Source organism: Vulpes vulpes, chromosome 10, assembly GCF_048418805.1.
Source record: "Vulpes vulpes isolate BD-2025 chromosome 10, VulVul3, whole genome shotgun sequence".
NCBI classification, from domain to species: Eukaryota; Metazoa; Chordata; class Mammalia; order Carnivora; family Canidae; genus Vulpes; species Vulpes vulpes.
In genome coordinates, this window is record NC_132789.1 from 30272739 (window position 1) to 30416917 (window position 144179).

General features: G+C 45.3%; 3 protein-coding genes and 1 non-coding gene across 6 annotated transcripts; all 4 read right to left on the bottom strand.

Annotated features, from left to right (window-relative positions):
* Positions 1-2303: 2303 nt before the first annotated feature.
* On the bottom strand, positions 2304-3973 carry GSC2 (goosecoid homeobox 2). The gene is made up of 3 exons (XM_072723468.1): positions 3724-3973; positions 3354-3607; positions 2304-2966 (listed from the first exon to the last, which is right to left on the bottom strand). The coding sequence occupies exons 1-3, from the start codon at positions 3971-3973 to the stop codon at positions 2862-2864; spliced, it is 609 nt and encodes a 202-aa protein (XP_072579569.1). The 3' UTR covers positions 2304-2861.
* A 23552-nt stretch (positions 3974-27525) lies between these two features.
* SLC25A1 (solute carrier family 25 member 1) lies at positions 27526-31207 on the bottom strand. The gene is made up of 9 exons (XM_072723472.1): positions 30643-31207; positions 30269-30376; positions 30008-30107; positions 29770-29908; positions 29216-29300; positions 28950-29054; positions 28635-28750; positions 28480-28553; positions 27526-28259 (listed from the first exon to the last, which is right to left on the bottom strand). The coding sequence occupies exons 1-9, from the start codon at positions 30725-30727 to the stop codon at positions 28145-28147; spliced, it is 927 nt and encodes a 308-aa protein (XP_072579573.1). The 5' UTR covers positions 30728-31207; the 3' UTR covers positions 27526-28144.
* A 213-nt stretch (positions 31208-31420) lies between these two features.
* CLTCL1 (clathrin heavy chain like 1) lies at positions 31421-120014 on the bottom strand. Of its 3 annotated transcripts, XM_072723469.1 has the most exons (33): positions 119371-120014; positions 107456-107663; positions 100127-100395; positions 85191-85355; positions 83716-83829; positions 80675-80848; positions 79587-79784; positions 78591-78791; positions 78343-78495; positions 77581-77703; positions 75853-75990; positions 72600-72764; positions 71836-72016; positions 70312-70475; positions 67714-67839; positions 67034-67176; positions 66456-66690; positions 64602-64724; positions 62066-62211; positions 53949-54132; positions 52704-52896; positions 51930-52087; positions 47467-47631; positions 45674-45781; positions 43064-43231; positions 42834-42983; positions 39556-39687; positions 38479-38589; positions 38079-38249; positions 35010-35231; positions 32773-32848; positions 32176-32215; positions 31421-31956 (listed from the first exon to the last, which is right to left on the bottom strand). In XM_072723469.1, the coding sequence occupies exons 1-32, from the start codon at positions 119410-119412 to the stop codon at positions 32196-32198; spliced, it is 4926 nt and encodes a 1641-aa protein (XP_072579570.1). In that variant the 5' UTR covers positions 119413-120014; the 3' UTR covers positions 31421-31956; positions 32176-32195. The 3 variants fall into 3 exon arrangements, with proteins under 3 accessions (XP_072579570.1, XP_025838533.1, XP_072579572.1); XM_025982748.2 differs by lacking the exon at positions 32176-32215; XM_072723471.1 differs by lacking the exons at positions 32176-32215; positions 107456-107663; positions 119371-120014 and adding an exon at positions 102498-102743.
* Positions 120015-139361: 19347 nt separating this feature from the next.
* Positions 139362-139468, bottom strand: LOC112907575 (U6 spliceosomal RNA). The gene has a single exon (XR_003232793.1). It is a non-coding gene; the product is annotated as a U6 spliceosomal RNA (small nuclear RNA).
* Positions 139469-144179: the final 4711 nt, after the last annotated feature.

Consider the following 144179-nt stretch of genomic DNA (forward strand, 5'->3'; position numbering starts at 1 on the left):
AAAAAAATTAAATTTAATTTAAATAAATAAATAAATAAATAAATAAATAATATTCGGTCCCTGAACACCACAGTGGGCTTTCCAGAAGAAGGCTAACTCTCTTTGAAATGGACCAGAAAATTGCCCAACCACTTTTCAGGAATGATCATGTCTTCCCTAAAGGAGGTTGTGAATGATGCCAAACAGGTAAGTTCTGCCCCAGAACAAATTCGTATTATAGGCAGTCATTCCTTTATTCCGTGGGGAGCTCCATGGTGACAGCTCCTGCCCTGTGGAGCTGACAGTCGAATGGGGAAGACAGACACTAAGCAGATCATCCTACAAACAGGCATAAAGCTCAGGGGACAGAGGGTGCAAAGAAAGTTTGTACTTGGGGAATCTTCCTCTACGGGGCAGGCAGAGGATGTTTCCTTGGGGAGCTGCCGAGCCGGAGAATGAACAGACGTTGATCATGTGGAGGGCAAGAGCAGGTGCAAAGTTCTCGCAGCAAGAGTGAGAAAACCTTTGGATACACGGAGTGCAAGGAGCGGTGAGGTGTGAGATGACACCGCAGGGGCAGGGGCCGGCTGCGGGGCCTCGTGGGTCTCGGTGAGTTTTGTCTTTAGGAACAATGGGAAGCCCTTGGAATGCTGTAGGCCGGGGAGAGGCGGGTTCACATGTGCACCCTGGCTCGGACAGAAAAGGAATTACAGAGGAACCACACGGCTGCAGGTGGACAAGTTGCAATGGGCAAGGTGACGGATGATGGCATTTCCATCAGGTTGCTACCATTGAACCTGGGGAGAAGAGAGCTTCTGGGATTGTTTTGGGGAGTAAAATTGATTTGCTATAGGTTAACTAACTTGAATTTTTAAAAAAGATTTTATTTATTTATTCATGAGAGACACACACAGAGAGGCAGAGACACAGGCAGAGGGAGAAGCAGGCTCCATGCAGGAAGCCCGACGCGGGACTCGATCCCAGATCTCCAGGATCACACCCTGGGCCGAAGGTGGCGCTAAACCGCTGAGCCACTTGGGCTGCCCACTAACTTGAATTTATATAAAATGAAAAAAAGTATTGGTTTGCTGCTGGCCTGGGTGTGGTGGGTGAGGGGGAGAAGGGGTGTGGGTGATTGCCAGCTCTCTGGCTCATGCACCTGGTTTGCAAAAGGAAAGTTTGCCGCAGACAAGGTGGTTTTGAGGCGCTGCAGGCTTCCAAGTGGAGTAGTCAAGGGAACAGTGGGACATAAATATCCAGCTCAGGGAAGAAGTCTGAGCTGGAGATGTAAATGTGGCAGAGATACAGGAGTTGGAGCCTGAGGTGGAAGTGATGAAGCAAGGAGAGAATGGAGCGGAGGGGCCCATGCCTGGGACCCAGCCTGCAGGATGCCCACGTTAAAGGGCAGCTTGTAGGGGGTGAGCCTGCCAAGGAGCAGCTAGAGAGAAAGGAGAGAAACGAGGACAGTACAGCCACTGGTCCTTCGCAGGCAGGGCTCTGATCACGGCTGTGCAATGACGAAGAACCAACCGGGGGGCCAGGGTCCCAGGGCCCAGCCAGATGAGGGCATCCCAGCCTGAGGGAAGCGCTGCTGGCGTGCTGTGCAGTATGCGAGGATAAGGCCAGCATTCAGGGGGAAAGCCTGTGACAGCCAGAAGTGTGCAGCCTGAGGGGTGGAGGTGAGTGCTGTTGTCCCGGAGGCTCCCAGCAGTTAGATCCGGCTTGGGTGCTCAGTGTTCTCTGAGCCGGCCAGCCTTGGAGAGTCCTGGGAGTGGTAGCCCTGGCTTCTAAACCTTTAATGAGTGGACTGTGTCTGCTTTCAGATACCCCCGGCCCATTTCCTCCAGGACCTGTAAGGAGGCAGAGCATGGTCCCCAAGCCAGCTCATGGTGCCAGGTGCCCTGAGCCCACCAGAGGGGCCTTCGGGGGGAACCAAAGCCTTGTTTTCGGACCTTCCTTCACCCTGGGGTCAGGACGATGGAGAGGAAAACCGACACTTTCCAAGGCAGTGGCAGGGGCATGTGGTGCATCCTCCCCAGACTTCCTCTGGCCCCAACAGGAGGGGGGAGAGGGAGGCAGACACACGGCCTGGAAACCCACCAGAAGGAGGAAGCCAAGGATCTCCACCCATGAGCAGTACCTGGAGGCCAGTGCAGCCCCCGGGGGGTGCTAGGCCATGATCTGTGGTGTGGTCTGCTGTGCTGGGGAGCACAGGGACTGAGGACTCTCTGGGCTGCGCTCCCCAAGGCAAGGTGGCCCCCACTCCTTGGATGTGGGAGTGGAGCCACGGCGGACTTTAAACTCTGGACTGCTTTTGTGCGGTTTGCCGTTGCTTTTTTATTTCCCAGGATGCAGGCAAGGCTCACAGAATTAAGGAGCGGGGCAGGGAGATGACCTCACCCAACGCTCTTATTCCTCAGCTCTGGACACCAAGGCCTGGTGCAGGACACACAAGCCGACCGCCCCAGAATGCTCGAAACCTCCAGAGGCGGGGTCGAGGGAGCGGTGTGCATGCGGGGGAGGGGAGGGAGAGGAGGGAGAGGAGGCTTCCGGGGCCCCCTGCCCAGGGGTGGTTCCTGTCCTGGGGGGGGGGGGAGTTGAAGCGGACCCAGCCCACCGGCCCCCAGGGAATCCTCGCGACCCTAGTCACGGGAGGAGAGCACGTGGGGATGCTCAGGGCTCCCTCCTTTCACGGGGCAGGGCCGGGGCGGGGAGGGGGGGTCGCACGGCCGCCTCCTGCCCGAGCACAAGCTCCAGGCCGCGGGAGCGCTGCGGACAGGCGGGCGGAGCCCCGCGGCCGCTCTCAGCTCTGTTTCGGGCGGACCCGTGTCCTCCCCGAGCGGGCCCCGGGGACGCGGCCAAGCCCACGAGCCATCAGGCCGTCAGCAGCTCTCCTTCGGGGACTTCTTGGCCCCGGGGAGGAGCCTCGAGGTGGCCGACGTGCGCTTCTGGTGTCGCCACTTGGCCCGGCGGTTCTTGAACCAGACCTGAGGAGCAGGAGGGGCGACTCAGGCCCCCCCGACCCCGACCCCGACCCCGACCCCGACCCGCGCGGGGGCGCCTCCCGAGGGGCGTGGCGGCGGGGGCTGCGCGGGCTGCGGGTCCCCCGTGCGCGGCCCCGCAGCTCGCTGCTCCTCCCGGCTTCCTCCACGAGCCGCAGGAGGCCATGTATCCGCGAAAGTAAGAAAGTTTGAACCGAGGGAAAACCAGCCTTACCTGCCGTCCAGGTCCAGCGACCCCTTCCCGCGCCCCCGCCGCCGCCCCCGCCGTCTACCCGAGGAGTGGGGGAGGGGAAGGGAGCCGCGCCGGCCTGTCGCCGCCCGCCCGCCCGCCCGTCCGTCGGTCCGCCCGTCCGTCGGTCCGCGGGCACCCACCTCCACGCGCTCCTCGCGCAGGCGGATGCGGCCGGCCAGGCGCTCGCGGGTGCCCACGTCGGGGTACTGGTTCTGCACGAAGAGCGCCTCCAGCGCCTGCAGCTGCTCCTCGCTGAAGATGGTGCGGTGGCGCCGCGTGCGCCTCTGCGGGCCCGGACCGCCCGCGCCCGGCAGCGCCCCCGAGCCTCCCGCCGCCGCCGCCAAGGGCGAGGGCGCGGCGGGGCCCAGCCTCAGCGGCCACGGCAGCCGCGCGCCTGCGGGGGAGGGCGCAGTGAGGCCCGGCCCCGCCCCGCCCGCAGCCGCCCCGCGCCCGCAGCCGCCCCGCGCCCGCAGCCGCCCCGCGCCCGCTGCCCGCCCCGCGCCCACTCACCCAGCGCGGCGGCCGCCTCCGGGGGTCCCCGGGGCGCCGCGCGGGGTCCGCAGCAGCAGCAGCAGCCGCAGGGCGCGGCCTCGGGCGCCCCGGGCTCCCCGGGCTCCGCGGGGCTCTGGCGGCCGGCGGGCGGCGGCGCGCGGGCGGCCGCGGCGCTGCGCTCGGGCGGGCTGGACAGGATGTGGTCGATGGAGAAGGGGCAGGGCCGCCCGGGGCCCCCGCGGCCCGCCGCGCCCCCCACCGCCGCCATGCCCGCCGCCGCCGCCGCCGCCGCGGGGATATGTACGTCGGGGGGAGCGCGGTAATCCCCGGGCCGAGCGCCGAGTCCACGCGGGCTAATCCCGCCGCGCCGGCCCGGGCCGCGCTAATCCCCGACCGCGGCGGCGGGGGATCCTGCTCCGCATCGGCGCGCGGGGGCCGCGGGGAGGGGCCGCGGGGAGCCCTCCGCCCCAGCTGCGGTTCTGTCCCCGACGCAGAGGGCCGCCTCCCCCTGTCGGCGGGGGCCGGAGGTCCCACCCTGCGCCCGCCCGGGCCACCCCGACCTGGCCGCCCCGGCTGCCCTCCTGGCCGAGCCCCGGGCTACGTCCCGCAGTGGCCCCTCGTCCCCTGGGGGCTCTAAGAGGGCGACGGGCAAGTCTGGAGAAAACCACCCCAACTGCCAACCTCCTGGCCCCGACTCTGGAGGGCTCCTGCCCCCAGGGGGGCCCAGCTGCACTGGCAGCCCGCCGATGGCACCCTCTCTGGCCCCCAACCTCCCACCCACTTCACAGCGGGACCCTCAGCCTCCTGGAGGCAAGGGGGAGCGGGAGCTCTCTGCTCACCACCAAATCTGGATCCCCACGGCCCAGGGCCCCAAGTCTCTACCCTCTCTACTCGGTCACCCGGCCTCCCAGACCCCCCAAGGCCCCACCCCAGTGCTCTGCAGCCACCCCTCCTCGTGCTTCCTGTATGTCCCAGAATCCCCTCCAAAAAACCATGAAACACCCCGGCCCCACCCTGTCGGTGGCCCAGCTTCTGGAGAGTGACTTGAGGGCTTGGTGCCCTCCACTCCTCAGGACACTGCCCACCCCTGGGAGGTCACGCTGCCCAGCATTGCTGACCACCTGCACTTTGCCAAATTCAGAGAAGGCCGTTCATCCTCAGGTAAGTAGCCCCGAGCAGCCTGTCAGGCGCCTGGCTTAAGACCCTCTTCCCTGGACCCCTGGAAAAGACACGGTTGGCTCACGGGACTGAGCAACAGGCTGCGTGGCTCATATCCCAGCCATCACTTCCTGGCTGCAGGAGCTTCCAGAGGTTCATCCCGGCCCCCTGTGCCTCAGTTTCCCAATCTATAGCATAATTATAGCAACCTAACTCCAGAGGTGCTGGTGCTGGGACTCAGCAGGTCACCACGTGGGAGACGTCGGAGCCGGGCTGGGCACGCGGGGCTCCATGAGTGGCAGGTGCCCCTGTCAGGCGCCGCGCTCACATTCCCTCCCTTCTCCTCCCACCGCACAGCCTTGCTCAGACTCCTTTGCTGACTCCGCTCTGGTATCAGTGAGGAGATTTTGGACTTCAGGGGACAGAAACCTGCCAACACAACTCCTGTCACAACAGTTCTAGTAGGGGCAGCCAGGACTTGTCCATCTGAATGCTTAGTGAAAGAACCATGGGGTGGTTCAGCATTCAGATGCACAAGTCCTGGGCCCCCACTACTAGAACTGTTGTGGCAGCCGCCTCATGACTGCGAGGTGGCTGCCGCAGCCCCATACCTCCCATCTCTTCCCATGTGTCCCTTTGGAGGACTCTGGAAACCTCTTCCAACATAGAACCGCGTGCTCACCATGTGATCAGAGAGGCGCACGAGGATTGAGTGCCCGTCAAAGTGGGAGATCTGACAGGATATGGTCAGGAAGACTGTGCCTCTCTCTACCTCCAGGCCTGGCAGTTTCTTCATCCCGCCCCATTCCCACCCTGGGTGGGTGACCTCCTGCAGCCTCCAAGCCTCAGACACCATCTCTGTGACAATGACTCCCGGGCTGATACCTCTTGTCTGACCTCTCCCTCTGCCCCAGGCTGGAATCTCCCAAGTGCCTGGATCACCTGTAAACACCTCCCAGCCACCAGGCCTCGGATGGACTGAAGATCCTCTCAAAACTTGTTCCTTGGCACGCCTGGGTGGCTCAGCGGTTGAGCATCTGCCTTTGGCCCCGGGCGTGATCCTGGGGTCCTGGGATCGAGTCCCACATCGGGCTCCCGGCATGGAGCCTGCTTCTCCCTCTGCCTGGGTCTCTGCCTCTCTCTCTGTGTGTCTTTCATGAATGAATAAATAAAATCTATAAACAAACAAACAAACAAACAAACAAACAATTCCTTGCCTGGTATTCTCTGCCTTGATGAATGGGTCACCTACCTGCTTGTGCACCCGGTAAACGTGCCATCTCTTTACCTGCCCACCTCTGCCCGTCTCTTCACCAGCCCACTGTGGTGAGGGGCCCATGCTGGTGCTTTCCAAACCTGTCAGGAGAGTCCTTGACCCTTCTCCTTTCAAGAGGTGATAGTGAATTCCCTTCACCTTGGACATGGGCTGGCCTCAGGCCTCGCTTCTAACCTCTGAAATGGAGCAGAAGTGATGTTGATTTTTTAAAAAATTAATTAATTTATTTGAGAGAGAGCATGAGGGGCAGAAGGGAGGGGTTGAGGGAGGGGGAGAGAGAGAATCCCAAGCAAGACTTGATCACGAAGCCAATCACGAAGCCCACTGTGCAGGGCTCGATCTCACAACCCTGAGATCATGACCTAAGCCGAAATCAAACATCGGATGCCCAACCCACTGAGCCCCCCAGGCGCCTCCATTGACCCTGAGTTCTGAGGCTGGCTCAGACAGTGAGGTGGCCCAGCTCCTCTCTCTCCCTTATCTTGGGACGTCTGCTCCTTGAGCCAGCCACGCCTGCAGCCGCGGGAAGGGGCACGCCCAGAGGTGTGTTCCAGCCGCGGCTCAGCTGCAGGGCCACCAACAGGCAGCACGGAGAGTGAGGGAGGAAGCCTTCGGGTGGCTTCTGTCCCAGGTGTCATCAGCCGCAACCACACAGGAGGCCCAACCGACAATGGTGAGAGGTCACGATAGTGGTGACTGTGTGTGTGTTCATAGCGCTGGATTTGAGGTGGCTTGTTACGTAGCTCTGGGTAACCGGACGGCGTAGGGTACTGGAGTGGGATGCTGCCCCTACAGGCCTAAGGCACGCGGCTTTGGGTTTGGGACTGGACAGCGAGCGGGAGCCGCAAGGATCCTGCCGAGACTGCCAGCGGGGTCTTATAGGGAAGTGAGAAAAATCTTACGAGAAGACAGAAGAAAGGCGACCCTTGGTGTGGGGTGGCAAGAAGCTTAGCAACATGGTCAGCTGTAGTGGGACAGGAAATAGGACGTGTCCCCTATGGGTAAGGTGATCCAGCTGTGGAGGTGCCCTGCTTCCTTCAGCTGCCCACAGCGAGAAGGGAGAGCCTGCCTGAAGGAAGGGGGTGCTGGTGCTCAGAAGCCCGCTTACAGGATGAGCACGCACCTGCTCCACAAGCATGCGGGGCCACTCCTGGAGCTGCCCTGCAGGAATGAAAGCTTCGGTTCACACAAAATGCTGCCCCTGCGTGTTTAGAGAAGTTCTCTCCACCGTCGCCACAGCTTGGAAACAACCCAGATGGCCACCAGCTGGTAAGCAGGCGGACACGCCGTGTGGTCCCCCACCCAGGGAGGGGCCCAGGGTGCCGGTGACACGTGCGGCAGCACAGAGCCATCTCAGAAGGTTGTACTGAGTGGAGGAATGGGTCTCAGAGGTGTCTATACCATGGGAGGCCGTTTATATGACACTCTGAAAATGGCAACAGGCCTGGGGAACAGAGCAGAGGTTGGGGTGGGGTAGGAGCGGGAGGGAGGGTTTGGGGACCACTTGAGGGAGGTGGAGGGGAAGGGGAAATGCTAAGGGGGAGGCCACCCTCAGTGAGGTCAGGGTGCACAGCCTGTCTCACCAAGTTGGCTCCACCGAGTCGATGGTCCAGAGAATCGGGTCAGCTCCAGGTCACCGCTCACGCAGGGGATGCTTACCCCAGTCCTGCTACGCTCAGCCCCACACCAAGTTCATTGCGTTCAGGTCCCCAGGATTCTGGTCGGTCCCAGTTTCTGGACACACTCAGGACAGGAGAGCTACTGTGATGGGCTATGGCCTCTATTGCTTACTGTAACCAGGCACCGCCTGTTCCCTCTTCCCCCACCTTTTCTAGATCCTCCTCTCCTAGGTGTGCCTAGCACTTCTGAAGGTCTGGGTGCCTCATCGGATGGGTCGGCTCAGTTGCTCCTCCCCGGGTACCTTGCCCTCCTCAGGCTGTGTGGCTGTATCGGCCCATTCGCAGTGACAACTGGGCAAGGAACACCACAGGACATCCAGGGCACAGGAAGTCCAAACATCCCTGTTCCTAGGATCTAGGTGCGGGACCCCTGCCAGTATGGGTACCCCTTTGCTTGGTGGCATGAGGAGCCCAGAGTGACCTAGCAGATGTCATAGCTCATGTTTTGTGCCACTCTTACTGTGTTCCTTGTGAAATTACCCCCTTCTGAGACCCAGAACCAAAAGTTTCAAGAATGAGGACACACATTCCCCAGTTGGGTCTCTGGGAGTACTGGGGAGCAGGACGTCCCATCTGGGGAGCAGGGTGTCCCATCTGGACCCCTGGGTCCATCAGTTGGAAAGCCATTACATGTCACACTGGTTTTCCAGGTGCCCCTTCTCCTGACTTCCTTGTCTCAAATTCTGTTCTTGCAATGTCTGCGCCCCCCTGAGGCAACCAGCTCAACTGTTTGCTATGGCAAACGGTTGTGTGTTTTCCTTTCCTGGACACTTTTCCCTCCATACAACGTGGGCAATACAGCGCTCTGCAGAAGCTCTGCCCTTTAGAAGGCTTTCTCCTCACTGCTGTCATTCAGGGCCACCCAAGGTGTAGTGAGAGAGGCCACCTGGGGGTGGCAGTCACTTGCTTAGGCAACTTACCACGTCTAGATTTGCTCGGAGCTGGTCCTGGCAACGCCACTTCCATTGTACAACGGTACCTTAAGTCTTGGTGGCTCTGACAGTGTCCAGCTCTGATGAGCCATTTTGGTCATGTGGTCACTTAATAGCCCAAGGTTAGATGGGTCGGCTCAGTTGCTCCTCCCCGGGTACCTTAATAGCCCAAGGTGGTCACTTAATAGCCCAAGGTCAGATGCCCAGTTCCTGCTGGGGCCCAGTAACATGCCAAGAGCTGTTTTGTGAATGGTGTGTGGCGTGGTCTCACTCTAGAACCCTAAGGGCTCTGGTGCAGCTCTCCCATTGGAACCTACCAGAGGCCCCAACTCAACCTCTTTGTCTTGCCGTAGCATTTGCCATAGGCTCGCCAGATCACAGGGCCAGGCGCAGAGCTGCTTGTGCCAAAGTCTACACCTCCTGCAGACCCCTCTGGGCTTCACATAAAGTTGGCACACTCTGTATCACCCAACAAACCGCTCAGGGCAGTATTCCCAAGTGCGGAACATGGGGCCTGGAAACCCAAAGAAGCCTCTCTGCAGTGTATTGTGTCTTAGTGATAGGAGGTGCGGATCATAATTACTTGTCCTGTACTTTGAAGGAATGTTCTAGCATGGAACGACTGGCATAGGACCACTGGAGTCCTAGAAACTTGTTTTATCTTTTCATTATTGGGTTGTGTTCTTCATATACTTAAGACACAGTCCTTATCAGATATATAATTTGCAAAACCTCTCATTCTATGAGTAGTTTTCCACTTTTTAGATGGTGTCCTTTGAAGGACAAAGTTTTTTTTTTTTTAGATTTTATTTATTTATTTATAAGAGACACAAAGAGAAGGCAGAGATATAGGCAGAGGGAGAAGCAGGGAGCCCGATGCGGGACGCGCCCCCAGAACTCTGGGATCACGCCCTGAGCCAAAGGCAGACGCCCAAATGCTGAGCCACCCAGGCGTCCCGAAGCACAAAGTTTTAAAATTTGAATAAATCCCATTTTTTCTTTGATTTTTAAATACTTCTGCTATTGTATCTAAGAAACCACTGCCAAATCCAAGAGCATGAAGATTTACCCTAATGTTTTGCAGTTTTATTTTATTTTTTTAAAATTTTTATTTATTTATGATAGTCACACACACACACACACACACACAGAGAGGCAGAGACATAGGCAGAGGGAGAAGCAGGCTCCATGCACCGGGAGCCCGACGTGGGATTCGATCCCAGGCCTCCAGGATCGGGCCCCGGGCCAAAGGCAGGCACCAAACCGCTGTGCCATGCAGGGATCCCCGTTTTGCAGTTTTATAAACTACACATTTTATAGTTACATTGATCCATTTTGAGTGAAGATTTTTTTTTTAAGATTTTATTTTTTAAAGTAATCTCTACCCCCAACATGGGGCCTGAGATCAAGAGTCGTAAGCTCTGCCAACTGAGCCAGGCAAGCACCCCTTGAGTGAATTTTTATATACGACATGAGATAAACGTCAGCTTCGTTCTTTTGCAGGTGGATACCTAGGTGCCCTGGCACCATGTATTGAAAAGATTATTCTTTTGCCCGTTGCATTGTTTTTGCCCCCTGGTTGAAAACAAATTGACCAAAGGGTGAGGACTTATTCCTGGATTCTGAATTCTCCATTGACCTATATATCTATCCTATGGCAATACCATACTGTCTTGGTAACTGTAGCTTTGCAGTTAGTTTTGATATTGGGAAGTGTGAGCTCTCTAATGTGGTTCTTTTTCAACATTGGATTGGTTATTCTGGTTCCCATGAATTTCCATGTGAATTTTAGAACCAGATTTATTAATTTCTACAAACAGGTTGGGGAGAATTTTGACAGGCATTGTGTTGAAGCTGTAGATCAATTTGGGGATTTTAACAACATTAGATCAACATTGTTAAGATCATCTTAACAACATTAATCAGTCCAATCCATGAACATTGGAAATCTCAATTTATTTAGATCTTCTTTTTTTAAGTTTTTTTTGAGATTTTATTTATTTATTCATTCATGAGAGACACAGAGAGGCAGAGACAGAAGCAGTCTCCATGCAGGGAGCCCAATGTAGGATTCGATCCCGGGACTCCAGGATCATGCCCTGGGCTGAAAGCAGGTGCTCAACTGCTTGAGCCACCCAGGCATCCCTATTTAGATCTTCTTTAACTTATTTCAGTAATGCTTTATAATTTTCAGAGTATCCATTTTTCACTTCTTTGTTAACATTCCTAAGCATTTTATCCTTTTTGGCGTTATGGAATAGTTGTCTTAATTTCATTTTCCAATTGTTCACTGCAAGTGTATAAAAATACAATAGATTTTTTTTTTGAGAGGGAAGGGGCTAAGAGAGAGGGAGAGAGAGAGAAAATCCCAAGCAGGCTCCATGTCCAGTGCAGAGCACAGCAAGGGGTTTGATCTCACAACCTTGAGATCATGACCTGAGCCAAAATCAAGAGTCAGATGCTTAGCCAACTGAGCCACCCAGGCGCCCCAAAATACAATAGATTTTTTTTACATTGATCTTACATCCTGAAACTTGCTGGACTCATTTATTAATTCTACTAGGAGATTCTGTTGGATTTTCTGTATACAAGATCATATCATCAGTGAACACAGCTTTTTACTTCTTTCTGTACAATATCCATGCCTTCTACTGCATTTTTTCAAAAAAATTTAATATCGATTTTATTTATTTATTTATTTATTTATTTATTTATTTATTTATTTATTTATTTTAGAGAGAGAAAGCAGGCATTCAAGTAGAGGGGGAGGGAGAGAATCCCAAGCCAACTTAGAGCTGAGTATGGAGCCTGTTGTGGGCTCAGTCCCACAATCCCAAGATCATGACTTGAGCCAAAACCATTAGTCAGATGCTTAGCCGACTGAGCCACCCAGGTACCCCTACCTTCTACTTCATTTTCTTGCCTAATTGTCCCTAATAAAACTTTCAATACAATGTCAAGCAGAAGTGGTGACAGTGGGCATTCTCATGTAACTCCTGATCTTAGAGAGAAGGATTCAGTCTTCATCATTAAGGATGTTAGCTGTGGGTTTTTCATAGACATCCTTTACTAGATTGAGAAAGTTCACTTTTTAAACAAAGATTTGTTTATCTACTGGGGAACCTGGGTGACTCAGATGGTTAAATGTCTGCTTCAGCTCAGTTGTGATCTCCAGGTCCTGGAATCGAGCCTATGTCCGGCTCCCAGCTCATCTAGGAGTCTTCTTCCCCCTCTCCGTCTCCCTGTCTTCCCTGCTCATGCTCTCTCTCTCTCAAATGAATGAACAAAATCTTTAAAAATATATTTATTTACTTTAGAGAGAGAGAGAGTGCTCATAAGCATGTGAGTGCAAGGGGGGGGCAGAGGGAGAGGCAGAGAGTCTCAAGCAGACTCCCCACTGAGCAAGGCGCCCAACAGGTAGTGGAAATCAGGGATCCATCCCAGAACTCTGAGATCATGACTTGAACCGAAATCAAGTTATCCACTTAACTGACTGAGCCACTCAGACCCCCTGAGAAAGTTCATTTGTTTTGCGTGTTTTATCATGAAGGGGTGCTGTGTGATCCTTTTGGTTTTTGCAGGGTGTCAGACTAATGAATTAAATTGAGTTTCACTAGAGATCAGCACCCTACTTGCATCCTTTAAGTCTTTAGCCATGACATAAACCTCTGCTGTTCTTCCAGGAAGCGGCATTGGTTTTTTTTGGTGTTTTTTTTTTTTTTTAATCCTTTTGAAGGGGGTCAGTTCAGGAGCTTTCACTTACAAAATAACTCTTATTCTCAAGGTCAGAACCACTGTGGAAGTTTTGCCAAACGCTAAATGTTTTACAATTATACATTCAAAAATTGGAGAAGTAACCAGTGGGTAGGTTAGGAACCCCATGTGAAATGGAATCAGGCCAGTTCTCCATTTGTTACCTGAATCCTCTACACTCAACTCTAATGTGGAGGCTGTGATGGTATTTTGGGTTCCAGGTATCAGTGGTGATATAGAGTCCACTGTAAAATGGTCTGGGTTTTCCCTTTCTCCAGGATGCAACCATTTGAGTAAATGAACATGGTCCTTTCACAGAGCGATTAGGACATCACTCCTATATACATTTTTCATGGTGTTGCTGGATCCTTCCTCATGTGAAAGAGACTTCAGTAGATGAGGTCTGAGAACTGGCTGGAAATTGGGCAAGGGATTGTGACAGCCCCTTGGGCTCAGTGATCTCAGCTTTCTGCTCTTCTATTATTTTTATTTATTTTTTAATGTGGTAAAACGTACATAGCATAGAATTTACCATTGTAATCATTTTTAAGTGCACAATTCTGGGGCACTGAGTATATTCACAGTGTTGTTAAGTATAGTCACAGTGTTGCATAACCATCATCACTGTCATTTCTGGCACTTTCCATCAGCCCAGACAGAAACTCTATAGTCATTAAACAATAACTCTCCATTCCCTCCTACTCCCAGTGCCTGCCAACTAAGGGTTACCGCTGAGTTCCATTGAATGGATATACCACATTTTAAAATCTGTAGGTGGGGATGGGTTGCTACCACCTTCTGATTATTGTGAATACTGTTGCTGTGAATGTGGGCATACAAGTACCTGCCTGAGTCCCCACCTTCAATTCTTTTGAGTATATATACCTAGAAAGAAGCACATTTGCTGAAGCATATGGTAATTCTGTTCAGCTTTTTGAGAAACCATTAAATTGGTTTTCCACAAAAGCAGCACCATCTTACATCCCCACCAGAAAAGCACAGGGGTTCCAATTTCTTCACTTCTTTGCCAACATTTGTTATCTTCCGTTTTTTAAATTAATAGTTGTCATAATGGAGTGGTATCTTGCAGTTCTGAATTGCATTTCCCTAATGATTAATGATGTTTAGTGTCTTTTCATGTGCTCACTTGCCATTTGTATGTCTCCTTGGAGAAATGTCTATTTAAGTCCTTTGTTCATTTTTTAAAAGATTTTATTTATTTTAGAGAGAGAGAGAGAGAGAGAACATGAGTGGGAGGGGCAGAGAGAGAGAGAGAGAGGAAGAAACAGACTCCCTGCTGAGTGGGAAGCCCAATGCAGGGCTCCATCCCGGGACCCTGAGATCATGACCTGAGCTTGAGTCAGACACTCAACAGACTGAGCCACCCAGGCATCCCCTTTGTTCATTTTTATTTTTATTTTTTTTTAAAAAATTACATATTTATTCATGAGAGAGACACAGAGAGGGAGAGACAGAGACAGAAGCAGGCTCCCCGTGGAGAGCCTGATGCGGGACTTGATCCCGGACCCTGGGTTCAGGACCTGAGTCAAAGGCAGATACTCAACCGCTAAGCCACCCAGGCACCCCTGTTCATTTTTAAATTGAGTTGTTTTGTTTTTGTTGTTATTGAGTTTACTTACATTATTTTGCCCAATATTTCATTATGAAAAATTTCAGAAGTTCAGAAAGTTTGAAAGGTTCATAGAGTGAACATCCATATCCTCACTACCTAGATTCTTTGATGAGCGTTTTGCTTTATTACCTATGTATGCATCCATCCATCAGTCCATCTGATTTTTTTATGCATTCCAAAATAAGTTACAGACATCAGTACACCCCAAACCTAAAATCTTCAGCACGCATATCATTAACTAGAGTTTAATATTTGTTTGCAAATTTAAGTTAACATTTATATACAGGAAATTACACAAATCTTGAACGTACCATTTTGTGAGTTTTGATAAATGTATACACCTATGCTATCCAAACCCCTATCAAGATATAGAATATTTCCATCACTCTGGGAAATTTCCTCATGCTCCTTCTGGATAATCACCATCCCCAATCCATCCTCAAGAGGAAACCGCTGCTCTGTTTGTCAACGTAAGTTGCTGCTCTGAGAGTTCATTGAAATGAACTCCTATAATATGATCTACTCTTTTTTTTTTTAAAAAAAAGATGTTATTTATTCATTAGAGACACAGAGAGAAGGTAGAGACATAGGCAGGCTCCCTGCAGGGATCCCGATGTGGGACTCGATCCCAGAACTCTGGAATCACACTCTGGGTCAAAGGCAGATGTTCAACTGCTGAGCCACCCAGGCAGCCCAATATGATCTACTCTTGTATAAGCTTCTTTTGTTCAGCATAGCATATATTTGTTTACTTTTATTTGTATTTATTTTATGCAGAATTTGCTCCTGGACCATATAGTTTTATTTCTTTTTTTCTTTTTTTAGTTTTATTTCTTCATTTCCTTCTGGGATATTTTTTTCTTCTGTGCAACCTCCTCTTCTGGTTTAGGAACAGTCTGCTCTTTTTCAGTAAGGCTCATCTCTGTGGCAGGGAGAGCTCACATATGGGTTAACTTGAACATGTGCTCTGTGAGTTCTCACCACACTTCACCGCATATCAGTTCACCTGGATATGCTCAATGACCACAGAATTACATCTAAACCCTTAAGTTGAGCATTGCTCTCTGCCTTTTTAAGCATGTGCAGTAAAGATTCAGAACTGTTTTTGGGTCGCTGACCCTGTGTCCAACCCCATTGTTTGGCCTGAGCACACTTACCAATTCCACCATTGCAGCGACAGAATGGCACACATTGCGTCTGCAAAGTGACATCCTTCAGATACTGGGTGACTTTTCAGATATGCATACCCTTGATGGCCTGGGCAGTTTCACAGGTGTTCTTTAAGGGAACATGAAAGATTCGAACTTCTTGATTTGCATGATTTTGTAGGGTTTTCTGGGTCAAGTGCATAGCAAACCATTTTCAGAGATCACCTCAGACCTTTTACAGGAAGAATTCAGCATAGTATTTTCAAGATTCATCCATCTTGTTGTGTTGTTTTGTGCCAGTCTTAGCCTCTCAATAACCAATATTGCGGTTGGACCAACCCATGGTTCTTATTATGAGTGCAAGACACTTTTCAGCAATAAACATCAGGAAACTTTGAAAAAATAAGAATGTATTATTTACAGGAGCTGAAATTTACATAGCACACCCAGAGCCACACGCAAGGTCATAGGTAGGGAGAGAGAGAGGCACAGACCTGGGGTTTTACTTTTATTGGGGTTAAGGGTAGAGACCTAAGATTTCAGGGACTCGGCGTTTTGTTTTGTTTTTTTCTAAGATTTTATTTATTTGTTTGAGAGAGCATGAGAGAGATAGCATGAGCAGGGGGAGGGGCAGAAGGAGAGGGGGAAACAGACTCCCTACTGAGCAGGGAGCCTGATGTGGGGCTCATGGCTGGATCCCAGGACCCTGAGATCATGACCTCAGCCAAAGGCAGGATGTTTAACCAACTGAGCCACCCAGATGCCCCTCAAGGGCCTCAATATTTCTTGGTGAATTTAAAACCCAAGAGCAGGAATTTAAAGCATGGCAAGAGAAAAAAAAAAAAAAGAGACCCAAATGGTCAATTATCAAAATCAACCAAGCTCTCTAAAACAAAGGAGACTCAATGGAGGAAAGTGGCCTGGTTCTTTATCTAGTAACGTGGCTGGCAATATGTTTATTGGAGATAATCCATCTCTGAAGTAGATGCCTCAGCTATCAAAGCTTAAATCAGGCACTTGCCTTACAAAAAAGAAATCTAACTGGGCTTACACCATATGTGTGAATCAGAAATTTTTTCTTCTTATCACTAACTAGTACTCCTTTGTTGTGAAGATATTTTCCTGTTTTCTTCTAAAAATGTTGTAATTTTACATTTTGTGTTTAGATCTACAATGGCTCTCAAATAAATTTTCATATACGGTCTGAGGCAGGAGTTTAAATTTTTTCACATAGATACCTCATTGTTACAGCACCATTTATTGAAATAGTTGTCCCTTCCCTGTTACATTTCACTGGCACCTTGTTTAGGAGTAAATGGCCATGCCACTGTGGGTCTATTTCTAGGCTCTCTATTCTGTTCCACTGACCTACTTATTGATCCTTGTGTCAGTAGCACAGTTGATTGCTGTAGCTTCACAGAAAATTTTGAGAAACATCTCCATGGGTTCTCCAAGTTTTTTAAATTACTTTTCAAGATTGCTTTGGATATTTCTGGTCCTTTGTATTCCTATAAAATATTAGATTTGTTCATTTCTTCAGGAAAAGCTTATTTGGATTGTGTTTACAATTGGATTGAAACTATAGATCAAGTTAGGGAGAATGGATATCTTAAATATATTGACCCTCCAAACCCATGAACTTGGTATCTTGCTCTCCATTGATTTATATCTTTTTTACGTTCATGCAGCAATATTTGTAGTTTGCAATGTAGATCTCTTACAGGTTAATTGTTAGATTAATTTCTAAGTATTTTATGTTTCTAGATGCTATTGTAAATGGAATTATTTTTAGTTTTTCAATTATTTGTTACTACTATAATGGAAATATAGCTAATGTTTGTATATTAACTTCATATCATGACTGTATTAGTTTGCTAGAGCTGCTGTAACAAAGCACCACAACTAGGCCATGTAAAACAACAGAAGCTCACACTTCTGGGAGCTAGAAGTCTGAAAAAAAGGGTCTTAAACAGGGCCATGCTCTCTGAAGCCTGGAGAGAAATCTTTCCTTACCTCTTCATAGCTTCTGGGGGTTTGCTGGGAATATTTGGCAGTCCTGGGCTTATAGTTATGTGACTCCAATCTTTGTTTTTGTTTTCACATTGCATTTTTTCCTGTGTGTCTCTTTTCACATGGATGCATTCTTCTGAAGACACCATTCATGTTGGATTAGGGGTCCATCCTACTCTGGTAGGACCTCATCTTAACTAATTACACTTGCAATGACCTTACTTCTAAATAGAGTCACATTGTGACATACTGGGTATTAGGACTTCAACATATATTTTTTGAAGGGGACATAATTCAACCTTGCTGACTTCACATATTAACTTATAGACCTCTGTAATTTGGTTTTGTAGATACACAGAGATTTTCTATATAAAAGGGTATGCTGTCTGAAATACCATCTGTCTAGTTTTACTTCTTTTACAATATTATAACTTTTATTTCTTTTTTCTTGCCTTATAGAATTATCCAGACCTCCAGCACAACATTGAATAAAAATGGTGATATCAAGCTTCTTTGCCTTGTTCCCAATCTTAGAAGGAAACAGCTCAGTCTTTAAGCATTAAGAATGATTATAGGGCAGCTCAGGTGGCGCAGCGGTTTAGTGCCACCTGCAGCCCAAGGTGTGATCCTGGAGACCTGGGATCGGGTCCCACATCAGGCTCCCTGCATGGAGCCTGCTTCTCCCTCTGCCTGTGTCTCTGCCTCTCTCTCTCTCTCTGAATAAATAAATAAATCTTTTTTTTTTTTTTTTAAGAATGATTATAGAAGCAGGCTTTTCAGAGATGTGGCAAAGATTTTGAAGCAACTATTATAACTATGTTCAAGGATATCAAAGAAAATATATTCATGATAAGTCATAAGATGGGAAGTCTCAGCAAAGAAAAAGAAACTTTAAACAAGAACCAAGGGATCCCTGGGTGGCGCAGCGGTTTGGCGCCTGCCTTTGGCCCAGGGCGCAATCCTGGAGACCCAGGATCGAATCCCACGTCAGGTTCCCGGTGCATGGAGCCTGCTTCTCCTTCTGCCTGTGTCCCTGCCTCTCTCTCTCTCTCTCTCTCTCTCTATGATGACTATCATAAATAAATAAAGAAAAAATATTAAAAAAATAAAAGTTTAAAAAATAAATATCTTTGAAGCTTCTCTAAGTTGCTAGATACTGTTAAGTCATCCCTGCAGATCCTGTAGTCCAGGCCTCCTCGACTATTTTTCTATCTGGCAATCAATAGAATAAGCATTTCCCCTTGCTCCTAGCAGTTCATTCAGCGCCCAGCACCTGCTACACTAAGCTCCTGTGGTCCCGTTTCCCACGAGGAAGCCAGTTCTGTCGCGGCATCTTCCTCCTCACCCACAGGGGGCAGCAGGGGCCTCTCTGGCTTTTCACAGGGGATTCCTTTCACCAGGCCCTCGGAAGGATCTGGGGCGCTCACAGGCAGCTTGTGGCTTTTCTAATCATGAACCCCATTCAATATGCTACTTTTCTGAGTCTTCTGATCTCTTTCTTTGCATTTTTTCCATGGCTATTTTAGTATCTCCATTTTGTTTGCTGTAGACCACGATTTTTTTCCATGGGTCGCCCTGGCAGCGTATTCGAATTATTTCTTGAGGGTTCCTGTAGAGTCTCCTGTGTCACAGGAGAGTACCTCTGTGCGGATCAACTCTTCCTTATCAATCCTTGTGTCCCACTTTCTCCATCGACTGCCTTCAGGGTTCCCACTAAGGCATCTTGTCCTGGTTCTTGCCAGCTCTGCTCAGACAAACCTGCAGTACCCCTTGCACACCACCCATGCCCTCCCAATGGACCCAGCAATTCAGTTAGTCTATGCTGAGATATGATCCTAGTTTGGGGTGTGGTGGCTGACAAGGGAGGTGGGAGTGACCCAGAAGCAAACACTGTCTGATACGGTGCCTATCTCTTTTGAGGTGTGTGCAGAGTTCTGATGCATGGTGGGGCCACTTTTGTTACTCATGAACGAATCCTAGAGGGTTTGGGGGAGTCTGGGGTTCAAAGTGCTCAAGTCCATCCATCCAGATATCCCCACTCACTCCATGTGTCAGGGTCCCATTTCTTCAGTATTAGGGCCCTGACTTTGATGCAAAGAGGCTTAACTAGGTTAAAATCCCTACTCTGCAGTGCCTCATCTTCATTTTCCTCAGGCTGCAGGGTCTCTTGACATGTGAACTTGCCATGTTCTCTCGTTAAGGAATCAATAATACTTCGCAACAGCCACAGCTCTTATTGTTACCATTTCCTCCCTCCCTCTCCAGTGCCTGAGACAGTGCACTGGCTACTACCTCCTTCTCCACTGTTTCCCATCCTGATTCTCCCAGGTGACAGTTTTCAAAGTCACACTGCTACTCACGCCAGGCGCTATGAATTTTCCATATGTCATCAGTGATGGTCTCTCATTGCTACCCAGTTGCTAGGACTGCAATTGTAGAGTGCCGTCCTTAAGGTTGGTTTCCTGGGACCACCTGCTCTGGTCAAGGCCAAGTTCCCTAAACGCAAAGCCTGATACTGAGAGTCTTATCCAAATGAGATGTTTTTGAGGGTGTGGTCTTAGGAGTGAAGAAATCTGCATCAGTTAGCTAGGTCTTCCTTAACAAAGTCCCAAAATCCGTGTGGCTTACCACAACAGAAATTTATTCTCTCGGTTCTAGAGGCCAAAGGTCCAAAATCAAGGGGTCCACAGGGCTGTGCTTTAGGTGAGAATCTGTTCCATGCCTTTTCCTTAGCTTCCGGTGCTTCCGGCAATCCTTGGTGCCCCCTGGCCTGTAGATGCATTGCTCCATTCTATGTCTGTCATCATGTCACTTTCTCCTTGTGTGTCTGTGCATCACGTGGCTTTTCCCTCTCTCTGTGTGTCTGCCTCTGTCTCTTACTTCTTTTAGTTTTTTTTTTTTTAAAGATTTTCTTTACTTATTCATGAGAGACACAGAAAGAGGCAGAGACACAGGCAGAGGGAGAAGCGGGCTCCATGCAGGGAGCCCGATGTGGGACCCGATCCCAGGACTCCAGGATCACACCCTGAGCCAAAGGCGGACGCTCAACCACTGAGCCACCTGGGCGTCCCTCTGTCTCTTAATTCTTATAAAGGTATCAGTCATATTGGATTAAAGGCCCACCCTATTCCACTATGACTTCATCTTAATTTACATCTTAAGTACAGCTGCAAACACCCTATTTCCAGTTAAGTTTACATTCACGGGTACCAGGGTTTAGAACTTCAACATCTCTTTTTGTGGGACACAACAGAGGTGTAAGGTGAGCAACCATTCTGGTTTGGGCAATGACATTTACCTCCTGGTAAAGTCTTTAGTGTCAGGAAACTGAGATGGTCAGTTACCCTGGAAGCAGGACAGGGCAGGGTGAGAAATGGAGAGTGCTAGGTGAGAAGGTGGTCTTGGTTGGGGTCAGCTTCCTGAAATCCCATATGGAAGCACTGGTGGCTTCACAGATCTGAATTGCCTTGAGGCAAAGTAAGGACCAGTCTTTTGTACCCTTATGCCAGTCAGTTCTTGGTTGAGCTCTGCCCTGAGCAGAGGGAGTGTAGGAGGGTCCGTCACCAGGGACAGTGCTTCAAGGTGGAGGCAGCTGTGCTCCATTAGCCACCAACACTCAAAGCAGCAGGACAGATGGCCTGACCACTGAAGGCATCCGGACAGAGTCCCAGCAGCTTCCATGACACCATCCATGGGCACACACCCGTCTACTTGACCCCCTTGGTAAATGGCCCACCTTTCTACTAGTCACCTAGATAAATGCACACCTGTCCATTCAGGTTTCGTGGCCCACCTGCCCACTTGAGCGCCTTGGTAAGTGCTCACCGGCCACAGGGCCGTCCCAGCCTCAGAGGGGTGAGCCTGCCACAGAGCCAGCAGTGATCTCTACAAACAAATCCAATCAGAGTGCTCCCCTGCTTCATATTCTCAGGATAAGAGGATCCTGAGGATTAGTCCCTTTGCGTCCATGGTCCCCCAGCCCCTGGACTTTGCCACTTCTGTCCGCCTGCCCCATTGGCCTCTGGCTTCTCCCCTGATGCCCACATTCCGGGTCAGCTCCTCCAACGAGTCTAGTGCACAGCCAGCCTGGCTCGTCTCAGGCCCACCCCGGGCCTCATGGTGGTCTCTGCAGAGGGGCCCTTCCTACTCACCCCACTGCAACACCAGAGAGCTCAGGGCCCCTTTCCCTGCACACGCTCCGTCAACAATCCTAGTCAACACTGGATGCCCTCACTTCTGTTTTCCACACTGAAGAGCAGACCCGGCTGCTTCCAGGACTGGTCAAAGCCGGTTAGTGCCAAAAGAGAGGGACAGATGCAGGAGCATCAGGGGCCATGGGAAGAATGGATCTGCAGATGAGCCCTGAGAGATCGTCGGCTTTGGACAGACACTGGAGTGCAAGGCAGGCGCAGCAAGGCCCCGGTGGGTTTGGGGGTTAGGTCTCAGCAAGTGCAAGGATGGCGCAAGAGGGGAGGGGTCCTTGCATCCAGCAGAGAGGCAGCCAGGGTGGAAGTGGGGAGGGGTCCTAGGTGCAGTCCAGGGCTGGGTGAGGCAGGCTCAGGATGGAGGTGGGGAGTTGGGCTCCTGGAGGCAGCACCCCTCCTTTCTCTTGCCCCTCCTCCTACATTCCCTCCTCTTTCCGGACCCCCTTTCCTGTCTCCCTCCCAGGCCTGGCAGGCGAGGCCATCAGGATTCCCCTGATTGCTTTCTTTCATCCTGGTGCCTTTCTCTGCAGCAAACGCTGCTAATGCCTCCTTTATCACGGAATTAGGGGATTTAGGGCCAATAGCACAAAGAGGCCTTCGATAGCAGCCATAATCAAACGCCAATCGGCCGATCTTGAGCGGGCTGGGAAAGAAAGCAAGCGCCGGGGATTAGCGCGGGACCCGCGGGCCGGGCGGGCTGAGATAGTATCAGCGCGGTCGCGGGGCTGAAGCTGCGGGGAGGGCCCGGCCACGGCCACAGAGAAAGGCCGGCTTAGCTGCTCAGCGCTGGGGATTCTGAAGCCATTAGGGGGGATTAGCACCCGGGTTAATCTGCTTTGGCCGCTCAATTGTCAGCAGGGAGTGTGCCAGTGGTGGAGGACACCTCTGGCCCCGAGTGGCCACGGGACCTCTGCGGTCCAGGCCCAGAGGCTGCTCTCGGTTTCCCCAGCTGCCTGGGCCGAGCCTGGTCCTGAGGAGCAGAGGTAAGGATGCGCACCCCATTTCATCAGGCCAAGGGGCTGATGCAGACACCTACCTCCTAGGTGTGAGCGCAGCCAGGCTCTTGGCTCTAGCCTCCCCCTCTGCCAGCCTTTTTGGGAGATCAGAGAACACGGTCCCTGCCCATCCTTGGGGACACCCTTCCCTTCTGTCCTCCCCCGCACTCCACCTCTGGCCTGATCACCGCTTGCAGCCCTGGGGGTCAGCTTCCCCACTGAGCGTGGGTTCCTCAGTAAAGCATACCACTCCCCATCATGACCGGGAGGCAGGACACAGGCCGAGGGATGCTGATGGAGATCGCAAGGAGCCACCGCTTGCAAACCCTTCTTGGGTCTCTCTTGGGGTCCCTTCTCAGGGTCTGGACCCCCGAGGGGCCTATTTGCTGATTTATTCAGTCAGAACTGATGTGATGCTGCCTGCTGTCTCCCCACTGCTTGTCTCCAGCCCTCTCGCACTAGCTGAGGCCAGTGGGGCCGTGCAGACCGGGGCCTCCATAGGTCCTGGATAGTCCTTTGTCTCTGCCTGGGTTTTCCCATCTGCGAAACAGGGCTGGCTGAGAGAAGGAAAGGTCCAGCCAGGAGGCGCCACGGTCCAGTAGCACCACCTGTGCTCACTGCTGCCTGCTGGAGGGACACCCTCCAGCCCCTTTCCCTCCTCCTGGGCTGCTAACGACAGGCTCCTAGAGTAGGAAACTCAGAGGGGTGTCAACACCCTAGGCAATGAGGATTTGGCAAGGCCACTGTGCCTACACAAGCCCACGGGCAGCAACAGATGGCTGGTCCGAAGGTGGCCAGGCCGGCACGATGGGGCGGGAGGCGGCAGCGGAGAGGCTGGTGGAGCCCCGTTGGTGCCATCCCCTCTCCCGCGGCTGAGGCTGGGGGCACCGAAGTAATAAACACATGCGAGGGGAGGAAAAGACGGTCTCCAAAGTTCCCTTCCCTCCCTCGGCAGAGCCCTGTCCAGCCCGGGCTCCGTGGAGGGGACACGCGGAGCTACAGGCCCAGGCTCTGCCCCGGGAGCTCGGCTGTGGGCGCCCAGGCAGGCAACCGGGCGCCGGGCCAGTCCCCACCTGCACGTAGGTGGAGCGGACCACGGCTGCCCGTCTGGGGCGAGGCGGAAGCGCGCTGCCGCGGGGAGGCCCAGCCCCGGGCAGCCTCTGCAGGCGGGGCGCGCGGGGGCGCGGTTCCTCCGGCCGGCAGCGTCCCGCGGGGACAGTCGGTCGCCGGCGCGGGGCCTCAGCGACTCGGGGGAGCGGAGAGTGTCGGGCACTGGCGGTAACACACGAGGCCCGCGGGCTCCGGCGGCGCCCACCACCTGCCTCCGACGCCCCAGCCGCTCCTAGCGCGGCCGAGCCCCAGGGCGCGTGCGCGAGCCTCCGCTGGGAGCGCGCCCGTGACGCCATCAGCGCGAGCCGCCCGGACTTCCGGGCGCGAGCGTCCCCGCCGCGGGCGGCCGCCGCTCCTCTCGGGCTCTCGCTGCCTGTCGCCAAGGCCGGGAACACAGGTGGGCCCGGGCAGGCCCCAGGGTGCCTTCTGCGCCCGCGGGCCCCGTCCCGGACCTCCAGGGGCGAGGGCTGAGAGACGCCCCGACGGCCTGCGGCCTCTCGCAGCCGCCCTCACCTCCCTGGCCCCGGCGACCACAGCTCCTTCCCCGTGGCCCGGTCCGGACAAGGCCCCGGGTCACCAGCACGGGCAGCGGATTACCTTCGCCCGTCGCAGCCCTGCCGGGTCCTCGTCAGGTCACCGGGCGGCGCGGGTGCGGAGGGCGCTGCGGGGCCTCGGTCAGCCTGTGTGGGGCCCCCGGGCGCAGACGGACGGACTGGCCGCGCCGCCCGAGGCCCCAGCGTCTTCGGTGCTTTCGGCCGGGGGTCGGGCGGCAGGCCCCGGCGGTCATCTGAGCTCCGCTAAGGGGCAGAAGCGGTGGGATGCGTTACCCCTCGAGGTCACTTCAGGACAACCCCCCCCTCCACCGCGGCCAAGCCCCCCGGGTCCGGCCTGCCCAGTGGAGGACTCTGGGGAGGTGGGCGTGGCCTGCCTGGGACACAGATGACAGCAGCTGGGGAGGGTCAGGGTCGACCCAAACTGAGGGGGGCGGGCGAGAAGGGAAGCTTGCCCTCAGGGGTATTGCCAGGCGGGTGTGGAGGAGGGGAGATGGAGACCGCACCAGACCGCAGCGGGGCCGCCTTGCTTCCCACGGGTCACCCACGTGGTTGCCTGGCTCAAGTCCCCCGCAGCCCTGAGTGTTGTCTGGGGCCTCCAAGTTGTCCTTTGCGGCCAGCTCTTCACTGTGCATGCATCTCTGGCATGGTCCCTGGGGCGACCAGACCCTGCTGCCGGATCTGGTTGTGGCAGGAGCCGCTCAGACTCCCCCCCCCCCACCATTCTGTGCCCCTCCCCAAGGACCCTTTGGGGAATCTGAAAACGCGGAGGAAGTACAAAGAGGAAAATACTCTGGCATCGTCAACTGCCAGAAACAGAGATTCTGTTGGCCATAAAGGCTGAGGGCACGATCCGAAGAACAATTCTCTTTGTTGGCTAAAAGGGGACAGACCCACTTCAGGAGTGACTAGGTTTTTTGTGCAGTAAACTCTGCCTGCCATTCATCACCTACACAAGGACACAGAAAAACCCAGGGGATGCCTGTGCAGTAGGGGCAGAGCAGGGGGTGGGTTCAAGGAAGCAGGGGGGCTGGAGGACAGCTGCGTGCGGCCTGGCCTAAAGCGGTAGGACACCCAGCCCCAGCCCCACAGCAATGACCACAGGGCTGGCGGCCGGCCGAGCCCTGCCCAGGAGTAGCCACCACCTCACCCTCTGCTCGGTTGCCCTGGCCGAGGCCATTGTCCCCTTTGGCTACATTAGGTTAGGATCCCCCACTCGAGGCCATGCGTGACGGTGAGGCTGCCTGAGGCCAAATGAGGCCCTGCACTGAGGCCCTGCGTGGGGACGGGACACGGTGACCTGGAGTCCCCACACTTGTCAGCTCCCATCTCTCCCCTGACGCGCAGAAGCCCCCACCTCCCGGGGTTCCTCCACCCCACCCCCTACCCACCACGGGGCTGTGACCAGGTCTGTGGGAGACCGGGTTGGAAGTTGTTCTACCAATTACCTGAAGACCTGCACACATTCCTCCTCTGTTCCCCCACTGCCACAGGACTACGGTCCCCGTCGTCCTCCTCTGCGGCCTTTTGGGGTCTTGGTTGAATGCAGCTGGGCTCCCTCCAGGTCCCTACCTGCTTGTTCAGCTGCTCTCTGCAAACCCAGACACCTGCTCTTTCCCGCATACAGGACACCCCTCCCCTCCTGCCCTCTCCCTCGGGTCTCCGCAGAGAACCAAGGCTGCCTAATTCAGGCTGCGTGAAGGGGGTGGGATTGCCTCCACCACAGTGGGTGGCTCTTCTGTAATCACAGCCCCAGGGGGCTGGCCTCCCATTGTCCACATTGTGCTGTGAGGCACAGGAGAGGCAATGTGGCCCTGTGGTAGGGTTCCTGGCCCTCCTGGAGAGAGGAATGGGACCTAGGTTGCTCCTGGGTGGGGTTAGCCTCAGCCCCATCCTCCCAGTGACGGGTGAAGGGGACAGGCCTCTGGGAGGCTGGTGTGCAGCCAGTGAATGGATACCATTCTGGACAGTCAGTGTTGGGGACATCAAGTCCCTTTGGGGCTCAGCACTGGGCTTGCCTGCTCTACGAACTACCTGGAACTCTGGGAGACCGTAAATAATCTCCTGCAACCCAAACAAAAACTACACATGAGAGGGCTTACTGTGTTAGGCATTGTTCTAAGCACTCTAAGGAGGGGATGGGTTTTTCAGTCACTCCATTTCACAGATTAGGAAATTGAGCTTACACCTACCCTCACACGGTGGGCAAATGAGAGCCAGGGTTCTTTCTGTTCCCCACCACTGTCCACAGATGCTGCCTGCTGTGTGCCCCCTGGCCTCAGTGGCCTGTGCCATAGGCCAGCACTGCCTGTCACCACAGAGCCAGTGGGCTGTGTCTGGGCCTGCATGCCCTGGTATGTGTGTGGGAGACAACCGCTGGCCTCAGGGGGCAGGCAGGCTTTGCTGTGGGGCTCGTTCTCCTCAATTGTGGCTATGATTGGTATCTCCCAAGAGCACCAAGTGTGCACTGCCCAGTCCTTCAAAACCATTTTCCTTGTACCGCTACACCTACAAGTGTTCCTCAGATCTGCCCAGATCCCCAGAGCAGGGATCTGGGCACTGTGGGAGGTTGCGGGGGCAGGGCACTCTCCCCTAAAAGGAGCAGCTCTAAGGACCAGACCTGCTTACTGAGAGGCTCCTGTTGGCAAATTATTTCCCAATCTGAGCCAAACCCTTGAGTGACTCTTACCCATGGATCACTTGGACAGCAAAGTACCTTCTGCCCCTGCAGTCAGAGGCCCTGGTTTATTCCATCCTGCTCTCAGATCTCTTCCACTTGGCCCTGGGTTGTGGTTCCCAGCTTCTGATCTGGGGGCGAGGTGGGGTCCTGGGGCCTGGTTGGGCGGTTCTACTCCCTCCTGCCCCACAGCAGCTGTCTCTTAGCCAGGGTAAAGGAGTGAGCAAAGGCCCCCTGCTCAGAGCCTCAGAAACTGGATGCCCCAGAGCACTTCCCCACAAGCAGACCACAGAGAAACTGAGGGAGTAAGGTATGTGGGGCCATAGGCTGAGGGGCAGTCAAGGGTCCTGGCGTGCGGTCTCCCAGGCCCAACCCCTGGGGATGGGCAGTTCTCACTGTTCACTCAGTGCTGCCTGCCAGGTGACCCCGAGGGCATGTCTACTAGCTGACCCTGCAGAACCTTGCCCAAAGGCCACAAGCATGGCCTGGAGAGAGTCCAAATGTTCCTTGGCTTCATGGAACCAGGCCTCTTGGGAGCTGACGCTGTGGCCACAGCTGGCTCACCCACCAGCCTGCCTGCTGCCCTCCTTCCCTGTACTCCTGCCACTGTCCTCTGGTGAGGCAGTGGGCCTGCTCTTTGCAGAGACATGGCCATCGTTATCCCATAGATGGGCCCACACAGGGACAGGAGGCTGCGACAGGATCCGGTTTATTCTGCCTTGGGAGGGTGGTCCTGAGAGTGGCGGGTGCCACCCTGTCCCGGGCGGAGGGAGGGCCCAAGGGCCAATTAAGGCCAGTGGCGGGAGAAGCAGGGGGCACATAGCCCCTGGAATGCGGTGAGGCCAGGCTGAGGCCCGGAGGCAGCTGTGGTAGGCTGGAGCAGGTGCCCCTGCTGCCCAGGGTGGAAGGCACCGGGCTGGGACCGGGCCATGGCTACAGGGCCGTGGACCCAAGCCACATGGGCACCCCGGGAAGCGGGGCACAGGGTCACTTGACACTGAACATGAAACACAGGCACACGGCTCATGAGTAAGCACATGGACAAGTGGGCACAGATTCAAAGGCCAGAGGGATACCTAACCTTGGCCAGACACATGGACACAATAGTGGTGTCATACACACCACAGGGGACATACGGCACTAAGGGACATATGGACTCGATGGCGACAGGGGATAGACCCAGGCCATGGAGTGCAAGGAACAGGGAAAGGGGCCTTTTGGCACGACTGCACTGGAATTGTGAGAAGAGGGCAGTGGGGGTACTGGTCTGGAGGCACCTGGGGGCAGCCCCCATGCAGACCCCCTCAGTGACTCAGTCTGTCTTCCATACTTTGTTGAGTAGCTTCACCACTTCATCGTAGATGACAAACACGATGGCCACATCCAGGCAGACCCGGCCCAGGCGGGGGATGGTGCCCTTGTAGAATCTGGGGTTGGAGGGGAGGCAGGAGGTGAGAAGGCAGATGAAGAAGTGTCCCTGGACAGTGAGGGTGGGTCCAGACACCAGAGGGACAAGGGCAGGAACCTACAGGTAAAGACTCCCTGGGGGATAGCCTGGGGCTGGCAGCAGGTATGGGGGGAGGCCCAGGTAGAAGGCCGGGGAGGGCCTGGGGTGGGGACCACAGCCCTGCCCCCTGCCACACTCACGCCTTGAGCCCCTCATTCCTCAGGATCTGCAAGCCACAGTCCCACGTATTCCGGTATTTGTGCGCCTCCAAGCCCTGAAGGACAGCAGCATGCCACAGGGTTCAGCGGCTAGCCTCTGTCACAAACTCCCACCCCCTTTCTGGCCCCACCCTCACCTGCATGCGTGTCTTGATCACATCCAGAGGAGTGTTCCCAAAGACACTGGCTGCACCAGCGACAGCTCCAAACACTCCAGTGATCAGTGGGTTCATGGGCCTGTTGGGGTTGTCCCCTGGGTGGGGGTAGGGTTTCAATCAGAAAGTGATAGGAAGGCAAAGCGGAGGGCTCTTCAGGGGTGGGGAGGAACATGGACCAGAGCCTTTGAATGTGGGGGCCCCAGGAGGTCCTGGCCAGGAGGATTGAAGAGGAGAAGCCTAACCCAGAGTGGCTGGAGGTAGGGCCTTGGGGTAGCCCACCCAACAGATACATACCTCTGTACCAGTTACGCAGGGAGGTCATGACGAAGAAGCGGATGGCCTGGTTAGATCCCTGCTTCAGCACAGTGGCTGTGAGGCCCTGGTAGGTCCCCTTCAGCCCTAGGGGCAGACAGACATGGGAGTCATACTGGTGTCTTCCAGGCCCTAGTCCAGGGAGTAGGGGGAGTGGCGCAGTAGAGCACCAAAGTAGGAAGGGGGAAGTGCAGGCCAGTCTGGCCAAGGTCCCTCGCCTACCTGAAGAGGAAGGCATCATGGCTCACCTTGTTCCCGCACAATCTCCCGGACCCCATGGAAGAACCCTCTGTACTTGGGGTTGGGGGAGGTCTGGTCGTGGATGAACTTCACCTGTGAGAGGGGAGCAAAGGCACTGGTTCTCAGGATTCCACTGGAAGGGCATGCTTCACCCTTTGCCTTGCAGGCCCAGGGCCCAAACAGCAGATCAAGGTTGGAGGTGCAGCTCTTTACCTGGAAATAGGGCCACCCAAGGCCACCGAGGGACACAAGGCCCCAGGAAACAGAGGGCTGGCCTTACTAAAGAGTCTCTGCAGTTGTATTTGCTGGTTATTTCCCACAGCTTAGGCAGGAAACATGCATTATCTTATGTTTTCTGTTTATTAAAGTGTTGTTAAAAACCCTAATGTCAGTTGCTCCATTGCCTTTAGGACAGAGTCCAGTCTGCAGCACACCTCCTGCACCCAGCTCCCTAGGCCTGCCCCCTGCACGCCTTGCCAGGCTCAATGGAGCACAAGAGCAGACTGGCCCCGGCCACCCCGGCATCCCTCTGCACCCCTCTGCACACCCTACCCCTCCTCACCTTGATGGTCTCCATTGGGCACACGACCACCACAGCTTCGGCGACGCCGGCACCCAGGCCGCACAGCAGCCCCCGGGTGCTGTCCAGGCGTCCCTGGGGATCTCGCATGTGATTGCTGAGGAACTCAAACATCCCGAACCTGGGGACGGGTGGTGGGTGGGGGTGGGGCAGTGGGGTGAGAGGGGCTGCAGCCGCCCGGGGTGCCCTCCCTGGCCGCGGCCGCCCCAGCCCGCCTCACCTGACGGCCGCTTTGGGGATGGAGCCGTAGAGCAGGGAGCTGAGGCCTCGATACAGGCCCAGGACGCCATGGCTGCGGACAGTCTGCCGCACGCAGTCCCCTGGAGGAGGGGGCGTTCAGCGACCCCAGCCGCCCCGAGACCCGCCCCTCGCGGCCCGCCAGGGCTGCTCCTCGCGCGCAGGGGCCCGCCGTGCCCTCCGCGCGCCCGTCCAGCCGGAGCCGCGCCGCCCCTCCCCTCCCGCGCCGCAGCCCCCTACTCACCGATGCCCCGGTACCGCGGAGGGTGCGAGCGCTCGTCCAGCTGCAGCTGTGTCTTCACGTACTCGGTGGGGAAGGTGATGCAAATTTCGATGCCGCCCGCCAGGCCGCCTGAGGGGACCAGGGACCCGGCCCTGAGACCCCCGCCCGGCGCCGGGCCGGCCCGCCCAGACTTTGTCCCGCGCTGGCGGGGAAGGGGAGGACCCGCGGCGTAGCCCGCCCCACCCAGGTCGCCCTGGACCGTGGGGACCCGGGCCGCGCCCCCCGCCCGACCCGGAAGTGGGGCGGGGCCTCGGTGTCCCGGGCCCACCCGGAAGCGTGGTGGGGCCAACGGAGGGGGCAGCCCGGGGGCCCGTGTCCCGGGGAGGGGGGCCCACCTGCCAGGATCGCTTTCCCCGGGTGCGTCAGCTTGGCCTTCCCGGACGCGGGCGCGGCGGCCGCCAGGGCGCGGGGCGCGGCCATAGCAGGCGGGGAGGCGGGGCGCCCGGCTTCGGCCTCGGGTCCGAGCCTCCTGCTCTCCGCGCTCGGTCCGCGGCGGCGGCGGCGGCGGCCGGTTATGGCCCGGGGGGCGGGGCGGTCGCGTCAGCTCCCGGGCTCCGCCCCGCGTGGTCCGAGCCGGGCCCCGCCCCCGGCCCGCCCTGCGCCGGCCGGGAAACTGAGGCCGGGGCGGGGCGAGCGAGGCAGGCGCCGGGGCGGGGCCGGCAGCCTAGCCAATGGCCGAGCACAGAGACCTTGGGGGGCGGTGCTGTGCCCCGGCCTGGAGCTGCGGGTCAAGGTGCAGTTTCTAAAACCCGCCCCGGCCTCTGGCACAATCCGGCACGGGAAGGAGCTTGTCTCGTGGTCTTTGCGTCGGCCTGAGCGGCTGGGTCCCCGGGAAGTCGCGGGCGGAGAGACGCGCAGACCCTCCCCCAGGACACACGGGGCTCGTCCCGTTCCCGGTGCTTCAGGGTTTGGCATTCCGACACCCAACGGGCAGTGCAGCTACCCTTCCCCCTACGGTATCTAGAGCTCCATGGGGAGCACGCAGAAGACCCCCGGTGCACCCTGGCTATCCTCCCCCTGCGCGGCTTCTTCCCCGGGCAGACGCAGGTCCCCATCCCAAGAGGCCCCAACAAATCTTTTGTCCCCTACCACACCAGCACCAAGCAGGGAAGCTTTGCCTTGAATAAACCGACTTTAATATTCATGATCGGTAGGAGGCTCAGGGCCAGGTTAGAAGGTCCCTTGTCTGCAAAGGGGCCTGGAGCCGGCAGATTCGCCAGTGCAGAGCGAAAACTGGGTGCCCCTCCCACCAAAGGCGGGGAATCCCTGATGAGAACTCCCCAGGAATGCCTGGCTCCAGCCAGAGGGCCTGGAGGCAGGAGTCCACCAGAGCTGGTCGTCTTGTGCAGTCAGTGGCTACCCTGGCCGCCCCAGGTGTGAGGATGGTTCAGAGGCTGCCATCACTGGGCCTCAGCAAAAATAAATAATGTCCAGGTGTCCCCGCCTCCCATCAGGATCCTCTGTGCTTCTGAGGTGACATACTCCTTGAGGTCAATAACCCCATAGAGGTGTGTAGCCACTGAGCGCCCACTACACGCTGAAGCCGTACACAGGAGGCTGGGCGAAGGCAGGTGCAGCAGTATATCCATAGGGGAAGCCAGCAGGAGCAGCGCCTGCAGCAGGGCCTGCTGTCAGCATCAGCTGCTGGCCTGCAGAGGGAGAAGCAGAGTTAGGTAAGCAGAGCTCCTGCTGCCCCCGAGTGGTCAGGGGCCCAAGGAGCAGGGTCACAGACCAGCCCTGACCACCCAAGGCTCAGGCACTGGAGAACAGGTGCCTGGGGGCAAGGACAGTAGGAGCTGCTATTGTGGGAGCAGCCACAGAGGCTGGCCAGGCTAGGGGGTAAGCTAGTCCCAAAATGGGACACTTACTTAGCTCAAATGGCTGGGTCTCAATCATGCCCATCAAAATCTAAAAAAACCAGATTGACATTAATGGTGGTGGTAGAGGGTCACAATGGTCGTGAGGACACAGTTGGTGGGAGACTTGAGACTAGGCTCACGTGCTGTGTGCTCACACGGCACCCTCAGGCATTTGTTAGCCCTGCAACACATTTCAGACCCCAAAAGCCTTTCAGTGCAGTGGACACCAACCAATCTGTCTGCTCAAAGGCCAGGCCATCCAGACAGGCTCTCAAGTCAAAGCCAGCAGCAGCCTTGCTGCCCGGAGTCAGGCAGAGCAGCACACAGCAGCAGACCCGAGTTAGGCAGTTGCTAGGCAAAGGAGCAGGCAGGGGCACCTTCGCAGAAGGCACGTACCCTCCGAAAAGGGAGGACGATGGCTGTGCCTCTTACACATTCCTGGATACACTGACCTCTTCACACCCAGCAGCTGTCGGGTGCTTCCGTCCCCCACCCTGTCCATTCCTTCTCCAATCTGAAGCCCAGCCAGGGAAGGACACTATGAATCACGTTCCCTCTCTCCCCTCCCTAGGGACAGGGGACTAGGGGCACTGGGGGACCACCTACCAAATAGGAGAGGGGCAGGCTCCACCACATGCTCCTCTCGCTTGCGCAGGCTCTCCGAGGCATCTAGTCTGTCTACCTGCAAAGAGGTGAGAGCACTCAAGTGCTTGCCTGCCAGGCCGTGTTCAGTCTGGGTCAGGAGGTGAATGTGGGGCAGGGAGGTGGCACACAGCCTCCAGCAAAGTCAGAGTGGGGGATGGCTGGAGGGCAGAGGCCGTACCCACAGTGACCACTGCCCTGCTCCACAAGAAGGTGAAGCCTCTAAAACTGGGTGGACATGGAATGGCCAAGGGGGCCCTGGTGACCTCTGGCTATTGTTCCAGCCCAGTGCTTTCCAAGCAGGCACTAGGCTGCCTGGTGCATCAGAGCAGTGGCCAGTGACTGCAGGCTGCATGTGCGGCACGACTCATAGGGCTAGGTCCTCCTCTGGATCAGGGACACTGCTAAGACAACGTAGCACTTCCTACATCCAGCTAGTCCAGGCTGCCCTGCACCCCTTCCTGAGATCAGTCACTTGACATGTGGGACATCCCACCTGGCAGGGAGGATGAGCCACCCAGAGACAGGGGCAGCAACAGCCATCTGAGGACAGGCTGCCTCCTTGCTCTTTCTCAAGGCTTCAGCAGGGGCTGTCCATGCAGTACCCACAGGCTGGAGCAGACACACATATGGGGAGGGAACAGAGCAAGGCAGTGCCAGGGGCCTGCAGGGCAGACAGCACTGTGCTTGCGGGGGCAACAGCAATTGTGTGTCTGGGGCATCCCTCCCACCCCTTTGCCACCCCCACCCCCAAAATAAGAAGAAATTATATGCCCTGTGTGCACTTGGGCCCAGGAGGGATGAGGCCAGGTACCAGAACCTTAGCAGAAACAGCCCTGTTACTGGCCCCATTACACCCCCTTCCCCTTCCCTCCTTGGGACCAGAGCTGAGGGGAGGAAGGAGCAAGACAGTGCAGGAGACTGGCAATCCACTCTCTTCCTTCAGCTGGCTCACACTCAGACTGAGATCTAAGCTAGGCCTGCCCTCCACTGAGAGAGCCAGGGGGTTCAGAGGTGTGGCTTTCTCTCAGAGGGATGGCCCTCAAGCTTCCCAAATGAATCAAGAGACCCTGGACCTGGTTCTCCAGGCAGGAAGGGGTTGTGGCCTTCTCAAAATAAGAAGTGCAGGGGAAGGGGGTGTCTGGCACTGCCAACTTTGGCCTTCAAGGGCTTGCTCTGTCTGCCACCTACAGAGCCTCCTTGGAGCTGCCCAGCCTCTGTCAAGGACTGTCTTCCCTTCCCCAGTGTAAACACTAATTCCTGAAGGCACCTCCTCTCCTTTACACCACTGAAAAAGACCTCAGTCTAGTGGCTTCTTGGTATTGTGGGGCCTCCATGTGGCTGGAGGAAGGTTAGGTGTAATGGCTGAGTAGGCCAGTAAGTGCTGCTGAGCAACAACTTTCCTGCAGCCTTAGAAACAAACCAGACTAGGTGACAAGGGTCTCTGGACAGTGCCTCAACTAGGCCCCAGACAGGAACTCCCTGTTCCTTCAGGTCTTCAGGGCTTCAACACACAGGGAGAGCTAAAATCAGACACTGCCACCTCATTAAACAGCTGCAAAAAAAGCCAGAGTAGGATGCTAGGGCCACTAAGTGACATCCGGAATAGTAGAAGCAATTTACTGAGACATGAGTATGGCCCTGAGGCCAGGAAGATGTGGGTCTGAGCCCAGGTCTTCATCAATCAGCTTTGGACCCAAACCCATGACTACAGCTGTAGAGGGGATGATTACCTACCCGTCAAGGTGTTGCCATTCCTACTAAGTGCTCAGCAAAAGGGGGGTTACCATGACAGGTATGCCAACAAATGCACCCCGAACTCCACTGGAGGTGCGCTGAAAGGTTAATAGACCATATGGGGATGGAGCCCATGGGCTGTGTGCTGGTGCCTTGCTATTCTTACATCACAAAAACCCTGGGCTGTGGGCAAGCACATAGTGCAGGAGAGCTGATGCAAGGGGAAGAAGTGCTTACTTCTATCCAAAGGCCCCCAAGGTGATTTTTTAGAATAAGTTAATGTTGGGCAGAAAACCACTCAACTGTGAAGGCATAAGGCCCCTCTTCAAGGTGAGAGGGGCTGGTTGGACAACTTGGGCTGGTCCCACACAGGCCACTGGTTACCACATGGCCTCCGTGGACCTGGGCTAGCGTCACAGCCGAGCTACATGGGGGAAGGGATCCAGGGCAGAGCCTGTACTTACTTTGCTAAGGTACTCTCTCATCACCTGGATGAAGTAGGGCATGGCCAGGTCCACGAGGTTGTGTCTCCAGGCCAGCTCCAGCACCACATCTGGGGGAAGCAGGTCATAGCAGGTGAAGAGAGAGGCTGCGAAGCACTCTCGCTTGCCCTCCTCCAGGAACCACTGCAGCAACTTCTCAGCCAGCTCAGCATCCCTGGATTCTGCAGCATGCTGCATGGCATCCTGCAACCAAGGCAGACGCACAGCTCAGGTCTGTCCTGCCCGAAGCACATTCTGGATCGGTAGGACATCCTGGCCCGTCTAAAATAAAGAATTATACCCATTCAGTGAGTAGTCATCAGCAAATTAATGATTTCAATTTTCTAACCACAATGATAAGAACTGAACAGCCTAAACTGCCAGTGTGTGCGTCAGCTCCTCCGACCCTCCAACAGCCCTCTGTAGCAGGTATCCCACTGTCTCCTTGAGGACCTGAGACTGAAGCCCGAAGATGAGGCCTCTCAGCTGACAGGCACAACCAGTCTCAAAGGCACTCTAGTTGCCTACTAATTGCTGACTGCCATCATGGTCTCAACTCCTTGCCTGCTCAGTCCTCTGACACGAACCTCTGAGGTCTGTTTGGGAGACTCTCCCATGGGACCCAACATCCTGTAAGCTAGCTCTGTGGAGGCCCCCCTCTGGATCCTGCTCCTAAAAGGATCCTCTCCTACCTGCTTGTTGCTGTCTGCTGAATCCTGTGTCATCCCCACGCTGTTCCTATGAAGGCAACTGGCCTTTTTATGGCGGGGGTGCAAAGTCAGCGGAGGCTCAAGTGAAAGCTCTAGGACGCCTTCAGATTTCCTTGGACCTCTGACACCAATGCTGTCGCTGCTCGGCACTTTCTCTGCATGTCCTCCAGTCCAGCAGAGCCCACCCATGGTTGGCTCATCTTCAATGTGCACCTAGAATTGGGCACTTCTCTCCCTCCACAGGCCTGGAGACCATCTCACAAACCCTCACAGCCTCAACTGCCTTCATTAGAAAGTGGACGTTTCCAGAACCCTTGCGCTTCAACTGTCTACAATGGCAATTTCCTAGAGGATTCAGGTGCAGTGAGCTCCACAGATGATCTCAGTCTGTGCCCTCCTCCTGCAGCCTAGAACCAAGCTTGATTCTCTCACACCTTCTTACTTCTTGTAAAGTAAGTAAGACCTGGACCATGTCACTATTGGGGGATTTCTCTACCTCGTCCCCATCCCTCAACCTCCTTCCCAAACTACTGGCAGCACTTGCCAGGGCCCTGCTCCAGGCCCTCGCCCTGTCCTTCATCATCCCCAGCCTGTGACTATACCTCTGCAGGCTCCTGTTCTTCACTTGTGGGCGTGAGGTACCTGTGAACCTATTGTCTGTTCACACACCTGAGTATGGGCCCCTAGCCCTCACCTTCCCATGTCCTGACACATTCCCTCATGCCCCACCTGTCCTGCTGTTCCTCAACAATCCCAGCCTCCCACGTGAGTTACCACCGCCTCTACTCCACTGGCTTCTCAGGTAGAGTGAATACACCTCAAAGTGGCTACCCCTGACAGCCAAACGCCCACGATGCTTTTACATCCAAGCTCTGCAATCTGGAAAACGTGCTTCTTATTCCTTTATGACTATTCCAGAAGCTAGCACTGGCCACTCACCAATCCCTCCAGGTGGCACACTGACCAACCACTCACTCAGGACTTCCATGTAGGGCGGGCTCTACTGCTAAGGCATGGCTGACACTTGCATATGTGTATGGGGTGGGGGCCTGTGCATTGTGGGCCCTTCTAGCACCACCGTGACCTCCACCTACTAGATGTATCACCACACCCCCAGGTATGACAACCAAACATCCCCTAGGGGTCAGAATCGCCCTCGCTAAAAACCAGGGCACTGGAAAGTATGCCCACAACTTGCTGTCTATGGCTTTGTCCTTGTGGATTCTCTTCCTGGCACACATTGCTCTGAGTGGGACTGCTGGCTGAAGTGGACAGATGCCCTTCTGGCAGTTCTCATAGCACTGCTTGCTCACTCACTCACTGACTGAGTGATAAGGGGCTGCACTTTCAAGACTCTGGTATGCACACTGGCAGGATGGGACAGCTGGGACCCCTAGATGGGGGCAGCTTCCCACTGGTGTGTTGGAGCCCCCACTGCCGCCTCCCAGCACCAGAGCCTGAGCACTCTGACAAATTGTCTCAGAGTTCCCTTTGCAGGAGCTCTGTCAGCATCTGAGGAAAGACCATGAGCACTGTCACTAAAAGGGAGGACATGTCACATAACAGTCCCAAACTGGAAGTAACAATTGGGATGAAGCTTGATGTGCCCCTGATATCCAGGGTTCTCTGGCCTCAGCCAATGTGCTCTGAGGGCGATGCCTGTCCTCGTCCTAGAAAGGAACTCAGGAATGACAAGGACAGTTCTGGGAGTAACATTTTTATGTCAAGCTCATGGCTTGGGAAAAGGCTCTCCAGAAGCTCCTTGCATGGGGACCCCCTGGATATCAGCTTAGCCACACAGCACATTACAATAATGGCCCTGTCATGCAACTGCACTTTACCCCACTGGGGAGATGCTGAGGCCAGGTGGAGCAAAGGGCCTGAGACCTCTCCAAGCAGCCCACCCTGGCTGCCAGATGCCTAGATCTGGATCCAGACCCGAGGGTGGTACCAAGCCACCACTCAATGGCAGAAATAAGTATTGTGAATGTGATTTTTACTTTGGAGTCTTTATTCCCCACATTTTTTTTTTTAATTCCCCACATCTTGATTGATAGAAAGCAAAGTAGGTGCCAGGTGAATGCTGCCACACTCTGCTGAGGGAAGAGCGAGACTCACAAATACCTGCCAGGAAAGACTGAACTCCAAGGGAGCTAGTCTTCTGATCCAAATAACTGTGAAGAGGCTCTATGTTAATGATAGATAAGGATCCTAACCCTGTGTTCTATAAACACATCTCCCTTAACTTCATCCTTCTTGTCCCCACCATGAGGGTCTCCTGGGAGGGGGTGGTGGTCATCAGGAAGCACATGGGGGGTGGATGGGGCACTGGGACACTAACCTTGTAGAGATGGTCCTTCTTGCAGAGCTCCACACTCTGAGCCCACCGGCTGTTGCCCTTGTATAGATAAGCTGCAATGCGCCTGAACTCAATCAGCTGGTGCTTCTCCAACCGCTGTGCCAGGGCGATGTTGTCAAAGTTGTCGTAGGCATCGATAGATGCCCTCAAACCCTAGGAAGACCCAGCCTTTCCGTGGGTGAGGGCCACAGTGGAATGCACAACCAAGAATTACTCCCTGGCAGTTGCTGCCACTATGACCTCAAAAGGCCCCTTCCCATCTCCCTCTGGTGGGATCCATGACCACTCCTGTGCAAGGTCAGCCCTTGGGGAAGAAGGCTGGTGTGGAGAAGGGCTCTCTAGTTCCCTGAGCGCCCAACACGGCTGCTTCCCTCACACCCACCTGGTAATCCTCCTCTTCCGTCAGTAGGTGGTTGAGAGCCTCATTCACACTCTTGTTGTTGTGGCTCTGGACTGACCGCAGGTAAGGCTTCACTAGGGGCAACTGGCCTGCCTGACAAGTCAGGAGAATGGTTAGGGCACTCAGGCAAGTCATCAGGGCACTGAGCTGGGGGCCCTGGGACACACTGATGGGCCAATGCATACAGCCTAGCTCCAGGTCTCCTTCTGGACACCCACAACTGATATGCTCTACACATACTAACACATGAAGGGCTGTCTGGGTTACTAAACAAATGCCATTTCATCTATGGACATTTTGGCAGAAGTACAAAGCTATATCTGAAACCTAAAGTGGTTTGATACATTTAATTTTTATATTTGCTAAGGATCAATTTAATAAACTACTCATTAAAGGATCCCTGAGTGGCTCAGCGGTTTGGCGCCTGCCTTCGGCCAGGAGCATGATCTTGGAGTCCCAGGATCAAGTTCTGCATTGGGCTCCCTGCATGGAGCCTGCTTCTCCTTCTGCTCGTGTCTCTGCCTCACTCTCTCTGTGTCTCTCATGAATAAATAAAAATCTTTAAAACAAAACAAAACAACTATTCATTAAGGAATGAGTACCTGGATGGCTCAGTCGGTTAAGTGTCTGCCTTTGGCTCAGGTCATGATCCCAGGGGCCTAGGATTGAGGCTGTGCTGGGCTCCCTGCTCAGCAGGGGGTTGCTGCCTCTCCGTCTGCTGCTCTCCCTGCTTGGGTGCTCTTTCTCTCTCTCAAATAAATAAATAAAATCTTTTAACAACAACAACAAAAACTTTAGGGACGCCTGGGTGGCTCAGTGGTTGAGCGTCTGCCTTTGGTTCAGGTCATGATCCTGGGGTCCTGGGATCGAATCTCACAACGGGCTCCCCATGGGGAGCCTGCTTCTCCTTCTACCTGTGTCTCTGCCTCTCTCTGTGTGTCTCTCATAAATAGATAATAAACTCTTTAAAAAAAGAAAAAACTTTAATTAAGAAACTACCATTCAGATGACCTTGGCCCAACACACCCTTCTCTGGCCCTGGGATGCTGGCTGACTCACCTTTGAAAAGAAGCCAACAGTCCGGGTATGGTCTAGCCGGGGCGCCAGCACAAGCAACAAGTCATTGATGAGCAGAGGTTTGTAATCCAAATAGAACTGCAGGGCTTTATAGTAGAGCTCCACATTGGCAACCTGGAGGCGGGGACAGAGCTGAGGGTTGGCCTCTGTCAATCTCCAGACTGCCTCACCCATGCGTCTTAGATGCAGCACACTCTACTGTAACTCCTGGTATTTGCTCAAACGCACTTTATTAGCAAGGCTTGTTGTGAACGCCCCTTTTAAGACCACATACTCCCTCCCAACATGCCCCCTTTCCTACTTCTGACATTTTTCTCCTCAGCACTTGCCCCTCAATGACCTAAGAGGCAGACGTTTGTTTCCTACCTTGCCCTAGTATCTGACAGAGGTCGATGCCCAACGAATAATTTCTGTTGAGTGAATGAAAGAGGGGTAACAAGCCACGATAAATCCAAATACCAAAATGTGGTTTTATCCAAGCAAGAGTCCCTCAGTCCTCCCTGGTGTGCAGCCTGAGCTGTAAACAAATCCATAACACATCCTATTATGTCTACATTGCTCTCAGATAAGATGCCATGGTGCTCAGACTGGGCACCCTGGTACACAGAGGAGGGCTGAATCACTCCAGGCTGACCCTGTCTATTTTATGGATGGGGTCACTGAGGTTCACAGTGATGACATTAGCTCAAAGTGACAGAGACAGCAAATGGCTGAGATACAACCCAGGCCTGTGTCACCCCTATCTGGCCCTCCACCGCTCAGTCCTATGGTCAGGTGATTCTGAAGCTCTCCTGTTATGTGCCCAGAATGCCAGCAATGTCCTCTCTGACAGGTACCATGCCAGCTGGTGTCCTCTACCTCCCTTTCTCCTCCACATGTGACCTGACAGGAGGCTCACATGGCAGACAGGCAGATGCACCAATGTGTTGCACCAAGAACAGAACTCAACTGTCAACTGTGTGAACACTATTTTGCCACAAGAAATGGTCTTGTACATGGCCAACATGCACATGAGAAAATGCTCTGCATCACTTGCCATCAGGGAAATACAAATCAAAACCACAATGAGATACCACCTCACACCAGTGAGAATGGGGAACATTAACAAGGCAGGAAACCACAAATGTTGGAGAGGATGCAGAGAAAAGGGAACCCTCTTACACTGTTGGTGGGAATGTGAACTGGTGCAGCCACTCTGGAAAACTGTGTGGAGGTTCCTCAAAGAGTTAAAAATAGACCTGCCCTACGACCCAGCAATTGCACTGTTGGGGATTTACCCCAAAGATTCAGATGCAATGAAACGTCGGGATACCTGCACCCCGATGTTTCTATCAGCAATGGCTGCAATAGCCAAACTGTGGAAGGAGCCTCGGTGTCCATCGAAAGATGAATGGATAAAGAAGATGTGGTTTATGTATACAATGGAATATTACTCAGCAATTAGAAACGACAAATACCCACCATTTGCTTCTACGTGGATGGAACTGGAGGGTATTATGCTGAGTGAAATAAGTCAATCGGAGAAGGACAAACAGTGTATGTTCTCATTCATTTGGGGAATATAAATAATAGTGAAAGGGAATATAAAGGAAGGGAAAAGAAATGTTGGGAAATATCAGGAAGGGAGACAGAACATAAAGACTCCTAACTCGGGGAAACGAACTAAAGGTGGTGGAAGGGGAGGAGGGCGGGTGTTGGAGGGGAATGGGTGACGGGCACTGAGGTGGACACTTGACGGGATGAGCACTGGGTGTTTTTCTGTATGTTGGTAAATTGAACACCAATAAAAATTAATTAAAAAAAAAAAAAAGAAATGGTCTTGTATGCAAGCATGAGACCTAGGGCCCAAGATGCCATGATGCCCTCCGTCTCTCCTCTTGTCCTGACCTGAAGCTTCTTATCCTGACCACCATCCAGGTGGAATGAACTCAGGTCATGGGCCACATCAGCTGCCTGGACAACTTAGAATGCTCCAGATACTACTAAGAAACAGAAAGCACTGCCACCTCAACCATGGCACATCATCAATTTTAAAACGCACCCTGATTATCATTTGAGTTCAATGTGAAAAAAGCACGCCTAGAATTGATCAGGTGTAGGTTTTCCAGCCTGGCTTTCACGTGCTGGGGGCATAGGAATGTGAACTCCGGCCACCCTTCCTCAGCAACCTGCAGACCTACACAGGGTGGGACATCTGCAGGAGGCCACTGATTCCACATTCCACCACACTGGTATGTGTATAGCACTGACGTGTGACCCCAGACACTGAGACCTGGCTAGGCATCCCACCTGTCACCCACACCTGCCCCCAGCAGCCATATGTAGAACAGAGGCAGACAATTCCCTGGTCCCAGACGGTGAGGAGTTCACATGCTCCCCTGTCCCTGCCACCCTGGGAGCAGAAAGACAGACACACAGTCAAAATGCCATCTTTCACTGACAGACAACAAATGGGAAAGATCTGTAGACAAGTTATTCGTATAAGGCCACTGGGACAACACAAGGACACTCAGAGCAAAAGACCCGGGACTGATAACAGAAAACTTCATGTCCCCACCTTCAAACATACAGAGCTCACAGAGGAAGAGAGAGGCTTGGAAGCTGGGCCCACTCTGAGCCCAGAAACAAAACAGCAGAGGTCCACTCAGTGCTTGCACCCAGACCGGACACCTGCCAACATGAGATGGCAGCTGGGAGACTAGTTCAGCACCCTGGTTTAGCCCAACTAGACTACTGGAGGGTGGAAACTCCTAGGAAGGGCAGGGACCCAGAGGCCAGTAGATCCAGGCTCAGGACTCCACCTCCACAAGTGGCTCTGAGGGTGGCAGTTTTGGGAGGAGAGATGTGAAGAAAAAATATGCCAGATGGTAGGAAATATGAAACGACAGGAAATGATATATACAAAGTCTGGAGGTGGGCCCCAGTATGATAGGGCAGAAGGAAGAGCAAACACCAGGGTGTGGCTGTTCAGGACCATGCGTGGGAGGGAGGGAGGGAGGGAGGGAGAGTGGCCCTGGCCCCTGCCCCGCCTGCAGACCAGCTATGAGGTCGAGGCCAATCACTACCCATCCGAAACATCTGTCCCCTCTGTGCAGACAGAATCCCCACCGCCCGCACAGAGGGCACAGAGACTCACGGGATGGAGGCAAACACAAACACACTCTGGGCGCACATGCTGGCAGTCATCCTAGCCCCCCCCAACCCCCGCAGGGCAGGCTGGGCAGAAGCAGAGGGGGGCTGGTGCTCAGGCACCCTCTGACCTTGGCAATGACATCCTTGAACTGCCCTTCCCTCCAGGCGTCAGTAGGGTGATTGATCATGGTAAGGACGGCATTGTCATACTCCTCATACTTGTCATAGAGGAACACCAGCTCTGCCCAGAGATGCGCCTGCTCTGCCGCTCTCAGCACCTGCGGGGACAGCCATGGCCGAGGGCTGGGCTTATGCCACATATGCTCTCGGCAGCTAGAACCTCGGAGGGCTACATTACCTTTGGGATGTTGACTCGGGACCAGAAAAGCTCCAGGTGCTCTGGCATCTTCTGAGGCTTGAATTTGGAGTAGAGGATGGCCAGCTCTGTGAACATGCCCATGTGGGCTCGCTCCAGGCCCAGGGCAGCCTCCAGCAGAGAGATCAGTTCCTCAAAGTATCCCCGATCCTGACAGACCGACAGACATACTTGGGGTAGGGCTAAATGTACTCGGAGTGGCCAGCCCTGCTCCCTCTCTCGTATGCGCTCTGGTTCCAGCCTGCCTGACATGCCTAAGCTGAGTCTGACTGGGTCTCATCACAATAATGCCCGAAAATCTCCAGGGCCACCCCCAGGGGACTTCACACCCTCCTCATTGTCTTTACTCTACAGATAACCTTGCTCCTGCTTCACTGAGAAATGGAAGCCATTAGAAGCAAATGCCCGTGTTGACCCTGCCATCACCTGTACCCATGTTGTCTGCTGGCGAGCTGCTCATGTTCCTGCTTAGGACCCAGCCCACCTGGAGCCCAGGCCTCAGCACCAGCCACCTACTGAGGCTGCTAGGCCAGTAACTGTCCCTTTCTCTCTGGGCACCAGCTTATCCCTCCACAGCTTGCCTTGAGCAAACATCCTACTGATTTTCTCATCCTGAAATGCTCTCTCCTGACTCCATGGCCCCTACCATCTCTACCCACCGATTCTCTACTCTTTCCAGCAAAACTCCTCAGCAGGACCCTGCCTGGCTGACTATCCTTCCCTCCTGGGCACAGCTATCTTGTTCTCTGGAGCTGCTTCTTGCTTTACCGCAACACGCTATTTCAGCTATTCTTTATCTGCTCCCACCCCCCACCCACCCCCGTGACCTCACTTAAGTTGTATGTCTTTATGTTCCATCTATGTGTCAACCAGTGGATCCTATTTCACTTCTCTAGCTGAGCTTCTTCTCTGAACACCCAGGCCCTGTTTCCCTCTGCCTCCCCCGACACCTCTATATGAACATCCAATTGGCAGCTCAAACTCAGTGTGTCCAAAACTTAACCCTTGTCCTTCCTTCCACTAGTCTCTTTAGTTTTGCCCATGTCCACTAGGGAGAACCTCAAGTTGTTCAGGCCCAAAATAAATGGAGTCATCCTTGTCTTTTCTCTCTTAGTCATACACAATCCACTAACATATTGACTCGGTTGCACACTCAAAACCCCTGAAACCTGACCACTTCTTACCCCACACCACCCACTTCAGGGCTCTCCGGGCTGCCACCTGCACCATCCCCCACCTGCTTATCCCCAGAAGAGTCTGTTCTCAACATGCAAGTCAGAATAGCCCCTTATGCTCAGGTCCTGTGTCCTGCTGTGAGTCTTTCATAAGGGCCTGTGTCCCCGATCTCCCTTCCCCAGGACCCTTCCTCAAATACTTGGCATATTCCTGCCTTTGGACTCTGCTCTGGCTGCTGATTCTTCCTTCAAATATCCCCATGACCAAGCCTCTCAACTTCCAGGTCTCCTTTCAGGGTCACCCTCTCAATGAGTGAGACCTTCATAACCTCTCTGTGGTTTCACCTAAGCCCTCCTGGTCTCAGGCTCCACTGCCCTTGTTACTCATCACTTCCAAACATGATGTGTGTTGCCTGTCAACCTCACTGAATGTAAATTTAACTGAGTGAGGGTTTTTCTGTTTGGTCCGCTGCTATCATTACCTAGAATAATGCCCAGCATATGGCAGGTGCTTTAACACCTGCTGAAAAAATGAAGTATTTGTTCAGCCACCAGACTGCTTCATTACTTTCCCTGTCTACTTTACAGTTTTATTTTGTGAACTTCTGTAGAATAGAAAGTGTATCTCAAGAAAAGTCATCCAGCCTATCTTGACATTTTAGTCTCCAGTAGCACTCATTTTCACAAGGTCACAGCCCCTTGAACCCCATGACTTGCTAAGTCCCCCCATAGTCCTTACTATCCAGTCAGTGAGGGAGGCTGGAGCTTGAGTTCCATGTGACCAATAACACTGCTGAGCAAAATCAAACTTTTAGTCTTCCCTGCTACCTTCACACTTTCACACATATAGTTCCAGGATTCCCACAGACAGAGGCCCGCCCAGGCCCTCAACACACTTGATGTCTGTCAACCACCTGACAGCGAAGATTAACTAGGATACCAACACAGGTAGCTCCCACTCTTCAAAGGCCTCCTGGGTTCCCTCCCCTGGACTGATGCAGGCCCCCTGTCTCTATGGTACCTGATAATCATACCCTCTGTAGGCCACATTCTGGGGCACTAGGGTGTGGGCTGTGTCTCTGCCATGACTGGCCCAGTGTTCCAGGCAAGGTACCCAAGGGTTATCCAAGCCACTGGCTGGGCTTCTGAAGGTCCAAGGACACAATAGGAGGGGAAGGGCACTTAAAACCACAAATATCAGCCAGAAGTGAGGTCCAGGATATCTAACACACCCATCCAATTTGTGGACAGGTTGTCTAGCACATGAAAAGACTTTCCCGTAGAGACAGTGCTTTGTATGACTTCCTGTGGATGTGACCCATACTAAGGGGATAAGCGTCCCTCTGTGTGGAGTGTTTAGGTGTTACTTGTTACCTTCACTGCCAATAGAGATAATCTCTGGTCAGAGACTAGTTACCTGGTAATAGCGTATCAGCTCCTCCAGCTCATCTGCGTGAATGACAATGTGAAGACCACACAGCTGTGCAAGGCGGAACTCCTGCCCATCCACACATGCAAAGCACACCTATGGGAGGCAAGGCCAGACAGTGTGAATGTCCCCAGACGGGGCACAGGGCCCCAACAGCTGGCTACCAAGGACGTAACTACAAATGCAGAAATACCAGCAGACCGGGTTTTTGAAGTTAGATTCTGAACAAGTAAATAACTGAAAGGTGAGCTGTATGAGACTGGGAGAAAAAATAATTAACTTTCTAATCTGCAGGCCAAGGGGATGTTTGAGACCATGGAGAGAAGGTGGCTCATGTATTACTTTTAAGTCCTGAGATGTTAAGGTCTCTTTAGGTGACAGGAAAGCTATGCTTGCATTTCAGGTTTGGGGTTTGAACACACTTTAACAAAGCTCAAGAATAACTGTCAATGGAGCACAGTTCATCTGAGTGCTGTTTATGTGGGAGGAGCTTATACTTTAATAAATATTTTTCTAACTGGGCTTTTGTTTTAAGATACTCTGAGGTATGTACACATAAGTTCTAGGGAGTAAAAGCAGCCCCATGCATTTCTGCTCAGAAAGACTCGAAAGGGGCCCCTGAGTTGCTCTTCTTCCTTTGTCATTTCCTTTTGTTTCTTTATTTCTAAGATTTTATTTATTTATTTATTTATTTATTTATTTATTTATTTATTTATTTAAGAGAGACAAAGACAGAGAGCGCGTGAGCAAGAGAGCACAAGCAAGGGGAAAGGCAGAGGGAGAGGGAGAGGTGGAAGAAAACCCCTGTTGAGCAGGAAGCCAAAGTGAGGCTTGATACCAGAACCGTGGGATCATGACCTGAGCCTAAGTCACACACTTAACCCACTGAGCCACCCAGGTGCTCATAAGCTGCTCTTCTTTCAATGGCTACAGACAGTTTTCATACCCACAGGCAGAGCTGGCTTCTCTTGAGGTTTCCCAACTTCATCTTCTATATATGCATGTGTTTTCACAGTAGATGAGGCAGGAAACCCAGATAAACAAAAATAATCCCACAACCCAGAGATAACTGGTCGTTACCTTGAGACACAATTGTTACCCACTATTTTCCCTGTGATAGAGCACCCACCAGCTCTCTCTCTCACACACTCACAAACAGAAGGGATTACACTGGACATTCTACTTAGATTTCTCACAGAATACTTCAAAAACCTTCCCTTCTGTAACCCTGCCTATGCAGTTTGGTAGAGTTACAATACGTATACTATTTAACCATGCCCTTGATATTGGACATTGATGTTGATTTTAATCTTTTATTAAACAGTACTTCAGAGATTCATTGAAGCTAAATCTTTTGCACCTTTCTTTAAAACTTTTTTCTACTTACAGATACTGATAGTATCAGTGAGGTATAGACATGCCCTATCAATTTACTATAAAAGATCAACAATGTCAATTTACAGTGATTACCCTGAGAATATGGTGGTTTATACAAATATCTTAAATCATGATACTACTTCTCAGACTGATAATTCCATGCTATTAAGACAGCTTCTGGGGGCTGATTGGTCCAACACGGAGTCCTCCACGACCTTTGCTACAACCACAACTGATAGCTTATGAGATTCTCTGAGCCTTCCCCTTCTGAGAAGACTCAGAACCCTGCCTGGACAAGGCAGGCATCCAGACACATCCCATGTGGCACAACGGTGTGGAGGAAGGAAGGACAAAGAGGGAAGGCTTGAGAGACCAGTGGTCCCCTGAAGACCAACTAAGCTTACCTCCTTCCACGTGCGGGTGCTGTTGGCCTTGCGGCTGCTGTCCACTGCTGCCTGATATTCCCCGAGGTGGACCAGGGTGGAAGCTAGGCGGGCAAAGTTAGAAACGCTGCTGTACAACAGCTTGGCAGCTTCATACATTCCCTCCTCGTAACAGCGGTCTCCAACCTATGAACAACCGGGTAGCTCTGCTGAGACCTTCTTAAATGGGAAGATCCTCCAGAGGTAGTCTAAAGTTCCAACTGATAGGGTATTTCTGTTTTTTTTTTTTTTGTTTTGTTTTGTTTTTTGGTATTTCTGTTTTCAAAGAAGGTATCTTTCTGATCACACAGCAGCCTGGGCCACCACAGAGCTTCTGAAGGATGAAGCGTGACCCTCAGGCCCTGGACCCACACCTGCTTGCTCCTGTGTATGCTGGCTATCATCTCCCACAGCTGCACCCCAGTGGGCCTGGCCTCAGGGCTGTGCTCCTTGCTGCTTCTAGGCTCCTCTCCACAACAGCTGCCTACCAGAGAATAGCCTGCCAGGGATCACACACAGCCCTGGTTCTTGCTGCCATCCAAAGATCTCCCTCAGTCCCTGACAGCTTTAGCTTCCTCTGAATTCCTCTGGTCTGAGGACCTTGTGTCTCTGTGACGGTAGCCAGTCACTGTCAACTGCCAATCCTGGGGAGCTTAGTACAAGAACCTACTCTGCCTGCCATCTCCCCTCCTCTCCAGCTCACCACCTCCAGCCCCCAACTCCTAACCCACCACCCCCATCTGCGCCTGGCCAACTTTCCTCCTGGCTTTATGGCTGTTGGCAAGCCATGTGGGCTCTATCTTCACTCCCTTGGTTGTAGTTGGCCAGACCCCAGTCTTGCTTAGAGCGGTTCTCTGCCAACTCCACACACCCAGGACTGCAGAGCTAAGTTCAGAGAGCTGAACTCCCAAGTGCTGCCTGGGCTCTCTTAAACTTCATGATGGTGACCCCAGAGGAACTAGTGACATTAGCCATTCTACTCCCTCAGCCCAGGTACTTGCTCCTTTCCATCATTCATTTCCTAGCTTCTCTTCCCAAATCTCCAACAGCTCAGGCTGAGTGCCTGGTTCTCAGACCCTGAGGAGACAGATACAATCAGAAGATCCTGTCCATGAGCATCAGGACTGAGTCTGCCCCCTGCATCTGTGGTCCTCACCTGGCCACCTGGGCCAACTCTACTGGTACACACGACCCCAGCTCCCCTCCCCTACTCTAGGTCAGGGGCCCAGGAAGCCCTAGCAGTGATTCTGCCCACTATCCTAAATCACTGCTATAAGCTTAAGGAATCAATACTGCTTTCTCCAGTTCCAAACCAAACCAACCAATCTTCACTGTGACCTCAGCCCAGCTATTGGCTACCACCCAGCTTTTAGCATTTCTTTTTAAGCAGTACTTCTCAGAAGAGGTGTCTGTGTCTTAAGAGCTGTCCCCAGTCTCTTTCTGTGCTCTCTGGAATCTGCTGCAATCAGTCTCTTGCTGATTCACCAGCAGGGTCACTGCTTCTAAGTCACCAGCACACCATCTGGCTTCCCTAACACTCTCCTGGACAGATATCTACTTGCTTCCCTGTACAAACCTTTGCTTTTATCCCACCTACCTCCAGCCATCTTCCTGCTCCTGGGCTTAGGAGTGACCTAGTCTCAGGCCTCAGCTTCCCCCACACTGTACAGTGTCAACTGCATACTGAAGGCTGCCATATTTACAGCTCTAGTTTCAAATTCTCCTTAGAAATTGGACTTCTGTACCCAATTGGACAGACATCCCTGGATGTCGAGATTGAACTTGTCTGCATATGAGTCTTGACTGCCCTCAAGGCAGGCCTCATACAGGGCCCCACCTTGGCAGACACAAATCCATCTGTCCAAAACTGTCCCATGCCACACATGGCACAGATGCCTCATTCCCGCTTCTCACTTACACTCCACGCACAACCCAAGCATATCACCAGCTCTCTGCCACTCATCCCGATCACTTTCTCTGAGTGGCCATTGACTCTGGCCCGGGCTACTGAATCACTTATCTGCTCTCATTGCTTCTGTCTCTGTCCTTCAGTCTATTTTCAGCACAGCAACCAGCGGAGTTCTGTTAACCCCTAAGACCAGATGATATCCCTCCTCTGTTCAGTGTCCTCTTCCCAGACTGAAAGCCAGAATTCTGCCCATGGCCTCCAAGTCCTGACATGCCCTGCCAACAACCATCATTCCCCAGTGTTCCACCTTTGACTTAACTGAGTCCATGTTTGACTGTGCTGCTTCAGCCTCCTAGGCCACCTCTGCACTGTTCCTGCAATATGCCCAAGCACTCCTCAAGGCACCCTTGAATAGGCTGTTCCGTCCATGCTCAGGCCTCCTCCCCCACAGAGATGCAGACTCAAAAACTCACCTCCAGACATCTTCCTGGCCACCTGTCTAGAAGTGTACTACCCACCTCACCTGCATCACCTGCCCTACACTGTCCACCCCTCCCTGCTGTACTTTTCTCCTATACATTTACCATTTAACATACAAGAAATTTTTTGAATGGATCATAAGATCTACAAAGGCAGAAATTTGACTACTACTTTCACATCTGTATCCACAGTCCCTATCCTGGCACATGGAAGATGCTCAAGAAAAGTTTGTCGAATGGATTAATTAATGAAGTATCATATCAAAGCACATGATCCTTTAAGACCTGTTATTGTTGAATTATAGGCAATACAGGGAAAATGAGTTAAATGGCATCATGGGAATTCAGTCAGCAGAAGCCAGACTGTGGAAAACATAAAAATAGGTGGTGGGTTGGAGCTGGTTGACATGTACTGAGCCCACCTTGGAGGACTGTGGAAGGCAGTGAGTACAGCATTAGGGTCACCATGAACAGAGGCAAAGAACAAACAAAGCCATTTGAGCTTCCCAGGCCAGCTAGCTTTCCAGTCGGATTTACCTTCGGTGTGACCCAAAAGAGCATCTCTGGCTATGATATTTAATGGGCTCCCCAGTTAGGAGAATTCTGTTATGAATTCAGAGGGAGATCTCGGACAAGGCTTCATTTTCTAACATCTTACTAATTTTCTGATTATAAAGACAATTTAAAAAGTTTTGGTCACCAATCAAAACAAAACTTGGCAAAACGGGCAAATGAAAGGAAAATGGAAGACTACTGCCTAAACTGTATCTTTTCTGTCACACTTGGCATGTTTTTTCTAAGTACATAGATATGTTCATCATATTGTACATGCAGGTTTTCACTCAACTGCAACTTACCTCAAAAGATTTTTCTGTCACAAATAAGGCTCTAAATACCTGTAATGGCTATATTATATTCCACTGATGGATGGTGTTTCATTATTTCCTTTTGTGGGACACTGGCTTTCAACTATTATTGGTATAAATCATGGTGCAATGATTAGATATTTATATTAAAGCTATCTGTACTTTTTTTTTCTTTCTTGGGATTTATTTTTACATTTAGACCTATGAGGCCCATGATTAGGAATATACATATATGTAGAACTTTTATGCATTAGATGAACTGATACTTTCCTTTATGCTTTCTTCAACTGCTTATATGCTTAAAAACTCCTTCCTCATGGAAAGACTCAAATAGATATTTAAAACTTTTAGATAAAACCCCCTCAACTTTTACCTATAATTCTTTCATATGGAATTTTAATTACAGAATTACATGATGAACTTTTAAGCCCTTTCAAAACTCCAACCTAATTTCCAACAGCTAATTGGATCTTACTTTGAAATAAAGAATCCTAAGTCCACTTTTGTGTTACTTATTTCAGTAAAGAGTGTGTATTCTTTACAGAGGGGTTAGAATATATTCCATTAACCCTTCATCTCTATCACTTTTTCTAGGGGTAACACTTTATGCCAGGAAATAGACTTTACAGTTATTTTAGATCTTTCTTTTATTTTAACACTTTCCCTTAAGGTATATTTAAACATTTTGGTGTTCTTCCTACTTTAAAAAATATTTTTACCATTATGTTATTTGATAACTGCTGACATATGGAAAAACTATTTATTTATTTATTTATTTATTTATTTATTTATTTATTTGAGAAAGAGAGAAGCAGGGATGCAGGCAGAGGGAGAAGCAGGCTCCACGCAGGGAGCCCGACGTGGGACTCGATCCCCGGTCTCCAGGATCACACCCTGGGCTGAAGGCGGCGCTAAACCACTGAGCCACCCGGGTGGCCCTGGAAAAACTCTTTTACCTGGCTAGTTAGTTCACTTTGCTCTCCCGTGATAATAGCTAGAACACTGGCACATAGTCCTGACACCTTTTTTTAGGAGTATCTTTCTGATGTGCACAGCCAGGGCCCTTAACTTCCATACTAGGGACAGTAACAAAGCTGTGGCTTGTTTCTCAGGGTCAGAGATCTGGGCCACTCTAGGGAGTAATCCCTAAACCTGACTGTAGCAGTTCGCGGTCCCCAGGGCACAGCCTACCTGCTGGATGTGGGCATTGTTGGGTCCATTAATACAATCTTCTAGTTCAGACAGACGGCTGGTTTTAGCCAGGGCAAAAGTAAGTTCAGTCTCTACATAGGATTCTCGGCCCTTTTTCCTGGCCATCTGTAGAAATTTAACCAGATCCTCCCAATTGTCTAAAGACAGAAAACAGAAATAGGTTAATCCAGAGCTGCTAAATTTAAACAGGAGGCTCAGTTCCTCCCATTCTATCCTCAGGTAAGATGTTTACACTCCCACTCTGCCTCAGTGAGGGCTTGGACTCCAGGTAAGGTCTCAGAGGACTTGCTTGTCTGCTAAGCAGAGCCCTATCCCAGATGGGAGAGACAGAAAGAGCAAAATCACACAGGGGCTGACCCCGGGGATGGGAAGCTCTACGTCATCAAGTAAAGACCTCACCAGGAGAGAGGATGCTTATTCCAGTCCCTGGAGAAGCAAGCACCAGTTAACTGGAAAGGCTAGAAGAAGCTCTGGACCTAAGGTTCTGACCTTAAAATTGTTATGATAGTGCTATCCATTGTGCTTAAACTGTCCAGTCAACCAAAGAGCTAGTGTCTAGTTAACAGTCAACTAAAGAGCTAGTGTCATTAGCAGAATAATAGTAATAGATTCTTTTGGAAAACTTTTACTTAGTGGTGTCTCCAATATTTCTGGATGCGTAACATGTGCAGATTCCTGGGAAGGCCACATCCTTCTCTTGCCAGGCTTCACACCAGTGAGAAGCAGAGCCTCAAGGAGAGGAGGTTCACTTACTGCTCCTGCTGGCTGCCTGAACGACCTCTAAGTAAGAGGAAGGGTCATCCGCTCTGATGTAGGAGTCGATGGATTCTTTCACCAAGTCTTTCTGGAGCTGGGCGCGGGCCAGCTGACTCCATACAGCAGGTTCATTACATCTCTCTGCAAACTCGTATGCTCGGTCCAGGTTTCCAATGTGCTCAATCAGGACCTAAGGGTTATAAGAGGATACTTATTCTTCACCACACCCAGTCAACTATAGGGAGCAGATTTTTGTTCAAAATGTAGAACATTTTGCCTAAAGCTGCATGGCCATTTCAGTCCAAAGCAACCAGGCATTAAGTATTTCTCAGATGATGAATGGGAGGAAAAGACAAGCCCTATATTGTACAGGAGGAAGATGCCTCATGGAGAAGAGACACTCCAAAAAAGAGAAATAAAGAAATGGGAGACAGTCAAGCTAAGCTTTTTGGTCCAGAACAAGGACATGGGAATTGCCCTTGATCCTGGTTAAGATAGTACAATGGAGCATACAGGGTGTAAAAAGGCTCAAAGGAGCTACTGTAGGGAATGAGATAGCTTATCAGGCAGAAAATACCCTTGAAGGGTACTGTCATCTGGAGGCCTGGGGTGCAACAGTTGCCCCTCATATAGTTTGATCTCAGAGCAAGGCCACAGACCATGTATGAACCAAAAAGAGGGGTGTTTATGCCGGAGATTTCACAGGCAGGTACAGAAAAATGGTAAGGGAAGAGGCAAGGACATAAAGAATCTTGGTAAGAGAGTAATTAAAGTGATCTGTCCCATGGTTATAATTGATTTGGAAATAAAACCAAAAAAGACCAATAGGCTGGGAGGAAACAGAGGAGGGTTATGGGAAGGGCTCTTGGTGGGGTTGAAGGTGGGCAGGAGGGCTGGCAGGACTGCTCTGGAGAGGTGACTGCTCTGGGGAGGTGAGGTCGCAGGGGGTGAAGGACTGGAACAGTCATCACGTGCAAGGACCTCAGGGCTGATCACATGACCTCCCCAAGTCTACCCAAGGTACCCAAGTCTAGAGGAATGACCGGGGGTGACTGCCAGAGAGGAGTACTAGCAGAGTAGGAGCCAACAGGCTGGGAAGACAGGTTACTGGTGAAGAGAAGAAAAGAGCACTAGAATCTGAGAGACACATCGAACAGCCAGATAGTGGTGACGACAGATGATGATGAGGACACGTGTGGCAGAGGTCACTAGAGTCTACCATGACCGCACTCAGCAGCCCACCTGGATTGCTGAGGCGTTTACATCAAACTTGCGGAAAATGGCAAAGGCCTCCTCATACAGTGCGCTGCTTACGGCGATGTTTGCAATGTCTGGGGCATCGTAGTTGTCCAGGCGGCTGATGTACTCCATGACCCGTGTGCGGTCTGCCTTAATGGCGGTTAGGATCAGCAGATTCTGGAGATTCCTTAGGAGAGGTGGTAGTCAGCACAGTGTCACAGGAATGAAAGCCACACGACACTCTTTGGCAGGTTGACCGGTCCAAGATTCTCAATTTAAAAGTATTTAAAACACACACACATGACTAATGAATGATACAACAGAATATTTATAAAGTACATGTGGTCCAAAGTCTTGAGAAAGCACCAGGTAGGAGAAATCAGAAAACCACCCACCACTGGAGGGCTGCTGTGGCTTCTCCAGAAGCAACCACTACCCTTACTTCACAGGCTTTCCTCTAACAGCTCTTTGTGTGTGTGTGTGTGTGTTTTTTTATAGTTCTGCCATATAAATTGTATATCTAGGGGTGCCTGGGTGCTTCAGTCAGTTGGCCATCTGTCTTCAGCTCAGGTCATGTTCCCAGGATCCTGGGATCGAGCCCTAAGTCAGGCTCCCTGCTCAGAGGAGAACCTGGTTCTCCCTCACCCACTCCCCATGCTTGTGATCATTCTGTCAAATAAAGAAATCTTAAAAAAAAAAAAACCTATCTAAGCAATATAGATAGTTTTGCATGTTTTTGAACTTTTCTTTAATCATACTAGATGCATTCTTATAAAATGTTTTTTTTACCTTATTTAAAAACATGGGGGAAAAATCAAGGTAATGTACCATATTAAGAATCTAAAAAAGAATAACATGAACATCACGTTGTTGACTGAAAAAAAGTATCTGACAAAATTCAATACCCATTAATGATAAAGACTCTAAGCAAACTAGAACTAGAAGGGAACTTCTTCAATCTGATGATGAAGGCCATCTACATAATATTCACAGCTCTCAATACTGAGAGACTGAATGCTTCTCCCCAGGATCAGGAATAAGACAATGATGAGCACTTTCCCCACTTTTATTCAACATTCTACTGGAGGCTCTAGTCAAGGCAGTTAGGCAAGAAAAATAAATAAAAAGCATCTAGACTAGAAAGGAAGAAATAAAACTGTCACTATTTATAAGCAACATAACTGATAGAAAATTTCAAGGAATCTATGAAAAAATCCTAGGAGAAATACATAAGCTTAGCAAGATATTAGGATAACCATTAAGTCATTTGTAGTTCTGTATACTAGCAATGTACAATTGTAAACAAAGAAACGCCTACCTATTTACAGTAGCTCCCCAAACATGAAATATTTAGGTATTAATCTAATAAAACATGTACATGTTCTATATGCTGAAAAATATAAAATGCTAATGAGAAAAAGTAAAGATCTAAATAAACGGAGACATGCTGTATTTATATACTCAACATAGTAAATATATCAACTGTCCCCAGATTCGTCTATAGATCTCATGCAATTCCAGTCAAAATTCCAGGAGGTTTCCCTTTTGATACAAAGCTAATTCTAAATCTTGAACAAGAATAAAGTTGGAGGGGGCAGCCCAGGTTGGCTAAGTGGTTTAGCGCCACCTTCAGCCGAGTGTGATCCTGGAGACCCAGGATCGAGTCCCACGTTGGGCTCCCTGCATGGAGCCTGCTTCTCTCTCTGCCTGTGTCTCTGCCTCTCTCTGTCTCTGTCTCTCATGAATAAATAAATAAAATATTTTTAAAAAAAGAATAAAGTTGGAGGAATCATGCTACCTGGCCAAGTGATTTTTGGCAAAGATGCAAAAGGAATCTGATGCAGAAAGGACCTAACAAATAACCCTGAAATGACTGGATATCCACAAGAAAAAAATGAACCTAAACCTAAACCTCATATGTTGGTGGGCACTGGACCACAGATCTAAATGTAAAACTGTAAGACTTTTAAAAGGAATTTAGAGAGAATTTTTGACCTGGGACCAGGCACAGAGTGCTTAACACCAAAACACAATCCATAAGAGAAAAGTCTGACTTTGACTTGATCCAAATGAAAACTTTTAAGGGCACCTGAGTGGCTCAGTTGGTTAAGCATCTGCCTTTGGCTCACATCATCATCCTGGAATCCTGGGATCAGACCCCGTATCAGGCTCCCTGCTCAGCACTCTATCTCACTCTTGCTCTCTCAAATAAATACATAAAATCTTAAAAAAAAAAAAAAAGAGAGAAAACTTTTTTTTTTTTTTTAAAGATTTTATTTATTCATGAGAAACACACACAGAGAGAGACAGAGGAAGAGACACAGGCAGAGGGAGAAGCAGCTCTCCATGCAGGAAGCCTGACATGGGACTCGATCTCAGGTCTCCAGATCACGTCCTGGAGGCAGCACTAAACCACTGAACCACCAGGGCTGTCCGAAACTTTTTTATTTTATTTTTTAAATATTTTATTTATTTATTCATGAGAAACAGAGAGAGAGAGAGAGAGAGAGAGGCAGAGACACAGGCAGAGGGAGAAGCAGGCTCTATGCAGGGAGCCTGACGTGGGACTCGATCCTGGGACTCCAGGATCACACCCCGGGCTGAAGGCAGGCGCTAAACTGCTGAGCCACCCAGGGATCCCCACAAAACCTTTTTTTTAAAAAGATTTTTAAATTTATTCATTCATGGGAGAGAGAGACACACAGGGGGGCGGGCAGAGACATAGGCAGAGGGAGAAACAGGCCCCATGCAGGAAGCCTGAAATGGGACTCGATCCCAGGTCTCCAGGATCACGCCCTGGGCTGAAGGCAGTGCTAAACCGCTGAGCCACCTGGGCTGCCCAAAGAGAAAACTTTTGATTTTCAAATGATGCTATTAGGGGAATAAAAAGACAAGCTCCACACTAGGAAAAAATATTTGTAAATTTTTTTTGCAATCGAGTCCGATATGGGACTTGATCCCAGAACTCTGGGATCACGACCTGAGCCAAAAGCAGATGCTCAACCATTGAGCCACCCAGGTGCCCCAAGGCAAAAGATTTAGAAGGATCCTAGACCCAAGAGAATATATGGAGGGTAAATAAGCACAGGAAAAATTGTTTAACACTATTAGCCATTAGGGAAATGCAAATTAAAACCACAATGACACACCACTATACACTTATTAGAATGGCTAAAATAAAAAATACCGGTAATACCAACAAGTGCTAATGAAGATGTAGAGAAATTGGAATTCTCACACATTGCTGGTGGGAATGTGAAATGGTACAGTCACTCTGAAAAACAATAGTTTGGCAACTTCTTAAACAGTTAAACATATATATACCATGTGGTTCACCAATTGCTAGATGTGTTCAAACAAAAATCTGGACACACGTTTATAGCAGCTGTATTCATAGTCACCCCAAACTGAAAACAATCCAAATGTCCTTCAATGAGCAAGTGGATAAACTGCTGTACATTCATACCACAGAATACTATTCACCAATAAAAAAGAACAAACTATTGATGCAGATAACTTGGATGAAGCTCAAAGGCATTACACTGTGTAAAAGAAGCCAACTCTCAAAAGACTGCATACTGATTCCCTCTACATGACATTCTAGAAAAGGCAAAACTGCAGTGATGGTGATGAATCACAGATGGATGACTGTCAGGGGATGTAACTGTAACTGTAAAGGGTAGTTTACACAAGGCAGTTTCATAGTGAAGGAACTGTCCTGTACCCTGACTGTGGTGGTTACTTACACAAATCTTAGGCATGTGTTGAAATTCCTAGTACTGTACATCCCCCATAAAAGGCCAATTTAACTGTATTATAATGATAAAGGAGGGAAAAAGGTATTAAAAAATTAGGTCCTAGATTCACCTGTGCTGTTGGACAGCATTCATTTTCTCTGTGACATGGTACTCCACTGTACGACAGTACCACAGCCCTTTTACAGTTGGGTATCTGGATTGCTCTCAGATCGTTGTTGCTGGAAACTGTGCTTTGTGCATTCTTGCACATGTCTCTTGATACATGTGAGCCAAGTTTCTCCAGAGTTCTGAACCGAGAGTGGAAACCCTTCCAACATGCACTGCTTCCCAAGAGGAATGCACATTCCCAACAGGGCATATAAGAGGCCCAGTTGCTCCGCACTGTCATCAAGGCTGATTAGGAGAGCTAGATCCTTGCTGCTCTGCAGAAGGAAAGGGATGGCACACAGCAGTCAGACTGTGCTTCATTGATGGCTGATGAGGCTGCACTCCTGCCTTAGGCTCACAGGTTGTCTCTCTTGCTGAAGGATCACTCAAGTGCTTTGCTGAGTTTTCTAACAGGTTGAGTTTTTCTTTCATTTTATGTTCTCTGGGCTAGTTTTTGTTGGTTATGTATGTTGCAAATGTCGTCTATGTTTGTAGCTTACCCTTTTCTCATTATGATAAAGTTCTTAAGTTTAACATAGTCCTATTTACTAGTTTTTCAAGCGGTTTATATATTTTCGTGGCTGGCTTATGTGTGCATTAGGCCACAAATACATTCTTCTTCTAAACATAAACTCTAAAAACATTATAGTTTTGACTTTATATTTAAATCTTTACATAGTATGGCAAAGAGATCCAATTTTAATTTTTACCTATATGGATAATCAGTTGTCCAGACATCATTTTACTGAAAAGTCTATTATTTCCTTCGGCATAACCAACTCTGTCATAAATGCATGTTTTACATATGTGTAGGTCTATTTTAGGGCTCTTTTCTCTACTATAATGGTCCATTTCTCTGTTCCTTGCCTAAACCATCAGGACTTGATTTAATTTTATAATAATTCTAGATCAGAATAAGTACCTTGCCATCCCTAAACCTACTTCCACCTCTTGGGTGATTTATTATTTGTATTGGCAATCCTGATTATTCTTGGCCTTTTATCTTTTTGATTTAAAACTTAAAATGTCCTATCAAGTTTCATAAATAAATAGAGAGTTTTATTGGTATTGCAGTAAATCTGAATGATGTGGTAAAACTGATGTCTTTTTTTTCCTTAAAAAAAACTTAAGATTTTACTTATTTATGAGAGAGAGATAAAGTGAATGCATGTGCGCATGAGCAAGGGGAGTTGCAAATGGGAGAAGCAGGCTCCACACTGAGCAGACAGCCTGACATGGAACTCGATCTCGGGACCCTAGGATCACAACCTGAACTGAAGGCAGACACTTAACTGAACAAGTCACCCAGGTGCCCCTGATGTCTTTCAGTATGTGATCATTCATAAATTTACATCAAGCTCTTTATCATGGTTGAGTGGATAGGATTATAGAAGTTTGCCTTTTCATTTATTTGTCTCTTGATTTGTTTTTTTTTTAAGAACCATGTCTATTTGTTGAATAGATGTAAATTCATTCTAGTAAGCTTATAATTCAACAGCTATATTATTTTAATTTACTTTAAAAAATGTATTTACTATGGTCTTTCTTTATGTATACTTTTTAATATGCTCATTTAAAAAAAAGATTTTATTTATTTATTCATGAGAGACAGAGAGAGAGAGAGAGGCAGAAACACAGGCAGAGGGAGAAGCAGGCTCCATGCAGGGAGCCCGACGTGGGACTCGATCTCGGGTCTTCAGATCACGCCCTGGACTGAAGGCAGCGCTAAACCGTTGAGCCACCAGGGCTGCCCTAATATGCTCATTTTTAAAGCTAATTGTTCTATCAATTACCCAGAGATGTGTTAAGATGTTCTAATGTGGTGAATCTGCCTCTGTCTTCTTGCAGTTTTGGCAATTGCCACCTTACATATTTTGAAACTATATTATTAGGTATGTACAAGTTCAGAATTATCTCCCTGGTGAGTTAAATATTTCATCATTATATACAGTAGTCCCCCTCAGCTGCAGGTAATACATTCCAAGACTCCCAGTGGGGGTTTGAAACCACAGAGAGTACCAAATCCTACATATATGATATTTTTTCCTGTATATACATCCTTTGATAAGCTTTATTAATCAGGCACAGTAAGAGATTAACAATAATTACTCATGATAACATAGAACAATTACAACAATACGTTATAAATAAAATTTATGTGAATGTGGTTTCTTGCTCTCAAAATATCTTATACTGCACTCACCCTTCTTGGGATGATGTGAAATGCTAAAACGCCTATGTGATGAGAAGTGAGGTGAATGATGTAGGCACTGAGACATACTGTTAGGCTATAACCAAGCTTCTGACACACTATTTTCAGACCGAATATAGTTAACCATGACAACTGAAACTATAGGACATGAAATCATGGATAAGTGGGGGACTACTGTACTGGCCCTTTTTACTATTAATGGTTTTTACCTCAAAGTGTATTTTGTGTGACACAAATATAGACCATATAATATATATAAGTTTTTCTAGTAATGGTGTAAGTATATAGGGATCTAGTCTGCCATACTGCCAACTCTGGCTATTTACACCTACACAGAAAACTATGTCTGATGAAGCAGCCAGTCCTAGAAAGAGGGGCAAGAACTTGAAGGTCCCCTTGCATGTATGAGAAACAATAGTGTTCAAGGAGTCAGCACACAGAATCAGAACCACCTTTAAGTATTTTTCTGGGGAAAGTACTAACAAGCTAATATCTATCAAAGGAGGTTGACCAGACAACAAGATGGAATATCCTAGTCACCTCAGGCATTCTGTAATCAAGAAGGGCTCAGGATTCCATTAAAATATAATTTTAGGGATCCCTGGGTGGCACAGCGGTTTGGCGCCTGCCTTTGGCCCAGGGCGCGATCCTGGAGACCCAGGATCGAATCCCACGTCGGGCTCCCAGTGCATGGAGCCTGCTTCTCCCTCTGCCTGTGCCTTTGCCTCTCTCTCTCTCTCTCTCTGTGTGTGTGTGACTATCATAAACAAATTTTAAAAAAAATTAAAAAAAAATAAAATAAAATATAATTTTAGGGATCCCTGGGTGGCGCAGTGGTTTAGCGCCTGCCTTTGGCCCAGGGCGCGATCCTGGAGACCCGGGATCGAATCCCACATCGGGCTCCCGGTGCATGGAGCCTGCTTCTCCCTCTGCCTGTGTCTCTGCCTCTCTCTCTCTCTCACTGTGTGCCTATCATAAATAAATAAAATAAAATAAAAAGTTTAAAAAAATCTTTAAAAAAAATATATATATAATTTTACATTCCATAATTTGCCATTTAGCATTTCTGAGTTTAAAAACAAACACATCCACAAAAATATGCTTTAACACATGCCACAGGCCTTGAAAGCCCTTCTGGCCTACAAAACAAACCTTACAATTAAATCTTTACAGCAGGATTTATGGTGCAAACATACTGGTCTGTCTGACACAGAATCTCTGATAATGAATTTTAAAGTGGAGATTAAGTGCTGAGTGCGACCACATTGAAGCATGCTCTATTATTTCCAAAGTGTCTGCCCATGGGGCATCTGGGTGGCTCAGTGGGTTAAGTGTCTGCCTACAGCTCAGGTCATGATCCCAGGGTCCTGGGGTGGAGCCCCATGTCAGGTTCCCCTTTCAGTGGGGAGTCTGCTTCTCCTTTTCCCTTCTGCAGGTTGTGTCTTTCACTCTGTCTTCAAATAAATAAAAATCTTAAAAAAAACACACACACACACAAAACAAAACAAAACAAAACAAAACAAAAAAAACTCAACAAAGTGTCTGCCCATGCTGTTGTTTCTGCCTAGAGTGTTCTTTCTACCAAAGCTCCTACTCATCATGTCTCTACATTACATATCCAGCAAGTCTTCCCTGATACATGACCAGATTTAGTTTTCTTGGCATCTGTTTCCAAGCTTTGTTCACCATGATTTCAAGAGTTTAACATGCTTGGGACATAGTAGGCACTAATGAATATTAGCTCCCTTTCTGAGCATTGTGGTTAAAAAAGAATAGTGCAGGCCAGAGAAGCAAGAGGAAGGACAGCTTCCTGGAAAAAGGAGAATTTAGGTTGGGCTAGAAGACATAGGTAGGACTGAAAATACAGAACACAGTGAGAAGACACTGGGGAGCAGTCAATGAGGCTGGGCAGGTGAAGAAAGGCCCAACAGTGTAATGGAAAGTGAACGTCAGGCAGGTGCTTGAATCTGACCCAGTCAGCACTACCCTTGGCATACCCTTACCTGTGTTCACTGAAGACCGAGTTATCCAGAACAATCTTCTCCAGCAGCTCAATCAGTTCATTAGGCAGATCAGCTGTCATGAAGGCTTTGACAGTGACTGAGACCTCTTCAGGATCCTGTGTTTCTGACAATGCCGTCTGTACCACCTGGTTTTAAAAATCATTTGAAAGAACTTGATTAGATACAGCCAATTCAAGACTATCTTTGAAGCTAAACCGAAGGGAAGGATTACTCCATGGCAGTCTGAAATAGTCACAGAGAAAACAGATTTCTCAAGGCAAAAAGGGAAAGAGATCTCTGCCTCCTCTATTTGACAGTTAGTTGCTCTCTCACATCAAAAAGGCTGCAGATTCATCTCTGCCTGAGTGACCATACCGCAAATTTACTCCACACTCAATAACACAGTGTACTAAACAGGCAGCTGAAATGCATGTCTGCTTTCATCTTTTTTTTAGGCCACTGTTCATAGCAAATATGGCCTCCATTTTTCTAATGAAGACACCACATAGTGAAGCTCTTGCTACCCTAGAGCACTACTGGCCCAGCCCACTTCCAGGCCTGCAGTCCAGTACACCCTGAGCTCCACAGCCCTCAGAACACAACGGGAAAGACTGAAAAAAAAAACTTGCCACACCACCCCTCATCCAACTACAGGTATCTTATTACAAAAAACTCACAAGTGGGGGAAAAGACACTTTCCCAAAGAGTACACTTCCCAGATGACAGCAGGCTAGAAGGCCAGCATCGTTCTCTTTATTTATACTTTGTGCCAGGGGCCTTTGGTGACTTCAGGATCTATCAGTTTTGCCAAGTTCGGGTGTTTATCAGGGGTGAGCAATAGCAGTGCATTAAAGAGAAAGGACTGACAGCTCAGAGAAGGTATGACAGATAATAGATGATACACAGCTCTGGCCATGACCTTTTACTCTGCAAACAGGAGGGGCTGCAACAGAACTAGAATCAAAGCCCAGTCCACCTTGCAAGTGGCCACTATATACTCAATGGCCTCATAAGATACAAAAGTTCTTCTGAGGAGTTTATAACAATCCTAACAGTTATTCCAAGGAGTTTGAGGAAAGGGGCTATCACAGGAGATAAATAACAAAAAAGGTGTACTTAAGGTAAAAGAAAACTGTCATAGCACACAGAATCCATCCAGAGTAGGAGGTATTTCCTGCCATCATGACATCTATCCATTCTTGAAAACCTTTGAGTACTTTAAATATACACTGTTTATTTTAAGGGCAAAAATAAATTTCCATCATCTATTTGAGTCAACAGGATGCCTAATCTAAGGTTACTTAAGGAAGCTGCTTCCTCTAAGTAAACTTTCCATAATGAGCTTCTCCTCCAGGCCTACAAGCAGTCTACCTCTGGCCTCATGCAGTCTCTCTAATTAGAGAGGCACGGTAGGTAAATGCCCCCTAGGAGGTGGCTATGAATATTCAGTCTCAGCAGACATAATGACAGGATTAGCAGCCCTACACAGACATGGGGAGACCAAGAGACACTCTGCTGGCTTCAGTTCAGCAAAGCATTAAAGCTGCTTGAGCCAGTGCAACATGGCCTACAAGACATGTCAGGCAGTTGGACAACACCTGGAGAAGTATCTGTTGTCTGTAAATCTGGAGATAGATCTCTAGTGGAATATAAGCCTACTCTGTCCCAGGCCCTTTGCTGCTCAGTATCTGTCAAGTCTGGATGAATGAATCTTCAGGCAAATCTTAGAGATGGGTAACTCCAAAGTTAATATGAGATCCAAAACCAGTCTTCTAGTCATCTAAAAGTGTTCCAAAATGAAGTTTATTAATAAAAATATAATGGCAGAAACATGAAGAACAGTGGACAGAAAACAAGAAGATGAAATTCAGGAAAGATAGAGGTGAAACCCAGCAAGTGCTCCCAGTGGTTAGTAATGCACACAAAGGAGCAGAGGCACTTTAGTTGATAGGCTCAAGGCTGAAGGCCACTTCTTGGACCAGGGTGTCTTTTTCCCACCTTGGTCTTAGCCTACCCTCCAAAGAATATGCCCAGCATCTGAGGGGAGAGTGGGGATGGTGAAGTATCAATTGTTGCCTTCAAGCTATGGGAAGCCTACCAAGTGGCTGAGGTTGACACCCATCCGCCAGACTGCACATAGGAGGAACCCTGGCCTCAGCACTGGAGGAGAAGGAGGCAACTGGATAGTTATAAGAGTGCAAGGGGTTCCTCGACAAAGGCAAGTGCAGCTGAGACAACCCTGAAAGTCATTTACCTTGTGTCACCGGGGGCTGAGCTGAAAAAATACTAAGGATCCAGCATGTAGGCATGCCATCAGATATTCCTTTTACTGAGGCAGCACATCCCTGCTTTGGAGATCAGGGCCAACTCTGTGCCTTTAACCAGTAAACTCCAGAGAGGATTCACAAGATAGTCTGTCTGGTCATGCGTCTGAAGATGTGTTAGACATAATAATTCAACTAGTCACTCTGGCCACAAAATGGTAAGACAGCAAAATGCAGGCATGCATACCCATACTCCCATTTCCATTCTTCACCTGGTCAATCAGCTGTCTCCTGGACGGGTTAGTCTCCTCAAGGACATGAGCCCAGAGCTCAGGATCCTTCCTGCGCACCAGGTAGCGGGCCTCACTCTTGAACAGAGAATTCTCATTGCAAACCTGAAATGAGCACACTAGTGTGTATAACACAGCCAACGAATGGATGCTACTTAAGGGACCCACCCTAGTCAGTTCCCTCTGTCCCCAACACTTGTTTAGTGTCAGCCAGAGCCTAAATGAGAAACAGTACTTTGACATGTGATAAGCAGCATCCCAAAAGAGTGACAATGCACTTCCCAGAGTGACAAATTAGCTCAAAACACAAGTTTCTCAGTTTAAAACTTAGAATGGGTATGACTGTGAGGCAGCTCCTCTCCACAGCAACCTGTTGCCCTAAAGTAGTGCTACCCAGCAGAACTTTCTGAGACAATGAAAATGTTCTAGACCTGTGCAATGGAATGCGGTGCATGAAGGAGGGACTAATTTTTAAATTTTAGCTAACTTAAACAGTCATCATCTCTAAAATGTTATCAGAATAACCCAGAACTGGTGCAAAACAGCATATATGCTACATTTCAAGGTCTATAAACTTTAAAATACACTTTCCTTGATTGAACTTGAGACCCCTTTTCTGAGTGTTCTAATACACATCTCTAAGAAACCAGCTGTTTACTGGAACATCTCAATGTGTGAGGCACTTGCTAAGGCCTAGTGGGTATCAGACTGGCTGGGTACCACAGGCCAGGCACAAGGCTAAGTGCTGCATGTGTGTCCATGGGCTGCTCATGTGTGCACAGCATGATTTCTAGCCTGCCCCAAAATCTCACTGCAGTTTCTCCTTCTGACACAGCAGACCTTAATGAGCATTTTTGGGTCTGAACTCTGCCTTACTAAAAGGCGATGTCCAGGTAGGACAGCTGAGTGTAAAAATCCCTGAGAGGTCACTGAACTGAGTTTTAATAAAAAGGTGGTAACATTCAGCAAAAAGGTTGGCTTATGGTATCAAACCAACTAAAGTCCCAACTTCACACAAACTGGCTCCCTAGAGACTGTAAGACAAGGTGCTGTGTCAACCTGGCCTATCACTTGCATGGTCAGTGTCCAAAGCTAAAGTAGGATGAGAAACTGGTACACTGCTCTTGAGCTTTGGCTCTGTATGCTTGATACCCTAACATATTCCTTCCTCAGTTGCTGAGTTTCTACCATGTTGTCAGGCACTCTGAGGTGCCCAGGGCAAACAGATGTCTATAGATCTTACAGTCAAACAAACATCAGGCACACCCACATGAGATTTCTGGAGTTTAAGGTCACAATAAAATATGTAGATCCAAACGAGGGTGGAGGTAAGCAGACCTGAGGTGGATGTTCCAAGGAGGGGCCAGTTAAGAGCTCATGGTTGGGAAGAGTTGGCAGAGGGTATGTGTAAGAAGCTGCCCTAAGAAGAAGAGCAGGAAGTGCTAGGGCACACAGGATGGAAGCATCCAAAGTAGAGAGGCAAGAGGGGAGGTAGTCAGGCTGCTGAGGACAGGACTTGCAGTTCCCAGAGGAACTGTGTGAACCCAAGTCAGACAAGGGGCTCAATTTTGCCCTCAGGACACTGAGGACACTATTAACCTTAAGGACTGTAAACAGAAGGCTGACAGGTCAGACTTGGAGCAGCCAGGCTTATAGGTACAATATATACAAACAGGGTATAAGGCATCTGAATGAAAAGGAAACCAAGTTTATGGAAATGTACCACATGATCTGCAACTGTGGGGCTCAGAGGAAGTCCTCAACAGCTCCCACTGATGAAGTCCTGCCACAGGAAGCCAGGGCAACAGCTGGAAGCTAGGTGTATTTGCTCCTCACCTTAATGAGTTCAAGATCACACTGCCCCCTCTCGTAGGCAACGCAGGCCAGATGTGGGTCCCGTTTCTCACAGTAGCGGCCCACCACACGGCTGTCATAGTAAGCATTCTCTCTCAGGAAGCGCTCGGGGCTATTGTTGCTATCAATGTAGATCTTGGCAAGTGCATTGTGAGTGGCAGGCTCTTCACAGCCTTCGTGACTCCGGGACTCCAGCCAGGGAAGCAGGAGCTTTAGCCTTTGGAAGAAAGAAGAACATCATAAAAGTCTCAAAACGAATATCCTAAGCCTCCAGAGCAGACCCTGAACTCTGAAGGTTGCTTCTAGAAACAAAAATCTCATTCTATTAACCTCAGGTTGTTCTAGGGACCAACACAGACTTGAGATCCAAACTGATTTTAATTGTTACATTTTCCTGAAAGATCTGCAGTACCAATAGCAAATAACTCACTACCATGAATCCAGCCATGGAGACAGTTTACTCTTGGGGTCTGGAGGCTGACTGAAGGGGATCTTGGAGAACTTAACAGCAAATAGAACCCAGGAGCAAGAGAAGAAGATACCGAGCTAGGATCCCTTACCTGTTTCTTTTTTCTACTTCAGCCACCAGCTCATCAGTAGAGAACTGTCCTCTCACCACCATGATTAAATTTTTAATTACTTCCTCAGAACAATCCACATCAAGCAGCCCTCCAACCACAGCAGGGATCCGGCTAGGGTTGACCTAGAATGGTCAAGGTGGTGACTTCAGTGCTGCAGGCACAGGTCACTGCTACAAGTTCCCCAGTGCCTGGACAGTGTGGCTGTCTTAAAGGGTTCCTGTGGTGGGCAGAATGCATATTTGAAACTCTAAGCCCTAATGTGACTGTATTTGAAGATGGGCCTTGAAGGACATAATTATGGTTCAATGAAGTCACAAGGGTAGGGCCGTAATCAAAGAAAAGGCCATGTAAAGGCACAGCAAGAAGGTGGCCATCTATAAGCCAAGGAGAGTGGCTTTAGAAAGAACCAACCCAAGGTGTTGGGGTCAGCACCTTGATCTTGGGACTTCCGGCCTCTAGAACTGTTAGTAATAAATGTCTATTGCTTAAGCCACCCAGCCTGAGGTATTGTGCTATGGCAGCCTGGGTTAAGATACCAGCAGTCTCAGACACATTCAGGGAGCAGAATCAGTCTCTCAGGTGTAGGTTATTACCACCAACCAAGGCACAAAGGCAGCCAGGTGTCACTTGGGAGCCAGCAGCGACGGTCCCAGTAGTACCTTCTGAACGTAGATCTCAATGTACTTCTGCAGGTTGTTCCGGTATAAGTACAAGACGAGGTCATGGACAAAGTCAAACCGATCACACACAATGATGAGGGGAAGCTGGTCTGTGAGCTTGGCCTCCTGTGTTTTGGGAAAGCACAGAACAAAGCAGGCAGTGAAGACCCCACAGAGCTAGACTGCAGGAATCAGGAATAAGCATAGGGATGGCGCTGCTTCTATAGAAAAGCAACTCCAAGAAGACTCAGGATGAGAGTTTGTTCTAGAGATGCTATTGTTTTAAGTTATTTGCTTTTGGGGATATAGAGTTTGCCTGGGGAAACAAGTAATAGAAAGATAGTACTATTTGGTTAATGAAGAAAAGAACTCTGCTTAATTTGGCAATAACATTGCAAACTGGTCCAAAAGCAAATATCATTTGTGTTAAGATAAGCAGCCCATTACGTATAAATGTGACTCAAGCCTGGCAGCAGACAGTGTGGGCTACTTTCAAGAACACCTGCCAATAAGGGCTGCCTTTCTGGGCAAACAGCCACACTCCATGGAACATCAGCCATCAGTGCAGGGGGCTCCCCCCAACACACTCCCCCTGCTAACACACACAGTCCATCATAATAACGCCTCCCCTCATTTGGCCATACCTACATGACACTTCTCAGGTGCCCTTGCTGTGCAAAAGCTTCTTATCTTGATGAAGTCCCAATAGTTCATTTTTGCTTTTGTTTCTCTTGCCTTCGTGGATGTATCTTGCAAGAAGTTACTGTGGCTGAGTTCAAAAAGGGTGTTGCCTGTGTTCTCCTCTAGGATTTTGATGGAATCTTGTCTCACATTTAGATCTTTCATCCATTTTGAGTTTATCTTTGTGTATGGTGAAAGGGAGTGGTCTAGTTTCATTCTTCTGCATGTGGATGTCCAATTTTCCCAGCACCATTTATTGAAGAGACTGTCTTTCTTCCAGTGGATAGTCTTTCCTCCTTTATTGAATATTAGTTGACCATAAAGTTCAGGGTCTACTTCTGGGTTCTCTATTCTGTTCCATTGATCTATGTGTCTGTTTTTGTGCCAGTACCACACTGTCTTGATGACCACAGCTTTGTAGTACAACCTGAAATCTGGCATTGTGATGCCCCCAGATATGGTTTTCTTTTTTAAAATTCCCCTGGCTATTCGGGGTCTTTTCTGATTCCACACAAATCTTAAAATAATTTGTTCTAACTCTCTGAAGAAAGTCCATGGTATTTTTTAAAATATTTTTTTTCTTTATTTATTTATGATAGTCACAGAGAGAGAGAGAGAGAGAGAGGCAGAGACACAGGCAGAGGGAGAAACAGGCTCCATGCACCGGGAGCCCAACGTGGGATTTGATCCCGGGTCTCCAGGATCACGCCCTGGGCCAAAGGCAGGTGCCAAACCACTGCGCCACCCAGGGATCCCAAGTCCATGGTATTTTGATAGGGATTGCATTAAACGTGTAAATTGCGCTGGGTAACATTGACATTTTCACAATATTGATTCTGCCAATCCATGAGCATGGAATATTTTTCCATCTCTTTGTGTCTTCCTCAATTTCTTTCAGAAGTGTTCTATAGTTTTTAGGGTATAGATCCTTTACCTCTTTGGTTAGGTTTATTCCTAGGTATCTTATGCTTTGGGGTGCAATTGTAAATGGGATTGAGTCCTTAATTTCTTTCTTCAGTCTCATTGTTAGTGTATATAAATGCCATTGATTTCTGGGCATTGATTTTGTATCCTGCCACACTGCCAAATTGCTGTATAAGTTCTAGCAATCTTGGGGTGGAGGCTTTTGGGTTTTCTATGTAGAGTATCATGTCATCAGCGAAGAGGGAGAGTTTGACTTTTTTGCCAATTTGAATGCCTTTAATGTCTTTCTGTTGTCTGATTGCTGAGGCGAGGACTTCCAGTACTATGTTGAATAGCAGTGGTGAGAGTGGACATCCCTGTCTTTTCCTGATCTTAGGGGAAAGGCTCCCAGTGCTTTCCCACCTTTGCAAGGTTCTGGGTGTGGCCATGTGATCCAGTTTCCTCTAATGGAATGGGAATCGAAGTGCCACATGCCACCTGCAGTCTCACCCATAAAAATCACCCATGCTTACTCCTCTGAACTCTCTTTCCTTTTTCCTGTTGACCATTCAAGGTGGTATGCTGAAGATGGCAAAGCAGCCATCAGCCTGGTCCTTGAAAGATGGTGAAAAAGAAAGCCACCCTACTTAGCTCCACATCTACCCCACTCTGTGCACGAGGAAAAAATACACTTCTCACTTTTGATGCCACTAGCACGGAGTCGCTTACTTGCTTCTATAGACTTTCCCAACCTAATTAACAGGGGCATAGTTGGGACATTGTTGAAACATAATGCAGCAATAAACTAACTCCCTCTACTCATACACTGGATAATTAACAGCATAGCCTCATAGGTTGTAAAATGAGCAGTGGCCTCCTCCAAGAACTTTAGGCCATAAAGTAGAGCTCTGCACTAAGGACCTAGGGAACAATGAGACAAAGCCGGCTTTCCACCTCTTGGGCAGCTGCCTGATGGTTTGCTCAAGGAATGAGGCAATGTCTGGACACACTTACCTTCAGGAAATTCTTCACTCGCTCTGGGTTGTAGCAATTACTCTCCCGGCATATCCTCTCCACCTCCTTGATCTGCCCCGTCTTACAGGCAGCCTGAATGTATTTCAAGTGCACATCTGGATCTTGGCTGAAGTTCACAATTGAGCCCAAGAAGTAGAAGAGGCCTACAAAGAGAGATTGCTTTATCTTATGCCATCATAATATCAACCTGCCTTTTCCACAGTCACAGCCCACTTGCCCTTGAGGGCCAGCCCACAACAGCAATGCTCCAGTCTCCCAGCTCACAAGCCCACTCACAACTTAGAAAATCTACATGAAGTTCTTCTGCTTTGGCATCTCCCCTCAAATAGCTAGTTCTGATTTCCATCAAATTTGGGAGATACACCTGAGATGTTCTGATGTAAAATACTGTGTGTGTATGTGTGTGTGTGTGTGTGTGTGTGTGTGTGTGTGATTCTTCTGGGGGGCCCAGGCACACCCTAGATGGTTATCTTCGAGGATAATTCAAATTCAGGTAACCTAAGAGGGCTGTGTGACTGCTGCCCTAAAAAAGACAAACCAGGGAGAGAGGAAAGCAGAGGCTTTCAGTGGCAGCCTCCCTGACACTGAGCTGCTGGCACACATGGAGCCACTGTGGACTGGGCTGCAAGGTGAGTCACAAAGCACCGTTATTCATCAGAGGCTGAACATCTCCTGACTCTCACAGAAGCCAGCCAGGGAATACTGGTGATAAGAACAGGACAGGATACCACAGAGAAAACCACTTTCTCTGAGGAGGTCTTTGGCTCTAACCTGAGGGAAGGAACCAGAACTCTGAAAACAGACAGCTCCCACTGACCCTCCTCTACTGCCATCTCCTCACCCAGTGCAATCTAATAGCTGCTGCAGCCTTTCCTGCAATGGCGTCTTCTGACGAGAGGGGCAGCTCCCTATAGGCAGGTATTGCCTTTACTCTTCCAACATTCCAGCCTCACTAGGCCCAGGGAAGTGACTTAACACCTCACTGGACAAATGCTCAGTTTCTATCCCTACCCGAGCCTGTCTCCAGCAGACTCTCACCTAGGAAAGCCATCACCTTCACCAGCATATTCTTGGTGTGATACCCATAGGAGGACAGAGGTGGCTAACCACAGTCAGGCCTACCAGCCCAACAACCACACACCACTGAGCCTCCATGGGGCTCTTACTTGGGGGATGCCAAAGGCACTGCCCTCTTAGGGCCATGCACTAGTGCAAGTGGGTCAGGCTTTCTGGTGAACATTCAGCAGACTGTGTGACACAAAGATACTCAATTCCACAGAGGCTCCAGGGACACGAGGGGGATTCTAAGTGTCCCCACCCAACACCAACCAACTAATTTCTTCCTTTGCAAATGCCAAAAACTACCTAAGCTGGGTAACACGCACCAGACAGCAGAAATCTTCTGCCAACGACCGACACATCGGCCTGGCCTGAAGGAAGACTCTGAGATTACTACAGGCACCTGAGCAAGAGGTGCAGTTGGCTAGAGGCTGTGAAGTTTACCTTCGTAACTCTTGAAGGATTCAAAGAGCTCCACCAGGGACTGTGTGCCCAGCTGCTCGTGGTACTTGGAGGCTACCTGCACACACAGCTGAAGGTTCTGTCTGATACTGGCAGACATCAGAGCATGCAGACACGCCAAAGAATCCTCAACCGACAAGGAGCCAAAGAAGCTGATGAGCCACTGTGAAGCAAGGAAGAGTTTGTCCACAGCTAAGTACCATTGTAGATGTTGCCGACACTGGCAAAATAACTGGGTCAATTCTTCCCACTGAGTGTCAAAAATATAAAGAATCTTCACTTAAGAGGACTGAAAAGCAACTATCCCTTGTGGTAAAAAGTATGAGCCAGGAGTGAACTTAGGATAAGATACTAAACTTCAACTATTCATTAAGCTGTCCCAGACCCTACAATACCCCACAGTTGAAAGAAAAATCTATTCTGTAAATGGAATGCAGTACCAATTAGCTTCTGCTAATGGTTTTAGACAACCCTGATAGAGCTGTCAGTATTAATAGGTTCTTTCGGGTTAAGTCAAAGGTAGACAATGGAAAGAAAGAGGTGATGCAAGCCCAGCTGTGTGGGTGAGCAAGTGGAGCTTGTGTGGGGGCTGAATGAGAACTGTATATAGCAGTGATGAGGTTCATGCACAGGGAAGATACATGCCACAGTCCTATAACCACGTACATAGGAAATTTTGGGAGCATGTGATCCTAGTGATAGGTGGGTGTCATCCACAACAGGAGTGCCCCAAGGGTGCATGATACCTCAGGATTGAGGAGGTGAGTGTGGACCACAGCCCTCTTGATGTCGTAGAGGTCAGTGTAGTGCTCCAATGCACGCTGCAGGAGGCCTGCCTTTTCACAGAGCTGGGCAATGTGGGCCCGATCATAATGAGTAAACATCTGATTTCCAAGAATGGCATCTGCAACCTGTGAAATAGTGAGGTCAGGAAGAAAGTCTAAATGGTGGCAATTTTAAGAGCAGCTGCTCAAACCTTATCCCTCAGGGCACAGCTCCAGAAAGTGCTCACAGGAGAGAGGGGCTTCACCAGGTCTAGGTCCTTCCCCACTTCTGAGCAGAACCCTAGCCAACCATCCAGGCCACATAACGCTCTTCAAACAAGGTTCTGGGGTACAAAGTGAGGTATGTATAAAAGGCTGAGGTTCTGCCCTAAAGCGTGTTACTTGGATCAGTCCAGACTATTACTCTGGCTTTTTAGCCATCATATCTGTACAGTTTTCTATGGCAAGTGAAGGTCAATGTCAGGGTGTGAGTTTACAAGGGTCTCCCTTAATGAGCTCAATCCTTGGACTAGCAACAGTTAAGATTAGACGTGGAAGTAACAAATCCTTTTGCCATTCACTAAGCATCTCAATTTGGTAAAAGGCAGAATTAGGGGTATGTTTTGTGGGAGTCGGGTATGTGAGAAAATAACTAACACTCCTAGAAAGAATTCTGGTAAGATTTAATATCTATCATCTTTAAACAAGCAATCTCTGGCCTAAGAATGAGTAGGTCAACAAGCAACCTGTTATCTTGTTAAGTGATCTGACCCTTAGTATCTAATTAGTATCAAGTCTTGATGAGATGTGCTCCTGGGTGTCACCCAGCACACTCTTTCCCAATCCTTCCAGAATATGGAGCACCAACCAAGTATGCAGTGTCCACAGACCTAGTCTAACAACATGCTGCTCCAGGGAAATGCATACTCTGGGTTCCCCATAGAGGAAACAATCCAGACCAAGGGCTAAAAGGAGAGTTTTGTAATATCTGGAACTTATCGATGTCCCCACTGTTTGTTTTCTCCAGATCTGTCTTTACTATCCCCTTTTAAAAAAAAAAAGTTTTCTCATTATAGCAATAGCGTCATTTAAAGAACTCAGAAAACACAGATGAGCCAAGAAAGAAAATATCATCCAGCCTCTGACATCCAGAGAAGACTGCTCCAATATTTCTGGTGTTGTGCCCAGCTGTGCACCCATCCAGGCTGACCCTCTTTCAGGTTTGGGCTTTTCTTAGGGTCTATCTGCTCAGTTCCTAAGTGGTGCTTAGTTGCTGTTTCAAAACTCATTTACTAGGATAGCTTGGGTGCCTCAGCAATTTAGCGCCTGCCTTTGGCCTAGGGTGTGATCCTGAGTCCCGGGATTGAGTCCCACATCAGGCTCCCTGCATGGAGCCTGCTTCTCCCTCTGCCTGTGTCTCTGCCTCTCTCTCTCTCTCTGTCACTGTGTCTCTCATGAAAAAATAAAATCTCAAAAAAAAATCTCATTTATAAGATTTCAACAGAACACCAAACAGCAAATTAATAGCATTTTTGCTTCCTAAAGGTAGGGTATGAACCACACAACAGCAGCTGACCTGTGGACTGGATACCTGAGATCACAGAACAATACAATGAACATACTGTTTCCTAATCACAAAAATAGTACATAATTATAAAGAAAAAGAAACTGGAACACAAACAAGTAAAGAATAAAGTGAACTATGATCTTGTCCACTCAGACGACTGTGGTTAAGAGCTTGATATAAATTTCTCCAAACTCCTTTCCTGCATATATATCCCAAATTAACCCAAAAAGGCACATAAATGTAATTTAACGTCACCCCTCAACTTTCAGTTCAAGAAATGCCCTGCCACAATGAGCTACCACTTCACACCCATTTAGGATAGCTATTTTTTTTTTTTTTAAAAACACATACGGAAAATAGCAAGTGTTGACAAGCACATGAAGAAATTGGAACCCTCATATATTATGGTAAGAATATGGTATAACTGCTTGGAATACAGTATGGTGGTACCTCAACAAGTTACATTCAGTATTACCATATGATCCAGCAATTCCACTTCTGGGTATACACCCCAAAAGCTGAAAACAGGAACTCACTCAAACTGATTGATACCTGCATACCAATATTCACAGCAGCACTATTTGCAATAGCACAAGGTGAAAGCAACCCAATGTCTATCAACAAATAAATGGATAAACAAAATGTGATATACACATACGAAGGAATCTTATTCAGACATAATAAGGAACGAAATTCTTTAAGATTTTATTTATTCATTCATGAGAGACAGAGAGAGAGAGAGAGAGAGAGAGAGAGAAAGAGAGAAGAGAGGCAGAGACACAGGCAGAGGGAGAAGCAGGTTCCACACAGGAGAACGTGGAGGACTTGATCCCCGGTCTCCAGGATCATGCCTCGGGCCGAAGGTGGCGCTAAACCACTGAGCCACCCGGGCTGCTGCCCTGGAATGAAATTCTAATCCATGGTATGACATGGATGAATCCTGAAAATAATATGCTAAATGAAATAAGCCAAACAAAGGAACAAATATATGATTCTACTTATATGAAGTATCTAGAATAGGCAAATTCATAGAAAAGGTACATAGAATAGGGGGTTACCAAGGACTGGGGAAGGGAATGGGGAGTTACCACTTAATGGGTATAGATTTTCTGTTTGTGATGATAAAAAGTTCTGGAAATACATAGTGGTAACAGTTGCACAATATTGTGAATTTAGTTAACGCCACTGAATTGTGTGCTTAAACATGTTTAAAACTGGGGTGTCTGGGTGACTCAGTGGTTGAGTGTCTGCCTTCGGCTCAGGGGATGATCCCACAGTCCTGGGATCAAGTCCTGCATCGGGCTTCCCACAGGGAACCTGCTTCTCCCTCTGCCTATGTCTCTGCCTCTCTCTCTGTGTTTCTCATGAATAAATAATACCTTTTAAAAAATGATTAAAACAGTAAATTTTTTTATGTATACTTTACCACAGTGAAGAAAAGAAGAGAAAGAAAAGAAAAAAGGAAGCAAAAGAAAAGATGACCCAGTTGTAATTATTTCTATGAAAGTTTTGCACCATGGATTCTGGAAATCTCTTATAAGAAAGTCCTAGAGAATGTCCACTGAGGCACGAGCACATCCCAGCCCAAAGCCTCTGTGTTTAGGTGTGCGAGTCCTACACAGAAACAGGTCCTTTGTCCCTTGGTTTCAGCCTAGAAATGGCACTTGCCTGGGGTGCATGAATCAGGTTCATCTCCAACAGGCGAGTCTGGAGGTGCCCCTCAGCTGGGCGATTATTTTTCAAAGCATCCAATAAGAGGGAAGTACACTGCTGAATTAAACTGTTTTCCATGAAAACATCTACAATCTGAAACAGATAGCAAGCCACATTTTTACCCAAAGGAAATGGTTTTATTTTCCTATTCAAAAAGTTCCTAAAAATGAATCTCATTTAAAAATTCAATAATTAGCTCCTTCCCTTGCATTTAAAAACTTTTAATTTATTTTAGTAATCTCTACACTCAACACGGGGCTCAAGCTCACAACCCTGAGATCAACAGTCACATGCTCTTCTGAATAAGGCAAGTAGGTGCTCCTGCATTTTCTCTTATCATCAGAAGTCAAGTAATTCATGGCCATTTTCTATTAGGTAATTTTGTGAAATTTATCACCCATGTCATACTCACCAACAGGGCATTTTATTCAAGTCAATCAAAGGAAGTAGTTGTATCAATATGAATCCCCAAATTCCTCTACAGTGATCCAAGCAATCTTAACGATCTATTACTTAATCAAATCCTAGAGGCAGTCAACACCTGGTTTCTAGCCCTTATACTCTTATTATTCAGGCACAGTTAAGAAAATGCAAACATTGACTTAGACGACAATCATTAGAGTTAAAATAGATATTAAAGAATAAGCCTTACTAAGAAGTGAAATATAGGTAATGAATTTATGAATTGTGTAACTGTTTCCAAGTTTAAAATACAAGAGAAAGCTTATAATAAAAATACTTCAGGGGTGCCTGGGTGGCTCAGTGGTTGAGCACCTGTCTTTGGCTCAGGTCGTGATCCCAGGGTCCCAGCATCGAGTCCCACATTGGGCTCCCTGCAGGGATCCTGCTTCTCTCTCTGCCTATGTCTCTGCCTCTCTGTCTGGGTCTCTCATAAATAAATAAATAACATCTTTTTAAAAATACATAAATAAAAATACTTCAGGAATATGAAATATAATCCAGATATAATCTGGAGGTTTTTTTCCTCTTGAGATCTATGTAAATTTGCCTCAAACCCCTTAATCTCCAAAACCTGCAAATTCCAAGATGTATATAACCTAGTGTGACTGTACTTATAATTGAATCTATACAGGATATTGATTTTGCTTTGCTTCAAGCTTCATTACACATCTCTGCATTATCCAGAGCTCTTTACACACAGTTTAATGAAGGTGACCTGACAGATGTTTATATCTAAACACTAACTATGTTATGCTAAAATAACAGTCTCCTGTTCACCTACCTCTGGGTTAGCCAGACACCCACAAGATGAAAGTCTGCAGACTCAAAAGCACTCACCATAACCAGGTATGCAGGCAGAATTGGGTGGCTTTAGTCAGCAGAGTATAATGAGGTGGGGCTGGGGGTGGAGTGGGGCCACCATTCCCAAATGACATCCTCACTCCCCACCACAAACCACCACAAAGAAACAAGATCCTCACAACCTGACACATGAATCCTCTAAAATACTTCAAAAAAAAAAAAAAAAACGGTAAATGATATGTATTCAAACAATAAAAGACTAGAAGACAATCTCCTCTGGTACATCATATCTTTTAAAACTGGAAGATTAACAGACAAAGAAAACTGAGACACTGGTAAGAGTAAAAAAAACAAAAGGGAATCTTCTTGACAGCTATACAAGCCACAAAAAGCTGTCCCAAACAATCAGCCAATGCTCACCTGGTCAATATTGGCCAATGGCTCTTCCTCTCGCACTAGCATCTGAGAAAACTGCAGGCCCTGGTCTGGACTGATCCTTATTACACTCCTTAGCAAAAGGATCCAGTCTGGGACATAGCCAACCTAGAAGCAAGGGAACACCCATCAGAAAAATAAACAAAACACCGTGAGTGGCTAAACAAAAATAAAAACAATAAACAACTCCCATTTTTTTGTTTTGAACTCGTGTTTACAAAGAAATGAGGAACAATATTAGCATGTGTACATGCTCGGCCTCTGCTAAACACAACAATCACTTCAGTGTGATGATGCCATGTATTGCAGAGGTGCAATCAACTACACAAATAGCCTGAACCACAAAACAGTCACTCCAACCAGTGTGCCAGCTCTGACCCATACCCAGCACACAAGCCAGCGAACTTTGGGCACAAGCTGCTGTGGAAGCCTGTGGAAACACAGGTTTAACACACAGATGATGCTGAGGAGGGTGAGGGAGAAAGAAGAAAAAGAACAAGATAAAATTACAGGAAAATCCCCAACTGGAAGGAAATTGATAGGACTGTAAACATAAGACAGGAAAATAAAAAACTGAAGAGAATAAAATAGGATCATTATCACTGAATGACAGATACTAACAGCAACATCAACAACTCACACTAGAGCATGTCCGTAGGAGGAAGGGTTTTTTATAAATTTCAGAATCAGCAACAACTCACCACAAATTAATTATCTATGAAGTGCTAACGGTTAGGCATATATTACCTTTTTGGCATAGAGGACAATTTTCTGGAATTGGCCTGTTTCTGCAAAACATTGGATAACTTTGCTTGGCACATTTGCCCGAAGATATACACTCAGAGCGAGTGTAGGGTCAGCAGTTTTGACCAAATCTCCAAGTTCTTCTGAACACTCCAGCTGTGATGTGCCAAAGAGACAGGATTAGGACCAGAGGAGCCTGTGACCTTGTTTTCAAACTGTGCTGAGGGTTGTGATTTCGTAAGTGTTTGTACCTTATCTTCTTTCAGCCATTTTTCTAAGAGTTGCTTTCGTCCCTGCTGAAGCACTGGACGGCAAAGTTCTAAGGATTCAAGTTTATTGAGCTGACCCTGGTCAAGCAGGATTCCAAAGTACTGGAGCAAAGGAGAGGCCTGCCCCGGCTGGGCAGGAATACTCTGGAACTTCCGAACTGTGTCACTGGTACGCAGGACTCCCTGATGACAAATGGAAATATAGGTTGTTATGTCATTAATCACAGGCTGTCTCTTTACTTAACTGGCTTATATTTTTAAAAAATCTGCCAATGGAAATTCCTCACTGAATTAATTGTCAAAGACAGAAAGTCCTCTACCAAGGCAATGGCTTCCATCTTCAGCAAAAAAACACGAACACAGTGGGTCTCGGTCCCACAGATGACTTCTAGCAAGGGTGAGAATTAGGCTTCTAAATCAGCTTTGCAGTAGTGAAGTTCTACTACCACTACATTTTAATTCAAAATACTCGAAGTCCTGGGTGAAGACTAGAAATAGTTTGTTCACACGCATCACTTGAAAGACAGAAAAAAATCCTTTCAAGGAGGAGCAAATCAAAACCCTTTATCTGCTCAGAAGCAGATCTAGGCCTAGGACAATTTATCTTAATGAAATAAATCAAAGAAAATGCCCCAAGCAGTACTATTAACATTCCAGATGAGTGGAGAAAGTAGAGTAGAATGTGACTAAATAAAATTGGGGCACAACCATTTGATGTATAATATATCTCTGTATTTCCTATGTTAAGAAGCTGGGTGTGAAATATCTATGCACATAGGTAATAACTGAAAAAGAATTTAAAAAAATATTGTAGTAGGATTGTACTTTTCATTGATTTGTCTCATTGTTATGCCAGTGGCACAAAATTTTAAAGCTAAAACAAATAACAAAACAGTAAGACAATCCAACAACAGCAGTGGAATGCTTTTATAACTGATTTCACTCTCAGACTAGAACACAGCATTTGAGGGCCATTACCTTTGGTGCAGATGCTGCTACTTTCGCAGCTTCAGCATAGCTCCCCTGCGCAAAGAGGGTACTGAATTTTCTCACAAATAATTCCTCTGCCCCAGCCAAGTTGCTACGAATGGCCAAACGCAGACCAAGGTCTGGATTCTGAAGCACATTGGTTGCATAATTCACAATGTTATCTTCCTCAACACAAATGGACAGCACCTATAAAGACCCAACAGGTGAGACTGGCCTACCCTAGAAAGTGCTCCGTATATACCTACTGCCAACATCTCGCCCGTAGGCACTGCAGTATCAGCAAAGTTCTAAAGCTCATGCTGAGTATCCCTAGAACATTGGCTCTAACAGGACAGGATGCACAGGAGCCAAATACCTAATGATAATAAAACAGAACTTCATGACAGAGCTACAGCATGGTCAAATGAGAAAAATATCAGGTTGCATGGATACTGACCAGTGACGCATTCAAGATAACTCTGCCAAAGTCACTGGGTGTGGGGGTGGAACTGACAGTTTTTCTTCTCAAACTTCTTTTTTTTAAAGCACAGATTTCCTTCTTTTAACTGTTTTAACTTTAGTTGAGAAAGGTAATTTAGGTAGCATAGCACCTGCCTTTCAACCCTCCCCAATTAGTCTGTGCCTAGCCTGAACATGTTAGTGGTGTGTATCAGAACCACTGCTCCACTGGTAGAAGCTTTGTGCAGGACGGGAGCTACTCCTCTCAGAATTGATCCTGTTTAATGGTGCTGTCCAGGGGCACCTGGGTAGCTCAGTCTGTTGAGCATCTGCCTTTGGTTCAGGTCATGATCCCAGGGTCCTGTTCGGTGGGGAGCCTGCTTCTCCCTCTCCCTCTGCTCCCCTGATCCTGGTCTCTTGCTCTACCTCAAATAAATAAATAAAACCTTGAAAAAAATGAAAAAGAATAGTGCTGTCTGAGAGGTAAAGTGATGGTAGGAAGGAGAAGGGAGACATGGGTGTAAGTTGAATAACAGGAGCTGATAATATTTGACCACCTTCCTGAGGAAGGAGGAAAAGTTAAGCTCCAGTCCCCAATGAATGGAAAATGTGGGAGATGAACCCTCAAAGTTCCATACCTGTCCCTTTTTGTTGACACCGATAATTCCAGAAGTAGGTTCATGTGAAGCAGTGACAAAAATTGTGTCAGCACTAATACGGTTCATGTAAATGCACACGCCAGACTCTAGGTCATACAGATGAAGATAGCCATACTTTGTGATCAAGTAAATAACACCATGTTTAGCTCCAATCTACAGGGAGATAGAGAACAACAGGTAGAAATGTAAGTAAGGAGAAGCCAAAGAGGACAAAAGAGCTCACAAATGATGAAAGAGGAGTTTTCAGCCCAAGAGATCATTTATCATTTATCATTGGTGGGAGTGGATCCCAAGTTGATTCCAGTCATATCCATTTGAGAACTAGTTTTAAAGCCAATACTTTGCTTGACTTTTCTCAAATAAAGGTGCAATAAACCAGGCTATTCCATTTGTCTTTCAGGTCTAACTATCCTCTCCCCACTTCCTTACCAAATCCCTTTAGAAAAAGCTGTGAGTTCATAAAATAAGGGGAAAGTTCTGGATAAACTTTAAAAAATTATTATAAAGCTCATAGTAATTTTATTTTTTTTAAAGTTTATTTAAGTAATCTCTACACCCCAAGTGGGGCTCGAACTCATGACCCTGAGATCAAGAGTCACATATTCCTCCAATGGAACCAGCCAGGCACCCCAAACCTATAGTGGTTTTAAAGAATGGTAATAAAAAAATAAAGTGAGCACCAGCATAGGAAAAAATATAAACAAACAGAACTGAGAACCCTGAAATAGAATCAAATGTACATAAGAATTTAATATAAATGAGTAGATATTTCATATTAGTGGAAAACAGACTTTAACCAGTATACAATGCTGATATAACCAGCTGTCTATATGGCGATGGGGGATGAGCATAAAGAACTGTCTCTTTGGGTGCCTGGGTGGTTCAGATGGTTAACTGTTTGCCTTCAGCTCAAATCGTGATCTCAGGTGCTGGGATCAGGCCCCACGTCATCGGGTTCTCTGCTCAGCAGGGGGTCTACTTCTCCCTCTGCCTTTCCTTCTTGCTCATGTTCTCTGTCTCTCTGTCTCAAATGAATAAATAAAATCTTTTTTTAAAAAAGCCCTCATCTTGAACATGAGAGACTCCTAACTCTGGGAAATGAACTAGGGGTGGGGGAAGGAGAGGTGGGCGGGGGGTGGGGGTGACTGGGTGACCGGCACTGAGGGGGGCCCTTGATGGGATGAGCACTGGGCATTATTCTATATGTTGGCAAATTGAACACCAATAAAAAATAAATTCACACACAAAAAAAAGACTAAAAAAAAAAAAAGCCCTGATCTTACTTTTTTTTTTTTTTTTAACATTTCTTATTTATTTATTCATGAGAGACAGAGAGAGAGAGAGGCAGAGACACAGGCAGAGACACAGGCAGAGGGAGAAGCAGGCTCCATGCAGGGAGTCTGACGTGGGACTTAATCCCAGGTTTCCAGGATCACGGCCTGGGCTGAAGGTGGCACTAAACTGCTGAGCAACCCGGGCTGCCCTTCATCTTACTCTTTAAAGTAAATTCCAGATGGGTCAAAGATTTTAAGCAAATAAAACCAAGAAAGTAATAGAAGCAAATATGGGTGAATATTTCATCACATTGGGGTGCAGAATTCTTTACAAAACATGGTATCAAAGCCACACAAAAATGCAAAATCTTCCACAAAATGGAATATACCACAAATAAACTTGAGATGACTGGAAAGAAATATCTATTTGAAACACACCAGACACTCAGTACCCCAAAACTACAGAGTTCTTACAAGATAAACACCCCAAGAGAAAAAAATGCCAATATTAGGAAGAGGCAATTAACAGGATGTATAGGAGTGCTAAACCCATCCCATCTTAACAATAATCACAGGTAGGGAATGAACATCACTGGACACTGTCCAGGGTGGTTGTGCACATGCCCCTGACCAGTAGTTTCACTTGCAGGAGTTTATCCTTGGACGGAGCACTGGACAACAATGCTCCTACAAGTGTTACTGTAAACATAAATACCCAATGGGTGATTGTCTACATGAGTCAGGGACATCCACAGAACAGATGATACAGACATTAAAATATTATATGCATTTAATTGGTGTGGTATAGTCTACAACACAGTGAAAGAAGGTCATAAAGCTGAAGGTCAGTGCTAAGACACGTCATAAGACTCTTTTTGTAAATGTCTTCACAAATGCATGCATACGAAGAAGATACTTCCAAAGGGGCAGTCAGTTTTCAGTGGGGTAGGATTTCAGTCGCTATTTAATTCTTTGGTTATGTTTATTGATGTTGATGGATATTTATGGACAATATGTATTTCTCTAAGTCAGACAAAAGTCCAATTTCACTTTGTGGGAAAAAAATGCATTTGATTACATATTTATTTCCAGAAGTCTAGCTTAAAAAATTATCATTTAAAAAATACTTTAAAAAGAAATCATCATTAAGTATTATCAAATATTTGAGAACAGGAAAAAAGGCAAACAGCTAAACCATCCTACCATTATGGTAGATCCCTAAGAATAAACATTTATTTCTCAAAATATTAACTAAGAATGTCATATCTATTATAGAAATGCCAATTATGTACTGAGCAGAAGAGTAATAAGGGAGAGTAGATTGTATGCTCTTACATATATTATGTGATCCCAATTTTGTTCAAAAAGTGTATCTAACTTTTTAAATATGACAAGTAGTGAGATCTTTGATATATTTTATATCCAACTGGTTCAGCTACAGAAGATTGTTTTCCTCTTTATATTTCTGTAGTAAAGTGAACATCTAATCTTTTATAATAAAAAGGAAAAGGCCTGGGACTTTGGTATGTGAGTTGTACAAAGTCCTTGTTTGTAGAAAAGAGTGATCCTTTCCAGAGAATGTTAAGACAGCATTAGCTAGAACATGAGCATCGACATTATCTTCTCCACAATCTAATATTATCTATTTGGGCATCTTCTGAAGCACAGGAACCTGCTATCTTCTATTCCCCTCCCCACAAGATCTGTGATTTGTTTGAACTCACATAGTGGGCAGCACATTCATACCTGCATAGCCACCGGGAAATCAGTCTGAGCCTCTGGAGGGAAAAACACATCCACAGCTTTCTTTACAAAAGGCTGGTTTCCTGCTGCAGGCTGCCCGACTTCAATTATGTGCAACTAGAGAAGAGATTTAAGTCAATGAAAGTAAACATACTGGTGGTAGACGGAGGCTAACCAATCCCCAGTGGTAAGCAGAGCCATAGCCCATGCCTTGTAGGGGTAAAGATAAAACTTACATCAAACAAAACAAGACAGTCTTGGAGTGCTCATGCTATTCATTAACCTGCTGCCTACCACACCAAGGACACAGGAAAAACCAACACCAGCAAACATGAGCAATGTTTAGTACCAGCATGTAAGCCAAGTCACTTCTCCCCTCTCTGGGCCTTAGTGTGGAAGCCCATGAAACAAGGAGCTCTCCTGGACACAGCTCAGGCTAACACAAATCAGCCGACAAGATACTATAACTGAATGCCAAACTCACAAGACAGTCAACTGTGCCAAATGCCTGAGAGTTTTTCAAGGTTATGTTGGGGTAGTGGTGCTAAGAATCTTTGGAAAATCAGAAAGAATGAGAGTGAACAAGGGGCTTCATCCCTGCTACTATCAGAACAGCTTCAAGTTCCTCTCATCTAATGAGAAGGTACTAAAGCTAGAAACGGTCTGGAAAAAGTCACGAGTAGGGGTGGATCAAACACACAAAACAACAAGGGTTGGAGAGGGTGCCCAGCAGAAGAAACTGACGAGTGTACACTTAGAGAACAGTTTGGATTTGGCCTGGCAGAGAGGAGCGGGGAAACACCAAAAAGGCTTGATGCAAGCGGAGCGATGGGCTAGAAGAGGAGGGCTGATGTAGCAAGTGAGCAGGGGCCACTGGGAGTTAAGATGCAGGGAGACTAAAACTCCTAGCATACAGGCACCTTAAGAGAAATGGTAGTTTGGAAAAATTATTTTTGAAAGGTGAGGTGGGTCTGAAGACCTAATAAATGACTATTCTCTAACTCAAATACAGGTAACAAGGGGCTGGTCTGCCACAGAAGTGACACTTGCTAAAGATGGACAGTGGCAACACAAACAGAATGGAGCTAGAAAGCCATGGCTTCTTGCTTGGGAGTTGGGAAGGATGGTGCCATTGCCAACAGAAGGGGGCGGGGGGTGATGGGTAAGGAAGCCAGGCTTCTTTGGGAGGTGGAGGGAAAAGGGCAGGACTATGGACAGGTGGCATCTGCCTGTAAGAAAGGAACAAGGAATTGGAGTACAGACAAAACTCAGATCCACATAAGGAGACTACAGAACCATTCCCATAAGTACAGGTGGGTGTTGTTCTAAATACTGTAAGAGCCATCATTTACATGAAGCACCTGCAGGTCATTCCCCACTCCCAATTATAAATTGGTTTTGAAATGTGGGTTAAGTGGCTACCAATTTACACTTATACAGACTCCCAACACAAAGAGAAGACAAAGTAGAGAGCTTACCTTGCCGCCCCCTGTGGGACTTCGTACAGCAAAGCAGAAAAGGGTGGCAGGCTTGGCGTTCCCCTCGCTCTTGAACTCTGCAAAAGCAGCAGCATGGCCTTCTATGGGTTGTGAAACCTTCCTATCCACAGAGTAGAGCTGCATTGCCCCAACTACACGGTTTTGCTAAGACAAGACATTTGCAATGAAAGGGAAAGAAAAGAGAGGATATAAATTGTTAAAACAAATGTTTCTATAATGAAAGTCTCATATATTGATATAGTTTCTCTAAATAAAAAACAAGCCTATTTTTTTTAAAGATTTTATTTATTTGACAGAGAGAGAGAGACAGCACGAGCAGGGGGAGCAGCAGGCAGAGGGAGAGGGATAAGCAGGCTCCCTGCTGAGTAGGGAGCCCAATGTGGGGCTCAATCCCAGGACTCCAGGACCATGACCTGAGCCAAAAGCAGATGCTTAACCAGCTGAGCCATCCAGGTGCTCCCCAAAACAAGCCTATTATATATTAAAGACATGATATAACTCTAAATCTGATATGGAAAGATGGCTGCAAACACCAGGGAAAAAATAAGATGACAAACTTCTTGATTTGTTAAATGTAAAATGTGAGTATATACACAGGTATGCATTTAGACATATGTTTGTGTATATGTGTAAGTGTACATTCCATGTTTGCATATGTTAATAAATATACACATATTCTATAAACATAAATATTCATGTAAAGTCTTGGGAAGCAACTCTAAAGGAGTAGTTATATCAAGAGGAGGAAGTTATGGGCTAATTCTGAAAATTGGGTTTTCTGAAATCTGTAAATGGCAAAAACTGTATTCAATAAACCCCAATAAGGCTGGTATCTTTTATAAAACTTAGAATGTACATTTTTGGGCAAAGAATTTTAGTACATTTGTATCCAATGTCAAATGTTCAAAAAGCTAAGTAAATGAGATATGACAGCATCACAGCTCAAGCTCTTAGAATTCAACATTCAAATCGCCACCCCAGCCAAATGAGGCCCCATACAGTCGGTGGATAAAATTCAGATCCTCAATGTATCTGCCACCTACTCCCACTCCTTAGAAAGGGAAACAAAGGCTTCAACATTTTTCTTTTTAAAGAACCTTTCCTTTGTACTTTTGTACTGCACAATTATGTTAAAGTACTACGGAAAGTAGCAGTTCATGCTACAACACTGATGAACCTTGAAAACATGCAAAGTGAAAGAAGCCACTCACAAAGGCCACACATGAAATATCCGGAATAGGGAAATCCAGAGAGACAGAGTAGACAAGTGGTTGCCAAAGGCCGAGACGGGGAAGAAATAGGAGAGCAAGTGGTAGATAAATGTGTGCACTCTAACAGAAGAATGAACAAGAAAAGTTTTATTTTTTAAAAAATTTTTTAAAGATTATTTATTTATTTATTCATAGAGACACAGAGAGAGGCAGAGACACAGGCAGAGGGAGAAGCAGGCTCCATGCAGAGAGCCTGACCTGGGACTCAATCCAGGGTCTCCAGGATCACGCCCTGGGCTGCAGGTGGCGCTAAACTGCTGCGCCACAGGGGCTGCCCAAGAAAAGTTTTAATTTTATTAATTTTACTTATTTATGATAGTCACAGAGAGAGAGAGAGAGAGAGAGAGAGAGAGGCAGAGACACAGGCAGAGGGAGAAGCAGGCTCCATGCACCGGGAGCCCGACGCGGGACTCGATCCAAGGTCCCCAGGATCGCGCCCTGGGCCAAGGCAGGCGCTAAACCGCTGCGCCACCCAGGGATCCCCAAGAAAAGTTTTAAATGAGAGTAAGGACAGGACAAGACTCACCCTCCTGGGTGAGGATGGGAAGATTGGAGACCATATGGAGACAGTACCTTTAAGTCTCAATGCTAGAGAAGACTAACCTAAAGCCAAGAAGAGGTGAAGCAGAGAAGACCTGAGATCAAGCCTGAGACCTGGACTCTGCACTGCCTGTCCTCATGTCCCACCCAGAGGCTGCATGTGCAGTCTGGGGCCGCTTCTGAAACTTAGGCTCCTGTCTGGTAGTCCACCTTGCAGGAGTGCTGAGTGTGCTTTGGGAAAGGGCATACCGAGGACTGTAGCTGACAAAGACTCAATGTAAAAATGCTCTCATTTGGGACGCCTGGGTGGCTCAGTGGTTGAGTGTCTCCCTTTGGCTCAGGGCGTATCCCGGAGTACTGGGATCGAGTCTCACATCAGGCTCCATGCAGGGAGCCTCTGCCTGTGTCTCTGCCTCTCTCTCTGTGGGTCTCTCATGAATAAATAAATAAAACGTTGTTAAAAAATGCTTTCATTTGTGCCAGGCACCATGTGAAGGGCTAAGGATAAGGAAAAATGAATGTGACTCAGACCCTTCCCTTAAGGACACATAAGGACTCTGGCAAGGAAGCAAGCAACAGCAATACAGAGTGCTGTTATGGCCCAGGATAGAATGATATGCTGTGACTTCATGCAACCTGGTGAGTCAGGAAAGGCTTCCTAGTGACTCCTAAGCTGGAGTAAGAGGTCACAAGGTGAAGAGGAAAAGCTGTTTCAAACAAAGGGAAAACATTTACAAATGCTCAGACAGGGGGTTGCAAACCATGGTCTGTGGCCCAAAATCCATCCTTCATGTTATCGTCCTGTATCCTTTTAGTTGAGATGAAATTCACATACCTAAAACTACCCATTTTAAAGGAAGGATTCAATTCAGTGGCATTGAACATTCACAATGTTGTGCAACCATCCCCTTTATGTAGTTTCAAAACATTTTTATCATCCAAAAAACTCCCTGTGCCTATTAAAAGTTAGTTCCCATCTCCCCACCCCTCACCCCCTGGCAACCACCAGTCTGCTTTATCTCTACAGATTTACCTATTTCATATAAATTGAATCATAAAACGCCTTTTGTGTGACTTGTTTCACTCAGTGAGGCTTTCGAGGTTTATCCATGTTGTAGTCTGTATCACTAATTCCTTTTTTTTTAAGCCTAAATGATACTCCATTTTGTGTAAAAGTCATATTTTATCCATTCAGCCAGTGGTAAACATTTGGGTTGTTTTCATCTTTTAGCTATGACAAATGCTGCTGCTATGTTTGTGCACAAGTTTTTGTATGGATGTGTTTTCATCACTTTTCTTGGGTAGATGCCTAGGAGTGAAATTGCTAGGTCAAATGTAACTTTATGTTAAATTTTTTGAGGAACCATCAATCTGTTTTCCACAGGAGCTGAACCATTTTACATTCCTACTACTGACATACAAGGATTCCAATAACTCTGCATCCCTGCCAAAACTCATTATTTCCCATTAAAAAAAATTATGCCACCAGCCCAATGGGTGGTACCTCATTGTGGTTTTGACTTGCAATTCCTTAGTGACTAATGATGTTGAATACCTTTTCATGTGCTTGTCGGCTATTTGTATATATCTCTGGATAAATATCTGTTCAAGTCTTTTTGTATATTTTCTATCTGGGACATCTTTTTGTCCCAAGTGTTCTCTATACATTGTAGATACTAGATTCTTCTCAGATATATGATTTACAAATTCTTCTGTATGTTATCTTTTCCCTTTCTTAATAATGTCTTGATTCATAAATGTTTTTAATTTTGATATAATCCAAATTACCTGTTTTCTTTTGTTGCTCATGCTTTGGGTGTTATATCTAAAAATCCATAGCCAAATACAAAGTCATGAACATTTCTCACATCTTCTTTTAAAGGTTTTAGTTTTGCCTCTTATATTTAGGTCTTTGATCCATTTTGAGCTAACTTTAAAGATTTATTTGAGGGAGAAAGCAAGACAAACTAAGTTGTGAGCTGGGGGAGGGGCAGAGGGAGGAGAGAGAGAATGTTAAGCAGGCTCCACGTGCAGCATGGAGATCGTGACCTGAGCCAAAATCAAGAGTTGGGACACTCAACAAACTAAGCCACTCTGGTGCCCCAAATTAATTTTTATATACGGTATGAGGTAGGAATCCAACTCCATTCTTTTGCATTTGAATATCTTGGTGTGCCAGCATCATTTGTTGAAGAGAACAGTCTTTCCCAATTGATTGGTCTTGCCACCACTGTCAAAAATCAAATGTCCATAGGTGTATGGTTTATTCCTAGACTCTCAGGGGTGTGTGTGTTTTAAGATTTATTTATTTGACAGAGGAAGAGAGAGAGCACAAGCAGGGCAAGTGGCAGGCAGAGGGAGAGAAGTAGGCTCCCTGCTGAGCAGGAAGCCTGATACAGGGCTTGATCCTGGGACCCTGAGATCATGACCTGAGCTGAAAGCAGACATTTAACCGACTGAGCCATCCAGGCATCCCAGGACTCTCAGTTCTATTCCATTGGTTTTCACTGTCTATCCTTATACCCATGGATTTTGGTTGTTATTGTTTGTTAAATATTTGTGTGATAGTATAGTAAGAAATACATACTCAGTTTTGTCTCTTGTTCCTGGCACAGAACTCCTAAAACCTTTAAAATATCCTAAATGAGTGACAGGTGCATCTTTGTGACACAAAAGCCTATGGGGGGTCTTAGATAGCTTCAAGTTTGGAACTTTATGTCCCACCCCTCTGGAGACAAAGTTAATCCCCAAAGACCAATGCAAATCTACACAGAAACCCCCGAGTGACAAGAGTTCAGAAAGCTCCTATCATCAAAGTGGTGGTAGGGTGGAGGGCCTGCATGGGGCATGGAAGCTCCATGCATACCCCTTTCCTCCATGCCTTGCCTTATACATTGCTTCCATTTGATTGTTCCTAAGTTGTACCCTTTTTAATGAACCAGTAATAGTAAGTAAAGTGCCTTCCTGAGCCATTCTAATAAATTATTGAACCTGAGAAGGAGGTTGTGGGAACCTCTGATTTATAGCTTGTTGGCCAGAGGTGCTGGTGGCCTGGGACTAGAGACTGGCATCTGAAGGCAGTCTTGTGGGACTGAACTCAACCTGTGGAGTCTGCGCTAATTCTTGGATATCCAGTTGGTGTCCACAGGGAATTAGAGAATTGTTTGATATAGAAAAGCCAACACTTGATGTCAGAAGCATAGTGAGAGTCAAAACAGCTTTTGGCTTGGATTTTTTTTGTTGGTTTTTATTTTTTTCAGTAAAGCACAAATAAGTAACACTGTGATTGATAATCTTTTCTTTAAAATATTTCTCAGACATGACGATTTCCTTATAAATGACCAGGATTCCTAAAGGTATTTTTAACAACTTTGAGATATAATTCATTTACCATTAATTCATTCATTTGAAGCATACTATTCAGTGTTTTTTAGTTTATTCACAAGATTGTACAATCATCACAATATAATTTTAAAACACTTTCATCCCTTAAGAAAACCTCATTAACAGTCAACCCTCATTCCCACCTCCCACACTCCATCCTCAGTCAAAGCAACTGCTTATCCATTTTCTATCTCTGTAGATAATAACTATTCTGAATGTCTCATAAAAATGGAATCATACAATATGTGGGTTTTTTTGTGCCGACACCTTTCACTTAGCTTATTATTTCCAAGATTAAGCATGATATAGCATATATCAGTAGAGATGACTTGAACAATATGAGGAAGGTTAGGGTCATAGACACAACACAGTAAAAAATTCATGTATTAACTTTTGACTCCCCAAAAACTTAACTACTAATAGTTTACTGCTGACCAGAAACCTTACCAATAACAGTCAAATAACACATATTTTGTATGGTATATGTATTATGCACTGCATTCTCACAAAACTAAAGAAAGTGTTAAAAAAATCATGAGAAAATACATTTATAATACTATACTGTATTTATTGAAAACATAATTCGTCTGTAAGTAAACTCATGCACTTCAAACCCATGTTCTTCAAAAGTCAACTGTACTTCATTTCTTTTTAAGGTCAAATAAATATCCCACTGTCAAATATCTATACAGTAGATATATTTATCAGTAGATGGACATTTGGATTACTTCCACATTTTGCCTAAAATAGTGTTTTAACTGATGGTTAACAGAGGGGAGGTGGGGGAGGTGGGTTAAGGGGATTTGATGGGGATTAAGGAGTATATTTGTGATGATCATCAGCTGTTATATATATTGAAAGTGTTGAATCGCCATATTGTACACCTGAGGCTAATATGACACACTATGTTAACCAATTGTAATTTACTTTTTTAAAAAATGATTTTATTTATTTATTTATAGAGACAGAGACAGAGAGAGAGAGAGAGAGAGAGAGAGGCAGAGGCACAGGCAGAGGGAGAAGCAGGCTCCATGCAGGGAGCCTGATGTGGGACTCGATCCAGGGTCCCCAGGATCAAACCCCGGGCTGCAGGCGGCGTTAAACCGCTGTGCCACCGGGGCTTCCCTGGAATTTACTTTTTTAAAAGATTTTATTTATTTATGAGAGAGAGAGAGAGAGAGAGAGAGAGAGAGAGAGAGAGAGAGAGGGCTCCATGCAGGGAGCCCAACATGGGACTCGACCCCGGGTCTCCAGGATCACACCCTGGGCCGAAGGCAGGTGGCTAAACCACTGAGCCACCTGGGCTGCCCAACCAATTGGAATTTAAATTAAAACTCAAGGTGGGTTAGTGAAGTAAGTCAATTGGAGAAGGACAAACATTATATGTTCTCATTCATTTGGGGAATATAAATAATAGTGAAAGGGAATATAAGGGAAGGGAGAAGAAATGTGTGGGAAATATCAGAAAGGGAGACAGAACATAAAGACTCCTAACTCTGGGAAATGAACTAGGGGTGGTGGAAGGGGAGGAGGGCGGGGGGTGGGGGTGAATGGGTGACGGGCACTGAGGGGGGCACTTGATGGGATGAGCACTGGGTGTTATTCTGTGTGTTGGTAAATTGAACACCAATAAAAAATAAATTTATTATAAAAAAAAACTCAAGGTGGGGGGTGCACCTGAGTGGCTCAGTTTGTTACGTGTCCGACACTCGATTTTGGCTCAGGTCATGACATCAGAGTTATGAGATTGAGCCCTTTGCTGGGCTCTCCACTGGGCACGGAGCCTCCACTCCTTCCTCTCCTTTGTTTTGTCACATAAAGTACATATTTTTTTTGTTTTTGTTTGTTCTTTTTTGTTTTTTGTTTTGTCACATAAAGTACATATTTATATATCATTAACACAGATTTATAATTATTGCTTTAGTAGTCATCTTTGAACTCACATAAAAAAATAGTCATACACAAAAACTACCTTTATGCAGTCTTTTATGTTTACCTATACAGTTTACTCATACTGTGCTCTTCATGTGGGTTTGGGTTACTGACTTCCATTTCCACCTGAAAGATTCACTTTAGTATTTCTTATAGGGCAGATGTGTTAGAGACAAATTCTCTGTTTTTGTTACTTGGTAATGCCTTAATCTCCCCTTCATTATTTGAAGAATAATTTTGCTGGATATGGAATTCTTGCTTGACAGTCTTATTTTTTTAAAAGCACTTTGATTATATCATACCACTGCCTGGATGGGTTCTTTTTTTTTTTTTTTTTTTGCCTGGATGGGTTCTATTAAGAAATCAATTGTTAATCTTACTGAGAGTCCATTGTATAAGATAAGTTTGCTTCTTTCTTACTGCTGTCAAGATTTTTTGTCTTTTGATAGTTTAATTATGATATATCTGGGTGTAGATTAATGGTTTTCATCAAATTTGCTAAGTTTGGGGCCATTATTTCTTCAAATATTCTTTTCCCCTTTCTTCTCTCCTGTAGCACTTCCAGTATGTGTACTGACTCACTTGATGTGTTCCACAAATCTATGAGACTTTTTTTTTTTTTAAGTAGACTCTGTGCCCAGCATGGGGGCTTCAACTCACAACCCTGAGGGGCCAAGAGTCATATGCTCTACCAATTGAGGGAGCCAGGCATCCCATAGGCTTTTTTTTCGATACCACCTAGTTCTATATTATTATGATTTATATGGAGAGACACTGTTCTCATAATTTCCTTTAGTTCCCTGGACATACTTTCCATTAGCTCTTTGAACATACTTAAAATAGTTGACTTACAGTCTTTTTGAAAATAACTCCAATGTCTGGGTTTCCTCAAAACAGTCTCTACTGACTAATTTTCCCCCCTTTGAGTATGGGCTATACTTTGTTTCTTTGCCTATTTCATTTTTGGTGCTGTTGTTGAAAGCTGGATATTTTAAATAACATAAAGTGACAACTCTGGAAATCAGATATTCCACCCCCCACCCCGGGCTTATTGAAGTTGTTTGTTTAACAAATCTCCTGAACTAAGTCCGTAAAGCCTGTATTCTTTGTCATATGTGGTCACTGAGGTCTCTATTCAGCTTAGTGGTCAGTTAATGATTTGAAATAAATTCCTTAAATGCCTTGAGTTTCAGCCTTTGCTGAGAGGGTGTGTATGTGTTGAGACATACCTTCAATACTCTGGCAGGCAGCTTACAATACTGCCTTGGCCTTCAACCTTCCTGCTTGTACAGAGCCTCAAGGTCAGCTAAGGGTGAGAGTTTAAGGCCTTGTCAATCCTCTCTTGGGCAGGTGCACAGCTCTGTGCATGTACATTTCCCAAGAATATGCTTAAACTTCTGAAAGCCTCCTACGAACATGCTTTTAATTTTTTTTAGCCAGCTTCTTATTTACCTCAAGTATTACCATCCTACCAGGCAGTTGTGATGTTAAACAATTGCTGCTGATGGTACAGCACAACCATCCCAGGAGGTAAGGCTATTTGTACTGAGAAAGAGTGAGTCAAATCAAATAAAAGGCAAGGTCTGTGAAAGGAGATTTCCAAGAAACTATTAGGTCAAATAATGACATTTATCTGGGAAAGGTGCTTTTGGGAGAAGATCTAAGCCTTTCTTGCCTCCTTCAGAGGCTGTAAGGTTGCTGTATTTCACCAACTGGTGGAACAACATATTGGTTTTTAACACTATCAGAAACTGTACAGAAGGAGATGGGACTGGCACAAGTTAAAATGTCACCAAACTTGCTGTTCTGAGTTGAAGCAAATTTTCTTAAATAAAAGTTCTTTGGATTTTTAAGCCTGTGGTTAATTTCTAGAACTCTGAAAAAGTTGATTTTGGAAATTTTTTGCCATTGTTCTCAGTGCTTTTATGGAGGAGCGGATTTTCAAAGGTCTGTATTCCACCAATCCTGTTGATATACTGTGTTTAATATTTTATGTGGATGTATATTTACATTTCTCTTGGGTATATAAATGGGAGTGGAATTCCTAGGTCACACAGTAACTCTAACATTTAACTTTTTGGGGAATTGCCCAACTATTTTCCATCAACACTCTGTGTTTTACATTCCCAACAACAATGTATGAGGGTTCCAATTTCTCTACATCCTTGACAACATTTGTTATTGGCGATCTTTTTTATTATAGCCATCCTAATACGTGTGAAGTCACATCACATTTTTTGGGGGGAGGGGTTTGTTTCGTTTGTTTTTTAAGTAAGCTATACACCCAATGTGGGGTTTGAACTCATCACCTTGAGATCAAGAGTGGCATGCTCTTGTGAATCAGCCAGCCAGCTGTCCCTCACACTGAATTTTCAATTTGTATTTCCACAATGACTAAGGAATTTTTTTTATAAAGACTTTTCATTTATTTATTCATGAGAGACACAGAGAGAGGCAGAGACATAGGCAGAAGAACCAGGTTCCCTGCAGGGAGCCTGATGCAGGACTCAGTCTCAGGACCCTGGGATCACAACCCAAGCCAAAGGCAGACACTCAACCACTGAACCACCCAGATGGTTCAGTAGCCCCAAGGACTAATGATGTTAAACAAATTTTCATGTGTTTTTGGAGAAATATCTGTTCAAATAATTTAACAATTTGTAAACTGGATTATTTGCCTTTTTATTATTGAGTTGTAAGAATTATTTATATATTCTGGATACAAGTCCCTTATCAGATATATGATGTTGAAATATTTTCTCCAAATGGTGGGTTATTTTTTCACTTTCAAATGGTGTCATTTTTTTTTTTTAATTTATTTATGATAGTCACACACACAGAGAGTGAGAGAGGCAGAGATACAGGAAGAGGAAAAAGCAGGCTCCATGCACCGGGAGCCCGACATGGGATTCGATCCCGGGTCTCCAGGATCGTGCCCTGGGCCAAAGGCAGGCGCCAAACCGCTGCACCACCCAGGGATCCCCAAATGGTATCATTTGTAGCACAAAGGATTTTAATTTTGTTTTACCTGTTTTTCTTTTGTTGCTTATGCTTTTGATGTTGTATCTATAAAAGTTCTGCTTAACTCAAGGTGACTAAGATTTGCTATGTTTTCTTCTAAGATTTTTATAGCTTCAGCTCTTACATTTGGGTTTGATCCATTTTGAGTTAATTTTTAGTATGTTGAGAGGTAGGGGTTCAGTTTCATGCTTTGGTATGTACAGATATCCAGTGTCCCCAAAACATTTGTTAAACAGACTATTCTTTCCTCTGTTGAATTGTCTTAGCATCCCTATCAAAAAAATAAACTGATCATAAATGTAAGGATATTATTTCTAGACTCTCAATTTTACCTTATTGATCTATATGTCTACTCCTATCTTGGTACCATACTGTCTTGATGACTGTAGGTTTGTAGCAATTTTTGAAATTGGGAAATATGAGTACTCTTTGTTTTCTTTTCATCAAGACTGTTCTGGCTATTATGAGTTCTCTGCAATTCCATATGAATTTTAGGGTTAGCTTATCAATTTCTACAAAGACTTTATCTGGTATTCTGATAGAGATTATGTTGAATTTGCAGATTAGGGTGTATTAACATCTTAAAAATATTAACTATTATGATACATGAACATGAGATGTTTTCCCATTTATTTAGATCTTTAGTTATTTTCAACAGTGTTTTGTAGTTTTAAGGATAAAAGTATATAACATATATATATATATATATAGAGAGAGAGAGAGAGAGAGACTTATAAGTATATAACTTATACATATAAACACATATATAGTTATATAAATTATATACTTCTTTTATTAAATTTATTCCTATTTTATTCATTTTTATGCTATTATGAATGGAATATCATTTCTAATTATTCATTGAAAGTGTATATTATCTTGCATTCTATAACCTTGTACTTGTTAGTTCTAGAATTTTATTGGATGCCTTAAGATTTTCAATATGTAAAATCATGTCATCTGCAAACAGATATTTTCAATTCTTCCTTTCGAATCAGGATGCCTTTTATTTCTTTTTCTGATTGTTCTGACTAGAATCTCTAGTCCAATACTGAACAGCAGTGGCAAAAGTGGACATCTCTGCCTTGTCTGATCTTAGGGGTAAACTTTCAGTCTTTCGCTATTAAGTAAGATGCTAGCTGTGTGTTTTTCTCAGATGCCTTTTATCAGGTTAAGGAAGTTCCTTTCTATTCCTAGTTTGTTGAGCATTTTTATCATAAAAGGTGTTGGGTTTTATACGATGCTTTTTCTGTGTCTGCTGAGATGACAATGTGGTTTTTGTATTTTATTCTATTAATACTGTACATTATTTTCATTGGTTTTCAGATATTAAACCCACTTGATATCACCAGGTAAGTCCCACTTGGTTGTGACATACAATTCTTTTATATGTTGCTGGATTCAGTTCACTAGTATGTTGTTGAAGATTTCTGCATCTATATTCAGAGGAGATAGTGGTTTACAGTTTTCTTGTGATGTCTTTGGTGTCTGGGTACTAATGGCCTCATAGAATGAACTGAGAGGTGTTCCCTCCTCTTCTATGTTTTAGAAAAGTTTGTGAAGGATTAGTACTACCTTTTCTTTGAATATTTGATAGAATTAACCAGTGAAACCATCTGGGTCAGAGTTTTTCTTTGGGAGTAGTTTTTTCATTAGTAATTATCTTAACTTGTTATATAGGACTATTCATATTTTCTATTTCTTCTTGAGTCATTTTAATACTCTATGTTTTTCTGGGAATTAGTCCTTTCATCTAAGTTATATAGTTTGCTGGTATACAATATTCTTAGTATCTTATACTAATTTTTTAAAATTTCTGTATGGTTTGTCCCACCTGTTTTGAAGCCATGCCCATTCACTTATGTACTGTCTATGGCTGCCCATACTAAAATTTCACAGTTGAGTAATTGTGACAGAGACCGAATTTTGGGGGCCCACAAAGCAAAAACATTTACTATCTGGGCCTTTATAGAAAAAATATGCTGACCTCCAGCTAAGACGAACAAAATAACATTTGAAGTATTCAGGTCAAACTGGAGCAAAGGGCTTTTAAGAAAATATTAGAGGCTGTTAAAAAGTGCAGAATGAATTAACTGTTGTCTTAGTTTTATAAGTCTCAGCTCAAATTTCATTCCAACCCCTCAGACATAATCAATCCTGGGGGAACAAACATATTTCCAGACCAGATTCAGTACAAAGATAGAGCTTCATGGAATAAAGAGGAAACTCAAAAACAAAAAGTATTCTGGGCAAGTATTTGGGAAGAGTTGATAAAGGCTACCCTGTGAGTAACTTTGTTCCTTGGTTGAGAGTCCTGTAACTCTACACACCTCTTTCCAAAAGCAATATAAAGGCTCAAAAAGTACAGCTTTCCCACTGACTCTTGAATAGTATGAAGGGCTATGGAAGAGAGATCTTCTGGCTCCCCTGCCTTCACAAAGGTAGAGTGAATCAATTTTTTCTTTTCATGCCCATACCACCTTGAAAATTCACCATGACAGCATATGTCATACAGATTTTACCTGTCTGTAACTCTCTCGCAATTCATCCCAGCATCTCCAGTCTCTCCTCAGCCCTAAAATCACAAACACTCCTGTCTTCATTTCTATTAGTAACACCTGAACTGTCTGCAACCTCTGTCCACCATAAAGGCCAGCAATATCCAAATCCTTTCAGGCGAAAGCCAAAGGTAGAGTTTTCACATGAGAAAAACTTCATAAATAGCATCTAATCTAGGGTTAGTTTCCTCCCAAGAGGAAATCATTCAAGCTAATAGATGATACATCACATAAAATGTCCTAGGTGTAAAATTACTCCTTTTATGGAAGCCTGGGCAATCAGACCCAAACAAGTTGTTATGGATGAATCATAATATCATGTGTAGGGGCAATGGGATTGCCCATTATTCTAGATACATATTCCTATAAATACACTGTCATTCCAGCTTAACTCTCAGCCCTGACAATAAGTAACTGGGGCTGAATGGAAGTCATGGACCTATCTATAGATAGGTATTTATAGAGATATTTATAGAGCCTATAAAAGGCTCTGTGACTAAGCAAGTCCCTTACATTACACCAAAAAACTCCCACATCACCTGAGGATACAAACTTGTCAGCGTAATACAAAGATGAAGGGTTAGAGCAGATATACTTCAGTTCTCCCTTATCTACGTCTCAATTCTAAGACAAATGCTGGGCCACCATCCAACTCTCCTCTCCCTGAGAGGAGTCCTATGCATCACCAATTTCTAGCCATTTCTCCTCTAAAATCTAAAGCCTTGCATTGGGGCACCTGGCTGACTCAGTCATTAGAGCATGTGACTCTTGATCTTAGGGTTGTGAGTTTGAGCCCCACGTTGAGCATAGAGATTACTAAACAAATTTCTCTCTCTCTCTCTCTCTCTCTCTCTCTGTCTCAAACCTTGCCTCTACTGTTCATCTCCAATGCCAGTGCTTCCATCTAAATCACACATGGCTTACTTCTCCTGGGAGCTGCAGATTGGAAGAGACTTCTAAAGTGAAGAGAAGTACTCCTTCCATCTTTGCTCGCTCTTTACCTTTCTCATACATGTCTTTATTCCAGAACATGCTATATGGTTTCTTCCTGTATCTGCCTATCAACTAGCTTCCCAGCCTCCAGTCTTCATGGTGGTCCCTCCTCGACATCACTGATAGCATTATTTCTATGCCATCATGCTACAGAGAAAGAAAATAAATCATATCACTTTCACTTTAAAATCTGCTGCAGAATTCCCACTGCCAACAGCATGCACCTCAGTCTTGTCCCCACTGATCTCTCAGCCTCTTATGCATCCTATAGGTATCAGCCAAGGTGATACCTGAGACTCACAGAAAGAGCTATTCTCTTCCACTTCCATGCCTTTGCATACAGTTTCCTTCCCAAGTGCACTTTTATAGCTGGCAAAACGCAGCTTAAGAGGTCCTTTCTGTTGTGGGTCCTCTCTGACTTAAGGTATTTTCTTACAGCTTCCACAGCACTGTCTTGAAATGTTTGACAGCTTTATAAGTGCTAGAATCCTGCATTTATACTCTTCCCACTAGGCTATGGAAGACCATTCAATGGCCAGAATTAGCTAATAAAGATCTAAAACCAAAAATCCTGTTGTCAAGTATCTGGTGACTAGATTAGCCACCAGGAATGAAAAAAAGAAGCACAGCAGAAAGTTACTGCTTCTATCATAAAAATATACAAATTAGTAAGGGCACCTGGGTTGCACTGTCAGTTAAGTGTCTGACTCTTGGTTTCAGCTCAGGTCATGATCTTAGGGTTCTGAGATGGAGCCATATGTCAATCAGGCTCTGTACTGAAAGAGGAGTCTGCTTAAGACTTTCTTTCCTTCTCCCTCTGCCCTTCCACTCTTGTACTTGCTCACTCTCTTTCCCTCTATTAAAATACATAAATGAATCTTTAAAGTATATGAATTAGTAACATTCAATTAAAGCCCTTAAAATAGAGCCCCCAAGCTACTTTCCATAAACCTATAGGTTCCAAGTGGCTTTACAAAATTCCTCAACAATTAACTTCTCAAAACTATGCCAGAAATAGTTTACAGAATGAGTATCAGTAATCTGATGGAATACAGAGTTAAACTACAATTCTTATACAATCCAAAGTTTGAATTTCTTATAACCTCTATTTCTTTTAGGCCTGGGCCTATTTCTTCTGCCTCAAACCTAATACTAACTTCAGTATTATACCTCTACATTCCATCGGACCAGTCCCTGAAGGCAGCCAAAAGCTTACCTGAGCTGAAATGCCAATGAGGAGCAACCACTTCTGGTACTCATCAGTCCGGTAGTGGATCATCTGGCACCCTGACAGACTAGCATGTCTATCAAACATCTTCACGGGTTGAGAGTCACCTTCCATGCTCCAGTGGTAGACTGTGGTCTCAGTCACCAGGGCAACAGTGTTCACAGAGACCCATTTCCAGAAAATCACCTCTTCTGCCATTGTATGAGACTTCATTTTACTCTTCATTTCAATATTAAAGATCTGAAGTGTCTTCCCAGCTAGTATTTGATGTGATGGAGATTAGAGAAAGATAAATTAAAAATCTGAAAGACAAATTCTTACACTCCTAATTCTGAATCGTTTTAATGTTACTTTAAGTTGTACTACTTACAGGCAATCTGATTAAGAAGGGAAAAAAGCTGCCTCAGTAGTAATTAACCACACTTTGATGTCTCAATATTGAGAAGAGCCTTCTTCAAAAGAATGTAAAAGTGTGTGAATATATAATGTATGAGTAACAGTCAGAAATTAGTTCTTTTGAAGCAACTATCAGGAGAATCAGTTTTAAATTGTTATCTTCTAGTTTTAAAATGTTTCTAGATAAGTCAGCAAAAACAAGACTCAAAGGTTTCAGTTTTACAAAAGGAAAATCATTCTGAAAGTGGATGGTCCTGATAGGTGTACAACAACATAAATGTACTTAAGACCACTGAACAATACACTAAAAAATGGTTAAGATAATAGACTCCATGATATATATTTAGCTGCAACTCTTAAAAATTGAAAAAACTTGGAGATTTCAATACCCCACTCTAAATAATAAAACAACTAGACAGAAAAATATACTTGAACATTACTGACCAATTCAACCTAACATCTTTAGAACACATTACCCAACGAGAAAATACAATACATTCTTTCCAAGTATACATGAAACATATTCTAGGATAGATCTTATGCTTGGCTATTAAAAAAGTATCAGGAAATTTTAAAATTTAAAGTCATATAAGTTATCTGATTACAACAAAATTATTAAAAAACAACAGAAAAAAAGTGTGAGATATTCCCAAATTTTGGAATTCAACCACATACCACATGCTTCTATATAGCCCATGCGTCAAAGAAGAAATTACAAAGAAAATTAGAAAATATGTTGAACTGAATAAAATAAAAAGTACAACATATCAATTTTGGGGTTGCAGCTAAGGCACTACTTAAAGAAAAAATATCATTTTAAACATCAAGATCATAAAAGAAGATCTCAAACCAATAAAGTTTCCACCTTAATAAACTATAAAAAGAGTAAACTAAGCCCAAAGCAACAAAAAACAGAAATTAAGAATAGAGTAAAAATCAAGGAAGGAAACAAAAAATAATAAAGAAAAATCAATAAAATAAAAAGTTGACTCTTCACAACAATCAAGAAAATTGACAAAATGATCAAGAAAAAAAGGTAAGATCCAAATTACCAAAATTAGGAATAAAAGAGAGGACATCTGAGGTGATCTTGGAGAAATTAAAAGGACTATGAGTGAATAGTATGAACAATTTTATGTCAACACAGTAGAGGACTTAAATAGAGAACTTGGATATAAATTCCTAGAAAGAGAAATTACCAAAACTGACACAAGAAAGAAAAATCTGAAGAAGCTGAGCTCTCAGTTTAAAATCATCTCACAAAGGAAAACCCAAACTCAGAAGGCTTTCACTGATGAATTCTATCAAGTACTCAAAGATGACTCAAGTAACAAGTCTCTCACAAACTTCAGGAAGCAGAAAAGGGACCACTTCCCACCTCATTCTGTAAGGCCAATACTAACCTAATTCCAAAGTTAAAGACATCACAAGAAAACACAGACCAATCATCATAAAAACAGACAGAAAAGTCCTTAAAACGGGAGTGAACCAAGTCCAGCCACATATAAAAACAATCATGGGGCACATAGGTGGCTAAGTTGGTTACATGTACAACTCTTGGTTTCAGCTCAGGTCATGATCTCGGGGTTGTGAGATCAAGCCAAGCTCTGCGTTGGGCTCCATACTCAGTGCAGAGTCTGCTGGAGAGTCTCTCCTTCTTCCTCTCCCTCCCCCACCTCTTCCCCCTGCTCTTGCACATGCTATCTAAACAAACACAAAATCTTTTAAAAAATACTTTGAAAAATATGAAGTTGGAGTACCAAACACTGATTTCAAACTTACTATAAAGCCATAGTAATCAAGTAATTGGCACAAGGTTGAGAATATGGATCAATGAAACAGAATGAGTGTCCAGAAGTTGATCTTTCTATTTATGGTCAATTGACTTTAACCAAAGGTGCTAGATAATTCAATGGGATATTCATTGTCAACAAATGGTGCTCGGACAAGTGAATGCCCTTACCCCACCAAAAAAACGATGATGATGATGATGATGATGATGATGATGACGACGACGACGAAAAGGAGGAAGAAGGGGCAGCCCGGGTGGCTCAGCGATTTACTGCCATCTTCAGCCCAGGGCGTGATCCTGGAGACCCGGGATTGAGTCCCATGTTGGGCTCCCTGCATGGAGCCTGCTTCTCCCTCTGCCTACTTCTCCCTCTGCCTGTGTCTCTGCCTCTCTCTGTGTCTCATGAATAAATAAGATCTTTAAAAAAAAAAGAAATAAAGAAAGAAAGAAAAAGAAAAGGAGGAAGAGGAAGAAGAAAAACCTTATACCCTTACCACACACAAAAACTAATCCCAAATAGACTATGAACTTAAGTGTAAGAGTTAAAACTAAAAAAAAAAAAAAAAAACATTAGAAGAAATGCAGAACATCATCATGACCTTGGGCTAGGCTAAGCATTCTCAGGTAGGACTCCAAAATCATGATCCATTAAAGAAAAAAACTGGTAAGCTGGACTTTAACAAAATTAAATTTTTTCTTCAAAAGATACATCAGGAAAATAAAATGATGAGCTACAAAATGGGAGAAAATATGTAGATCACATATTTGATAAATGATTTATATCCAGGATATATAAAGAACCCTTAAAATTCAGTAAGACAAATAAGCCAATTAAGAAATGAGCAAAAGATTGTAGATACTTCTCTAACAAGATATGAGTGGCAAATAAAATAAAACAAAAAAGATATATAAATGGAATTGCTATGATTAAAAAAAAAGACAATACCATTATAAAGCTTTCATGTATGCTGCAAAAACTAGAATCCCCATACATTATTGACAGGAATATAAAATGGTACAGCCATTAAGAAACAGGCAGTATCTTAAAAAGCTAAAAAAATTTATCATATGACCCAGCAATTCTACTCCTAGGTATTTATCTAAGAAAAATGGAAACATACATCCACACAAAGACTTGTCAGCAAGTGTTCATAGCAGCAATATACTTAATGGCCAAAAACTGTAACCAATCCAAATGTCCACAAACTGATAAACAGAGAAACAAAATGTGAAATATCTATAGAGTAACGGAGTACTGGAATCTTACTCAACTATAAAAAGGAACTAACTACGGATACAAGCTACAACATGGATGAATCTCAAACATGCTATGCTAATTGAAGGAACCCAGATGTAAAAGACTGTATGTTGTATGATTTCTTTATTTGAAACGTCCAGAAATGGGGATCCCTGGGTGGCGCAGTGGTTTGGCGCCTGCCTTTGGCCCAGGGCGCGATCCTGGAGACCCGGGATCGAGTCCCACGTCAGGCTCCCGGTGCATGGAGCCTGCTTTTCCTCTGCCTGTGTCTCTGCCTCTCTCTCTCTCTCTCTCTCTCTGTGTTACTATCATAAATAATTTAAAAAAATTTTTAAAAATTTAAATTGAAATGTCCAGAAATAGCAAATCTATAGAGTCAGAAAACAGATCAGTAGCTACCTAGGGGTGAGGGTGGGAGTGGGGAATGACTGCAAACAGGAATAAAGGAACTTTCTGTAGTAGTAGAAATGTTCTAAAACCAGAGCATGTTGGTGGTTCCACAACTCAATAAATTTACTAAAAATCACTGAATGGTACACTTAGAATAAATGGATTTTATGGCATATAAATTATACCTGAATAAAGAGGTTAAGAAAGAAAAGACTAGACTAGCAGTTCAACTGTAGGCTGGGGGTACCTTTTAGTTTCCAATAGCCTGGGATCACAGAGGGAATTTCCACTAGTTCGAAAACTTGTCAAGTTGTCCTTAGACTGGTTAAGAAGAACTTGTTTTACACAACGTACTAGATATTTAGTGTCACAAAGAGAATAAAACAAAACAAAACAAAAACCCTACCAATCTCCTTTGGGAATCAACCTGTTAGACTCTAGTTGCCAGGGTGAAGAATGTGCTACCACAAGGGGGCTCCATCTCACCACCTTTCCTCTCCCCAACTGCGCTAAGAGCTAACTACTAAGCTGGCACTACCCTCGCATATACACAATCCACTTCTAAAAATTAAGAAAAAAGGGAGAGTTTGCAAAAAGAAACACACATGACTACTCAAAAAGCTATGCTTCTTTATTTTTTTTAAGATTTTATTTATTCATGAGAGACACACAGAGAGAGAGGCAGAGATTAGAAGCAGGCTCCATGCAGGGAGCCCGACGTGGGACTTGATCCCAGGTCTCCAGGATCACGCCCTGGGCTGAAGGAGGCACTAAACCACTGAGCAACCTGGGCTGCCCAAAAGGCTATGTTTCATAATAAAAGTAAAAAATATACTTGGGCCAGTAATGCAAGTAGTCAGTCAACTTTTTCTATATAGGGACATATACGATCTTTGTCACATATTTGTCTGTTTTTACAACTCTTTAAAAATATAAAAACCATTCTTAGCTTGGTGATGTACAAAAACCAACAGTTTACGGACCCCTCACTTGGAGCATTAATGTTCCACTAAGATGATGAGCAACTAATGAGGAATTCTACTCCTCACTTCCTCCTCCTTTAGTCAAAGGTAAAAATTTATCTCTGGTTTTATTTATTCATTTTTTAAGATTTTATTTACTTATTTATGAGAGACACAGAGAAAGAGAGAGGCAGAGATGCAGGTAGAGGGAGAAGCAGGCTCCCCACAGGGAGCCTGATGTGGGACTTGACCCCAAAACCCTGGGACCCTGACCTGAGCCAAAGGCAGATACTCAACCACTGAGCCACCTGGGCATTCTGTATCTCTGATTTTAAAATATTCACCACAAAAGCACCAGTACAGAGTTTCAAGAGAGACTGGGGTGAGTGAATCTGCTCCAGGCTTCTCCAGAGGATGGGCAGTGATATGGGCTGAGCACCTCAGGAGGTCTCAGCCAGATAAAAGGACAGACTGTGAAGGAAAAGACCTTTTTTAAAAAGAGGTTCATATCATCACAAACCTCTTTCCAATCACAAGACTTCACCAGTCAAAATGGGGTATCTGTGAGTTTCAAGACCAGGCCCCTTCACTTCACTTTCATGCTTTCACACTGGGACCTATGGAACAGCTAAGTCATACGACGCAATAAAAGTATAATTAAATTATCTCTGAAATACAGCCACTGTTCAAATACCATTTTATACCATTTTTTTTTGTTTAATTCTTAAAGACAGTTTTCCTCATTTTGGTCTAGGGTCTTTGAATCACATTGTGATACTTGCCCACAATTTGTACTACAAGAGTCCAAGATCATTCTAATGGTCACAAGATTGCAGTAAAAATAGGATTCTTGAAATTATATCACTTTGGTTCCACAGCTCACACTCATGTAAAAGAAAACAACACTCAATTACTATAGCTGAAGCAATTCATATGAACACTAAGAATGGAAAAAAAAAAAAAAAGGAACAGCCCCCGCCATTAGAAAGCTGGCCTGGTCTTCACAGCCAGGCCATGTTGCTCTCCTAGCAGACATAAACCATCTTAGACAAGTCCAAGACCATGATAAAGTGAGACAAAGCAAGGTCGCTTCAGAATTTTATCTAAGTACAGACAAAAACAAGGTAAATGTGCAACACACAAAATATGAAACAGCCCCTCTCGTAGCTGAAATGAATGCCTGCTACTTCTTTAACCAATGCCAGTTTTATCCTCGCTCTAGTCTGTCCTTCTCTATAGATAAGATTAAGATAACATGATAAAATTACTCCCATTTTCTAGCAGCAATCTACAACAAACTCCTATTTCCTTAGACCATCCCCCAAATCCCTCAACCAAACCCCAAATCCTACAAAAGGCAAAAGGTTCTTTCTAACACCCTCAAATAGTAGTATGATACATCCCAGCTCCCCATAGTGCAGTTTTGTCCTCGCTGAAACAAGTAATAAACCCAACTTATTCAACTTCAGGTGTGTTGCCAGTGGCCTTTGGTTGAAGGGGACTGACAGCATGTAAATACGAGTTCTCTCCATTCCCTTACCACACTCCAACAACCTCTTCCAGGAGATCCATAGTGCACAATGGTAAAGAGAACTGTATTAGAGGACCAGGAAGACTAAAATGCTGGTCATCTGTGAGACCTGCAGAGAACATCAAACAGCAAACGACATGATAGATAAGGGCTCTCAAAAGTAATGAAAAATAGAAAATGCAGAAAAGCCAAAAGGTCATGAAGAATCCATAAAGGTTAGCAATTTCTTCAATTAAAATTAGTTTACACTGCTTACACTACATGGTCATAAGTTTCAGATGTCTATTTACCTACTGAAAGGACAAAGTAGACCCTATTTCTGTAACAAAACAGAAGCACAGGCAAAGCTAATATTTGTCATTCACTAATTTTAACTCCAGAAAAAACTCTCACTTTTCAAGGTAAGTGGCAATACACTTTGCATAAAATATTAACAAGTCCAGTATATACATAATCCTTTCAATTTCCCAAATCATGATAATATGAAAAGATTTTATATTCTCAAAGTAACTAGGATGTTTCAAGCACCCAATATTCCCTGATTTCAGGGAGGTAAAATTCTATTAATCAACAGCTATACTGTCATTGATGTGTTTCACAGGAGAGGTAGTACCTTGGCTCATATTCCGGGATGCCTGGAGCACCACCGTAAAGCAGCCCATCATGAGGTCCAGGGCACCACATGGCCCTCCTGGGGAACATATGCAGTGTGGTGTTAGCTTTTCCAGATGTGGCAGTCATGATGATGAGGCCCTGGGCACTCTCTCCTGTATCTGGTAGTGTGCATGATGTCTCAAAAAGCTGGGGTGCTCAGGGGCCTCTGGTTAAATAAGGTATGTAAAACAGAGCTTTGGCTAAAACTTTGGAGTTTAATTTAATATTACCGATGACACTTCCCTGTGAATTTACTGAGAGTTGTCTGATATTTAAGGTAACAAAGCAGGTAAAGTGAAGTAAAATTCCTTTCTGAAAATCCCATCAGGCTTACCTTTCAGAGCTATCACCTTAGAGGCTGGATTCATGATGGCACTCTCAGCAGAGATGGGCCGTCTGATTGGCACCATTGGCTCGCTCATGTCAATAATCACTACCTGCGTCTGTTCGCCAACCTTCTCTCGGACACATATAAACTTATCAGATTCCATGGTCAGTGTGCTAAATCCAATGTTGGCTGGATTAATTCCCAGGTTCTGGAGCTAAATAGAAAAGAAACATTTAATTAAAAGCAAGTCTTTCCTCTCTGAAATAGATTAAATCTAGCCTATCATTTCCCAAAGCCTAACAGAAGGAGGAAGAAAAGTTAAACAAGAGTTTAGAAAAAACTTAACATTGACTATTTGAGGCAAACACTGACTTGTGTTTCTATACCTTTAAAGGCACAGGCAATGCATCAATAGTAGGCTGTGAATCAACTCTCAAGGAACTTATCCTGCAGGCTGATGAGAACATACAAGAATAAGGATAATACCAAGAAGAGAGAAGGATGCCACCAGTGATACAGATGGGAAAACATCTGGTTGGGTGTTGGGGGGGGTGGAGGAGCCCACAAAGAATACCTCACAGATAAGCCCATAGTTGAGGAGAGCCCATAGGTTGGAGAGGTGAAGGCGGAGGACGAGAGGAGAAAGGAAAAAAAGACAAAAACTGATTTCTCTGAAAGCAAGCAATAACAAAGAACCAGCCAAGAGTTTTTCCTTAAAGCAACTCCACATATCATAAAATCTGATTTAATTTCTCAGTTTACTTTTATTTTTAAATTTTTTTAAAATTTATTTATTCATGATAGACATAGAGAGAGAAAGAGGCAGAGACACAGGCAGAGGGAGAAGCAGGCTCCATGCAGGGAGCCTGATGCGGAACTCGATCCCGGGTCTCCAGGATCACGCTCTGGGCCAAAGGCAGGCGCTAAACCACTGAGCCACCCAGGGATCCCCTCTCAGTCGGTTTAAATATTTCTTGGCAAGTCCAAGGTTAACAAAAAGTCAACAAATTTGGTACATCTTTGGAGGCAGACTGCTTGAACTTGTGTAAAACTTAAATCAGGCGCCTTTCTCCAAAGGCCACTTTACATAGTGCCTATTTTAAATAAAAACCTATAGATGAGATAAGCTTCAATGAAATACCCTGGGAAAACACACACTCAAGAAATTTATATCACTCTTATAAAGAAAGGTGCTTATTTCTATAAAACTCCCCTGCTCCAACCTATCTACAAGGTATCTTTGTTTCTAAATATTGTTCTGCTCAACCCCAACCCTACTGCTACTGACTTAACCCTTTAGTACCTGTTACTCTGTGTGAACTTGTATAAAAGAGTATGTTAGCAACAAAGATTAGGGACCATTTGTTAAAAATAACTACCAGCCTTTGGAAGAAGCACAAACAAGGCTGTTCAAACTGCTAGTGTAATTCTTTACTCTATCATTTTTTTTCTATGAACTCCTCAAAAGCAGGGATTATATCTTATTTGTTTCTTGTGGTACAGAGTCTAGCATATATTGAACATTCCAGCTGCTGAGTCGAACAGACTACAGGACAACAGGTCACCTCATCTTATCTTTCTGCTAACTCAGGAGACAAGTATGCCATGCACAATTTACACAACACAGGGTTTTCAGATTATCTTCCCAAAGTCACCATGCTTATTAATGATGGAGATAGTTGTGAATAAAGCTTGTGCTCTGGACCACAAAATTGAGTTGAAATTCACATTTTATTTTCACACATCTGAAATAGCAGCTTAATGCAATTGTAAATGTAGTGTAGTGAATGAAAGCTGAGACTTTCTCATAGAAAGTAATTTTCATACATTCGTTCCATAAATAAGTACTGAATACATAGTACCTACTAGCCACTAATTAGACTCTGAAAACAGTAAGATACATAAGATATAGTTAGTCACAATATCCAGAGCCCACAGGCTGCGGAGACTAACGATCACTATTTGGTTGAACTATATGAAGTTGCTGATAGGAGGGCACTGAAAAGTTCCCTTGGGGGCAGAAGGAGGGGGAGAAGCAAAAGGGTGAAAGAAAGTTCCCAGGAGACCTACACAGTCTTCCTTTCTCATTATGAATTATTGTAAGCATTATACTATATTAGCATATAGTAACAATTCACGAGCACACTAACACTCAAGCACCCAACACTGTCAAATCTTTACATTTCAGAGCCATATATTTAAGTGGACCTAGATTTTCTAAATTTTCATTTTATTCTTAGTTTGGGATTATATGGCTACATTCTGATTTCAACTCCAAATATCAAGAAATATTTGTACCCAACCTCTTGAGCACAGTAGGTTCTTAAGTATTAGTGACTGAGTCCAGTTCCTCACACAAGAGCATATACACATATTCATGGCATTCTGAAAAGGTAAAATCACTTCACAAATCAAGACACTGTTTTAATAGCTGAGAACAGTGTATCCAAAAATAAGAGACTGTTAGAACTAGAAGAAAGGAAGACAGTGGTTCTCAAGCGGGGCTAGTATCCTGTAGTCTCTGGAAATGGGCAATTTGAATTGTACAATGACTAGAGAACACTAATTAGCTAGCATTTACTGGGGCCAGGGATGTCAAACACAGGACAATTCCACAAAAAGAACTTTTACATCTAAAATATCAAATACCGGTGTGCCTGGGTGCTCAGTCAGTTGAGCTTCCAACTCCTGATTTTGGCTTGCGTCATGATCTCGGGTCGTGCAATCAAGCCCCGAGGCAGGCTCCATGCTCTACTGGCAGTGGGGGGGGGGGGGGGCTTTAGATTCTCCCTCCCACCCCTGCACACCCTCTATTTCTCTAAGTAAGCAAATCGTAAATATGTAAAAAAATAAAATGTCAAATACTATGTTTTCTCATTAGTAGCTATAACTAAGGACTCCTGATTCCTATAATAATTATTCTGAAAGGTAACACAGATACACATTTAAACAGCCAATATATATGAGTTAAGTAAAAGTACACAAGATACTAATAATCCTTTTCTGTTCTCAAGACCCGCAATTAAATGAATCCAAATTCAAATCTGACACTGGGGAAAACATAAAAAGAAATTACTCATCCAACAGTCCTGTTGTTTCTATATTTAAAGGGCTTAGGGACAGTAGTCTGACTGGGAGGGAAGGTTGCAGCTGTGTTTACACAGGGCTGTTGGTGAAAACACAAACTGCCGGTATCAAAGAGCCAGAACGTTCCAGTTACACTGAACATCCAGGTTTTTATGCCTCTCTTTGAAAAACCTAGTCCTTTTTCCTTCTGTATAAGTCTCTGCAGGCTCACTTACTACTGCCTTATCCCTATGCCCAGCACATGGTCGTTCAATAATTAATTAGTAAAGAAGATAAGTTTTAGGCAGTCAAGAAAATAATTTGAAGTAACTTAGAAATCTTTTATATCTCAAACTTATTAGCAAGCTTTTTCCTACCTTAAAGAGGGAGCTTTGTAATTGAGGACCTAGGAAGAATAATGATACTGAGGTCCTTTCTAGAAGTAACCTAAAATTCTAGGACTAGGTTAGTTCAGAGTAGTTTAAAAACAACATTTTGTAGAGTGCTTTATAGAACCTCTCTCAAATTACACCAATGTAGGTTTTCTGTATTTTAAAACTAACGCACAAGACCCTATATTTATACCTGTTAAATGTCAACTAGTTGGATCCTAGCCTGTCAAGATCTGCTTGGATTCTAATTTAGTCATTGAACTTTGCTAGGCCAGCTCTGCGGCATCCTTCTTCAGCCAGCCAAGAGAGATGGTAATCTTTCCCTGGCATGGAGACCGCCAGCAGGCCCCAAGCAAGAGAAACAAAAGAAAATACAGAATAGACTGAAAGCAATAGATTTATTGAAGCAGCAAGGGAAAGCAAAGAAATACAGGATGGGGTGACAGGTGTCAACAACTACAGAAGGATATTAGTAAGCAATTCTGTCAAATACATGCTGCAATCTGTGTGTAATCTTTTTTTTTTTTTTTTTTAAGATTTTAGTTATTTATTCATGAGAGATACAGAGAGAGGCAGAGACATAGGCAGAGGAAGAAGCAGGCTCCCTGCAGGGAGCCTGATGTGGGACTTGATCCCTAGACTCCAGGATCACGACCTAAGCCAAACTGAGCCACCCAAGTGTCCCAATCTCTAGGTAATCTTAAAAGAAAGAGCTTCAAACTCTGTTAACTTACAAAAGCAAAAGGAGGGGAATTTAAAAAAAAGATTTTATTTATTTATTTGACTGACAGAGCACAAGCAGGGGGAGTGGCAGGCAGGAGAGGAGAAGCATGCTCCCCACTAAGCAAGGAGCCCAATGAGGGGCTTGATCCCAGGACCCCAGGATCATGACCTGAGCCAAAGGCAGCAGCTCAATTGACTGAGCCACCCAAGTACCCCAAGGTAGGGAATTTTATAGCAGGATTCTTTTAATTATTTTTTTAAAGATATAGTGATTTTTAATAGTAGTTTCTTTTGGGAAAAGACCCAGTGTTTGAACAGAAAGGTTTACTTTTCATTTACACTTTCTATTTAGGGCTATTCTTCCCATGTATATGTATTACTTTAAAGCTTGTTCCAGGCAGACTTTGCCCCAGCTATAGACTTTGCTCAAGAACCTTGTGGAGAGGGACCTTGACTAAGATCTTCCTAGTACATGGTAACTCTTTTAATCCAATAAATTCAAAAAGTACTTATGTAGTTTGGGGATTTTGAACATTTAAAAGATGCTCAATAGTAATAATTTATTCTTCCAAAGAGGACCTAGCCAAATTCATTTAATATTTGCTCACTTAACATGCCACTGTTGTGGACACACTCACAAAGACTGACCCTTCCACATTCCCTGGTTACTTTCTTCACTTTGTAAATAAGAAAGTCAGAAGGTAATGACTGACCCAGTATCTCCTTCCAATACAAGAATCATCAGTCCACCAAGAAGCAAAATTTAACAGCTTACACAAGACCATAAAAACATTTTACATGGGTGCACAACAATTTCAGGACACAAGCAGCCTACCGCTGTTTGTCTTAGTATATCAAAAACCATTTCACAAAATAAGATGGCTACATAATGGCAACTTAAACTAAACATATACTAGGCTGTGAGTACAGCATCCCTTTCAGAGTGACTCCCCGCTTCTTTACCAGCAGCCACAGATACACATGAACTGTTTTCAATTCACGCTCAATCTACTCCTCAAAGTGCTGCCTTCCCTACTCATGTGCAAAAGGCTTCAAATATCAAACTCTTTCTTTAATTATGAATGACTAGAAGATTGATTCAATACAGCTGCATGTGAGACTCACCTGGAAAGAAAGTCATTACCTCTCGGAGATCCTGATTTAATGTTTAAGGTGGGCACTTACGTAAGTGTTTCTCAGCCTGGGCTAGGAAGCACTGATTAAGACTAGTGACCACCTTGCTCCTATAATTTACATAGATCACCTTGGCAGACTCTGTAAGAACATCACCTCAAAGATATGCTACATAACCAAAACTCTAAGGGAATGCATTTATATGTTCTTTGTGTATTGAGCTGTGTCACATTTCAAAACTCTTTCAAATAACTATTCCTCTTCTGAATTAAGGTGTCATTGTTTCTTAGCCCTTTTGCTTTTTTCCATTCTAGCATAAAGAGCAACAACCTTCAAACTTAGATATATGAATATAAAAAAGTTAAAATAGTACATATAAGAAAAATATTTCTGCAGGATAAGTACTCCTCTCAAAACCAGGGTGACAGGATAAATGAATTCATATAAATTGTAACAATCCCAAGCTGAAGTTGAAGGATGCTTTATTACAATGCATTAGATCTAGAAGTGCAGCTTCTGCTCTGGGTACATTTCTGAAAGGTTCTTTGTAGAATAAAAGTTCCTATACACTAATTTGTTTTTTCCTTTTTTTAAAAAAAAGATTTTATTTATTTATTCATGAGAGACACGGAGAGAGAAGCAGAGACACAGACAGAGGGAGAAGCAGGCTCCATGTGGGGAGCCCGATGTGGGACTCGATCCTGGGACTCCAGGATCACACCCTGAGCCAAAGGCAGACGCTCAACCGCTGAGCCACCCAGGCGCCTCTGTTTTCTTCTTTTTTAAAGATTTATCTTAGAGAGACAGAGAGAGGGGGTGAATGCATGAGGGGGGCAAGGGGGGAGAGGGAGAATCCCAAGCAGATTCCCCCACCTACTGTGCATGAAGCCTCTCGTGGGGCTTGATCCCATGACCCTGAGATCACGACCCCCAGCTGAAATCCAGAGTTGGAGACCCAATTGACTGAGCCATCTAGGTGCCCTGCTATACACTGATTTCTATTTTGCGACTGACCATTATAAAACTATTGTTTTTCCTCTAGGGAAAATCTGGCCCAAGAATTTTCATATGAAAGAAACCAAAATTAAAAACAGAAAAAAATAATAAGATTCACAAAATATAAAGTGATAATATGGTAGACACAGGGTGGGGGCAGAAAAAAAATGTCAGGGATATAAGCAGGAGTATATTTTTTAAGATTTTATTTATTTATCTATTTATTTATTTAGAAAGAGCAACAGCCAGGGTTGGGGGGTAGGAGCAGAGGGAGAGGGAAAATCAGACCCCCCCCCTCAAAGCAGGAAGCCCGATGCTGGGCTTGATGCCAGGACCCTGAGATCACAACCTGAGCTGAAGGCAGATGCTTAACCAACTGAACCACCCAGGCACCCCTAGCAGAAGTATTCTTTTTTCTTTAAATTTATTTATTTATTCATGGGGGGGGCAGAGACAGAAGCAGGCTCCATGCAGGGAGCCCGATATGGGACTCGATCCTGGGCCTCCAGGATCACACACCCTGGACTGAAGGCGGCACTAAACGGCTAGCCACCCAGGCTGCCTGTAGCAGGAGTATTCTTAATAAAATGGACTTAAGAATAAATTGGTCACAGGTGAGCTATATGGAGGGCCTGGAAAAGCCTACAAACTGTATCATTAGACAATCTACATTATAATTAGTCATTGATTATACATTTTAATATGAGATTGGGTTCCATTCCTTCATTTTTTATTTTATTTTATTTTATTTTTATTTATTTTGATAGTCACAGAGAGAGAGAGAGAGAGAGAGGCAGAGACACAGGCGGAGGAAGAAGCAGGCTCCATGCACCAGGAGCCCGATGTGGGATTCGATCCCGGGCCTCCAGGATCGCGCCCTGGGCCAAAGGCAGGCGCCAAACCGCTGCGCCACCCAGGGATCCCGGTTCCATTCCTTCAAAGATCTCAAGCCTGTTATATACCAGGCAGTGGGAATACAACTGCAGATAAGAGGAGATCCTGAGCTTACAGTACAGTAGGGACCTATATACCATATGGTTAGGGCCATCATGAGGGAAGCCCTAAAGCTATGGGGGCACTCAGGAAGGGCTCCTAATTCTGACATGACACGGACACCTTCCTGTCATTTAAGCAGATAGATACCAGAAGGCTAAGTAGTACTTGGCTGGGTAATAAGAGTGAAGGGAGGAATGTTCTGGAAAGAGGCAATAACCTGCGAAAGCCCAGAGGTAAGAGAAGGTCCTGAAGGACAAGATGGGGAGCAGCAAAAACCTGAGCAGGTGCTGGATTAGGCACGGCTTTACAGGGCATTGGAGAGTCTGGCATTTTCATCCTGGAAGCAAGAGGGAAGCATTCACTGACGAACTTTAAGCAGATGTTTAGCCTTTGAGAAGATCTCTTTGCCTGTGTGCTAGACTGGAGATAGAGGACCAGAGACAAAGTTAGTGCAGCCATCTAGGTGAGGAATGCTGGCATAATCCAACGTCATGTCAGTCATGCTCAAAGTGGCAGAATAATGCCCAAAATACACAGGAGGAAGAATCAACAAGTTAGGGAGAAGTCATGGCTGTCTCCTAGGTTCCTGGCTGGAAACTGGAGAAGATACACATTTAGAGAAAAAGAGGAACCCTATTTTGGAACGTGATGTGTTTGAAGAACCTATGGATCCAATGCCCTTCTCCAACAGACAGCTGTCATCATGGTAGTAACAAATAACAAGAATAGAGTGTTTTATTATGTACCAGACATAATAAAAATTTTACAAACTTTTTGTAAAATTATGTCCCACACCTTACATTTACCACATTTATTTTTTTTTTCATTTACCACATTTATTAACTCAAAACCTCACAACATGGGGATCCCTGGGTGGCTCAGCGGTTTAGCACCTGCCTTTGGCCCAGGGCGCGATCCTGGAGTCCCAGGATCGAGTCCCGCGTCGGGCTCCTGGCATGGAGCCTGCTTCTCCCTCTGCCTGTGTCTCTGCCTTTCTCTCTCTCTATGTCTATCATGAATAAATAAAAAAATTTAAAAAAATACTTTAAAAAAAAAAAACCTCACAACAGCTCTATGCGGTAAAAACTGTACCTTTTACCTTTATAGATGTAGAAATGTACTTACAAAAAGGTTACAAAAATTGCCCAAATGCACTTGTATGTGCCTGAGTCCAGATTCAAACAAACCCTTCCGCTGGTCTTCAGTCTGTGCTCTTAACCAGAGCCTTTTATTGTCTCTCCTTCATGCATCTCTGAGGATCAGCAAAAGTATGTAGCCTGCCTATGAACACTTGAGCATATGGTTATACATATAAATCACCCAGTAGAGCATACAGAATGAAGAGATAAAGGGTAGGGCAGCCCAGGTGGCTCGACGGTTTAGCACTGCCTTCGGCCCAGGGCCTGATCCTGGAGTCCTGGGATCAAGTTCCGCGTGGGCTCCTTGCACAGAGTCTGCTTCTCCCTCTGCCTGTGTCTCTGCCTCTCTCTCTGTGTCTCTCATGAATGAATAAATAAAATCTTAAAAAAAAAAAGAGATAAAGGGGCTCAAGACAGACCCCAGGCTTATGCCTCAGAGAAGCTCCCAAAGAAAACTGGGTTGTGGGCAGAGAGATAGGAGAAACCCTGGGAGACTGTGGTACTAGCAAAAGCAACAGAAAAAGGGTCATAAGGAGGCAGTAAAGCACAATGTCAACTGTAGATGTTTGTGATGGTGGGATTTGAGGTTTTCTTTTCTTTTCTTTTTTTTTTTTTGAGCAGGGCTTAGCAAACTACAAACTTTTTGTATAGCCCAACTAAAAATGGATTTTGCACTTTTTGCAAGATTTTTTAAAGGGGGGGGGATGGGAAAATATGTGACAAGAGACACAACGTGGCCCTCAAAGGCCTAATCTATATTACCTGGTCCTTTAAAAAAAAAGTCTACATTTCAACTTGTGACCTTGGCAACAACAGATGCAGGGGAAGAGTGGATGCAAAAACCAGACTGCAGGTTATTGAGGAATATAAGGGAAGGGATGGAGTGATAAGGTGATTCTTTCATGTCTAGCTGTGAAGTAAGAGCTTCAAGGGGACAGGGGAGAGGGAGAAGTTTGTTTGCTGTAAAGACAGAAGATATATGAGCATGGTTAAACACAAACATGGAAGAAGCCACCACGAGGGAATGGATGAAAACAAAGGAAAGAGAAGATGCTACTGAGTAAGGCCCTGTTAAAAGGGGGAAGGATGTAGGATCCAGAACACACACAAGGGAAAAAGTGGGAAAAAACCCACTTCTAAGATAACAGGAAAGCAGAAAAGGGCAACTACAGACAAGTTTTCAAGACTGCAGGCATGAAGGTGAGGAATATCCCATTTATGGCTTCTGTTTCTCCAACCATCTGCTACCAGCAAGGGGGAGTAGCGGGATCAGAGATTTAAGGAACAAGCGGAAATTTTGAAATGTCTGCAGCTAAGGGAGAGTGTACAAACTAGAAAAACAAGGAGTGCAGAGTAACCTCAACGGCTGGTTAATGCTGGAGACCACAAACCATATTTACATAGCCTGTATGTTAACAAGGCACAAGTAGTTTCCAGATAATAGAATATATCTCTTCAAGGCATTATGAACTTCAATAGGAATTTAAAATGCGTTACTGCTTCCTTGCCTTCTGAAGAAAACATATTTAGTGGCTAAAGCACAGGCTTTGGAGTCAGAGATCAGGATTAGAACCCAAACTGTCACTTCCTAGCTGTGTAATTTTACCTTTATTACTTACCCTCTCTGTGCCCCAGTTAGATAAACACTAAGTTAAATGAGGTTTATAAAATACACAATATAGTGACTAGCAGCAGAAATGGCTCAATAAATGGCACATATTATTACATTGTTCTAATTAACAGCAGCAGTAGTATTTTGCTATTTCATATTACTGTCAAGAGATGGGCGTTCAGGATACCTTCTACCTCCACACAACTACAGCTGCTGTTATCACTAACCAAGTGACAACGGAGGAATACTCAGGGATCAAGTTTCCAATCTGTATAATAGGTGGATCTAGCCAGTCACTATACTCCCAGGGCCTTTCCCATTTGGATACAGAGTAAGAAGTGCTCTATGTTGTGAAAAAAGATTAAAAAAAAAAAAAAAAAGACCTTCCGATCCACCACACTCCTTGCAATACCACAATTTAGCCACAAAGACCTGAATCTAGGGATGCCTGGGTGGCTCAGCGGTTTAGCGCCTGCCTTCCACCCGCCATCCTGGGGTCACGGATCAGTTCCCACATCGGGCTCCCTGCATGGAGCCTGCTTCTCCCTCTGCCTGTGTCTCTGCCTCTCTGTGTGTCTCTCATGAATAAATAAATAAAACCTTAAAAAAAAAAAAAAAAGACCTGAGTCTGAATCCTGCTCTTATTTGTCAAATAAGACTAGACAAGTTTTGTTTGTTTGTTTGTTTGTTTGTTTGTTTATGATAGACACAGAGAGTGGGAGGCAGAGACACACAGGCAGAGGGAGAGGCAGGCTCCACGCCGGGCCGACGTGGGACTCGATTCCGGGTCTCTAGGATGGCGCCCTGGGCCAAAGGCAGGCGCCAAGCCGCTGAGCCACCCAGGGATCCCCTTGACAACTTATTTAACATCTTTGTGCCTTGGTTTCCTCAACTAGAAAACAGGGATCTTATGGGATTGTGATGATTTTTTTTTTAAGTCGGCTCTATGCCCAGCAACAGGGAACTCCAACTCACAAGGGTGAGATCCAGACCTGAGCTGAGATCAAGAGTCAGACGCTTAACAGACTGAGCCACCCAGGAGCCCAGGATTGCGATGATTTTACATAAAGCACAGCGCCAATGGCAAGTATTCATGTAGCCCTGCCTCCTCACCTGAAAAAAGGGAATCACATCACCGCTCAGGTGACACAGGCTTGTCATGGAGTAGAGCACTGCGCACCGTGCCAGTCCACGATCCTCCGTCACACACAGGCAGCCCAATCTGTATTTCCCTGAGACACAACTCTACTGGGACAGTTGGAGATATAACAAACTGCGACCTCACTAAACAGCTAAACTTGGGGGGGTGTCACTGCATATTGAAGGGTGCCTCTTCCTCCCTGATCACACGGCTTGACGACCCTTCCCCCACGAAGCCGCCCCAGTGACAGGGAGCCAACAGACGCAAAGTCAGATGGAAGGATGGAGGGGCGGAGAGAGAGCATCAGGCTCAGGCACGGGCTCTAGAGTCGCAGAGCTCGCGCTGCAGTCCGGGTGCCCGGCTCGCGGGTCTGGGGGCGCACCCACCCCGCGCTCCCAGCACGCCCTCCGGCTCCGGGGTCGGAGTCCCGGCGCCCCCAGGGCTCTACCGTCGCCGCCGGATAACGGGTCTCGGCGGCCAGCACCCCTGGCGAGCCGCACGCGCCGGCCGTCCGCCCCGGCCCTGGCCCGGCCGCGTCTGCGTCCGCGGGAGCCGGGGTCCAGGGCCTGGGCCGGGGTCTGGGCGGCCGGCCGGGCGGCGTCTCCAGCCCGGTCCCCCGGGAGGCGGGGCGGCGGGGCGGCGGGGGGCGCGGCTGACAGGACGGAGCGCGCGACCCGCCCCCTGAAGCCCGCCCAGCCTCGGCGCCGGAGCCCGGGCCTCACCTGGAAGTGCTCCTGGAAGCGGATGGGGAGGATCTGCGCCATGGCGGGCGCGGGGCCGAGACGGCGGCGGAGACACAAACCGAGGCGGCGGCGGCGGCGGCTCCCCTCACGCGGGCAGACGGGCGGCGGCGGCGGCGGCGGCGATCGCGCAGGCGCATTGCCCCATCCCGCGTCCCGCACGCGCCTGCCTCCGCACGGACCCTACGCGGGATCCCTCCGCCCGCCTCCAGAGGGTCCGCGAAAAGTAGTCCCTCGCGTAGCCGCACTTCCAGCTCTCGGGGGCAGGAACCCGTCTGTGCTGGGGAGGCAGGTGTGCGCGGGAAGGTGCAGGGGGCCCGGGCCAACCCCCAGCTGGTGTCCCAGGCAGGTGTGCGCGGGAAGGTGCAGGGTCCCGGGCAGGTGTGCGCGAGAAGGTGCAAGTGTCCCGGGCCAACTCCCAGCTGGCGTCCCGGGTAGGTGTGCGCGGGAAGGTGCAGGGGGCCCGGGCCAACTCCCAGCTGGTATCCCGGGCAGTTGTGCAGGGGAAGGTGCAGGGGTCTTAGGCCAACCCCCAGCTAGTGTCCTGGGCAGTTGTGCACAAGAAGGTGGAAGGGTTCTGGACCAACTCCCATCTGGTTCCCTAGGCAGTTGTGCACGAGAAAGTGGCAGGGTCCCGGGCCAATTCCCAGCTGGTGTCCCGGGCAGATGTGCACGGGAAGGTGCAGAGGTCCTGGGCCAATTCTCAGCTGGTGCCCTGCGCAGGTGTGTGGGAGAAGTTGCAGGGGTCTCAGGCCAACCCCCAGCTGGTGCCCTGGGCAGTTGTGCAGGAGAAGATGGAGGGGTTCCGGGCCAACTCCCAGCTGGTACCCCCCGCAAATGTGCAGGAGAAGGTGGAGGGGTTCTGGGCCAACCCTCAGGCCAGTGCCTGGGGCAGGTGTGCATGGACCAGGCAGGGGCTGCTCCCCGCAGCTGCCCAGAACTGGTGTGCTCCTGAAGGTGGATGGAGTCTCTGGTCCCAGTGAGCCAGTGCTCAGAGCGGGTGTATGAGGACAGGGACCAGGCGCTGGCTGCCCTCAGCAAGTTCCGAGGTATGGGGTTTTCAGAAGAGGTAAACCAAGTCCCTGGACTGCCCTTGCCTAGAGCCTCCTGTGTGTAGGGTGGCGGGCAGTGGGGAAAGTTCTACCTCAAACTTTGGACAGTTGAATTCAGGAATACTCTTTTTTTTTCTCTAGGTACAGATGTGCCTAAAACACTGTGAAAGGAGTCTGGGAAGTATGGGTGCAGATGAGTGTGTCTGCTCGAGGCTCAGCCCTCACTTCTGTAGGGAGCATCTTTCCTGCCTCATGCAATCTCCATAGAATGTGCTGTATGGGAATTTCAGGGCAAAGAGCCTGCCAAAATCACATCTAGCGTTAGATGACCAACCAAAGGCCACTGAGGGTCACCTGGGCTGTCTGTGGTAGCACAATAGTAGTAGCAGATCCGAAACTAGAGCCCACACCTGCTTTGCCCAGCGGTTAGTTGTTTTCTGAGGCACCATTTGAAGACATGTTTTGCATGCAGATAGCTCAGCTGCATAAAGGAGGTTTGTCGGGGAAGGGAAAGCCTTTGGCATTCTGTGTATGCATTCCCACACTGTAATCGATACCCTGTATGCTTCACGTTGCTCACTGGTAATTTTAAGAAATTAATACTCTACCGTGAATAATATGGTGATTGTGCAATTATTTGCAAAATAGCTTCATAATCTAGTCATCCAAGAATATGTTAAAGAATAAAGACTGCTCACTTTCAAATTAAATCTCTTTTTCAGTATTAGGCAAGACCTTTGCAGACTGCTGTTTCAACATCTGTCTGGCCTCACCATCTAACACTGCAGCCAGCTTTTGCTATGGGTAATAACACTCAAATCTCTCCATTTTGGCAATTATGCCTGTGACTCTAAGTACCCTTTATACCAAACATATAAATTCTTTAGTATTAATAGTATTGCTCCCTAAATCATCATCCCCTTATAAGGGAGGGGGCATTTTGGGGGTCAAAACTAAAAATTTACATCCTAGAAGAAAGAATTTCAAAAAATTGTGGTTATGCAAAATAATAGGATTTTTAATAAGTTTAGACCTTGCTGTGTGTCTATACTTATAAAGGAACTGAAAATTCTTGATTTAAGGATTCGAGGGGGTCCCTGGGTGGCTCAGCGGTTGACCGCCTGCCATCAGTGTGATCCTGGAGTCCCCAGATCGAGTCCCACATCGGGCTCTCTGCATGGAGCCTGCTTCTTCCTCTGCCTGTGTCTCTGCCTCTCTCTCTTTCTCTGTGTCTCTCATGAATAAATAAATAAATAAAATATTTTAAAAAAGAAGGGTTCTAGTTTTCTCACCACTGTTCAGTGACTTGCATATATATATTTGTAAATTTACATATTTTTGTATATTAATTTTGTACCTATCCACAGGGCAAAAACTTGGGTAATGTGGCAGAGGGATATGAAGAGGGTAATTTAGTGATATTGACGCATGTGCACTTTAGTGTTCTATCTAGGGTATCTATTCTGCAGTTGTTCTCGCAGACCTTCATCCTACAAATAAAATCCAAGGAAGGTTAGCAGTTCATGGTAAAAATAGATAGATAAATAGCCAGCCAGCCAGCCAGACACTCAGGGAAACAAGGCACCACAAGAAAGAACCAGGAAAACCAAGAAGCAGATACAGACTCAAAGAGGTTGAGAAAATGAGATTATTACAAACAACTTTTAAATTACTATACTCAATATGTAAAGAGACCTAAAAAACAGCTTTAAAATACTTGTGGGTGGGATCCCTGGGTGGCTCAGTGGTTTGGCGCCTGCCTTTGGCCCAGGGCACGATCCTGAAGGCCCGGGATCGAGTCCTGCGTCAGGCTCCCTGCATGGAGCCTGCTTTTCCCTCTGCCTGTATCTCTGCCTCTCTCTCTCATGAATAAATAAATAAAGTCTTTAAAAAATAAACTGCTTGTGGGAAAATACATCCAGGAAACCTCAAACTATAAAGAATGACCAAGCAGATTTGAAAAAGAAACAAATGAAATTTCTAGAAATGCAAAATGTAGTAGAGGACAGCAAAGCCTTGCCACAATATTGTAAGTGGGCCCAGAATGATCTAATCATGTTGTGAGGTAAATAAAATTAGAATAAAGGAAGGACAAGGATGGGAACTATCAGTCAGAATTCAATCAGGAGACAGAAACCACAATCATTATTTGAACAGAGGGAAATGAATATAAACAACAGTTGACATGAAATTAATCTTATTAACCAAATAGCTAGAAGGGTAAAACAAGGACTCCAAGTTACTATGGAGGTACAAGTGCAGGAATTAGCTACCACTCGTAGAGCTCAAGGATAAACAGAAAGAACCTGAAAATATTCCAACTTAGAGGAAGGCCGCTGGAGATCTGGAACTCAGGCTTCTGGGGAGAGGGGCCGGCCAGCTAGAGCCAAGGTTTCTAAACCTAGAGGAGGGTCTCTCTAGGACTCATGTACATGACTAGTGAGGGGCAGTGGGGCCAGGAGGCAAAAGTTCCAAGGAAGAGGGGCACTGAGGTTGATTCTGCAAGTCTTTGAAAAACTTCAGACTGGATTCAGCCTCTGCTGTGGGAAGAATTTGCTCTGTCTGGTTGAAGTGTAGCTGAGACGATGTTCACAGGAACAGGTCCTGTAGTCACTCTCCAGTGTCTTTATGGGCAGAGTCTAATGAAATACCTGCCAGCACAAAAATACTTATTTCCAGAGTCTCAGCCCCAGCACCACAATACAGTTTATATAAGGGGAAGGGAAGATGGAGCTGAAAGACAAAACTTAATAACTGGCACAGAAAACATGTTATATCCAAATTAAAACTCCCGTGTGGCTTTCAGATAAATGAAATTAAAAAGCCCATGGAGGACTTCTGTTTCCAGAGAGCACCAGAGAACTAACAAGAGAATGAATAATTATGAAGCCAATATCCAAGAGAAAAAGGGAATGAGAGGTCAGCCTCTCATTTGGGATGATTTTTCTTGAGAGGCATCTGCCAAGTCCAGAGGAATGGTTGAAAAGCTAGGACTCTGAGCAGCATTTTTATCACATTTATGCCCTAGATGGAGAAAGTTTAAGTCTAGGAACCACCAAGGAGGTACCCTAATGTATTGTTGGGGATCATGAATTGTTTGGGATGCCATTCAGATCATATCTGTCCTTGCCAGCAGTAAACATAAATTCTCTTGGGAGAGAGAGAGCCTCATGATAGGCCTCACATCATTTCTACTATTGTTCATATGCAGTGATCGTGCTCAATCAGAAATAGGCATCCAAGGAGATAAGACAAATGATTGTATAACAAGAGAAATAACAGAAAAACATATCTGTAGAGGATTGAAGTAATTTAGGTTTCCCAAAGACTTTTAAGGGCTGTGCTTAATATGGTTAAGAGGATTAAAGACAAGACTGAGAATTTTTAAAAAAGATTTATTTATTTATTTATTCATGATAGACATAGAGAGAGAGGGGGGCAGAGACACAGGCAGAGGGAGAAGCAGGCTCCACGTCGGGAACCCGATGCGGGACTCGATCCCGGGATCCCAGGATCGGGCCCCAGGCCAAAGGTAGGCGCCAAACCGCTGAGCCACCCAGGGATTCCCAAGATTGAGAATTTTATCAGACCTGTGAACTATAAGAACCAAATGGAAATTCTATAACTGAAAAATATAACTGAAGTAAAAAAAAAATCAATGGATAGTGTTTTTCAGCATTGCTGAAAAGAGGAAACTAATAAAGCTAGACTTAGCAATAGGAGAAGGACAAACATATGGTCTCATTCATTTGGGGAATATAAAAATAGTGAAAGGGAATAAAGGAGAAAGGAGAGAAAATGAGTGGGAAATATCAGTGAGGGTGACAGCACATGTAAGACTCCTAACTCTGGGAAATGAACAAGGGGTAGTGGAAGGGGAGGTGGGTGGGGGGATGAGGTGACTGGGTGACGGGCACTGAGGGAGGCCCTTTACTGGATGAGCACTGGGTGTTATGCTATATGTTGTTAAATTGAACTCCAATAAAAATTTTTTTAAGAATTACTTAAAAATAAATAAATAAAGTTATACTTAGGTCAGAGGAATATATCCAAATTAAAGCACAGAGAGAATAGGATAGAAAATACAGAATATAGATGAATATGGAGGCTATAGTACCAAGGTCTAACATATGTGAAATTGGAGTCCTTGAAGTGGAGAGAATGAGGCAGAAGCAATGTCTGAAGAAATAATGGCTTAGAGTTTTAAAAATTGACTTCAATGAAGCCTCAGGTTCCAGAAGCATTATGACTTCAGTCAGAATTGGTACAAAGCAAACCACACTTAGGCATGTCATAGTAAAACTGCTGAAATGCTGAAAACTTCAAACAAACAAACCTAGAAACAGCCGGAGTGAAAAGACAGATTACTTTCTAAGGAGCAGTAACTAAGCTGAGAACTGACTTCTCAAACAATAGAAGCCAGAACACAGAAGAATCATACCTTCAAAGTGTGAAGAAAAAAAAGTCCTGCTAACCTACATTTTATATTTGAAAAAAAAAAAAAAAGCCCTTTAGGAATATAAAGGAAATTATATTTGCAGACAAATGAGATCTGGGGAAATTCATTACCAGTAGACCTGACCCCCCTCCCAAAACACTACTAGATTTTCTCCAGGCAAAAAAAAAAAAAAAAAAAAAACTCAAATGGTGAATCAGAAATATAGGAAGAATAAAATTCAAGAAGAAAATGTGTGGTAAATCTAAATGAAAGTTACCTGTATAGTACAAAATAATAATAATGACTTCTGGGATTAAAAATATCAGAATTAAAATATAAAAATCATAGTATGTAATTTAGGAGTGGAATAAATGGATTTAAGGTATTATCAGATCAAAATCCAAGCATCATCTGAGAAACGTGTACAAAGAGGTTAGATTTATAGTAGATTGAATGGTCCTATGTCTTAATTCTCTGCAATAGGACTCTTCCATAGTCTTGCCATGGTTTTGTCATGAACTGAAAGTGCCTCTTCATCCCTTGGTTTCAGATTTGCCCCTGTGACTTTCTTCAGCTCATTGGGGGCTAGCAGGCATGATAGAAACAGAGGTTTTTAATGTCCTGCGTTGTTTAGTGGGCACTCTTGGACTTCTGCTGCATCCATGACCCCCAGCCTTTTCAGCTTGAAGCTCAGAATGGAGCATGTAGAGAAGAATCAACCCCAATCTTAAGCCTGAAGCAAGATTAGCCAAGATCATCCAAACCCCAACCAAGCCACAGATCTACAGTGAGATTTATTTATTTATTTATTTATTTATTTTACAGTGAGATTTAATTTTTTTTTTTTTTAAAGTAGGGCAGCCCAGGTAGCTCAGCAGTTTAGTGCTGCCTTCAGCCCAGGGCGTGATCCTGGAGACCTGGGATCGAGTCCCACGTCGGGCTCTCTGCACAGAGCCTGCTTCTCCCTCTGCCTGTGTCTCTGCTTCTCTCTCTCTCTCTCTCTCTTTCTCTCTCTCTCTCTGTGTGTGTGTGTGTGTCTTATGAATAAATGAATAAAATCTTTTAAAAAAAAGTAAATGTAGGGTTTTGTTTTTTTGTTTTTGTTTTTTTTTTTTAGTAAATGTAGTTTTAAGCATAAGTCACAGAGAGGTTGAGATTGTTACGTTGTTCTGACAATGTGGTAATTGCCTTATTCTGGTAATACTGATGGATACAGAAATTGGTTCTTAGAAGTGATGTACTTATATAACAAAACCTACAAATATATGGCATTGGTTTGGGACCAGGCAGTGGGGTAGTAAGAACCTGTTTAAAACAAAGTTGAAAAAATGGAGATCTATATTATTAATTGACAAAATTGCCTCTGGTAAATATTATGGGCTAAATTATGTCCCCCCAAAATTCATATGTTGAAGTCCTAACCTCTAATATCTCAGAATGCATCTGTATTTGGACACAGGGTTTTTAAAGAGGTGATTAAATTAAATGATGTTTGGATGGGCCTAACCCAATCTGACTGGTCCTTAAGAGATTAGGAAACAGATGCAGAAATGGCCATGTGACGACATAGGGAAATGAAGGCCATTTATAAGCCAAGGAGAAGGACCTCAGGAGAAACAATGCTGCTGATATGCTTGGTTTTTTGTTTTTGTTTTTGTTTTTGTTTTTTAACTTCTAGCCTCCAGAACTGTGAGAAAATAAATTTCTGATGTTTCAGCCTCCCAGTCTTTGGTACTTTGTTTTGGCAACCCTAGTAAACTTACAAGTAATTTATGAGAAAAAAAACTATCTAATGAACTTTGCATCATTGAGCAAAAAGAATAAGGCAAATGTTGAAAACATGGGCTGGTTGCTTCTAGCTTCACTTGATAGGGTTCTACCGCATGCACACAAAAATGCACTCACAAAACGACCAGCTTGTGGGGCACCTAAATGGCTCAGTCAGTTAAGTGTCTGCCTTCGACTAAGGTCATGATGCCAGGGTCCTGGGATCAGAGCTCCATATCAGGCTCCCTGTTCAACAGGAAGCCTGCTTCTCCCTTTTCCTCTGTCCCTCCCCACTACTAATGCACAATTGTGTACACACACACACACACTCTCTCTCTCTCTCTCTCTTTCAAATACATAAATAAAATATTTATTAAAAATTCTCTGAAATAAAATCTTTTGGGCACCTGGGTGGCTCAAAGGTTGAGCATCTGCCTTCAGCTCAGGTCATGATCCTGGAGTCCTGGGATTGAGTCCCGCATCGGGCTCCCCGCAGGGAGCCTGCTTCTCCCTCTGCCTATGTCTCTGTCTCTCTCTTTCTGTCTCTCATAAATAAATAAATAAAATCTTTTAAAAAATAAAAACCAAAAAAAATATTAAAAAAATAAAAACCTCTTTAAAAATCTTTATTAAAAAAATAAAATGACCAATTTGCAAGCTGAATTTAGAATCAATGGTGAGAGTGAAAAAGTTACAGCATTGGAAGATAAGACTGTTTCTAAATCAATCAAGTGTAAGGCCAGTCCCCACACAACCTCAGGAAGAAGCCCATGTCTAAAACTTGGCAGTAAGACATGGGCTGAAGGTAAATATCAACTGAAGATGTAGGTGTGACGTACTTTGTTAGGGTGGCACCTCGTAGATCCTTGCAGCTGGATAGGGGATCCCTGGGTGGCTCAGCGATTTAGCACCTGCCTTCGGCCCAGGGCATGATCCTGGAGTCCCAGGGTCAAGTCCCACATTGGGCTCCCTGCGTGGAGCCTGCTTTTCCCTCTGCCTATGTCTCTGCCTCTCACTCTCTCTCTGTGTGTCTCTCATGAATAAATAAATAAAATCTTTTTTAAAATGGGTGCTCCTATAAAGGTTCAGAGTATGTTTCTGTAGAAGCCTAATGTGCCCAAAGTAGATCCAGAGGCATGTCTTGAAAAGAATTTTGGGTGTGGTTCTGGCACATAGAGTTTTTGGCACATGGAATCAAATACAGGGAAAGCCCACTGCTAACATGTGAATGTTTGTTCCCCTCTACCCAACCAAATTCATATGTTCAAATCCTAATCCCAAAATGATGGTATTTGGAGGTAGGTCTTTGGGGGTGATTAGGTCATGAGGGTGAAGCCATTATGAATAGTAAGATTAGCACTCTTATAAAAGAGGAATGAAAAACCTCCCTTGCCCTTTCTACCTTGTGAGGACACAGTGAGAAGTTGGCAGGGCCAACTAACCTGAAGAAGGGCCATCACCAGAACCAACCATGCTGGCACCTTATCTTGGACTTCCATCCTCTAGAACTGTGGTAATAAATTTCTGTTGTTTATAAGCCACCCAGTCTGTGGTATTTTATTGCAATAGCCCAAAGGACTAAGATATCCACAAAAATTTTGAGAGTGGTATTGACAAAAGCACCAACACAGTAGACTGAAAGACAGTGATGCTGGGTCCTAAACTTTCTGCAGGCGGAGCATGCTGAGAAAGCTATCAGTCACCATAAAGGCATTTTGTTTGATGTCTTCTTCAAAAGTGGCCAAGGAGAATAATGGAAAAGCAGTGATCTCCCAGAGGGTGGAGCTAAAAACAATGGACAATAGTGAGCTGGGGAATGGTTCACAAAGAATATTTCCTACCCACAGGGTAGGGATGCCTGGCAACTTGTGCCCAGAGAGATTTTGTAATTACTAAGAGGCAGTGACTTCAGGATTCCTCTCATTCTTCCACTTTACCACTCCCATTCTTTGCCACTGGGAGTATTTATTGTAGTTTTCTTGTTTTTTTTTCCACTGTTGTATGTTAGGTGGTTGGGACAGGGAGAGGGAGCAAGTAACTTGTATATTTAGTGTGTACATCTATATCCCAGCTGATATGGATCTTGAAATCCTGGACTCCAAGCCTGATGCTGTGATTCATGGAAGTTTTGAGACCTTAGAATGGGATGAGAATATTTTTCATGCAGAATTATAATGAATATTTGAGAACAAAGGTGTGGGTTAAGATAGTTTGGATTAGGGCAGCCCGGGTGGCTCAGCGGTTTAGCACCACCTTCAGCTCAGGGCCTGATCCTGGAGACCTGGGATCGAGTCCCCCGTCAGGCTCCCTGCTTGGAGCCTGCTTCTCCCTCTGCCTGTGTCTCTGCCTCTCTGTGTCTCTCATGAATAAATAAATAAAATCTTTAAAAAAAAAGATAGTTTGGTTTATTATTCAAGTAATATTTACTTTCTACGCATTCCCACTATTGAGACAGTATATTTTTCCATGGTATTTTTAGGCTTAACCATATGACTTGTTTGGGCCAATGGAATATAGATGGAAATGACAAGGCATGAGTTCTTATAACCCATCCTTCAAGACATCAGTTACTCTTCTGAGAGCTTCCTGCTCCATCATAAGCAAAACAAGCCCCAGGTAGCCAATGTGTCTCATGTATGAGCCCCCAATAGAGGTACATGGACAAAAGACAAAATACAGAGTCTGCTCAAGATTAGGAATCTAACAGGAGATCTTCCTCACATAAAAATGGGATCCCAGATATTGCCTTCAGGGTCAGGATGACTCAACATCAAGCCAGTCCCACCCTTAGGGGACATCAAAGAAAGTTGCTTGGGTGGGGAGGCAGACCTCCTTCTAAGATGTATACACTGGCAGGCCAAATTTGTATCTTTTAGTTTGTCTATAAAACCCCAAGCTATGAATGAATTTAGTCTGTGGTGCTCTAACTGGTAGTGCCACCTAGGGGCCTGGCTAAAGCAATTCTAGTGACCTTCAGAAAAAGGCACCTTCGTCCTAAACCTCAAGAATGTCTCATCAATAATATTCCAAGGAAATTAGTAGCTCACAATCAACTAATCACACAAGGAAATAATGTGCAATGGGGTAGAACAAAAAGAAATAAAGACAGCAGAAACAGACCCACAAATAATTCAGGTATTGGAATGATCGTTCAAATCGAAAAAAAATTACAGTACCTCAAGAATTAAAAAGAAAGAAGACTGCTCTGTGATTCAGTAATTCTACTTCTAGATGCGTGCCCAACAAAAATACATAAATACATCCATCAGAAGATATGTATTAAAACCCATTCACTTTAGTACGGTTTATAACAAATTGAAGCAGTCCAAATGGTCACTGACAGCAGAATGGATGAATGAAGTGTAGTGTGGTCTCACAACACAATATTATAAAGCAACAAAAGAAAATCCCAAAGCCTTTTTTAAAAAGTACACATAATGTTATGGCAGATGCTCACAAACATAATGCTGAACAAAAAAAATCAGACACAAAAGAGGACATATTACATGATGCCATTCATTTAAAGAACAAAAATTGGCAAGAGTTATGTATAAAAAGTAGGTTGGTACTTCTGTTTGGGGGGTTTTGTGACTGGGGGGGATGGCAGAGTATGTCAGGGATGCTGTTCTGTTTCTTGTTCTGAGTGTTGATTATATGAGTGTTTCCTTTTGTGAAAATTCAGTGAGTGACTCAATTGTATTTTGTATAGCTGCATAACAAAGTTGCCCAACTTAGCACCTTAAAACAACAAATATCTATTATTTCAGACAATTTTTGTATAAAGATCTTAGTTTTGTACAAGAATCTTGAATTTTGTGCAAGAATCTGAGTGAGGCTACCACAGGATGTCTCATGAGGTTATAGTCCAACTGTCAGCAGGAACTGGGTGAGTGTGGAGAACAAAGGCAAGAGAGAAGAAATTAAACCTCCTCAAAACTGACAGCCCATTGACAAGTACTTGGGTCAGGCAGGGTGACCTTCCTCCAGGAACCCTCTACTGCCTCACCGTTAATGGTTTGCTAAAAGCAAAAGGCAACCTTAGCTTGACATGAGCCTGAACTCCAGGATCCCATAAGTCATGGTAACATATGAAAATTCCTTTGGAAAATTCCTTTATCTTTACCCCTCCGCTTCCACCAAAAACACATTGCCAACCATCCTCCAAGCATATGGCCCACTCATATACATCCGACGGGTCTCATGATAAAGGTTTTACTAGACCTTAAATGACCTCATCCTAACAACAGCTAGCTCCCCTCAAGGTCCTAGAAACCTTGCTTCCAAATTCCTCAGAGACTTATCCTTAACCCCCTTCCAACTTGAAAGTATGTAATTGGCCACTCCTCACAACCCCAGTGCAGCTCTTTCTGCCCATAGGTCCTGTTCCTGTGCTTTAATTAAACCACGCTTTTTGCATCAAAGGTGCCTCAAGAATTTGTTCTTGGCTATTTCCTCCTGAACTCAAACATTTTCATATCAAAATGATTAGAAGTCTCAACAGGAGCTGAAAGATTCACTTCTATATTAATTCATGGACGTGTTGGAAGGCCTCAGTTCCTCACTAGCTGTTGGCTAGAAGCCTCAGTTTCTCCACATGGGCCCCTCCAAAGTTGCCTAAGTGTCCCCATGACTTGGTAGCTGTATTGCTGCAGAGTGAGTGATGAGAGGGAGTAGGTGAAAGTGAAGGAGAGGAAGAAGGGGAAAGGGTGAGGGAAGAGAAAATCCCAAAGTCTTTTTTTAAAAGATTTTATTTATTTATTTGAGAGAGAGAGAGAAAGAGCGTGTGTGAGCAGGATGAAAAGCAGAGGGAGATACAGAATCCCTGCTGAGTAGGGAGCCCAACATGGGGCTCCATCCCAGGACCCCAGGATCTGACCTGAGCCAAAAGCAGATGCTTAACAGACTGAGCCATCCAGGAGGCCCCAAAGTCTTTTTTAATGAGGTATCAGAGTGACACTCTATTATTCTATCTTATTATAAGAAGTGAGTTACTAAGTCTAATAATTTGGACTTAGGTTAGTAGTCATGGACTGGGAAACTAAGCTCCAGTATTTGAAGGGAGGGGTATTGTATTAGTCAGCTTGGGCTGTCACAACAAAATACTGTAGATTGGGTAGGTGGTTTTTAAACAATAGAAAATTATTTCTTACGGTCATGGAGGCTGGAAACTGAGCTCTAGATGCCACCTGATTCAGTTCCTGGTTAGGGCCCTCTTCCTGGCTTGCAGATGGTTGTCCTTCTGCTGTGTCTTCACCTGGGAGAGGTAGGTGTTGGGGAGAAGGAGAGGGAAAGCAAGTGGGAGAGTAAGAGAGCATGTACTCTCTGGTCCCCTCACCTTTTTAAAAAAAAGATTTTATTTATTTATTCATGAGAGACACACAGAGAGAGGCAGAGACACAGGCAGAGGAAGAAGCAGGGATCCTGATGCAAGACTCGATCCCAGGACCCCAGGATCATGACCTGAGCCGAAGGCAGACGCTCAACCACTGAGTCACCCAGGTGTCCCTCTGGTCCCCTCTTATAAGGGCACTAATCCCATCATGAGGAGCTCACCCTTATGACTTCATCTAAACCTAATTGCCTCCCCAGGGCTCGTACCACCAAATGCCATCACATACACACACCCACACACACACGCACACACACACACACACACACACGAATTATTTCACACAATTATGGAGGCTGAGAAGTCCTAAGATCTTTAGTCTGAAGGCCTGAGACCCAGGACAGCCAATTGTGTAAGTTCCTGTCTGGGCCCAAAGGCAGAAGGAGATTGGTATCCTAGCTCAAGACAGTCAGATGGAGAGAAAATTCTCTTGCACTGCCTTTTTTTTCTGTTCAGGCCTTCAATGGTTTGGAGGAGGACTGCTCACATTGGGGAGGGCAATCTGCTTTACTCAGTCTGTCAATTTGAATGTTAATCTCATCCAGAAACACCCTCACAGACACACCCAGAATAATGTTTAATCAGATATCTGGCCACCTTGAGATCCAGTCAAGTTGACACATAAAATTAACCATCACAAAAATCAAAGAATTTCTGAATATATTTTTAGGAGCACTACACTATGTTTATATGTATCTTCCCATACATATATTATATTTCATTAAAAGTTGTAATAAAAGAAGCTAGAAAATATCTGCACGGGACAATAAGCCATAAGAAACAATCCAACCATTTTTTATAGCTTTATTGAAATTTCTCAAATTGAACATATTTTGGTAGGTTTAGAATATAAATATACCCATGAAACCCACAGCACAGTCAAGATGATGAATATTTCCATCACTCCCAGAAGTTTCCTTGTGACCTTTACAATCTGTCCCATTCTGTCTCACCCCCAGATGATCTTTCTTTCACTGTAAGTTTAGCTTGCATTTTCTAGGGTTTTATATAAATGGAAGCATATACTATATATTATATTTTGCCTGGCTTCTTTAACTCAGAATAATTATTTTTAGATTCACCCATTTTGATGCCTGTATCAATAGTGTATTATTTTTATTGCTGAATAACATTCCATTTTCCATTGTATGGATATGCCATAGTGTATGTAACCACTCATTTTTTAAAAGATTTTTATTTATTTATTCATGAGAGACACACACACAGAGAGAGAGAGAGAGAGAGAGAGAGAGAGAGAGAGAGAGAGAGAGGCAGAGACACAGGCAGAGGGAGAAGCAGGCCCCATCCAGGGAGCCCGACGTGGGAGTAGATCCGGGTCTCCAAGATCACGCCCTGGGCTGCAGGCGGCGCTAAACCGCTGCGCCACCCGGGGCTGCCCTATCCACTCATTTGTTGAAGGACATTGTGGTTGTTTCCAGTTTTGACTACTACAAATGAAATTGCAGTGGGATATTTCTATACAGGTGTTGGACATATGCTTTCATCGCTCTTGGGTAAATACCTAGAAATGGAATGGATAGGTCATAGGTAGTTGTATCTTCTAAGTTTTAAGAAACTTCCAAGCCCAACCTGTTTTCCAAAGGGTTTTAATCATTTACATCCCATCAGCAGTGTATGAGTTTCATTTTCCCTGCATGCATATCAACATCAACACTTGATACGGTCACTCTTTAATTTTAAACATTTTAGGAGGTGTGTGAAAGTATCTTATTGTGGTTTTAATTTTAATAATCTTCATTTCCATACTAATTAATGATGCTGAACATCTTTTCAGATACTCATTTACCGTCTATGTATGTTCTTCGGTGAAGTATCTTCTCAACTCATTGCCCATTTTTATTTTATTTTTTATTTTTTTAAGGATTTCATTTATTTATTCATGAGAAACAGAGAGAGAGAGAGAGAGAGAGAGAGAGAGGCAGAGACATAGGCAGAGGGAAAAGCAGGCTCCCCACTGGGAGACTGATATAATACTCCATCCCAGAACCCCGGCATCACGACTTGAGCCAAAGGCAGCCTCTCAACCACTGAGCCACTCAGGTGCCCCTCCTCATTCCCCATTTTATTTATTTTAAAAGATCTATTGAGGAACTCTTGGGTGGCTCAGCAGTTGAGCATCTGTCTTTATTTATTTTCTAAAGATACTTATTTATTCATAGAGACACACAGAGACAGAGAGAGGCAGAGACACAGGCAGAGGGAGAAGCAGGCTCCATCCAGGGAGCTCCACGTGGGACTACATCCAGGACTCCAGGATCACACCCCAGGCTGCAGGCGGCGCTAAACCGCTAAACCGCTGCGCCAAAGGGGCTGCCCTCATTCCCCATTTTAAATTGGCTTGTTGAAGAAATTCTTCAATTGAGAATTGTTGAAGGAATTCTAGAATATACAAAGATATTTTATTCTTTGTATATTCTAGATATCTTTGTATATTCTAGATATAAGTCTTTTATTGGTTATCTTTGTATATTCTAGATATAAGTCTTTTGTTGGTTATATATTTTATAAATATTTTTTTCCCAGCTGGGGTTTTCCTTTTTCATTTTCTTTACAATGTTGTAAAAAAAGAAAATGTCTTAGTTTCTTTTGTGGTAAAACATATATAGCACAATACTTACCATTTAATCATTGTAAGTATTTAATTCAGTGGCATTAAATATATTCACAATGTTGTATAACACAACTATGTATCATGACTATGTATACCCAAGATTTTTTATCATCTACAACATAAACTCTGTACATTTTACTCTGTAAAAAAATAACTTCATATTATTTTTTTAAGTTTATTTATTTATTTATTTATTTATTTATTTATTTATTTATTCATGAGAGACATATAGAGGCAGAGACTCAGGCAGAGGGAGAAGCAGGCCCCATGCAGGGAGCCCGATGTGGGACTCGATCCCACGTCTCCAGGATCAGGCCCTGGACTGAAGGCGGCACTAAACCACTGAGCCACCAGGGCTGCCCAATAACTTCATATTCTCTCCTCCCCCAGCCTCAGCAACCACTATTTTACTTTCTGTCTTTATGAATTCGCCAATTCTAGGTAACTCATGCAAATGGAATACATTTTATTTGCCTTCGGTGTCTGACTTTTTAAACTTAGCATAGTTGGGGCACCTGGGTGACTCCGTTAGTTAGTGAAGCCTCTGGTTTCAGCTCAGGTCATAATCTAAGGGTCATGAGATTGAGCCCTGAGTCAGGCTAGCGCTCAGTGTGGAGTCTTCTTGAGATTCTCTTTATCTCCCTCTGTTCCTCCCCCTGCTTCTGTGCACTCTTCTCTCTCTCTCAAATAAATAAATAAATAAACAAACAAATGAATAAATATTTAAAAATTTAGCATAGTGTCTTGAAGCATATTTCAGTTTCATTCCTTTCATGGTTGAATAATATTCTATTGTATCCAAATTAGAAAGAAAGAAATAGGGGCAGCCCGGGTGGCTCAGCGGTTTAGCGCCGCCTTCAACCCAGGGTCTGATCCTGGAGACCCCGGATGAGTCCCACATCAGGCTCCCTGCATGGAGCCTGCTTCTTCTGTCTCTGCATCTCTCACTCTCGCTCTCACTGTGTGTGTGAGTGTGTCTAATAAATAAAATATTTTAGAAAGAAATAAAATTATCTATGTAAGTGACATGATCTTAAATATAGAAAATCCTAAAGATTGGACAAAAATTGGGGTGCCTGAGTTGCTCAGTGGTTGCATGTCTGCCTTTGGCTTAAGTTGTAATCCTAGGGTCCTCGTATGGAGTCCCACATCAGGCTTGCTTCTCCCTCTACCTATGTCTCTGCCTCTCAATTTGTGTCTCTAATGAATAAATAATAAAGTCTTTTTAAAAATCATACAAAAATTATTATAACTAATAAATAAATTCATTAAAGAAGCAGGATATAAAATAAAAAACAAATTAATTACATTTCTATTCACTAACACTGAACAATCTGAAAAAGAAATTAAGAAAACAATTCCAGGGGTACCTGCATGGCTCAGTTGGCCTGATTTTTGAAATTTTGGTTTGGGTCATGATCTCAGGGTTGTAAGAGTGAGACCTGCATTAGGCTTCACGCTCAGCAGGGTGTGTGCTTGAGATTCTCTCTCTCCTCCCTCTGTCCCTCTCCCCATGCTAATTATTTTTTTAAAAATATTTATTTATTTATTTATTTATTTATTTATTTATTTATTATAGACATAGGGAGAGAGAGAGAGGCAGAGACACAGGCAGAGGGAGAAGCAGGCTCCTTGCCAGGAGCCCGATGTGGGACTTGATTCCGGGACTCCAGGATGGCGCCCTGGGCCAAAGGCAGGCGCCAAACCACTGAGCCACCCAGGGATCCCCTCTAATTATTATTTTTTAAAATATTTTAATTATTTGATGGAGAGAGAGAGAGTTCACACAAGCAGGTAGGGGGAGAAGCAGGCTTCTCAATGAGCAGGAACTCAGATGTGGGGCTTGTTTCCGGGACACCCGGAACACAACCTGAGCCCAAGGCAGATGAAGTAGATATTTACAACTATAAATGTCCTTTGAGCACTGCTTTTGTAGCATACCATACGTTTTGGTATGTTGTGTTTTCTTTTCCATTTGACTCTAAGTATGCTTTTTATTCCCTCGTGAATTTTTTCTTTGACTTATTGTTTAATTTCCACATATATGTGAAGTTTTCTCTTTTCCTTCTGTCATTGATTTGTAACTTCATCCTCTTGTTGTTAAGTGAAAATACATTGTATGATATATATTTTAAAAGATCTATTGAGGAACTCTTGGGTGGCTCAGCGGTTGAGCATCTGTCTTTGGCTCAGGGCAGGATTCTGGGGTCCAGGATCAAGTCCTGCATTGCGCTCCTAGCAGGGAGCCTGTTTCTCCCTTTGCTTTTGTCTCTGCCTCTCTCTCTGTGTCTCTTATGAATAAAATAAAAAATAAATAATAATAAAATCTTTTAAAAAAAGATCTATTGAGACCTGTTTTGTGACCTATTTTATGGTCTGCCCTAGAGAATTTCCCATGTGTTCTTCAGAAGAAATGTATATTCTGCTGTTTCAGGTAGAGTGTTGTGTTTATGTCTGTTAGGTCTAGTTGGATTCTTGTGTTGTTCAAATGTTTTACTTCCTTATTATCAATCTGTCTGGTAGTTCTATCTATTTTGAAAGTTAGCTATTGAAGTTTCCAACCATTATTATAGAACTATTTCCCCCTTTAATACTGTCAGTTTTTTGCTTCATATATTTTGAGGGCTTGTCATTAGGTTTGTAAATGGTATTATCTTCTTTCTGTAAACCTTTTATTACCATACAATATATTTGTCTATTGTAATATTTTTTATTTAAATCTATTGGTCTGATATTAGAATAATCATTCCAGATCTCTTTTATTTACCATTTGCATGGAATATCCTTTTCTGTCCTTTCACTTACAACCTATTTGAGTTTTTGGATCAAAAGTGAGCCACTTACAGGAAGTATATAGCTGAATCATGTGTTTTAATCCATTCTGTTAGTTACTGTCATTTGACTGGTAAGTTTAATTTAGTTACATAAAGTAGTAACTAATAAGGAAGGAATTCTGCTATTTTCCTATTGCTTTCTTACATGACTTATGGGCTTTTTTTGTACCTCAGTCTCTCCATTACTGTCTTTTTTATGTTTAGTTGATAAGTTCTGTAGTAAAGTTTCTATTCCATTATTTCCTTTTGTGTATGTTGTATATATCTTTTGTCATTACCATGGGGATTAAATTTAATATCCTAAAGTTATAACTATCTAATTTGAATTTACACCAACTTAACTTCAGTATCATACAAAAACTCTGTTCTTATACAGCTAGTTCTCCCTCTTTTCAGTTTAATGTCTCAAATTACATATTTATATTTTTGGTGCTCAATGGCATAGATGAGTAACTTTTTAGCACTTGTCTTTTAAATAATGTGGAAAATAAAAAATGGAATTACAAGGCAAAATTACAATAACAATAGCTTTTATAATTTCCACATTTACCAATTTTTATTTCTTCATACAGTTTTGAGTTGCTGTCTAGCATGCTTTCATTTCAACTTGAAGGACCCCCTTTAGCATTTCTTGTAGAACAGCTCTAGTGGTAACATATGTGGTCAGCTTTTGTTTATCTGAGAATGTCTTAATTTCTGCCTTATATTTTTGAAGGACAGTTTTTCTAGATATAGAAATCATAGTGGACTTTTTTTTTCTTTCAGTACTTTGAATATATCACCCAACTATATTCTGGCCTCCAAGATTTCTCATGAGAAATCAGTTGATAATCTTTTTTTTTTTTTTTAAAGATTTATTTATTTATTCATTCAGAGAGAGCGAAGAGAGAGGCAGAGACAGGCAGAGGGAGAAGCAGGCTCCATGCAGGAAGCCCGATGTGGGACTCGATCCTGGGTCTCCAGTATCACCCTGGGCTGCAGGCGGCGCTAAACCGCTGTGCCACCAGGGCTGCCCCAGTTGATAATCTTATTAAGGATTCCTTCCTGTAAGAAACTACTTCCTTCTTGCTGCTTTCAAGATTGTTTTTGGATTTTCATATAGTTTGACTATAATGTATCTTGGTGTGAGTTTTTTTGTTGGTTTGTTTATCCTACTTGGGATTTGTTGAGTTTCTTGGATTTGTAGATTCATATCTTACAGCAAATTTGGGGAGTTCTAAGCCATTATTTCCTCAAATATTCTTTCTACTTCTTTCTCACTCTCCTATATTTATGTGATTCTGACAAGATATATTTAGAACATTTTATAGTGTCCCACAGGTCATTTAGGCTCTGTTCATTTTTCTTCTTTTCTTTTTCTCAGACTAAATAATTTCAATGGTCTTATCTTAAAGTTTGCTGATTCTTTCCTCTGCTTTCTCCAATCTGCTTTTAAAGCATTCCAGTGAATTTGTTATTTCACTTAATGTACTTTTCAGTTTGAGAGTTTATTTTTGGTTTCCTTTTTAAAAAAAAATATGATTTCTATCTCTTTATTGATATTCTCATTTTGTTCATACATCATTTTCCTGTCTTTTCCCATGTTTTCCTTTAGCTCTTTGAGTATCTTTAAGAAAGTTGTTTTTTTAATGTTTTATCTAGTAAGTCTGATGTCTGGGATTCCTCAGAGATAGTTCATGGCAATTTATTCTGTTCCTTTAAATGGGCTATACTTTCTTCTTTGTTTTTGTATGTTTGTAATTTTTTGTTGTTGTTGAAAACTGGACATTTGAATTTCATAATGTGGTAACTCTGGAATCATATTTTTTCACCTTCCACAGAATTTGCTCTTTTTTATTTTTTATTTTTATTTATTTATTTTTTAAATATGGAACACTTCACGAATTTGCATGTCATCCTTGCACAGGGGCCATGCTAATCTTCTCTGTATCGTTCCAATTTTAGTATATGTGCTGCCGAAGTGAGCACAGAATTTGCTCTTTTTTAAAGTTGTTTAGGGTGTCGCTGTTTGGGACCAGCAATAGATATTCTCTTGTCTTTTCTGATACTTTGTTTCCTTGGGCATGCATAGGGGCTTTCTGAATTCCCTGGCATACATGTTAGATTTTGAATGTCATAATCCTTTACTGCCTGATTTTCAAAGGGGGAAAAAGGTAAAAAGAAAAACAGAAAAAAATACCTCAAGGAATATTACTTTAAATCCCCTGGAAGCAATTTCAACTGGTGCAAGTTAAAACAACAGTGGCTAGCCTCTGGGCCTGCATCTCAGTGGTCAAGAGCATCAGTCAAAAATCAGAATACCAGACACCAGTATTTGAGGACAAAGTCCTTATTGCTCATAGTGAGAATACCAAACATTAATATTTGGGACAAGGTCCTTATTGCTCATGTGGTTCCAGAAAGCCACACCAGGAACCAAGATTATAACTGCTTGCCACAGGCCTGGTGGATGGAGGATGGGTAGCCATTACTGTACTGAAATGGAAATTAATAAAAATGAGCTGCAATTTATGACCCAACCGTTTCCCAGAAAACTAATCATTCAAATAGACTTGAATTCCAATATACTTACATCAGACAGTTTCTGCTAGTACAGTTTTTATGTAGGTGGAAAGATAGTTTCCTGATTCTTCTTACTCTTCTATCTTCCTTTACTTCACTCCAACATTTTAATGTTAATGACATATGCTTTATATTTCTCTTTTATATTTCATGCTTTTATGTTATCATTAAGAACCCCCAGTTACTAAGATTTCCTCATATGTTTTCTTTTATAAGGTTTATAGTTCTTACATTTAGGTCTTTACTCCATTTTGAGATCTTTAAAAAATATGTGGTAGGAACTGAAATTCATTATTTAAACAAATGGATGGCAAATTGTTCCAGCACATTTGTTGAAAATATTTATTTTCTTTAGGGGCACCTGGGTGGCTCAGTGGTTGAGTGTCTGCCTTTGGCTCAGGGTGTGATCCCAGGGTCCTGGGATCAAGTCCCATGTCAGACTCCTTGCAGGGAGTCTGCTTCTCTCTCTGCCTATGTCTCTGCCTCTTTCTCTGTGTCTCTCATGAATAAATAAAACTTTTTTAAAAAAGAAAAAAAATTTCTTTATTATGTTACTTTGACAACTTTGTTGAAAATAGATTTACTGTATATCTTTGAGTTTACTTCTGGATGCCCTATTCTACTCCATTCATCTATTTATACGTTTTTGTATAAATATCATACTGTCTTAATGACTGAGCTTTAAAATAACTCAAAATCATTGTAGGTCTTCCAATTTTGTTCCTTTTTAAATATCCTTTTGGTTATTCTAGTTCCTTTGCATTTTCATATAAATTACAGAATCAGATTGGCAGTTTCTCAAAAAGAGCTGATTGGAATTTGGTTAGGAATAAATTTAACCTATAAATCAAATTCATGGGCTGAATTCAGGGGAAACTAGGTGCAGAGTTCTAGGGTCTTTTCCTAGTGGAGTCACACATGCTGAGTTACCCCAACAAAGGATGTCACGACATGTGTGAAATGTCATCAAGATAGGTTATTAGAGACTAAATATCCATGGTTTTGATTGAGGAATGATCACAAAGACAGTATTTTTCTGGTATATAACCAAATCCCAGGCTGCCAGAAGGAAAGCAAGTGTTTGGCATAAACCATATTGTTTGTACAAAATTTAGGCATAATAGTCCTCTATTACCAGTCAATGATAGAAACTCTCCTGAAATCCATTTCCAGACAATAGTCAAGGGCCAACCTTATAAGATGCCATCAGAGCATAGCAGTCAGGCCAAATATTTTAATCCTTTTCTACACTGTTACCATCATTTATTTTCCCATCTTTCACCTTTTAACTGTTCTATTTTATTGTGTTAAAATACATATAGCATACTTTTCATCCATTTTAAGTGCACAATTCAGTGGCACTAATTATGTTCACAGTGTTGTGTACCACCCATTCACTTTTAACCCATCTATTTTATGTATAAAGTAAGTTTCTTCTAGACAATATATATAGCAGTTTGTCACTTTTTATCCAATCTAAAAACCTATGCCTTTTAATTGGGAATGTTTAGACTATTTATATTTAATGTAATCATGGATTAGCTTGGATTTCGGTCTTCTGCCTTGCTATTTTTAATTTGTCCTATCTGCATTTTTCCTATTTTTTCTGCCTTGTTTTGCTATTTTTGTTCTGCTTGTTTGAAATGAACGGTGTATTTTTTATAGTCCCATTTATCTCCATTGTGCCTTTAGTAACTATAACTACTTGTGTTATTTTTAGTGGTTGCACTAGAGTTTACAATACACATATTTAATTTGTCACTGTCTACCTTTAAGCAATATGATAGCATTTCACATATAGCATAAGAATTTAAAACATACTTCAGTTTATCCCCTTGCAGTCTGTACTATTGTTGTCATACATTTTACTTCTGTTCCTACATGTTATTAAACCCCACAATATATTGATATTTTTGCTGTCAACCATAAGCAAGAAAATTATGATTCACTATCCAGTTTTCCCCATACCATTTGATGAAAAAAATTTCCTTCATTAAAATGTTTTTGTTTTCTTTTTATTTTTTTTTAAGCAGGAGTAGGAGGCAGAGGCAGGGTGGGGGGAGGGAGTCTTAAGCAGGCTCCACCTCCAGCATGGAGCCTGATGTGGGGCTCCATCTTACAACCCTGAGATCATGACCTGGGCTGAAATCAAGAGTCAGTTGCTTAACTGACTGAGCCACTCAGGCACCTCTCCATTCAATTGTCGTGATACCTTGATGAAATGTTTTGATGTCTTTGTCTGTTTTTTTTTTCAAAGATTTTATTTATTTATTCATGAGAGACAGACAGACAGAGAGAGAGAGAGAGAGAGGCAGAGACACAGGCAGAGGGAGAAACAGGCTCCATGCAGGGAGCCCGACGTGGGACTCAATCCCGGGTCTCCAGGATCAGGCCCTGGACTGAAGGCAGAACTAAACCACTGAGCCATCCAGGCTGTCCTTTTGTCTGTTTTTTTTTTTTTTTTTTTGTATCAGAATGATACTGGCTATATATTCCATTCTTTGTATATGCCACATTTTAAGAAATCTATTAATAACAACATGACTCTAGCCCCTCTTGTCCAGAAACCCCTGGAGAACATTGTCTTAGATAATCACTCACAGGCAAGAGTCTTTGTGGAAGTCCAGGTTTCTGGTGGAGAAGTTCCAGCATACAATTGAAGCAAAAAAAAAAAAAAAAAAAAAAAAAAAAAAAAAAAAAAAAAAAGGAGTTTGAATGCATTGGAGATGGTAAGAGGAATGGTTTGATTTACCTGAATCCCCCTTTCTCCAAGGTGCCACAGTTCAGGACCAAGATATATTCTCTTAATAGATCCTTTTTTAAAAAAGATTTTTATTTATTTATCCATGAGAGACACACAGAAAGAGAGAGAGAGGCAGAGACACAGGCAGAGGGAGAAACAGGCTGCATGCAGGGAGCCGGATGTGGGACTCAATCCCAGGTCTCCAGGATCAGGCCCTGGACTGAAGGTGGCACTAGATCACTGAGCCACCCAGGCTGCCCTCAATAGATCCCTATTAACCACATTGCAGACTCCTTCAAAATCCTACCCACAAGCTACTAAGGATGCCTGCCTCACCTGAAGATGCCACCAACTGGTCCATAGGCACCCCCAGCATTCCATGTACCTCACCTACCTCACCTACATGCCACATCTGTGGCTGGTTCCCTATGTGTGTTCCCTATAGTGACGGTGAGAGTAAGTTCTGGTAAATGGCTTGTGAGCATGCAAAGAAAACCAGCCCCAAATTGCAGGTTAGGGTGAGACAATAAACATAAACTTTTCCACCATGCTTGGGAAAGAAAAGGGGAGAATATAAGCACCCACCATGGTGCACTGAAGGATTGAGAAAAGATGTCAAGCTTAAGAATCATGCCACCAGAGAGAGCAAAAAGTGTACACTAAGTATACCCATGGAAGGACTGAGAAAACCTCAGAATCACTAGCAGAGCTGACAGAAGGTTATTTCTCTCCTGAGTGCACTTAGTAAGATTGGAGGAAGTGACTGCTACTTCAATGCAAAGACATCAATGCAAAAATTTCAGGAACTGTGAAAAATCAAGGAAACATGACACCCCAAAAGATCACTATAATCTACTAGTAACCAGTCCCAAAGACATGCAGATCTGAGATTTACCAAAGAAGATTTTTCAATGAAGAATTGAAAATAGCTGTTTTAAGGTAGTTCAATGAGCTACAAGAAAACACAAAGAAATTAAAAATTCAATGAAAAATTCAATGGAATTCAATGAAAGTAAGAAAAATATACACAAACAAAATGAGAAATTCAAAAAAGAGATAGAGATTGGGGTGCCTGGCAGGCTCAGCCAAAAGAGCATGCAACTCTTTATCTCAGTACTATGAGTTTAAACCCATGTTGGGTGTAGAGATTACTTTAAAAAATAAGACCTAAAAAAGAGATAGAAATAATAAAAAGTATCCAAACAGAAATTCTGGAGCTAAAGAATATAATAAACGAAATAAAAAAAATGAAATAGAGAACATCAACAGCAGAATGGATCAAGTGGAAGAAAGAATATGCAAGTTAAAGACAGGAATTTTGAAATCATCCAGTCAGAATAGAATTTTCAAAAATTGAAAAAGAGTGAAGAAAGC

Excerpts from the sequence above, each read along its gene's own strand:
- GSC2 (XM_072723468.1), bottom strand. The coding sequence starts at position 3,973 with ATGGCGGCGGTGGGGGGCGCGGCGGGCCGCGGGGGCCCCGGGCGGCCC. Across the intron at positions 3,608-3,723 it reads GGAGGCGGCCGCCGCGCTGG|GCGCGCGGCTGCCGTGGCCG; the intron begins GTGAGTGGGCGC and ends CCTCCCCCGCAG. Across the intron at positions 2,967-3,353 it reads TGCGCGAGGAGCGCGTGGAG|GTCTGGTTCAAGAACCGCCG; the intron begins GTGGGTGCCCGC and ends CCTGCTCCTCAG.
- SLC25A1 (XM_072723472.1), bottom strand. The coding sequence starts at position 30,727 with ATGGCCGCGCCCCGCGCCCTGGCGGCCGCCGCGCCCGCGTCCGGGAAG. Across the intron at positions 30,377-30,642 it reads GGGGAAAGCGATCCTGGCAG|GCGGCCTGGCGGGCGGCATC; the intron begins GTGGGCCCCCCT and ends TGGTCCCCTCAG. Across the intron at positions 28,554-28,634 it reads TGATCAAGACACGCATGCAG|GGCTTGGAGGCGCACAAATA; the intron begins GTGAGGGTGGGG and ends GCTGTCCTTCAG.
- CLTCL1 (XM_025982748.2), bottom strand. The coding sequence starts at position 119,412 with ATGGCGCAGATCCTCCCCATCCGCTTCCAGGAGCACTTCCAG. Across the intron at positions 67,177-67,713 it reads TTGAGATCTACGTTCAGAAG|GTCAACCCTAGCCGGATCCC; the intron begins GTACTACTGGGA and ends TGACCATTCTAG. Across the intron at positions 66,691-67,033 it reads GAAGTAGAAAAAAGAAACAG|GCTAAAGCTCCTGCTTCCCT; the intron begins GTAAGGGATCCT and ends TTTCTTCCAAAG.